Source organism: Hyperolius riggenbachi, chromosome 5 (assembly GCF_040937935.1).
Source record: "Hyperolius riggenbachi isolate aHypRig1 chromosome 5, aHypRig1.pri, whole genome shotgun sequence".
In the NCBI taxonomy this organism is placed as follows: Eukaryota; Metazoa; Chordata; class Amphibia; order Anura; family Hyperoliidae; genus Hyperolius; species Hyperolius riggenbachi.
In genome coordinates, this window is record NC_090650.1 from 373561511 (window position 1) to 373705689 (window position 144179).

A 144179-nucleotide genomic window follows, 5' to 3' on the forward strand; every position below is an offset into this window, starting at 1 on the left:
GGGGTACGCATACCACATGTTGAGAACCTAGGCATTACACTGTTTATGTTTTGATTTTAGTGATTTTGCTATAGTAAAAAGAGAAAATCCTTCTTAGCATTTCCCATTTTAAGTGTGGCTATTTTTAAGCCAATCCTGATGTAATTTCCTCCCTTCTTCTCCTCTGCCTGATTTGCCTGCCCACCACTATAGAAAGTGCATTGTCTCAACATGAGAAATATTGGCCAATCGGAGAGGAATAGAGGTGTTGGAGGGGAAAACAGGAGGGAAAGAGGTTTTAGCCAATCAGGCTGCATTAGTTAAGTCTGGGGGGAAATAGAGAAGCAAAAAAGGACAACCCAGCATATCCTGCAACTTCCTTTTTGCGTACCAAATCTTGTGTGTACCAAATAAGAGTCAGGTAAACAGGGGGAATGATCATTTATCAACAAGAAGAGTAATAGTGATTTTAAATTTAGGATTGCCTGGTTAGCATCCTTATTACTTGTTTACCAGATAAAAATAAAGAATGATTTTTGATTTTATGCCCGACAGTTACACTTTATAGCAGGGCTGTGGAGTCGGTACAAAAATCCACCGACTCCGACTCCTCAGTTTAGGATTCCACCGACTCCGACTCCATGACTCCGACTCCTCTAATCTGCATATTACAATCTTGTTTATTAAAAGTATGTAACATGAAATTCGTCTCTTAACTGCCAACGTTTAGGAATTTTAAAAGACAACTGAAGTGAGAAGGATATAGAGACTGCCATATTTATTCCCTTTAGTCATAGACTAAAACTAGTCCTTGGTAAGAGTACTTGTAAAAGGTACAGACCAGAACAAAGAACATCTATCAGGCCCTAGGCAATGTAACTGTGGGTACATGTAAGAGTGATGTGCAGGTACTCTGCAGGGGAATAAGGGGATTCTTCCTCTATTACACATTCTTCATGTACAATCTGAACCAGGTTTATGGGTGCACAACATTATCAGTGTATTCCCTGTAGCTCTGTGGAGAGTGCATATGTAGAGTATAGTACTACTGTGTAACAAAGTAAACCTGAGACAGATGAAATTAAAGTTTTATACATACCTGGGGCTTCCTTCAGCCCCCTTCAGGCTAATCAGTCCCTTGCTGTCCTCCTCCGCCACCTGGATCTTCTGCTATGAGTCCAGGTACATGAGCCAGTCTGGCGTAGTGCGCATGCACACACTCCGCCGCCGGGCGCGTACTACACCTGTGCAGCACTATTGCGCAGGTGCAGAACGCTCCTGGCTGTGGAAGCGGCATGCGGCCAGACTGCGCTGACTGGCTGAATTACCAGGACTCATAGCAGAAGATCCGGGTTGTGGAGTGGAGGAGGACAGCGAGGGACTGATTAGCCTGAAGGGGGCTGGAAAAAGCCCCAGGTATGTATAACACTTTTCTTTTCATCCTTCTCAAATACCATTTAATTCGTAGTCACCAAACTAAATTTTAACAATGTATCAAATTATTTGATTTCATGAGCAAAGTACATTTGCATAAATCAGAATCAACGCAGAATTATTTCCATCTCATTGACCATCTCTATTAGTGACACGGCTACATATCAGGCTTTATTCTTACAGCATAGACATTATTTAGTATATAGTAGGCTGTGTACACATATATATAAGAGATTCCTGTGTACACATCATATATACTGTACAGTCACAATCAGATGTGTATATCTGACTTTAAAAATACGGGGACTGCTTTATTGAAGCAGCACAAGTAACTAATTTTGATTGGTTTATTAATTTTTGTGGACTAAGCACAGCTATTACTGTATATATAAATTATTTATGACGACTATTATCTGAGAAATAGAACATTTTATCATATTTTCTATTTTAATTACAGTTTAAATTCATTAGGAGTCGGAGTCGGTGCATTTTTCCCGACTCCGACTCCAGGCACCCAAAATTGCCCCGACTCCGACTCCACAGCCCTGCTTTATAGCAGTATGAAACACTGATTTTAAAATAATTTCTACTTTGATTAAAATGTATATTAATTATTCCCCCACCAATTAATAATAATTGCACATTCAGGAACATGTACTTGTTTGAACCTTGCGTTCTTTATCTTTGTTCTTTTCTTCTAACTGGCAAGTAGCATGCTGTCCTGCAGTCCACGCTCCCCACAGTAATGATCAGAATTAGGGTGGGGCGGCAGAATGCCCTGAAATCAATGGGTAAGGTAAATGCCCATATATTCCAACAATTGAGATCCTGCCACACACCCAAAACAGAAACTCTGTCATCGGGATGTTACAGTGGGATGCAAAAGTTTGGGCAACCTTGTTAATTATCATGATTTTCCTGTATAAATCATTGGTTGTTACGATAAAAAATGTCAGTTAAATATATCATACAGGAGACACACACAGTGATATTTGAGAAGTGAAATGAAGTTTATTGGATTTACAGAAAGTGTGCAATAATTGTTTAAACAAACTTAGGCAGGTGCATACATTTGGACACTGTTATCATTTTATTAATTCCAAAACCATTAGAACTAATTATTGAAACTCAAATTGGCTTGGTAAGCTCAGTGACCCCTGGCCTATATACACAGGTGAATCCAATTATGATTTTATAGAAAATGGTATTAAAAAGCGCTTATCTGCGGGTGGGCCACCCGCTCTACCCCTCTGCGGCAGGCTGCACGCGCTGTGGCCAGAGCGCGTGCAGCCTGCCGCAGAGGGGTAGAGCGGGTGGCCCACCCGCAGATAAGCGCTTTTTAATACCATTTTCTGTAAGTATTCACTTGTTATGCGCAAATAAAGTCCTACCTGGTTAACGCACTTAGAGCGCTCCTCTCTCTCTTAGATCTTCTTGCACATACACCCTGATTTGGAGCAGCACATCGTGTGGTTACCTGGTCCTGGACCATTGACACATTTGGATCAGACTGGTTTGGAGGTCCAGAGTTTGAGCGCAAGGAACACACTTTTTTTGAATCCAATTATGAGAAAGAGTATTTAAGGGGGTCAATTATAAGTTTCCCTCCTCTTTTAATTTTCTCTGGAGAGTAGCAACATTGGGGTCTCAAAACAACCCCCAAATGAGCTGAAGACAAAAATTGTTCACCATCATGGTTTAGGGGAAGGATACAGAAAGCTGTCTCAGTGATTTCGGCTGTTTCCATGGTTAGGAACATATTGAGGAATTGGAAGACCACAGGCTCAGTTCAAGTTAAGTTTTGAAATGGCAGATAAACAAAAGTGACTCGTGGTAAGAACAGTCCGAGTCAACTCATAGACCAGCACCAAAGACCTACAACATCATCTTGCTGCAGATGGAGTTACTGTGCATCGTTCAACCATTCGGCACACTTTACAAAAAAAGATGCTGTATGCCAGAGTGATGCAGAGGAAGCCTTTTCTCCGCCCACAGCACAAACAGAGCCACTTGAGGTATGCTAAAGCACATTTGGACAAACAAGCTTCATTTTGGAATAAGGTACTGTGGACTGATGAAACTAAAATGTAGTTATTTGGGCATAACAGGGGGGTTATATATGGAGAAAAAACAACACAGCATTAAAAAACACCTGCGACCTATAATAAAATATGGTGGTGTTTCCATCATGCTGTGGGGCTGTGTGGCCAGTGCAGGGACTGGGAATCTTGTCAAAGTTGAGGAACGCATGGATTCCCCTCAGTATCAGCAGATTCTGGAGACCAATGTCCAGGAATCAGTGAAAAAGCTGAAGCTGCGCTGGGGCTGGATCTTTCAACAAGACAATGACCCTAAACACTGCTCAAAATCCACTAAGGCATTCATGCAGAGGAACAAGTACAACGTTCAGGAATGGCCATCTCAGCCCCCAGACCTGTATATAATTGAAAATCTGTGGTGTGAGTTAAAGAGGAACTCCAGTGAAAATAATGTAACAAAAAAGTGCTTCATTTTTACAATAATTATGTATAAACTAGCCAACCCGCGTCGTAGCATACGCCGCATCTATCTATCTAATATAGTACATGCCTCAACCTTGAAGCAAGAAGAAGTAGGCTTTCCATGAGAAAATGTATGCGTGCGTCCGACCGACCCCCCCCCCCCCCCTCTGGAGTGCTGTATGTGAGCCAGCCCTGAGCTCTAAAGCTCGGGGTGACCCATGCTTCTCTCCTTTCTCATGTGATGCCACCAAATTAATGCGCATGTAGCAGAACGCAATGGACGTTAAGGTAAGTACCTGTTTTTAATATTGGGAGGTGGGTGCAGACGGCTCTCCCCGGCGCTGGCCACACTTGGGGGGGGGGGGGTCGTCCACGCCACCCAGCCTCCCCCTCCGGGGTGCCGCTGTGGTTTCCAGGCAGTGAGAGAGCCTGGGACCCTGCAGTCCCCCCAGTTGTTTAAAAAGGGGGCATTGGGAATCCTCCCCGTGGCGCTCCTGGAGGCCTGGAGCACACCAAAAACTGCTAGCAGATCCGCAAAATGCTAGCAGATTTTGAAACGCTTTTTCTTATTTTTCTGTAGCATTTCACCTAGCATTTTGCGGTTTTGTAAAGCGTTTTTGGTGTAGTAGATTTCATATATTGTTACAGTAAAGCTGTTACTGAACAGCTTCTGTAACAAAAACGCCTGCAAAACCGCTCTGAACTGCCGTTGGTACTTATCCGTTAGGCGGGCGCATCCTCTAGGTGGCGACAAAACTCCACCAGAGTTACATCTTTCCCTACTATCCATGTCGGCCTGGAGGGGGAATAGTAATTAGCGCCACCTGCCGGATGCGCCCGGCTAACGGATAAGTACCCTGCCGTTTTTCAGAGCGGTTTGCGTTTTTCCTATACTTTACATTGGAGGCAGAAACGCCTCCGCAATCCAAAAAATGCCTCACCTCGGGAGTATGCGTTTCAGCAAAACGCCTCCCGCTCTGGTGTGCACCAGCCCATTGAAATACATTACCCAAGCGTATCCGCAGCCGCAAGTGGATCGCAAAACGCTGCCGAACCGCTCTGGTGTGCACTAAGCCGGATAGTGCTAATGTAGCATGTAGCAGGGTGACTGCTTTGTGGTATTGGTTTGTGCATGCATTTGCATGAGCATTGCCTCATGAATAGCCAATTAGGCCAGATTTGCAATGTCAGACTTGCTAGGGTAAGGCCTCTTTTCCATGGACTGTGAATAGGCAGTGAAATGGCTCTCAAACTCTCACAACTGCTCACTGCTGCCTGGAAACTGCTTGCTGCTGCCTGGTAACTGCTTGCTGCTGCCTGGTAACTGCTTGCTGCTGCCTGGTAACTGCTTGCTGCTGCCTGGTATCTGCTCACTGCTGCCTGGTAATTGCTTGTTGCTGCCTGGTAACTGCTTGTTGCTGCCTGGTATCTGCTCACTGCTGCCTGGTAACTGCTTGCTGCTGCCTGGTAACTGCTTGTTGCTGCCTGGTAACTGCTTGCTGCTGCCTGGTAACTGCTTGCTGCTGCCTGGTAACTGCTTGCTGCTGCCTGGTAACTGCTTGCTGCTGCCTGGTAACTGCTTGCTGCTGCCTGGTAACTGCTTGTTGCTGCCTGGTAACTGCTTGTTGCTGCCTGGTATCTGCTCACTGCTGCCTGGTAACTGCTTGCTGCTGCCTGGTAACTGCTTGCTGCTGCCTGGTAACTGCTTGTTGCTGCCTGGTATCTGCTCACTGCTGCCTGGTAACTGCTTGTTGCTGCCTGGTAACTGCTTGTTGCTGCCTGGTATCTGCTCACTGCTGCCTGATAACTGCTTGCTGCTGCCTGGTAACTGCTTGTTGCTGCCTGGTATCTGCTCACTGCTGCCTGGTAACTGCTTGCTGAGCACACAGCTCAACAGTCCGTGGAAAAGAGGCCTTAAACTTGGTGTTTGAGCACGCATACATTTTCTCATGCAAAGTACTTCTTCTTCTTGTTTGAAGGTTGAGGCACTTAGTCTATTATATATATAGATTATTTAGTCAGTGTTTGCCCATTGTAAAATATTTTAAATCCCTGATTTACATTCTGACATTTATCACATGGTGACATTTTTACTGTTGGCAGGTGATGTAGTTGCTGCATGCTTTTTTGGCAGTTGGAAACAGCTGTAAACAGTTATTTCCCACAATGCAACAAGGTTCACAGACAGAAAACTGCCAGGAGTACCACGGTCCTCAGAATTTCTTGTGGGAGAGGTTTCACCACAATAACAGTCATACAGCGCCCCCTGATGGTCTGTTTGTGAAAAGGCTTACCAAACACACAGGAGATACTCACTTCCCAAACAGTTCTCTGCTGCTTATATAAAGCCTGCAGGCTGCTTGTAAGCCAATCAAGAAGTGCACATACACATTACACCTAGTCTGCAGTGATTAATTCAAACAGAAGCTGAGCTACTCAGCTAGTCATTGGATAGGGTTTCAGTTGCATATAGACAATGGCTATATGGCCAGCAGGGGGCACCAGCGTGCAGGATATTCCCTCTCATCTGCTCCCCTCCTAACTAAACTGCATGTGAATCTACAATAAAATTAAAAACAATAATGGTGCACAAGCCAGCCTGTTTGTGAAAAAGGAATAGATTTCTCATGTAAAAAGGGATATCTCTTTAAAGAGGCACTGAAGCGAAAAAAAAAATATGATATAATGAATTGGTTGTGTACTATGAATAATTACTAGAAGATTAGCAGCAAAGAAAATATTCTCATACTTTTATTTTCAGGAATATAGTGTTTTTCTAACATTGCATTATTCTATAATATGTGCAGATTACACAACACTCAGCATTCAAAATGATTCTTTCAGAGCAGTCTGTGAAGTAATGACCTCTCCTCTAGCAGAGAAAAAGTAAACAGTTCACTTACAGTTGAGATAATAAAAGTCAGATAACAGCCCTCTCCACAACTAACTTAGTCGGAGAGCTTAATGGCTTGTTTGCATAGAGATAACAATTGGAGTTTCTCAACTCTTCCTGTACTGGAAACAATTAGACTGATGTATCTGATCTTAATGTTTTATTTCTTAGCTGTACTACACATACAAATCATAATATCATAATTTTTTTTTCGCTTCAGTGTCTCTTTAAAGAGAGCTGTCCATGCTCGAAAGCCATCAAACCTGAATGAACTAGAGGAATGGTCCAAAATATCTTCAACCAGAATCTAGACTCTCATTGGAACTTACAGAAGCTGTAATTTCTGCAAAAAGGACGATCTGCTAAATATTGATTTCATTTCTTTTTTTGCACCTGCCTAATTTTGTTTAAAGGGACACTGTAGGGGGGTCAGGGGAAAATGAGTTGAAGTTACCCGGGGCTTCTAATGATCCCCCACAGACATCCTGCGCCCGTGCAGCCACTCCCCAATGCTCCGGACCCGCCTCTGGTTCACTTCTGGAATTTCAGACTTTAAAGTCTGAAAACCACTGCGCCTGCGTTGCCGAGTCCTCACTCCCGCTGACACCAGGAGTGTACTGTGCAGGCCCAGTATGGTCTGTGCCTGCGCCGTGCGCTCCTGGTGACATCAGCGGGATCGAGGACACGGCAATGCAGGCGCAGTGGTTTCCAGACTTTAAAGTCTGAAATTCCAGAAGTGAACCGGAGGCGGGTCCGGAGTATTGGGGAGTGGCTGTGTGGGCGCAGGATGTCTGCGGGGGACCATTAGAAGCCCCGGGTAAGTTCAGCTCATTTTCCCCCGACCCCCCTACAGTATCCCTTTAAACAATTATTGCACACTTTCTGTAAATCCAATAAACTTAATTTCACTTTTCAAATATCACTGTGTGTGTCTCCTATCTATATATATAATACACTATGTGCCTCAACCTTGAAGCAAGAAGAAGTAGTGCCCTGCCCTCAGGGCCAGTTCTAGACTTTTCGTCACCCACACCCGAGCCGGGGGTGGGGGGCCACCGAGCTGGAGGGGGTGGCGGGCAGGAGGGGGGTAATTGGCATAGTGGCGGGGAGGGGGGTCGGACCCCCCTCCCTCACCTGGGTCCCCCATCTGCGCTCCCCCTCCAGCTTAACTTCAACAGCAGGCGCCGCTATTACTAACTGTTTTGTAAGTGGGCGGCATTGCAGGAAGTGACGATAGTGGAACGCATGCTGGAACGCGGAAGAGGTGAGTCATCCCCGCCCGCTGCCTCTTAGTAATAGTGGCACCTGCTGCTGAAGTTAAGCTGGAGGGGGAGTGCAGATGGGGGACCCAGGTGAGGGAGGGGTGGTCCGACCCCCCTCCCCGCCGATGGGGGGCCCAGGTGAGGGAGGGGTCTGACTCCCCTCTCCGCCAAACAGGTGAGTCATCCCCGCCCACTGCCTCTAAGCTGGAGGGGAGCGCACATGGGGGACCCAGGTGAGGGAGGGAAGTCCGACCCCCCTCCCTGCCGATGGGGGACCTAGGTGAGGGGGGGGTCCGACCCCCCTCTCCGCCGAACAGGTGAGTCATCCCCGCCCACTGCCTCTAAGCTGGAGGGGGAGCGCACATGGGGGAACCAGGTGAGGGAGGGAGGCCGATGGGGGACCCAGGTGAGGGGGGGTCTGACCCCCCCTCCCCCACCGCTGTGCCTAATACTCCCATCCTGCTCGCTAACCCCTTATGCGGTGTATGCTACACCGCGGGTCGGCTAGTATGATATATTTAACTGACATTTTTTTTTATCATAACAACCAATGATTTATACAGGAAAATCATGACAATTAACAAGGTTGCCCAAACTTTCGCATTCCACTATATAAATTTCCCATCAATGCTTCCCAATGCTTTATTTCTGTAAATCACTTGTAATTGTTGGTGCGGAATTCAAATGTAAACATTTGCTGAGCATTCTGGTTGATTAATATCAATAGACCAATAGAGATGCCCAGTGGGAAATTCAAATATGGTAAGTCCCACTGGTGTTGATTTAAAGAGAAACTCCAACCAAGAATTGAACTTTTTCCCAATCAGTAGCTGATACCCCATTTTACATGAGAAAGACAATGATTTTCACAAACAGACCATCAGGGGGCGCTGTGTGACTGATTTTGTGCTGAAACCCCTCCCACAAGAGGCTCTGAATACCGCGGTACTGCTGGCAAACTGCCACAATGTAACAATGTTCAGAGACAGGAAATAGATGTTATTAGCTGTCTAACAGACAGAGCAGCTAGAAACAGCTAAATAACCTGCCCACAGTAACAATGTCACCATGTAATACATGTCAGAATGTGAATCTGGGAGAGGAAAGATTTTACAATGAGCAAACACTGACTAAATCATTTATACATAATTATGGTAAAAAATGAAGCACTTTTTTTACTACATTATTTTCACTGGAGTTCCTCTTTAAAATTCCCTCCCCTTTAAACTTCCCTAAGGCCCGGTTCACACTTGCGGTGGCCCTCCGGAATCGCCGTGCCGGAGCCGCACCGCTTGCAGAACGGACGGAACGGACGCACGGCATAGCAATGAAAGCCTATGCGTCCGTTCACATGCGTCCGTTCTGCCGAACCGGAGCCGGACCGGATTCGGGCCGGATCCGGACTCCGGCCTCCGTTCCAACATGCGCTATTTTTTCATCCGGCTCCTCCGGCAGCCGTATCCGGGGCGGAGCCGGACTGCACCATCCGGCCAATACAAACCAATGGGAACCGGAGAGCGCACAACACACTGGCTGAGAAATCCGGATGTTCTACCCCACTTCCTATGGGGATTGTTGCGGCGATATTGGATGGGGACACATGGGCAAGCATTTTGGAGTGGAGCAGCACAGCTGGATCCGGATCCGGAGATGTTGGCAGCATGTCGGAGGTGGAGGTGAGTGCTAAACAGCAGAGGGCCTGATTCCACAGGTCCCCCTTCTGCTGACCTCCCAGACCCCAACATTTTTTTTGTTTTTAAAGTAACTTTTGCCAAACGGATCCGGATCGCATCCTGATGGACACCTGATGCAACCTGACCGGATCCGGATCGGATCCGGATCAGAACCGTACGGTTCCGATCCGGATCCGGTCCGGATCCGGTCAGGTCATCCGGTCCGTTTGGCAAACAACCGCTAATGTGAACCGGGCCTTATATGAAAGGGCGTTGTCAGGGCAGGGTAGGATGTGGCAATGGGCGGTGTGCTGCTAACTAGTTTGAAGAAAAAGAAAAGAACAGAGATGAAGACAGAAAACTAACATTAAAGGAACACTATCGATTAACATGTTTTTTTTTTTAACCTGGGATTGACATTTCCTGCAGTGCTGGTAAATAATGATGTATACAATTCACTTATTTATCTGTTTTGTTTACTGTATCAAATTACTTTCACTCTAAACTGATGGCAGTCTGCTATAATCTGATGGCAGAGTGAGCCATGAGGGAAGGGGGAACTCCCTCGCAGTGCATCTGTTAACCCTGCGTGAGAGAATGCTCTCAGTAGCTGCCTGTCTCTGAATGAGCTGTCTGCAGAGAGCAGAGGAAATGTAACTTGTTATAAACATTTGTAATTGTCTGTGACACCACAGTTTTTCCTACTTGTTTTTGCTTTCAGAGAAAAATACTCTGTAGTCTGATATGCTAAAGACAACACTGGCTGTACATTGAAGCAGACACCCCTTTTAGGAATGATTTGTTCCAATACAGCTAAATACCACACACAAATTACTGCTTTTGCCTCTGATATTTAACATTAAAAGTATGAAAATGTTTACACAGCTACTTAGACATTATTTGTACATTGTCATTTTAGAACACTTGGTTTGATAGTATTCCTTTAACAGAAGAACAAAATACACCAAGGCAGGAAAACTATAGATGAAAATACAGAAGACAAGTATGGAGATCAGAAGCCATAATTATACAGTGTGCAGATTAGTACAGAAAAAGAACATGCTATTAAAAAAACAACTAATTTTTATTAAACCATTAAAAAAAGTGTATTTAATTTTTTTTGTCTTTTCTTTTTTTTTTATTTTAAATTATTTTAATGTAGGTTACATAGGTAGTGGGTCAGCAATAGGGATGGTCAATGAGATGAAAAAAAAAATCTGACTAAGATCAAAATTGAATGCAGCTGGGAACTGGGCTAATAAAAATTGACAGGAAGTGGATCTGATGGCCCAATTCAAAGTTTTAACCCTTTTACCTATTCACCTGGGAGGGAGAGGATATGTGGGAGTCCCATTCTAGACACTAAACTGTTAAAGCAGGAGGGTCAGCCATACTATGCCAGGAAAAAAAGGGGGTTAAAGAGATAAAGTATATGGACTTTACACATAATGATCAGGATACTTTTTTGTGTGTCTTGTAATTTTATACTGCATTTGTATTTAGTAAGTATAAGCTTTGTAAATTATTAGAAATCTTCTTGGAAAATAAATAAAAAATGAAAAAAAAAATAAAATAAAATCTCACCTGTCACCTCTCACCTGTGTATAGCGCATGAGTGACAGCGACGAAGGCAGCGCCAAGACCACTTCCCAAAAGATTTCATGCTGAAATTGATCGAGAATTGGCTTGCGGTGTATAGGCAGCCAACAGATCTCTCTCTCTCGTCAGATTCGATCAGGCAGAGATCTGTTTGTTGGTCGATATGCCCATACATTGTCTGATGTATGGGCAGCTTAACCACTTCACCACTAAGGGATTTTCCCCTTGTGGACCGGAGCATCAATCACCTTTTAGCGTTCCTCCGTTTCATTAGCCAATAACTTTACCACTACTAATCAGAACAAAATTATCTATAGTTCTATACCTTGTTTTTTTCGCCACCAATTAGGCTTTCTTTGGGGGGGAGGGGGGGTATGTTTTGCTAAGAATTATTTTATGCTAAATGCATTTTAACGGGAATAATAAGCAAAGGATGGAAAAAAATAATTATTTCTCATTTTTCGGCCATTATAGTTTTAAAATAATACATGCTACTGCAATTAAAAATCACCTATTTTATTTGCCCATTTGTCCCAGTTATTATAACATTCAAACTATTTCCCTAGTACAATGTATAGCGACAATATTTTATTTGGAAATAAAGGTGTATTTTTTCCCAGTTTGCATCCGTCACTAATTTCAAGCCCTTATTTGCAATAACAGTAATATACCCTCATAACATACATATTAAAAAAGTTCAGTCCCTAAGGTAATTTTTTTTTTGTATCAATGCAAGTTTTATTTTGGTAACTATGGGAGAGTGAGAGAGGTAAGGGGTTATTTTAATGTTATATGTATGTATAGTTATTCAACAAATGTATGTAAGTGCATGTAGGTGTAATTTTACTACTTAGCCACAAGATGTCCCCCACGTTATCTTCCTGTGCATACTGTTAAAACACTAAGAGGAAGTAACGCGTGGATGTGTTTGTTTTATCAATGACTGCGGCATCTCATTGATGCCGGCGGCCATGGCTCATGGGCACTTAGATCAATGAATGGGAACTGTGTTCCCATTCACTGATCAGTGTACTAGTACAATGCCATGGGGGAGTTCCCGGGCGTGCGCACCACCCTTTTAAACAAGAAGACGAATATCTATGCACCTGGAGCAGTAAAACACCAACCGCGGGGCATAGATATACTGCTGCTGCTAGTGGTTAAAACAAACCTGAACATACTTACCTCCCGTGTAGTCTACTCATCAATATCTTTCTCCTCTCCTGCATCCTGTTTATCCACTGTGGTCAATGGAATTCTCTGTCCCCCATTTTGAAAATGGCCATTACCCCGTAACAGTTTTCTGGTCAGCACACTGTTAAACTGTAATATTGACCACTTGAGCCATAGAGAAGCATGGACATTACTTTGCTTATCTGTTGTCCTTTCAGTACATCAAGTGTTTATTTTAAATCATTTTACTCAGATCACGATACCCTTTAAAGGATACCAAAGCTCAAAAAGTTTGGAGAAAGGAGGGGAGCAGGCATATACTACCCCATCTGTCCTTATGACCACCGCCCCACCCGTTCTCCTCTCTGCCCCCCATAGCTCACGTGAAAGCCCCCTGGGATCCTCTTCCTTGACTTACTGCACAGACGCCGGCCGGGCTGCGTGCGCACCGTTGGCGGGAGCACACTTCGCTTGTGTATGAAGTCATGAGCATGATGCAGTTGTGTCATATGCATGCGCTCCTGGTCACAGGTGCATGCCGTAGTACGCACGCTGCCCGGCTGGCACCTGCGCAGTAAGTGCTGACCCTGCAGACCGAGAGAGGATCTTGTGGGGCTTGGGGGCAGAGAGGAGAACGGGCGGAGGTGTGGGCATAAGGACAGGTGGTAGTATATGCCTGTTCCCCGTTTCTCCAAAACTTTGAGCTCTGGTATCAAAATGAAGGACACTTAAAGAGAAACTCCAAAAAGAACTGAACTTTATCCCAATCAGTAGCTGATACCCCCTTTTACATAAGAAATCTATTCCTTTTCACAAACAGACCATCAGGAGGTGCTGTATGGCTAATATTGTGGTGAAACCCCTCCCACAAAGAAATTCTGAGTACCTACTCTTGGCAGTTTCCTGTCTATGAACCCTGTTGCATTGTGGGAAATAGCTATTTACAGCTGTTTCCAACTGCCAAAACAGCAAGCAGAAGCTACATCACTTGCCAGCAGTAAAAATGTCACCATGTGATAAATGTCAGAATATAAATCTGGGATTTAAAAGATTTTACAATGGGCAAACACTGACCAAATCATTTATACGTAATTATTGTAAAAATGAAGCACTTTTTTTATTACATTATTTGGTACTTATCCGTTAGCCGGGCGCATCCGGCAGGTGGCGCTAATTACTATTCCCCCTCCAGGCCGACATGGATAGTAGGGAAAGATGTAACTCTGGTGGAGTTTTGTCGCCACCTAGAGGATGCGCCCGGCTAACGGATAAGTACCCATTATTTTCATTGGAGTTCCTAGTTAAACTACACCCCTGCCACGCCTCTAACCATGCCCCCGACACACCCCTAGTCACAGATACTATAAAGATTTCAGTAAAAAAAATCCTATATAATAAAACCCGTGTGTCTGCATCCATGCTTCCAGACCTGACAGTTTGTTGTCTGGGAACCTCATTGCATTGTGGGAAATAACATCTTTTTCCAACCGCCAAGCAAGCAAGATCTTCCTCTGTGCATATACTTTGGACTACCGTCTGTGCACGGTGTGTGTGTGTGTGTTGGGGGGGGGGGGGGGGGAAGGGGGGTCGCAGCAGTGTTCTAGCACCCTTTTTTTAAGGGGTGGGCCCTTTTTACCAGTATTTTATAATTCACACCAGACTGTTCCTTTCTATCCTGGTTCATTTCTCTTCATAGTAACACTTGAAAATAAAAAATATATCGATTTAAAGGATAGGAAAGAAGTTTAGAGTCAATCAGTAGAAACAAAAAAGTATATATTTACATAAATCTGTACACCAGTCCTGAAAGAGGGACAAATGAGGGAGTAAGTGGGACAGTTGGGAGCTGTGCAGTGAATGTGTCCCTGTCTAACTACAGGAAAGATCACAGGGAGCAGGTTTTCCAAACCCATCTCAAAACAGGGATTATCTAGATAATTCATGGCAATGGTCACAGCACTGCACTTTAAGCTGTCACATCTGCTGCCTCGTCTCAAATACAAAAAAAACTTCTGTCCGGTGTCCGCGCGCACAACACTTCAAACTACGTCACGCGAGCCGACCAATCAGCGCTCTCCTGAAATCTCCGCCGCTATGCGATGAGAATATGAGCTGCGTTATTCTATTGGCTGATCAGTGATTGAGGCGGAGAGAAGGAGGGCGTGTGGTGGGTACAGTGGGAAGTGTATGGTTGCCATGGCACCCGATGCTTCCGGCGTCCTCGGTGCCGTTACACATCTGGAGCGGTCATTCCTTCTGTCTGTCCTGTCGGTAAGTTATTACGTCACAGTCCGGGCCTCCACCTGCTCTGCGGTTATCGGGTGTCATCATCTGCGGTGTGGGTAGATGACTTCCGCAGCAGCACTGGCAGCGCTTGTTATGCGACAAACAGGAATTCTTCATAAACTTTATTATGGTATTGTATTTATACTTAAAAAGGGAACCTGAATGAAAAAAACAAAAAACAAGTTTACCCTACCTGGAACTTCTACCAGCCCCCTGCAGCTACCCTGTGCCCGCGCCGTCACTGAGCGATCCTCCAGTCCCTCGCAGAGCCCCTCTTTTGGCTACTTGGTGTATGGATGCGCCACTGAACATGCGGACCGTTCTGCGCAGTAGAGTTTTCCCCGTAATGCGCATGCGCAGAGCGCAGCGCCATCAGGAGGCGCGGGGACTGGGGCCGCGCAATTAAATGAAAGGGCTGATGCGAGGGACTGGAGAATCACTGATTGACGGCGCAGGCACAGGGCGACTGCAGGGGGCTGGTAGAAGCCACAGGTATGTTAAATTTTTGTTTGTTTTTAATTTAGGTTCACTTTAACCACTTCCCTACCGCCGTATGTACAATTGGCGGCCGGGAAGTGCACCCCGCAAGGACCGCCGTATTGACAAATGGCGGCGGTCCTTGTAGGGGCATGGGCGGAGCGATCGCGTCATCAGTGACGCGATCCTCCGCCGGGAGTCGGAAGCCCGGCATTTTGCCTCTGCTCGCCGGCCACTTAGCAGAGCCGGCGAGCGGAGGAATCCAACAATGTAGCCAATCAGGTAGTATAAGGCACTTTGTTAAGTAAACAAAGTGCCTTATACGTGCTTCCTCCTCGCCTCGTGGTCTCATTGTTGCAGAGACCACTAGCGAGTAGGAAGCACTTTGTAAGTATCAGCACACAGCCGTTTTTTTTGCCTTACAGCCCCCTGATCACCCACTCCAGGCCTCATACCCCCCCTGATCACCCCAGCAGACCCCTGCCTAGCACCCTTGCACCCCTGCAAAACCCCCACCCCCCCCCCCCCCCCCCACCTGCCACTAACTAGCGACGCTGCCCCTTAGTTTAGGTCCCTAACTGCCTCCTAGTCACCCCTGATCCCCCCCCCCCTACCTTTAGATCACCCCCAGACCCCATCCCAGACTACCCCCCTGTATACTGTATACATCTGTATACAGCTACCTTACCCCCTGATCCCCCTCTGATCCCCCTCTGATCACCTGTCCATCACCCCTCAGCAACCCCACCCATCAGAGCAGACCCTAACTGCCCCGCGGGGGTAACCGATCACCTGCCCAGGCCCTCGATTGCCCTCATACCCCCCTTCTGATTACATCCCCTGCTCTTTGTTTACATCTGTCCTCCCCAGCGATCACTAACTGATCTTTGATCAGTAACCCCCTGTGTCTGCCTCTCATCAGATCAGGACTCAGTCTGCCCTGTGCGGGCTCCTGATCAACCCCCCACCCCCTCAAATCGCCCTCAGACCACCCCCCCCCCCCCCTAATCACCGTCCAAGTGCATTGTATTTGACTGTGCTGCGCTTGTATTCGATTGTGCTGCGCTTGTATTTAATTGTGCTGCGATTGTATTTGATTGTCCCGTGATCTGCTTCGATTGTCCCGTGATTGTTTGATTGCCTGAGACCCCACTTCCCACCACACCCAACCCCCCCCCCCCCACCACACCCAACCCCACCCTCCCCCCCCACCACCTCCAACCACAACCTTCCGAGTGCATCAGATTTGCTTGTGCTGTGATTGGAGTCGATTGTGCTGTAATTGTATTTGATTGTCCCGTGATCGACTTCGATTGCCCCGTGATTGTTTGATTGCCTGAGACCCCACTTCCCGCCACACCCAATCCCACCCTCCCCCCATCACCTTCCGAGTGCATCAGATTTGATTGGGCTGTGATTGGATTCGATTGTGCTGTAATTGTATTTGATTGTCCCGTGATCGGCTTCGATTGCCCCGTGATTGTTTGATTGCCTGAGACCCCACTTCCCGCCACACCCAATCCCACCCTCCCCCCATCACCTTCCGAGTGTATCAGATTTGATTGTGCTGTGATTGGAGTCGATTGTGCTGTAATTGTATTTGATTGTCCCGTGATCGGCTTCGATTGCCCCGTGATTGTTTGATTGCCTGAGACCCCACTTCCCGCCACAACCCAATCCCACCCTCCCCCCATCACCTTCCGAGTGCATCAGATTTGATTGGGCTGTGATTGGATTCGATTGTGCTGTAATTGTATTTGATTGTCCCGTGATCGGCTTCGATTGCCCCGTGATTGTTTGATTGCCTGAGACCCCACTTCCCGCCACACCCAATCCCACCCTCCCCCCATCACCTTCCGAGTGTATCAGATTTGATTGTGCTGTGATTGGAGTCGATTGTGCTGTAATTGTATTTGATTGTCCCGTGATCGGCTTCGATTGCCCCGTGATTGTTTGATTGCCTGAGACCCCACTTCCCGCCACACCCAATCCCACCCTCCCCCCATCACCTTCCGAGTGCATCAGATTTGATTGTGCTGTGATTGGAGTCGATTGTGCTGTAATTGTATTTGATTGTCCCGTGGTTGTTTGATTGCCTCTGAGACCCCACTTCCCACCAACCCCAATACCTCTCAAATACTCCCTTTTTGCTAGGTAGGTGCTCTTTTTTTCTGGGTAGTCTCGGAGGAAAACCCCATAAATTTAGCAATCCAAAATGGCAAGAAGGGGGCTTTCCGATGACGAGGTATACAGGTACATGGACCAGTCGGATGAGTTCTTTTGGGAAGAATCATCCGTCGAATCTTCCGGGTCCGAATTTGAACCTGTAGAAAGCAGTGGTTCCCTGACCGATAGTGATGACGAGGCTATGGTCCTGGCTAGAGCCAGGCGTACCAGACCCCAAGTCGTTAGACCACAGGTGGCGCAGGATCCGCCTCAAGGGCAGCAGGGTGGTGCTAGCGCTGTTGATAGTTTTCTTGGTGAGGCAGGCACCAGCAGCGCAGCATCTCCTGGACTTAGTGCCAGTGCTTCCGTAGACCCTGGCGAAGTGGTGAGCGTCAGCATGGAAGTTGAAACTGGTACGGTGGCAAGTGCAGTAGTACCCCCGTCGCAGCCACCAAGAAGAAGACGGGCCCGTAGTACCCATAGACTCCCAGAGGTGCTGGCACAACCAGATTGGCAATCCCCTGATTCCGCCGCACCCGTAGTGCCCCCTTTCACCGCCCAGTCTGGAGTCCAGGTGGCGACAGCTCATCTAGGAACGGCCCTAGAATTTTTGCAGCTGTTCATCACCCAGGTTCTCTTGGACTTAATTGTGGTTGAGACCAACCGTAAAGCCACACAATTCATCACCGAGCACCCGGAGAGCATGTATGCCCAGCCTTTCGGGTGGAAACCAGTCCAAGTTTCCGACATTAAAATCTTTTTGGCCCTTATCCTTCACTTGGGACTAATGAAACAGAATGTATTGCGGTCGTATTGGTCTATGAACCCAGTACATCATGTTCCCTTGTACCCTGCTGCCATGTCCAGGACACGATTTGAGTCCATCCTGCGCTTCCTGCACTTCAACGACGACGAAACCTGTCATGAAAGGGGAGACCCTGCTTATGACCGGCTCCACAAAATTCGGCCCCTCATAGACCACCTGTCCTCAACATTTGCAGATGCTTATATCCCTGAACAGAACATCTGCGTAGACGAGTCCCTCTTACGCTTTACCGGGCGCCTTGGCATCAAACAGTACATCCCAAGCAAGCGCGCCCGGTATGGGGTGAAACTGTATAAGCTCTGTGAAAGGGCCACAGGCTATACATGTCGTTTTAGGGTCTATGAGGGAAAAGACTCAAAATTGGAGCCGGTCGGATGCCCTGACTACCTGGGGAGCAGTGGAAAGGTTGTGTGGGACTTGGTGTCACCCTTGTTCCAGAAGGGGGTACCATCTTTTTGTGGACAATTATTACACAAGTGTGGCCCTCTTTCAGCACTTAAAGTTAGAAGGAATCCGATGCTGTGGCACTGCGCGGCCTAGTCGCCAGGGCTTCCCCCAACGGCTCATTACCACCAGACTTGAACGGGGGGCAGAGGGCCGCCTTGCGTACTGAAGACCTGCTCGCGGTGAAATGGAGGGACAAGAGGGGCCGTTTACTTTCTGTCCACCATTCACACAGACACGACAGTCCAAATTCAACGGGCAACTAAGGTCATTGAAAAGCCCCTTGTCGTCCACGAATATAATGTCAACATGGGAGGGGTGGACTTCAATGACCAGAGGTTAGCGCCCTATTTAATGACCCGGAAAACAAGACGCTGGTATAAGAAAGTGTCTTTTTATCTGATTCAATTGGCAGTTTACAACAGCTTTGTTCTCTACAGTAAGGCTGGGAGAACTGGATCTTTCCTCCAATTTCAGGAACAGATCATTCTGGACATCCTGTATCCAGGAGGTGCCAGGCCCCCCCCCCCCCCCCAGATGCAACTAGCCGACTGCATGGTAGGCATTACACCTATCAGATTCCGTGTGCCCCAGGTCAACGCATCCGAAGAAAAAGTTGTCGTGTCTGCAGCAGGACTGGAAGAAGGAATGACACCAGTTTTTATTGTCCCCGCTGTCCTGACCAGCCTGGTCTATGCGTAGGGCCGTGTTTTGAGAGGTACCACGAGCAGGTACACTATTAGAACCTAGGGAACTCCAGACACAGGAGTAGGCACACACTCAGTGGTCTTTCGCACATTGTCGCAGGGAGAGGAGAGGTAAGCTTGAAGACCAAACGGGTAAGCATAAAAGTGGGAAGAAGGATCGGTTTCCATGCTTGATATTGCTGATCTGTCCTGGGTTGGCGATATAAGACGGCATGTTTGAATTTCCCTTGAGTGTGGACACCCCCGGTTTATATGTGATTTGGGCCTATGATGATGCTTTAATGCCACACAGAGTCATCTCTATTGGCAGGCATATTGCTGTATCCTACAGGCATAATGCTGTATACTAAAGTTCTGAGGCCCAGTCACATAAGTTGGTGGCTCACCCTGAGTGCAGGGTGGCACGGGGTGTCTCTCTCCTGAGGTTATCACTGCCATTGATGTGGAGGAAGATCTGCCATTGATGTGGAGCAAGGTATGTTTGCCGTTCATTTTTCCTTTCAGCCCAGAGTGCATTACTTGTATACCCAATATAAGGAGTATAGCAGAAACTCCTAATACTGGCCATATATGTAATGATTGCAGAGACCCTAAAATGCCAGGACAGACTCCACAAATGACCCCATTTTGGAAAGAGGACACCCTAAAATATTATGTGAGGTGCACGGTGAGTTCATAAAAGATTTTAGTTTTTGTCACAAGTTAGCAGAATTTTTTTTTAAATTTTTTTTTAACAGTGTCATTTTCCATTTACTTGTGACAAAAAATAAAATTTTCAATGACCTCACCATTACCCTCATGGAATACCTTGTTGTGTATTCTTTCCAAAATGGGGTCATTTGTGGGGTTTGTTAACTGTCCTGGCAAGTGGGCGGGGTGCTAAATTGTGAGCACCCCTGTAAAGCCTAAAGGTACTCATTGGACTCTGGGCCCCTTAGCGCAGTTAGGGTGCAAAAAAGTGCCACACATGTGGTATCGCCGTACTCGGGAGAAGTAGTATTATGTGTTTTGGGGTGTATTTTTACACATACCCATGCTGGGTGGGAGAAATACCTCTGTAAATAACAATCTTTTGATTTTTTTACACACAATTGTCCATTTACAGAGTTATTTCTCCCACCCAGCATGGGTATGTGTACAAATACACCCCAAAACACATTGTACTACTTCTCCCGAGTACGGCGATACCACATGTGTGGCACTTTTTTGCACCCTAACTGCGCTAAAGGGCCCAAAGTCCAATGAGTACCTTTAGGATTTCACAGGTCATTTTGCGGAATTTGATTTCCAGACTACTCCTCACGGTTTAGGGCCCCTAAAATGCCAGGGCAGTATAGGAACCCCACAAATGACCCCATTTTAGAAAGAAGACACCCCAAGGTATGCCGTTAGGAGTATGGTGAGTTCATAGAAGATTTTATTTTTTGTCACAAGTTAGTGGAAAATGACACTTTGTGAAAAAAACAATAAAAATCAATTTTCCGCTAACTTTTGACAAAAAATAAAATCTTCTATGAACTCACCATACTCCTAACGGCATACCTTGGGGTGTCTTCTTTCTAAAATGGGGTCATTTGTGGGGTTCCTATACTGCCCTGGCATTTTAGGGGCCCTAAACCGTGAGGAGTAGTCTGGAAATCAAATTCCGCAAAATGACCTGTGAAATCCTAAAGGTACTCATTGGACTTTGGGCCCTTTAGCGCAGTTAGGGTGCAAAAAAGTGCCACACATGTGGTATCGCCGTACTCGGGAGAAGTAGTACAATGTGTTTTGGGGTGTATTTTTACACATACCCATGCTGGGTGGGAGAAATACCTCTGTAAATGACAATCTTTAGATTTTTTTACACACAATTGTCCATTTATAGAGATATTTCTCCCACCCAGCATGGGTATGTGTAAAAATACACCCCAAAACACATTGTACTACTTCTCCCGAGTACGGCGATACCACATGTGTGGCACTTTTTTGCACCCTAACTGCGCTAAAGGGCCCAAAGTCCAATGAGTACCTTTAGGATTTCACAGGTAATTTTGCGGAATTTGATTTCCAGACTACTCCTCACGGTTTAGGGCCCCTAAAATGCCAGGGCAGTATGGGAACCCCACAAATGACCCCATTTTAGAAAGAAGACACCCCAAGGTATTCTGTTAGGAGTATGGTGAGTTCATAGAAGATTTTATTTTTTGTCACAAGTTAGTGGAAAATGACACTTTGTGAAAAAAACAATAAAAATCAATTTTCCGCTAACTTTTGACAAAAAATAAAATCTTCTATGAACTCACCATACTCCTAACGGAATACCTTGGGGTGTCTTCTTTCTAAAATGGGGTCATTTGTGGGGTTCCCATACTGCCCTGGCATTTTAGGGGCCCTAAACCGTGAGGAGTAGCCTGGAAATCAAATTCCGCAAAATGACCTGTGAAATCCTAAAGGTACTCATTGGACTTTGGGCCCCTTAGCGTACTTGGGGTGTAAAAAAGTGCCACACATGTGGTACCGCCGTACTCGGGAGAAGTAGTATAATGTGTTTTGGGGTGTATTTTTACACATACCCATGCTGGGTGGGAGAAATAACTCTGTAAATGGACAATTGTGTGTAAAAAAAAATAAAAAATTGTCATTTACAGAGATATTTCTCCCACCCAGCATGGGTATGTGTAAAAATACACCCCAAAACACATTATACTACTTCTCCTGAGTACGGCAATACCACATGTGTGGCACTTTTTTGCAGCCTAACTGCGCTAAGGGGCCCAAAGTCCAATGAGCACCTTTAGGCTTTACAGGGGTGCTTACAATTTAGCACCCCCCAAAATGTCAGGACAGTAAACACACCCCACAAATGACCCCATTTTGGAAAGTAGACCCTTCAAGGTATTCAGAGAGGGGCATGGTGAGTCCGTGGCAGATTTCATTTTTTTTTTTGTCGCAAGTTAGAAGAAATGGAAACTTTTTTTTTTTTTTTTTTTTTTTGGGTCACAAAGTGTCATTTTCCGCTTATTTGTGACAAAAAATAATATCTTCTATGAACTCACTATGCCTCTCAGTGAATACTTTGGGATGTCTTCTTTCCAAAATGGGGTCATTTGGGGGGTATTTATACTATCCTGGAATTCTAGCCCCTCATGAAACATGACAGGGGGTCAGAAAAGTCAGAGATGCTTGAAAATGGGAAAATTCACTTTTTGCACCATAGTTTGTAAACGCTATAACTTTTACCCAAACCAATAAATATACGCTGAATGGGTTTTTTTTATCAAAAACATGTTTGTCCACATTTTTCGCGCTGCATGTATACAAAAATTTTACTTTATTTGAAAACTGTCAGCACAGAAAGTTAAAAAAATCATTTTTTTGCCAAAATTCATGTCTTTTTTGCTGAATATAATAAAAAGTAAAAATCGCAGGAGCAATCAAATGGCACCAAAAGAAAGCTTTATTAGTGACAAGAAAAGGAGCCAAAATTCATTTAGGTGGTAGGTTGTATGAGCGAGCAATAAACCGTGAAAGCTGCAGTGGTCTGAATGGAAAAAAAGTGGCCGGTCCTTAAGGGGTAGAAAGCCCTAGGTCCTTAAGTGGTTAAAGTAAACTTTAAATGCAAAAAAAAAAAACCTTCCCTCTTACCTGGAGCTTCTTCCAGCATATGTATTGTAAAGCCATGCATGAGTTGGGTGCCGGGAAAGCTGAATGGCGGCTCTCCCCACTGCCGCAAAACTATTCAGCAGTATTGGATACTATTCCCCCTCTGAGTTGTCGCAACTCAGATGGAGATGTCATTTGGGGTCTGTCAGCCGCTGGAACCCGCGAATTGCCGTTATGTGCCCCGTGCAGCATTACATTGCTGCTATGGGGTGCCTGGTTTCAGTGCCTGGTGGTGAGTTCCGTGCGTAATCACCCTAGTCACTTTCCATCATCCCCGCTGCTCGTTTGCCCCCTTGTCACCCTCCAAACTCTGGTTGCATGGCCTTGTGTGCATTTGCTCAGTAAGAAAAGATTTATACTGTGCATGCGCTGAATTCTCCCGGACCCTGGAGCGCAATAGAAGAGGGTGCGGATAATGTCACACATGCCACTGAACAACTGTTATGAATTTTGCTTGTTTTAGCAAATACTGTATATCCAGACGTAGCAACATATATATAAAAGAGGTAAATTATATAAGCAACCTGTAGTGTATTGTAAACCGTGCATGTAAGATTGTGCAGTGAAATGTGACGTGACAAACAACACGTCAATTTGATCAAATCAAGACGAATAACCATACATTTCAAACACAGTCAACAAAGGACAAATATATTTGAGCTATGCAGTTATGCATATATTTAAGCTATTCACAACCAGAATCAAAAACTGTCAAAACAAAGCTTGTTTAGAGCAGAAAACTGGAAGTTGTACAGCAGGGCTTTTCAACCTGTGGAACACATACCACTGGTGGTACTTTGCTGTTGGCCAAGTGGTACACACCAGGTTTCCCTGCCACTGTATTGCCTGCCAGCTACTTGTCCTGGGCCTGTCCTGCCTCTACAAAGTTTGGCATCCCTTCCCCAGCTCCTTGCTGTGCTGCTCTGTGGCATACTTCAGACCTTCAGATTAGTGGGGAAGAGACAGCCAGGCGAACGGTGCACAGTGATGGTGCAGATATAGAAAGTGACATTACTGCTCACTTCCTGTATTTGAAGTATACACGCCGTCACTGTACACCGTTTGCCTGGTTGTCTCTACACTGCAACTGGCTTACTGATGATCTGAGGTATGAACTATTCCTCAGGGCAGCACTGCAAGGAGTGAACGAGGGGGAGCCGAACTTTGTGGTGAGTCACTGCTCTGGTGGTGGTGCCAGGCTACCTATAATTAAGCGGGATTGGGGGGGGGGGGGGGGGTGGAGGAAAATTTGCAAGGCTGCCTATATTGGCAATCTGCCTACAGATTGCCAGTGCTTACAATCTGTAGTCTAGCAATCTAATTGTAGTTTTTTCCCCACCAATGCCTCCTGCTGTTCCCCTCCAATATGCCATTCTTTCTTAAAGTGTACCTGTAAGAAGGGGGGGTCTTTGGATCCTAAGGAGGCTTCCCCATTCCTGGTCAGTAGACGGGATCCAGTGCTGGGAGCCCCAAATTTCTACTTGTCGATGCGTGCGCAGTAGCTGCTCTCCGTTCAGGCTCCACCAGAAACAGCCTAGCCCGATCATGTCAAATGAATGCAGCCCAATGTAACCCCATGTGTGCCAGCTGCTGACATGCAGTGCAGTTACCCGTCAGTAAAAAACGCATTATGTCGAGCCTTGTAAAAGATGCCTAGCAGTCAAAGGCTATGTGAAGACAGTTATGAGTAGAGCTGGACCAGATAACTAAACCTATCTGTAAGAAGCAACAGTTGCTGACGAGAACCCTAGGCAAAAAAAACCCGATATACTTACTTTTGAGGCCTATTGCACACCTAATATTAGTGGTGCAAGCACCGCATCACATAGCAGAAATCAGCCTTTCATATGACTGTGCCACTATGCGACGGTCATATGCATAGTGCCACTCTCTGCTAGTGATGTACTCCCTTCTGGGCAGATAGTATTGCACTGGGATTCCCATCGTTCTGCGCATGCGTGCCGCACCACGCTCCCGTTGTGCACACTACCTGCGTCTCCCTATGACTTGCATTACTGCATAATCTGTATGGTAGGTACAGATTATGCGGTAACCCACTGCAGCCTTTTCATCAGCATTGCAGCGATTGGGATACTTGACTTGTGCAAGTTGCTTGAAGTGTGCAAGTCTTCATGGCCCTTGCGGGGGGAAGAATAACATGGTGCCATACAGTGTGCAGGTGTGCAAGGAACCTGAAGAGAGAAGCTTCTGTATCCCCTAAAAACTTCCTGTGTCCTCCTCGAGTTCACTACCACTGCCCTGGACTCTCTTGAAGTTCGCATCTGCATTCCCTGCTGAGCACAAGCTCAGCTGCGCAAGCAGGCTGTGCTTGCGCAGCTGCGCTTGTGCACAGCACATTAGTAAACTAGTAAAGGTGCCTTAGTCTCTATACATAGTCACCCCAACAATAAATTGTTGGGGTGACTATCTATGTATAGAGACTGAGGCCCCTTTACTAATGTTTGGCTGCACATGCAATGCTCTTGGAATTGTGCATCCTGAGTGGGTCAGGGATCTTCTCTGTATATTTTTTTCAATAGGACTGTGTGTATATCATATGTTTATTGATATTTGGATGACCACCTGTGACGACCGGCATCCTCATTAAAATATATACGACAACGCTAGAGTGCGCTATTTTGTGGCTAGGTGTGTTACAGTCCTTTTGAATATGTCCATTTGATAGCCATTCCCTCACTTGTTTTGGTGGTGGCGATGTGTACGGCCCGTTATATTGTTTTAAATTGACTAATAAAAGTTTTATATTTTAGGCACTATAGTACTATTTAGGAAGGGCGGGTTTTAGGGTCTGTTGACAGCCCCAGTGCTTGCTGCTGGACTATTTTTTTTTTTTTTATACAGAATCTCTATAAAAGAGCGATTGGATGCTGCCGGCCTTCTCTTTTCAATGTCTATGCCTTGAGTAGTGATCGAGTTGCCGAGGCACATCCTTCTACCTGCATCTCTGCACTTACTACGTTGAAAAAATCTGGAAACAATTAATAGGATATGGGCCATAGTGTAAATCACAGAAAATGGTTAATCTTGCAGATCATTTTATATTAAATTTGTGTAAATTAATCACATGTAAAATAGGAAGCCCATTGTATGTCGATCGGGTCATATCATTCATTGGCTATGCATCACCTGTAGGGTGAACAGGGCAATATAGACAGCCCTGAAGAATGCCCCCTGTTGGTCTAAAACTGGAACAACAGCTACATTATGTGGCTGATGTGTGCAAACAAGCAAGAGTAGAGCAGTTTACTACAACAACAAAAAACCACAATACCCAAACCTCGGACAGATTAAGTTTTCAGTGTAATCTGGCTGCCATGGGCAGTGTTGCCAGTTTTCCTAAATCAGTGTTAGTGTGTCATTATCCTTGTGCTTTTACTATAAGCTTGAAGCACTTATATCTCTCCAGTGTCTTACAAGCAGGCTGGGATTTGTAAAGGTTCCAATCTATTTTAAAGCCTGTGTAATGCATGTTTATCATTGACAGGTTATACGCCGAAAGCGCCTGTGGTTCGCCCGCTGCATGCTATATTGCTAGGACTTATTATTCTGCAGCTTCTGGAGCAACGGTTTGCCTTCCTTTATCTTATTACATGTTTGGTGCAAATTGAAGATCTCTGTCAGGCCCCCTTCCAGCTGTTCGGAAACTGCGATACGAGTTCATTATGGCCATCAGGATAAGATGGGACTTAGAGTCAGAGCGGCTGGGGGTGTCCTGATTGGACACACATCTATTGTCAGCACGTCATGATCTCTTGCACATAAAATACTGTAAAACACAGCATGCTCAGTGATAAATAACGGCCTGCAGAATGCTTCATAGCTAGGAAAATCTGCTGTTTCTGGGAATGTGTGCTGATTCTACTAACTCATGTTTAGGGGCTGCTCATCGTTTAAAAGAGAAATGGCAGAGGGGGATCCTGGAAGCCAGGAGCTGAGTCTAATGGATAAGCAAGTCACAAGGTAAGCTCACCTTCACATAGCGGTAACCTGGATATTTCTTCATCATATGCTCAGCCAGAATTCAGATGCAGTGCAACTGGTTTGCTATAAACAAGAGTATGTGAGTCCTGAATCTTAAAGCAGCAGGGACAGCCGTACTGTGGTGTACCTAGGGCATTTGACATTCGGTGCTGGGTATTAAAAGGCAACCCCCCCCCCTCCCCCCAAAAAAGGAAAGGAACGAGTGCGGCATACTAAGAGCGCCACGGCGGGTAATGCCAGCCAGAGGTGCCCCCAGTATATGTAATAAAGTTGCCCCAGTATAGGTAGTTAGTATAGTTGCCCCCAGTATAGGTAGTATAGTTGCCCCCAGTATAGGTAGTATATTCGCCCCAGTATAGCAAGTATAGTTATTACCTGCCTGATGCATATCTGGAGGGGGAGAGTGCGGAAGGAGGGACACAGGTGAGGTGGGAGTCTGGCCCCCCTCCCGGCCGCTGTCCCTGCTGCCCCTCCTTCTTTCGTTGCTTCCCCCTCCTGCTCATGGCCTCTGTGGGAGGCCTTTGTGACACCCCCCTCCCTGTCAGTCACCTGGTGCCCCGGGCCCAATGCAGCCATACTATCCCAGGGTGAAAAAAACACATATAAGTAAGATAAATACTTTGGATTACATAACATATGTATTGTACTTTCCATGCTTTCATTTCAGAGAATCTTATATAGTAAATAAAGAGAAAACGTTTTCAGGCATTTTCCATCTTTATTGCCTATGACTGAAGCCAATCCTGATGTCATTTCCCCCCTTTCTTTTTTTTATCTCCTAGAAACTGCACAGTCATATCTAGCTTGCTTTGTAAACATATGTGAGAACAGCATAGATCAGATTTCAATAGCTTCTGTAAAGTAGTAAGCTGTATTTCTTTTCTCAGTCTTATATCACATGGAACTGCTCTCAGCAAATCACTGAGAAGCAGGAATGTTGGAGGGGAGATAAAAAGTTTCCTTCTCCCCGGCAATGTACCAGAATGACTGAGATAAGAGCCAGGCTGACTGTGATAAGATTCATTACAGCAGAAACATTTACGATTATATTGGAATTCTTGCAATGCAGATGGCATGTAGACTGCATATTAAACACAGAGCAATGGGTAAATGGAATTTGATTTTGTGGCTGACAATGCCACTTTAATACTTTTTTTTTTTTTTCTCCCTCCAGTTTGTTGGACCTTACCTTGAATTCAATCCTTCGTTCAGTGAACTTGCACAGCAATCAGATCTGTAAGATCGAGGAACTTGCTCACCTGCACAATTTACAGCATTTGGATCTCTCGTCCAACCTCATCGCCAAAATCGAAGGGCTTGATTCCCTCATAAACCTGAAAAGCCTGAACCTGTCCTGCAATAAACTTGTGAGAATAGCAGGTTTGTGGTTTGATTGTTGTGGTGTCTATGAATGAAATGTTCTAATTTGTATCTTGGGCATAACCTTCATCCCCAGATTGTAGCAGCAGCAATGGAAGCCAGGAGAGGAGACTGTGGACAGCAGAGACTAAAGCAAAGCACAAAGTTGTAAACCTTTTTTAATGTAGATACCAGGTAGACAAGCACCCAATGAGGACAGACGTGTGCTTAAGTGGAAAGACTCAATAGCCCAAATGAGCAGGGCTGTGGAGTCGGTCCAAAAATCCACTGACTCCGACTCCTCAGTTTAGGATTCCACCGACTCCGACTCCTCGACTCCGACTCCTCTAATTTGCATATTACAATTTTGTTGATTAAAAGTATGTAACATGAAATACGTCTCTTAACTGCCAACGCTTAGGAATTTTACAAGACAACTGAAGTGAGAAGGGTATGTAGACTACTATATTTATTCCCTTTAGACTAAAACTAGTCCTTGGTAAGAGTACTTGTAAAAAGGTACAAACCGGAACAAAGAACATCTATCAGGCCCTAGGCAATGTAAGTGTGGGTACATGTAAGAATGATGTGCAGGTACTCTGCAGGGGAATGAGGAGATACTTCCTCTATTACACATTCTTCGTGCACAATCTGAACAAGGTTTATGGGTGACAGACAACACCTCTGTGTTCAATGTGCACAGCATTCTCAGTGGATTCCCTGCAGCTCTGTGGGGAGTGCATATGTAGAGTATAATACTACTGTGTAACAAAGTAAACCTGAGACAGATGAAATTAAATTTTTATACATACCTGGGGCTTCCTCCAGCCGCCTTCAGGATAATCAGTCCCTCGTTGTCCTCCTCCACCACCTGGATCTTCTGCTAGGAGTCCAGGTACTTGAGCCAGTCGGGCGTAGTGCGCATGCACACACTCCGCCGCCAGGAGCATACTACACCTGTGCAGCACTATTGCGCAGGTGCAGAATGTCCCTTGCTGTGGGAGCGGCATGCGGCCGGACAGCGCTGACTGGCTGAATTACCAGGACTCATAGCAGAAGATCCAGGTGGTGGAGGACAGCGAGGCACTGATTAGCCTGAAGGGGGCTGGAGGAAGCCCCAGGTATGTATAAAACTTTACTTTTCATCCGTATCAGGTACCCTTTAATTTGTAGTCACCAAACCAAATTTTAACAACATATCAAATTATTTGATTTCATCAGCAAAGGGAGTGCATACATTTGCATAAACCAGCATCAATGCAGAATTATTTCCATCTCAGTGACCATCTCTAGTGACACAGCTACACATCAGGCTTTATTCTTACAGCATAGATGTTATTTAGTATATATAAGAGATTCCTGTGTACACATCATATATACAGTCACAATCAGATCTGTATATCGGACCTTAAAAATATGGGACTGCTTTATTGAAGCAGCACAAGTAAGTAATTTTGATTGGTTTATTTCATTTTTGTGGACTAAGCACAGCTAAAACTGTATATATACATTATTTTTAATGACTATTATCTGAGAAATAGAACATTTTATCATATTTTCTATTTTAATTACAGTTACAAATTCATTAGGAGTCGGAGTCGGTGCATTTTTTCCCGACTCCGACTCCGACTCCAGGCACCCAAAATTGCCCGACTCCACGACTCCGACTCCACGACTCCGACTCCGACTCCACAGCCCTGCAAATGAGTCAAATGAAATCCAATGCAAAGAGTCCACAGCACCACATCAGTGATGTATAGCTCTTTTATTGTTTAAAATAATAAAGAGATGCTGTTTCTGACAAGGTCCTTCCTCAAGCTGTGTCATTCTAAAGCTGTCCACACACTAGGCCGATTCCCGCCAGATCGACAGCAGATTCGATCACTGGGATCGAATCTGCTGTCACATCGTTCCCGCTACACGCCGAATTTCGATCCATTTCGTCCGATCGCTCCATGCGGAAAATTACCATCGATCGCCCGCGGGTAGGGAGCGCGTCGCTAGCGGCGTTCGAGTGCCCGACAACGCAATAGAGCCCGCATACATTACCTGCTCCGCCGGCGCGACTGCCCCCGGTCACCGCTCTGGTCTGGTCTCCGGGTCCGGCATGCTTCACTTCCTTCTGCCCGGCAGGAAGTTTAAACAGTAGAGGGCGCTCTACTGTTTAAACTTCCTGCCAGGCAGGAAGAAGTAAAGCATGCCGGACCTGGAGACCAGAGTGGAGACGGAGCAGCGGTGACCGGGGGCAGTCGCGCCGGCGGAGCAGGTAATGTATGGGGGGGGGGGAGCGGCGGCGGCAGCACCACCACAACAGATTGTGAACGGTTTCAGGTTGAAATCGGTTCACAATCTGTTTGCAGTAAAGGTAGCCATACGATCCCTCTCTGATCAGATTCGATCAGAGAGGGATCTATCTGTTGGTCGAATCTGTTGGCAAATCGACCAGTGTATGGTTACCATTACTCTCTGAGAGTAAGCCTGACACAGCTTGAGGAAGGACCTTGTCCGAAACAGCGTCTGTCCCTGCTATGGCTATCTCTTTATTATTTTAAACAATAAAAGAGCTATACATTACTGATCTAGTGCTGTGGATTCTTCGCATTGTAAACATTTTTAATAACATACTGTATAAGATTTTAGATACAATAAGAACATAAAGGCCCGTATGCAATTGACTTTTTCTCCTGATTTTTTTCCTAGGTGGTATTTTCAAAATTTGCAATTAAATGCCTTTTAAACAATCAGCAAGCAAAACAATTCTCAAAATAACTTTGATAATTATTTCACCTACTTTTTAGTACTTTTTCCATTGCAAAATCCTGAAAACTTAATCTAAATTGAAGATGAAAAATTATCTCCTAGGAGAAAACTCAAGAGAAAAGTTAATTGCGTATGGCCCAAAATCTATTAGGCCAGTTGCACTCTTAACAATAGCAGTGCAATGTGGTACAAGCATCGCTCCGCAGAAATCCGCTTTCATATGATCCAGGGTCGGTTCTAAACTTTTCGCTGCCCGAAGCAAACTTGTGAAGATGCCTCCCCCCCCCCTTAGGTAGTATAATTGCCCCCAGTATAGGTAGCCTGTAGGGGGTAGCAGACAGGAAGGGGGGGCACAGCGGTGGGGAGGGGGGGTTGGACCCCCCCTCATTCTCACCTGGATATCCCCGGTCGGCGCTCCCCCTCCAGCTATTAGCGCAGTGTACAATTATCAGGCAGCGGGCGGGGAAGTGATGACTCGCCTCCTTCCGCTTTCCAGCTCTGCATTCCACCGCTCGTCACTTCCTGCAATGCCGTCCACTGTACTTGCGGAAATACAGTGGATGGCATTGCAGGAAGTGATGCGCGGTGGAACGCAGCGCTGGAACGTGAAGGTGAGTCATCGCTTCCCCGCCCGCTGCCTGATAATTGTACACTGCGCTAATAGCTGGAGGGGGAGCACCGACTGGGGATATCTAGGTGAAGGAGAGGGGTTCAAACCCCCCTCCCCAGTACTGTGCCCGCTGCCTCCCTTCCTGGCTGCTACCCCCTCCAGCTCGGCGCCCACCCACAGCCAGGTGGGCACCACCCCTCCCACTTCTGCCTCCTGAGGAACCCGCCTCATGGGCAGCCTAGGGCTGTCCTGGCCACTGTGCGGTGACAGGGTCATATACATAGACCACCCCCCGGCTAGTGACATGTGAACTGTGCTAGTCTCCATAAACTTACATGGCCCTTGCAGCAAGGAAGCGTAATGCAGAGGGTGCAGTGCAAGGGGCTACACGTACTGATGTGAGGTTTAAAAAAAAAAAATTGGATACTTACTTCTGGAGAAGAAAGCCTCTGAATCCTCCAGAGGCTTCCCCCGTTCTCTGCCAGGCCATTGCAGCGCTGAGACCCCCAAAGCTTGAGGGTGCTCTACTCCTGTGTAGTAGCATGGACCCGCTCGAGTTTTGCTTTTCCGCCGACTGTCAAGGTCTTGTTGACTGTTTTCTGGAGGAGAACAGGGAAAGCCCACAACATATAATGCACCACAGATTACTTTTCTCCTATGTTGCTGTTGACTACAGTAGGCAGTAAAAATCTGACTGAACTGACAAGTTTTCGACTAGTCCATCTCCTCATTGGGGGTTTTCAGTATTTCCTTTAATGCTCACTAAAGCACCCCCTGGAAAGGATGCTGGAAGGCTTTCCTACTCTCATGAACGCTATTTTGGCAGTTGAACTGAGCAACTGCCAGTCAGTAAGTGCTGTTGAAAATAGAGCTAATTTGTAGTGCATTTTACTCTACACATGCATTTTCATTTTTTTTTTTTTTGGGGGGGGATAGTGCTCCTTTAGGCCGGGTTTACACCTTGCCAGTTCGTTTTCAGTGCGCCCCCATTGCATTGCAACGCACAAAACATCATTCATATGACCCTGCATCAGAGTGCGCCGACACGGTCATTTGCATAGCCCCGCCCCCCAGCACTCCCATCACAGCCCTTGTCCAGTGATGTACTCTCTGCTGGACAGGAATTGCGCCACTGGGATTCCCGTGTTATCCCATCCTATTCCTATCGTTCCGTGCATGTGTGCCGTACTGCTTCCAAATACAGTATATTTAAAATTTCTGTGTCACCCATTAACTTTCACTACCTCCACCGCTACTGCGTCATCGCAGAAGTCCAATTGTAAAGCGCTGTTGACTTTGCGGCAGCTGATCGGACACTTCTGGAGCAACTTGTCACGGTAAGTGTGCTAGGCCTCATCGCCTTGCATTGTCATTGCGTTTCCCTGCGGTAAAACAGGCAGACGCAATGCACACTTGGAAGGCAAGTGAAAAAGGGGCCTTAATATAGCCTATTACACATGAAATGTTGCCATGGCCATGAACTTTATACTTTATTCCACCGTATTCTTGCTGTAATAGTACTGTATTATGTGTGTTTAGGCTGTTGCATCCTTTATTCATTTGTTTCAATATCCTTGGGACATACCTTGCGGCTATTTGTTACTTCTCATATTAGCTCTCATATTTTGGATGTGTGTTGATGCCATGACATCACACATCATTCCATTTATTTTATTTAACAGCGGTTTCGCAGGTAGAGAGGTATAAATCGTGCATATTCCTCAAGGTCATCACTATACACTTTATAGTAATGTGCATAATAAATATATACCAACAGCTTATATGCATTCCTGGGATTACACTTGTGTGATGTTCACATCAATAGTATGTGGCCTATACAGACATACATAATATGGCCAACATTTGTATACTATCCAGCCATATACACTCATGTTTAGATAAGAATTTCAATTTTAGCAGTAGCCAATAAAAATTATGTTTTAACCCTCTGGGGGATAATCCCGAGCTGAGCTCGGGGTAAGCCGCCACAGAGGTTTTCTCAGGCCCTGGTGGGCCGATTTGCATAATTTTTTTTTTGTTGCACGCAGCTAGCACTTTGCTAGCTGCGTGTATATACCGATCGCCGCCGCTCCGCGCTGATTCGCCGCTACTCGCCGTGCCGTGCCGCTCCCCCCCCCCCCCCCAAGACCCCCTGCGCAGCCTGGCCAATCAGTGCCAGGCAGCGCTGAGGGGTGGATCGAGACTCCCTCTGACGTCGTTGACGTCGATGACGTCATCCCGATCGTCGCCATGGCGACGGGGGAAGCCAAACAGGAAATCCCGTTCTGAACGGGATTTCCTGTTTGCTTTGTATGCCGGAGGCGATCGGAGGGGGTGGGGGGATGCCGATGCACAGCGGCTATCATGTATCGAGCCCTGGGCTCGCTACATGATTTAAAAAATAAAAAAATTTTAAAAATAGTGCTGCGCCACCTCCTGGGCGATATAATTGTATCCCCCAGGAGGTTAATTAGCTGTGGGCTGTTAACTTCCTGTGCAGTCACATTTATAGTTTATAGCTTCTACATCAATGTATAGAAATTAACATTTTACAGTAATGAGCTACATTTTTGGTAATGCCTCATTTGTGAATATAGACTGTTAAAATTGGGTTATACTCCAATATCATCTATGGCCTAAAGCATTAAACATTACATAAAATGAACAGCTAAAACCATCTGATTATTTTCAAAGACTGGAAGGGTTAAAGCTCATACTTTTTACATAATTTAGCTTCTAATTGATAAGCTTGTTTTTGCCCACCAGCATTATCAGATTTTTTTTAAGTGCATTAAATTGTATAAACAAGGTAGGAAAAGCTCCTAATGTATCCAGGGGGGAAGCAGATAACATTCTCTCCTTTTATTTGCTCCTCCACTGCTTCATTTGTTTAGTTGATTCCAACTTTTTGTTGCCATTTCAACTTTTGCACACCAGATGTGTCTGTCAATCACTGCTTCTTTCAGCTATTGCATAGGCATGCTCATAGCTTCACATATGCTGTCTATCTATCTTAGCCTCTGCTGCCCTCTTCTTTGCTTTCAGTTTTTCCAAGCATCAAGGATTTCTCCAAAGAATACAATCTTCTCATTGGGGGCAATGTGCAATAGTAGTACTATCAACCTAGTGAAAACTCTGGCCTTATTTCTTTAACCCTTTGGGGACCTGCCGCCTAACCCCCTTAAGGACCAGGCGAAATTGCATGCGGGGGGGGGGGTGCGTTTTGGGAGGTCAGGCAGCTGGATCCCTGCTGGGGCTTGCTGGGCATTGTGTCCTCGTTTGGTCAGGTGTCTCCCCCCCCCCCCCCCCTCTCCCCTGTATGCAGCAGCCTTTACTCCACCTCCCAGGCTCTAGTGATGAGCCGCAGTAGACCCCGCCGCTCCGGCCGGCCGGCATCCCCGTTCGTACTGACTCTCAGTTCCGGGTCGCGGCACTGATGTCAGAGCAAGCGGGGATGCCAGCCAGGGTGGAGGGGAGCGCCGATCGTCGTGGGAACGTCAGGGAGGTGAGTGGATCCTCTTCTTCCTCCCCCCCCCCTACTGCCGCAGCTGTCACAGTGATCACTATGATCTGCTGGCGATCATAGTAATCACATGATCAGAAGCCATACGGGATGGCTTCTGATCACTGAGGGAAGATGTCAGCTTGTCATATTACAGCTTAATCTCCCCTCTCGGGTGCGCACGATCGCCTCGGGAGCGGAAACAGCGGGCGTCGTAGATCCTACGCCGCATCAGGCTAGAACAGCCACAGATGTGGCGTAGGCTCTAATATAGGTGGTCCCCAAAAGGTTAAAGTGTACCCAAAGTGACATGTGACATGATGAGAGAAACATGTATGTTCAGTGCAAAACATAATAACCAGGCTGTTTTACTAGTATATTTTGCTGCCTGAAAGAGTTAATTTTCAGGCATGCAAGTTACAGCTTCTGTCTTGTCGGTACCTCGTCGGGTATATAGTAAACATCACTGATGAGCAAATTACAGCCATAAAAGTTTTCCTGGCAGAATGCAACTTCTGAGGGCAGAGGAGAGATGGAAAAAGGTCATTAGTTCATGTATTTTGACTCTGGGAAACTTAACCCATGAGCAGTTTCACATTAAATTTTTAGTTTGAAAGCTGCTGTGCAACCTAAACCTCCGTTGGCATATCTCGCTTCCCTGCCTAGTGCAGCCAAACAAGCAAGTGGCATGGAGCAGTTATAGTGACCTGTTCCAGAAGGCTTCTTCTCTTCCTCTACAGGCAGCTCTGAACTTCTGACAGGTCTTCTGGGTCCTGATCACATCCGATCACATGATATGACATGATCAGGAGACCATGGGCGAGGGGTGATGGAAGAGACCTCCTTCTGGAATTACCTTACTTACTGATGGAGCAGAATAGGTTGTGCACCCAGTGTAACAAGTTTGAACTCTTTACTGCTGAGAACATGCAGAGATAACTCATACACAAAACACAGCTTACTTAGAACAGAGAGGTACACAGAATGAATACAGGAATTCACAATTCTGTAGAGATTATTGCATCATTTTATACAGTGGCCTCAATTCACTAAGCTTTATCAAACACTTTATCAAACGTTTGATAATTTACCTCATGGATAAATCCTAACTTTAAATGTTTTATCGATATAACATTCAATAAATATCTAACACTAGAGTGAATTCAAAATTAGCTTTTACCCATGAGGTAAATTATCAAACATTTGATAAAAGTTTTTGATAAAGCTTAGTGAATTGAGGCCAATAGTGACATATTGTGGATGCTTTACTATTCTGCAGTTTAGGTAATAATGTTCTTAACCTCTCTAAAGGTGGCCATACACTGGTCGATTTGCCATCAGATTCGACCAACAGATAGATCCCTCTCTGATCGAATCTGATCAGAGAGGGATCGTATGGCCATCTTTACAGCAAACAGATTGTGAATCGATTTCGGCCTGAAACCAATCACAATCTGTGGAGCTGGAGCTGCCGCTCCCCCCCCTCCCCCCCCCCTGCATACATTACCTGCTCCGGCCGGCGCGAGTCCCCTGGTCTCTGCTGTCTTCTTCTCGCTCCGGGCTCCGGCTACTGAACTTCCTGTCCAGGGGAAGTTTAAACAGTAGAGGGCGCTCTACTGTTTAAACTTCCTGCCGGGACAGGAAGTTCTGTGTAGCAGGAACGGCCCGGAGCGGAGAAGAAGACAGCGGACCAGGGGACTGCGCCAGCCGGAGCAGGTAATGTATACCCGCTGTATTGCGCCGGTCGTCGGGCATTCAAACGCACTATCGACGCACTCCCGACCCGCGAAAAATCTTCCGCATGGATGGATCGACGGGAACGATGGATTTCGGATGGAAATCCATCGTTCTGTCAGCGGTGTGCGCGGCGATTTCACGGCCGTTTCGATCACTGTGATCAAAACTGCCGTATTTTGGCGGGAAAATCGTTAGGTGTACGGGCCCCTTAACACTTATTCTATTATCCATGAAATGTTGGCAGTATGGTCCCTTGTGCCTTTCCCTCTTCTAAAACCAGCGTGCATATCTGGCAGTTGTTTCTCCATACATTGCTGCAGTCTGGCTTGTAGAATTTTGAGCATTACCTTGCTAGAATGTGAGATAAGTGCTATTGTCAAATAATTTAGCACTCTTTGGCATTTCCATTGTTTGGGATTGGAATGTAAACTCACCTTTTCCAAACCAGCGGCCACTCTTGTGTTTTCTATATTTGCTGGCAAATTGCCAACAGTAGTTCCAACAGCATCCTCACCCAAGCTTTTCAGAAGTTCCACTGTAATTCCATCACCTCCTGGAGCCTGGTTGTTAGCAAGAACTTCCAATGCCCACTTGACTTCACTCATCAAAATGCTTGGTTCTTGTTCAGTGTACGTATTCCAAGTAAAAGCATTGGATAGCTGTTCTGTATATTTTTTTTTTTTTCTTTTTTTTTCACACTTAGGCTTTTATTGAGCTCAAAAAGCAATACAGAAAATAAGCAAACAGTATAACCAGAAAAAGGACAATGATATAGGCAGAAGAAATGCAGTTTACATTATCCAAAGGGTATAGAAGTGCACATTTACAGTTTAGTATTAACAGCAAATTGAAGATAACGTAGTCCTGAATTGGTTGAGGCTAATTTTCATAGAGAAATGTGTCATCACATATAGTTTCTTAGAAATAAGGGCAGAAACCTAGAGAGGTTTCAGGGCTGAAGAAAGACATTTTTATACTCCGGGGAGTCTTTAAAATCGTACCATAGGGCCCAGGTTTTAACATATTGGTCAGACCTGTCTTGAGCTGTGAGAGCAATCTCCTCCATCTCGGCAATATAGTTAACTTTGTCCCACCATTGCTTGATCGTTGGGAGAGTTGTGGTTTTCCAGAAGCAAGGAATGATTGCTTTAGCAGCGTTTATCAAGTGTATAAGAACACTTCGCTTGTAAGACTTAAAAGAGAGGGGAACGTCATGGAGAAGGTAGGTTTCAGGTGTGTGTGGTATCGAGATGGAGGAGATTTTCTCAGCCCAGAAATGTACCTCCTTCCAATATTGCTGAATCTTGGGGCGGTCACCCCCGGAGTCTCCACATCCCCAGCACTTATCGTTTTCTATAAGGCCAGCACGGTGAAGTTTACTAGGAGTGTTGTACCAAAAAGATAAAATTTTGTAGTTCAGTTCTTGAATACTTACGCTCAAAGAGCCTTTATGGGAGTTGGTCAATATGCGATCCCATTGTTCCTCCGACAAGCTCCTACCCAACAGGTTATCCCATTTATTCTGATAGAGTGGGGTCTCAGGTAGATTTAAATAAAGTAAGGCATTATACATCCAGGAGACTGTATGTCTATGAGAGGTCTGATTTAAGACCATAGTCTCGAAATCTGTGAGTTTTCTCTTAGGATTGCATGTTTTGGATGTGGAAACTATAAAACTTCTCAGCTGCAGGTAGGCCCAAAGAGGGGTCTTTCCTGTTTCCAATAGGGTATCTACCTCTACTTGAGTCAAGGGGCCATCTCTTTTATAAACATCTTTTAATCTAATGTCTCTAGACTTTAAGTGCTTAAGAAAGGATGGGTCTGTGCCTGGTGGAAACTCTGGATTTCCCAGAATCGGAGTTAGAGGCCCAGGGATAGTTGTGAACTTGTTTTTAGCAGTATAAAGGCGTAAGGTTCAAAGCGTTGCTACAATCAGAGGATTTGCTTGTAATACTTCGTTACATGCCAAAGGTCTAAGCCAGGGCAAATTGTAGATTGGGTATGTAGAAAACGCTTGTTCTACCTGGACCCACCTTTTTGTAGAGTCTAGTGTACACCATTCAAACAGTCTACTAAGTATAGCTGCCTGATGGTATTTGTATAGTAGTGGGTATCCCAGGCCCCCTTCCAATTTGTCAAGAGCCAACAACGAGTGCTTTATTCTATGTTCTGTATATTCTTGCCACTTTTTCTTGACATCTTCTGCTACTGTCAAATCTCTTCCATTTTTGTCTCTCGCTATTCCCATTTTTTTGCATGTAAGGTTCCCTTTGATGTTGCCAATCTTCTTTATAAGATCTCTGGTCTTTCCCAATTGGGTTGTCTGTTTATTTGCTCACTAATTACTTAATTAGGAGTCAATTTGATCATTTGTCCTACAGCTGACATTGATATCAATTAGCTTCAGTGAGGTGTAAATACAGGCCAAATTCGAAAAAATATCATGCAAAAGTCCATTTATTTCAGTAATTCAGTTTAAAGGAAACCTGTAAGTACTTTTTTTAAAAAAGAGTTTAAAGAGGAACTTTAAAAATAATGCAATAAAAAAGTGCTTAATCTTTACAATAACTTTGTATAAATGATTTAGTCAGTTTGCTCATTGTAAAATCTTTAATCTCCCTGATTTACATTCTGACCTTTATCACATGGTGACATTTTTGGCAGGTGATGTCACTGGAAGGAGATGCTGCTTGCTTTTTTTTTTTTTTTTTGGCAGTTGGAAACGGCTGTTATTTCCCACAATGCAACAAGGCTCATACAGTGTGATGTCAGGACCTCAGAGCTGTGAGGTGCTGACATCACACTGTGGAAGGGGTTTCACCACTATATCAGCCATACAGAGACCCCTGATGATCCGTTTGTGAAAAGGAATAGATTTCTCATGGGAGAGGGGGTATCAGCTACTGACTGGGATGAAGTTCAATCCTTGATCACGGTTACTCTTTAACTTACCTGGGGCTTCTACCGGCCCCCTGCAGACGTCCTGTGCTATAACAAAACAATCCTCTGGTCCCCCGCCACAGCTTAGTTTCGTTTATGGCGTCTGAGCCTGTCTCCGGCCACTGCGTCTGCATGGCCCTGGCTGCATGCGACCTCCTTCTCGCTCCTGGCACAAAGAGTGTCCTGCGCAGGCGCAGTATGAGGTTTACTCGTACTGCACCTGCGCAGGATGTGCCCGGCTACAGGAACGTGAATGCGTGCGGCCAGGGCCGTGCAGGCGCAGTGGCCATCGACTTGCAAGTCAGCGATACCGAAACTGAGCTGCGGCGGGGGAACGGAGGATTGATTTGTCCGGGCACCGGACGTCTGCAGGGGGCCGGTAGGAGCCCCAGGTAAGTTAACTTTTTTTTTTTTTTTTTTTTTTTTACTTACAGGTTTCCTTTAAAAGGTGACACTTACATATGAAATAGGAACCCTTTGCAGGTGTTTTGGATTAATTAGCCGATTAGAGTCTGACACTTTGAGCCTAGAATACTGAACCTTTTCACTATATTCTACTGGTCTGAGATTTGGGGGGTTTTATTAGCTGTAATCCATAATCATACAAATTCTAACAAATAAAGGCTTGAAATATCTCGCTTTGCATGTAATGGGTCTATTTCATGTATCAGTTTCACCTTTCTAGTTGAATTACTGAAATAAATGGACTTTGGCAACATATTCTAATTTTCGAGTTTCATCTGTATGCATTGAAATGACATCAGAGCAGTCTTATAATGTTTAATATTATTATTTTTTACTTTGTTTAAAGAGAGTCTGAAGCCTAGACATTTATGTGAAGCAGTATCAACCTAGTTAAAACGCCGCATTCCCGCTGCAGAAAGAGGTAATTAAACCCCCAAATACCGAGGAAAAATTCCATGACTGTAAGGCTTGGTGGTGTATTCTCCACAGTCAGCATGCAACGCATGAGCTGGCGTGGAGGAGGTACACACACTAGCACCAGGAAACAGGCTATCCCTAGTATAGTGGAGGGGAGGACTGACTCCAATAGGAGATTGTGGCGCACAGAGCTGGTGCAGATCTGACAGCCACAAACAATGCTTTCGATATAACGTCTCAGCGCAAAGTAGCGCTGAGCGCACAAATCAGAACTGAGGAGATCAGGACAGGTAGACAGAATGAACGCTTGCTAGCTAGCGGCTACTTAGCGACAGCAAGCGTCCAAAACCAGACAGACTGGAATGAGGCAGCCAATGCGTTGCGGCGATGGCGTGCCTCACAAAGACAGGACAGGACAGTCAGAAAATAGCAGGATTAAGATAGATGAACATAACACAGATAAATATACAATAAGTATGTTTTCCTAGCGTATTACAATTACAGCTATCAATGAAACTATTTGTAACGTCTGACTAACATATGTATATATCGGCAATGAACCGATATATGACATAAGCAGGAACGCTGACTAGGAATGGAGTAACACAGGGAACAGGACTCAGAAGGATTCGCTATCTCTTCGCAGAGATGAACGCAATCCACAAACGGTAACAGAACAGGATTCAGAAGGATTCGTTATCTCTTCGCAGAGATGAACGCAATCCACAAACAGTAACAGAACAGGATTCAGAAGGATTCGTTATCTCTTCGCAGAGATGAACGCAATCCACAAACAGAACCAGGAGCAGGGTAACTACCTCAGCACGGGTGGTCACGGTACGCGCAACCTACCAAAACGTGCTGGAAAGCTGACTAACTGCACACAGGATATAAACAGTTCGTGTACGTATAGATCAGCGACACTGATGTATTAACGTAACACAAATACAAGGAAAATAATAAACGTGCTGGTATGCATATATATTGGCAATGAACCAATATATGATGCAAAGACCAGCAAAGTATCTTTATAACAATAAACACGATCGGGGGCTAAAGCGACAGCAAGGCAGGCTTAAGCTGAGGCTATGAAAACCCAAGGAAACCCTGCAGGAAGCAGATCTTTATACTGAGGTCATCCAATGGGAGCAGACATGCAGATTCCCACACAGGTGAATGATAATCAGTCACAAGCTGACAGCAGGGAAAGACAGACAAAGCTATGCAACTTGCATGGAAATAAATCAGAACTGCCTGAGCTGCAGCACTACTTCCAGCAATAGCTGCTGCAGCAGCGATCATTACAGTACCCCCGCCTTTAAAAGTGGATTCCAGACGCTTTTCAAAACTGAAATTTCCAACAAAACAGTCTGACTGATAATTCATGATGACCGGGACAGCCCGGCAAGACCGAATTCCAGAATCAGTCCCCACAAGACTGGACCCATCAGAACCAGAACCTACAGAACCATGCCCATCAGTACTACAAGCCCCAGTGTGACACCCATCAGAACCATGATTTCCAGAAGAAAGCCCTCCGAAACTCCCTGAGCGATACCCACCGCCTTCCAGGAACCGTTCAGAAACGCCAAAGCCTTTGCAATGCCCACCGGTACTGTCTTTACCAACACAAAACCCACTGTTGAACCAGTCCAAGGTACCAGGACAGGTTTTCTCAGAGACCTCCCAGAACACCTTGAAGCTCCAAAGAGATCCCCATAGGTCAGAACGCCCCTTAGGCTCACATGGAGAACTATCAAGAACCCCTATGGAACCTAGGGCAATTCCCGAGTCAGGGCCACAAGGACAAACCTCAATATCAGGGCTTTCAGGGACCAGAACCATCTCTGGGCATGCAGGCAGACTGGCAACATCAGAACGTGTTCCCACTAAGGAAGCATCAGAGCACGCTAACACCTTAGACACACTTGGGCATTCTGGCACACAAAGAACATCTGGGCACACCGGCACAAGAGAAACCTCTGGGCATGTCAAGGAACTGTGAGCCTCAGGGTCAGCCAAGACAGGACCAAAACCAGGACTGGCCAAAAAAAAATCATCATGACTAAACTTCGCAACCACTGGACTTTTACATGAGAATGCTGGATCAGACTTAGATGTCGCTGATTCCAGCAAAGTCAGTAACAAATCAGATTCAGGGGCACCAACAAAACAGGACAAATCTTCTGATGTATGCACTGAACCAGATAGGGACTCCACAACTACCTCTGGACTGGACAGAGACTCATTTAATACACTGGATTGGAGCTCATGAGGCGCTGCAGAACAAGTCAGTATTGCAGCAGCCCCCACTGGACTAGGCAAAACTGAGGAATTCCCTGGACAGGAAGGGGACTCTGGAACCTCTGCCACAGCGGCCAGAGAACCAGAATCTTTCAGGATACAGGGTTGGGTTTCAGGAACACTCATCAGACCGGACTGAAATTCTGAGATTTCTATTATTTTGACCAGAGAATCAGAATTATCCATGTTACAGGGCAAGACTTCTGAAACATTCAGAGGACAGGGCTGGAGTTCCTCGGCTGTTACAACACTGGAGAGGGACTCAACATTGGTTAAATCAGACTGTGTACAGGGCAAGGTATCTGACACACTTGCTGACGAGGACAATATTTCAATGGCTTCTGCTTTGCTGGGCAGAAATTCATCAAGTTTTATTAGAGCAGACTGTAATTCCAAAACAGCTGCTAGACAAGTGAATATTACTGCAACACCAACTGAGGTAAGCAGTGCTTCAGCCTCCTCTGCTAGAGGGTTTAAAGTATCCAAAGTACTGGGTGAAGCATAAGACTCTGCGACCACAGCTTCACTGGACAGGATCACTGAACAGTCCATATTGCAGGGCAAAACCATGGAAGCACCTGCTGGACAGCATAATGATTCTGTGACCTGAGTTTCATTGGAGAGATCTACTGCACAATTCATGGTACAGGGCAAATTTATTGGAAAATTTTCTGAACAAGGTAATAATTCTGCGATTTCAGGTTCACATAGCAGATGCTCTGAGCTATTCACGAAACTAGAGCGAGGTGTAGAAACAGGAAGATCAAGACACAATGTTTGCGCATCTGAATCACCATTCATTTGTAAAATTGGAAAATTCAGATGCTGGGGTTCTGAGTTTACTAGACAGGATTGCTGGGACTCGGAAACTGATGTAGTGCATCTATTGGCATCTGCTGGATCAGACAGGAGTTGAACTTTATTAACACAGGTAATTTCTGCAGAAGTGTTTGCAGAGACAGGCAAGATTTTTCTGGTGTCTGTTTCACTAAACAAAGAGTCATGAGTACTGGCTAGGCTGGACTCGGAAGTCAGCAGGACCTCTGGATTCTCTGCTGAGAAATTTGCGCAGGGCAAGGTTAAGAATGTATCAGTGGCTTCTGTTTTACTGGGAAGTAACACTGAGTTATCCATGGTACAGGGTGGAATTGCAGGAACTTCAATTTCACACAAAAAGAGCTCCGAATCACCTGCTGAATCAGCCAAAGGTGCTGAAGCAGGCGGGTCAGAACGCCAAATTTGCGAATTCGGAGTCACATAAAAATCATCCAAAATCAGTTCCCACACATCAATCAAAGGAGCCACACAGTCATACCTACACACACCAGCCTCTATTAGGTTATAGGCTGACTTAATGCATGCGTTCAATACCATTTCACTTTTTGCACTGTAAAATTGACAAAATGAACTTGAATCATTCTTCCATTCACAGACCAGGGCTTCCATCTCTCCCCTCTCGAATGGAGGATCCCATGCATACTTAAAAGCGAAACATTTAGGCTGATCACAGTCTGCAGATATGATTGTGGCAGGCACATGTATAGGGTTAATTAGCAGGTGGTTGGCAGATTCCCTATTCCTAAGAATCTCCAATACCTGTAGCAAGTGTTCAACTGTAGTGTATGCAAACTTCCCTTGGTTCACAAATAAGTTGATTTGTTCAATACTCTGTAATATCTCATCATAATCATACTCAGATAATTCTTTTAAACAAAAATCTTTATTTTCCCTAGCCAGGGAGGAAAGTTCATTAGTAGTTTCATAAGTCCATTTAACTCCCCTGAAAGACAATTGCATTTCATTATCTGTTAATGGCAGAATCTCATTATAGGTCTCAGTCGCTAAGGATAACGATTCTGCAGATTGGACACGTTTCTTAGAACGTTTGCGTTTTGCCTTTGACCTTGCTGGTGATTTATTCAAAGCTGCAGGAAAATTATCAGTAACACTTTCTGCTTGCTGCTCATTCTTGCAAGCAATTGAAGGAGCAGCTGATTGGCCTGCTGCCAGGAGTTCATTAAGAGGAAAAGGCAATGGATCTATGCGCAACCAGTTATGGATCACAAACGCTAGAAATTCCAGCGGTCTATCTTTCAAATCGGAATGATTGAGAACATCAAATGCCCACTGGAATAATTCCCCTTTAAACAAAATATAACTTAGTTGGAGTGCCCAGGTTGAAACAGGAGTCGCTTGGAGATCAGGATTGGTCAGGAACCTGGCACATTCAGAGAAAAACTCATTTTCTGTTTCAGAGCTAAGTTCTTCAAATTTTTTAAAGGAACAGGAACCATAATTAACAGTGTCATACTTTCTGGGAATCCCCCCCACAATGGGGATTGGTAATGGGGTTTTCATAATGTAAGGCTTGGTGGTGTATTCTCCACAGTCAGCATGCAACGCATGAGCTGGCGTGGAGGAGGTACACACACTAGCACCAGGAAACAGGCTATCCCTAGTATAGTGGAGGGGAGGACTGACTCCAATAGGAGATTGTGGCGCACAGAGCTGGTGCAGATCTGACAGCCACAAACAATGCTTTCGATATAACGTCTCAGCGCAAAGTAGCGCTGAGCGCACAAATCAGAACTGAGGAGATCAGGACAGGTAGACAGAATGAACGCTTGCTAGCTAGCGGCTACTTAGCGACAGCAAGCGTCCAAAACCAGACAGACTGGAATGAGGCAGCCAATGCGTTGCGGCGATGGCGTGCCTCACAAAGACAGGACAGGACAGTCAGAAAATAGCAGGATTAAGATAGATGAACATAACACAGATAAATATACAATAAGTATGTTTTCCTAGCGTATTACAATTACAGCTATCAATGAAACTATTTGTAACGTCTGACTAACATATGTATATATCGGCAATGAACCGATATATGACATAAGCAGGAACGCTGACTAGGAATGGAGTAACACAGGGAACAGGACTCAGAAGGATTCGCTATCTCTTCGCAGAGATGAACGCAATCCACAAACGGTAACAGAACAGGATTCAGAAGGATTCGTTATCTCTTCGCAGAGATGAACGCAATCCACAAACAGTAACAGAACAGGATTCAGAAGGATTCGTTATCTCTTCGCAGAGATGAACGCAATCCACAAACAGAACCAGGAGCAGGGTAACTACCTCAGCACGGGTGGTCACGGTACGCGCAACCTACCAAAACGTGCTGGAAAGCTGACTAACTGCACACAGGATATAAACAGTTCGTGTACGTATAGATCAGCGACACTGATGTATTAACGTAACACAAATACAAGGAAAATAATAAACGTGCTGGTATGCATATATATTGGCAATGAACCAATATATGATGCAAAGACCAGCAAAGTATCTTTATAACAATAAACACGATCGGGGGCTAAAGCGACAGCAAGGCAGGCTTAAGCTGAGGCTATGAAAACCCAAGGAAACCCTGCAGGAAGCAGATCTTTATACTGAGGTCATCCAATGGGAGCAGACATGCAGATTCCCACACAGGTGAATGATAATCAGTCACAAGCTGACAGCAGGGAAAGACAGACAAAGCTATGCAACTTGCATGGAAATAAATCAGAACTGCCTGAGCTGCAGCACTACTTCCAGCAATAGCTGCTGCAGCAGCGATCATTACAATGACTTTCCAGGTCGTGGATTTTGGTGCCCGGGGAGGCAGATCTTAGCGCTGTAGCTCTGCCTCCTGTCACGTCAGTCTCTGTGCGGATCTCCGCCTCTCAGCGCCCATGTCAGTGAAAGGAGACTGAGAGGGGCGGGGAGAGGCAACAATCAGCGGGGATTGACGCGAGTAGAGCCCGAGCTACAGCACAAAGCTCTGCCTCTACACGGAAGCGCTCCCCGAATTTTGCCCCAGGGATTTAATTACCTCGTTCTGCCACGGGAATGCGGCGTTTTAGCTAGGCTGATACTGCTTTGCATAAATGTCTAATAAAAAGATTTTTTAAATTCTACTGACTCTTTTTAATGCATTAGAGCAACATTTTAATTTTGAGTGCAATCCCACTTTAAACCAATAGAATGATGCCGACCCTTGTATGAGTAAAACAATAGTTGTTAAAAAGCATTGGATCCCTGTGCCTTTTCAGTTCCTACATTCAGCTTGTGCATGAGATTGCTGTCACCATAATTTTGCCGCGTCCCTTGTCATTAAGCATTTCCCTTCTGATGTGTTTACCGCAGGGCTGCAGAAGTTATTAAATCTCAAGAAGCTGAATTTATCTTATAATCGCATACATGACCTCAGTGGTAAGTGGATGTGTGACCTCTGTTTCCTCATTTGCTTTGTTACATTGTGAATTGCCAGTGAAGTGGTTTTATGAATGAGCAGACATTTAGAAGCGGACATCTTAATGCAATAGAGCGCTTCATCTTCTGTGTTTGTGTAATGAATTGTGGCAGCAACATCTTCATGATCATATCACATCCCACACGTTGCAGAAGCCATTTGTATAGTCAGTTCTTTGTAAAGGTAATTTCATCCAAAGTTTTTATTTCACTTTTTGGTAGATGTTGAAGATTGGGGTTGGAGTGGGTGTTTCTAAACTATGCAGACATCAAAGTTGTATTAAAGGAATTCTTAAGGCCTGGAAAAAAAATCATTTTTATTCACCTGGGGCTTCTACCAGCCCCCTGCAGCCGTCCCGTGCCCTCGCAGTCACTCTTGGATCATCCTGTCCCCCGCTGCCAGCTACTTTACATTTCGGCCAACGGGCTCACTGCGCCTGCTCAGCTTCTTTGAGTTCACATCTACACTAACGCTATTGTGGACGGGAACGCGAAGAAGACTATGCGTCGCCAGGCCTGTCGGTGAAGTGAAAGTAGCTGGCGGCAAGGGACAGGGGGATCCAAGAGTGACTGCGAGGGCACGGGACGGCTGCAGGGGGCTGGTAGAAGCCCCAGGTGAGTAAAACTTTTTTTTTTTTTTTTGCAGGCTTAAGTGTCCCTTTTTAAGGAACTAGTTAAAAGGCCTGTAAAAAAACGGACAGTAGCCCTCAGCCGCGAACCCCCTCCCCCCCACAACACGTGCATGGCTGCACACCCGCAGGAACGCGGGCACATCTGTCCCCCTGCGCCATTCCTCCTCTGCTCTTTGAAGTCCGTCCGCGTGCTGCACATGCTCACGAAGCACAAGGCAGGGACACAGGAGGACACAGCGAGACAGACTTTATTATATAGGATGCACTAGCCTACCTTTAAAGCAAACCAGAAGCATCTTTAAATAAAAAAATAGATAGTTACCTAAGGAGGGGGTCAAGGTCCTATTGAGCCTTCCCATTCCTCTCCTGGTCCTCTTGCTCCTGCGCTGTCTCCCGCGTGCAAATCTCCCGCCACAGGAGTGTTTGGGAGGCGAAGGTGAGTGCGAGTGAGTGTGAGAGCACACTACAGAGCCTCCCACAGACTTCCGATGCCTCCTGCCACAGAAGAGAGCAGTCTCCAACCCATCGGTCAGAGACTAACGGGGCGACAGTGCTGGAATTGGGGGACCAGGAGAGGAATGGGAAGGCTCGGTAGGACCCAGAGCCTTCCCCCTCCTTATGTGTTTTTTTTTTTTTTGTTTAATTATTCGCTTCAGATTTACTTGAGGCAAAACACTAACAAAGTACAATTGCTTCACCTGGCCATACGCATATAGATTTCCACTCAATGTTCCAAAATGATTACCGTATTTTTCAGACTATAAGACGCTCCTGGCCATAACAAGCACCTAGGTTTAGAGGACAAAAACCTGGGGAAAAATCTATACTAAACCTGGTGCATTCATTATGAAGGGGCATCTTGTGGATTATGCACCACATGTGTCCGCCTCTGTCCTCCTTGTGTCCTCTATGCCCCTTTGTGTCCCCCTGTGTCCTCCTCTGCATGGGCACAGTACAGGGAGTCCCCGACATTGCGGCGGGTTGGAGGCTCGTATTGGCAGGCGTTCAAAAGTCAGGAACGCCCTGCATTTGGACTATAAGACGCAGTGACTTTCCCCCCCCCCACTTTTGGGGGAGAAAAAGTGAGTCTTATAGTACAAAAAATACAGTAATTCCTTTGCTGAAAAGAATTGATTCAGAAGGAATGGACTCCTACCATACACTGCACATCAATTTCCAATAGATTTAAGCAGGGAATATATTAAAAATCAAATCGCATCATTGCACTGTTTGATGCAGTGCAAAGCTATGGGCCATGGATCTACAAATGGTATTATCCCGCCCTCATTTAACCTAAATTTTCCCTCCTGTCCAATCAACATTCAATCAATTTGACATTTTGTGGAATCAATTCCCAGCCGATGGATCAAATCTACAGGGAATGTATGGGAAAATCAATGAGTGCATGGGCACCTTTAAGCAGCCCCTAACTTTTAAATGGTCTGCTGGGAAAACCAGCAAGGCACAGTAAGTGCACCTGCAGTACCGGATTCACAAAGGGCTGAACCAATTTCAGAAAGATAAATTAATTACACATAACAATGCAATTACGTGATCAGCAAGGGCACCATGTGACGGTTGTCTCATATTGCCGCCTTCTTATCACTGCTATATGACACAGCAGCTACATTACCTGTGGGGTGCTCTAAGCAGCATACACGGAGGTGAGCAGTAGAGGCGGGGTCCCAAGCGTTACCACTGCCTGGGACCACCACCCGCAGGCCACATCCCGGGGGGATGCGAGAGGTTCCCCAGGTGCCCTCACTACCAGAGAAGCCACCCGCAACAACTACTCAAGAAATACAATACACAAACAAATGGCAATTGCTTACACTGCAGAGTTTGAATCATGGCTAGGGTCAGTGCCTATTCAGTAAGGAGTTCAAGGCAAGACTCCCGAACACTGCAGGGTGGCCTCTTGAGCGCGTCCCAGTGGCTGCAGCTTTTGTGCGCTTTGAGTTTGACAGGAGAAAAGCGCTATACAAATGTTCGGATAATTATTATTATTAAGGTCTTCAGGGAAAGCCCATCAGGGAATGAAAAGGCATAGAGTGCGCCTGCAGTACCAGATCTATCAAGGGTGGAACCAATTTCAGAAAGAGACATTAGTTACACATACCGCGTTTCCCAGAACATAAGACATCCCCTGAAAATAAGCCCTAGATGAAATTTCGAGCATGTATGGACTTTTTAGCAGTAATATAGAGAAAAGGTGCACAGGACCACCAAAGCAAGATACCCTGGAGTGCTCCAAGCCCAACAATAGTTCCACCATGCCAGTTACTTGAAGAGATTAGAGCAGCAGGGCACATCCAGTAAAAAACACGCCTTTATTGGATCAGTATTGACACCTTCACTTGTTTGTCCCTCTTTCTCCTGGTGCACTGATGCCGTTATTTTGATACTGATTTTAACCTCCCTGGCGGTAAGCCCGTGCTGAGCACGGGCTATGCCGCCGGGAGGCACCGCTCAGGCCCCGCTGGGCCGATTTGCATAATTTTTTTTTTGCTGCACGCAGCTAGCACTTTGCTAGCTGCGTGCAGTGCCCGATCGCCGCCGATCCGCCGCTATACGCGTCGCCGCAGCCGCCCCCCCCTCCCCCCCCAGACCCCGTGCGCTGCCTGGCCAATCAGTGCCAGGCAGCGCCGTGGGGTGGATCGGAGTCCCCTTTGACGTCACGACGTCGGTGACGTCATCCCGCCCCGTCGCCATGGCGACGGGGGAAGCCCTCCAGGAGATCCTGTTCTTTGAACGGGATCTCCTGATCTCCGATCGCCAGCGGCTATCATGTAGCGAGACCTCGTCTCGCTACATGAAAAAAATAAATAAATTAAAAAAACGTATTTGCTGCCCCCTGGCGGATTTTGCCAAACCACCAGGAGGGTTAATACTGATCCAATAAATGCGTGTTTTTTACTGGATGTGCCCAGCTGCTCTCATCTCTTCATGTATGGAATTTTTAGCCCTACCCTGAGGCTGGTTTCAGAGTGTATTTTGGCGTCAGCAATGCGGTGCGTCATGCCCGTCGCATCACACCGTCAAAAACAGGCTTTCAGGGAACACTGCGTCAGTACACGGTGTTCCTTGTATGGCAATCGTCCAAGCAGGAACTGACGTGCGCTTCATGCTTCAGGTATGTAGGAGTGCACAGAAGCGTATTGTAAAAATACGCTTCAGTGCGGTGCGACATGAACTTTTAAAAAACACCGAGTCTCCGTTAGACTAACATGACTTCCGGGCCGACGCAGATCACTGCAGGTTCGCTGCAGTTCTGTGCTAGCGTTAGATAGGGCACTACCTGTGCAGCGTACCGCAACGTGGGAAATATGAACATCCCCATAGGGTTTCATTAGGCTGCAGTAGCAGTGTGGCAATTTGCTGCATCGCGCCAGTGTGAAAGGGCCCTTAAAGTACGGTAAGCTCTAACAGCAGTTATTTAACCATGTCCTCCACTGTGCCTTCCTCTGTCCCCCATGTGTCCACCTACCGTTACATCATCCTCTTTTGTGTGCTGTCCCCATGTCATCCGATGTCCCCCAGCTCTATACCGTGTTGTTTCCCTAGCGCAGCTTTAGCCTAAGGGGGAGAAGTGAGGTAGCTAATGTTTCTATTGGAGCCTATGGTCTCGCGGGTGGGACCATGACTCCATTATTGGGCCAATCACTGCACCTGCTGCACTAGGCATTTGGCTTTATTCTTTCACAAGAAACTGCAGAAGCTGATTTCAAATACGTTTTGCATGCAACTAATGGCAACCATTCTCTGCACTTTGTAATGCTTATTAAACAGTGGTAACAACTGTGTGAGTAAAATATATTACCACACTATCTGAAATGTTGTGATCCGTGTAGTTGTATCTGATGTTTAAGATGAAACTTCTGTTTGAGGTCTTGGCAGATCTCATGTCTGTGTGTTGTTCTGTCCCTACTTTCCAGGATTATTTCCATTACATGGACTAAATTGCAAGCTGAGCCACCTTTATCTCCATAGCAACTGCATTATTAGTATGGACCATGTATTACACAGCATGACAGGATTACACTCTTTAGCTCATCTTACATTGCAACAAGATGGCAAAGGAAACCCGGTTTGCTTTACAGCAGGTAAGTGGCAACATCATTTTCCATGTAGAAATGTATTTTACTACATCAAAAGGTGAACCCTGCATTTTGTTGCCCACAGCAACGAGTTTTGTCGTTTCGGGATTGTGGAACATAATAGAGAGTGAAAGTAAAAACAGATCGCTGTGGTTAACCTAGATCTTCAGACACCTGCTCTGTGCGTAACGGGGCACAGAGTGACAGGTGATTAGATATCTGCCAGTCCCCCAGGCAATACAGGTGTCAGCTGAGATCCATTATGGAATGCTGGTGATGTTAAAGGGAATGTTCAGGGTGGGAGGTAAAAAAATAAAAATCAATATCCACTTACCTGGGGCTTCCTCCAGCCCGTGGCAGGTAGGAGGTGCCCTCGCCGCCGCTCCGCAGGCTTCCGGTGGCCGACCCGACCTGGCCAGGCCGGCTGCCAGGTCGGGCTCTTCTGCGCTCCAAGGCCTGGCACTTCTGCGTCCCACGCAGCCGCGCTGACGTCATCGGACGTCCGCTGGGCTGTACTGCGCAGGCGCAGTAGTTCTGCGCCTGCGCAGTACAGCCCGGCGGACGTCCGATGACGTCAGCGCGGCTGCGTGGGACGCAGAAGTGCCAGGCCTTGGAGCGCAGAAGAGCCCGACCTGGCAGCCGGCCTGGTCGGGTCGGCCACCGTAGACCACCGGGAGCCTGCGGAGAGGCGGCGAGGGCACCTCCTGCCTGCCACGGGTTGGAGGAAGCCCCAGGTAAGTGGATATTGATTTTTATTTTTTTACCTCACTCCCTGAACCTTCCCTTTAAAGTGAACCAGAGGTGAAAATAAATGATGATGAGATTAACAATTATATTTATCCTCCTACTCCTAAAAATTACTTTTTTTTTAAACTAGCTCAGGGTTTTCATTTATATTTAAACATTTACAAAGTAGGTTGAATGTTTTTTACTGTCTGTAATCAGTGGCAGCCTATTAAGTGTCCCAGACTTAAAATACATGAGCTATTGACCTTTTCATACCTCTCCCCTGGGCTCAGAAGTTGTATTCTGCCAGGAAAACTTTTATGGTTTTAATTTCCTTATCAATGACGTTTACTATATTACCGACAAGGTACTAACAAGACAGAAGCTGTCACTTCCATTCCCTAAAATTAACTCTTTCAGGCAGAAAATAAAACAAGTAAAACATTCTGGTTATTAATATGTTTTGTACTGTACATACACATGTTTATCTCATCATGTCACATATCGCCTTGGGTTCACGTTAACCACTTCAGCCTGCAGGCCATTTTACCTTAAAGAGACTCTGTAACGAAAAAAGTTCCCCTGGGGGTACTCACCTCGGTAGGGGGAAGCCTCCGGATCCTATCGAGGCTTCCCCCGTCCTCCTGTGTCCCACGGTGGCCTCGCTGCAGCCCACAGAACACACAGCCAACAATTTGTCAGGCTGTGCAATATTTAACTTCCCGGCTCCAGTGCTGGTGCAGTACTTTCCGCTCAGAAATAGGCGGAAATAGCCAGTCTCTGTCGGGTCCGCTCTACTAAGCAGGCGCAGGAGACTTGCACCTGTGCAGTAGAGCGGACTGACAGTAATCGGCTATTTCCACCTATCTACGAGCGGGGAGCCAATACTGCACCAGCGCTTGAGCCGGGAAGGTGAATATTTACATCCACGCCGTTCGGGGAGCTTTACCGCTGCGCCGTGGGAGACAGGAGGACGGGGGATGCCTCGATAGGATCCGGAGGCTTCCCCCACCCGAGGCGAGTACCCCCAAAGGGGAACTTTTTTTATTTACAGATTTTCTTTAATACCAAAAACCATTTTTACCTGTCAGTGCTCCTTCCATTCATTTGGCCATGACTTTACCACTGCTTCTCATACTTGCATGATCTATATCTTGTTTTTTTTTTTTTGCAACTTTAGGCTTTTTGTGGGTGATACTTGTTTTCAGTAATTTCTTTATTTTCTATGCATTTTATAGGCAAATACAAAAAAATACACTATTTCTCCAATTCCATTCCCGATAGTTTTAAAATAAGTAATGCTACTATAAATAAAAGCCAGTCGTTTATTTGCTCATTGGTCCCGGCTTTCACATTTTAAATTATGTCCTTAGTACGATGTACTGCAGCAATATTTTATTTGGAAATAAAGGTGTATTTTTTTTTTGTGTCCCTTCAATTGCAAACCCCCATGTACTAAAATAACAGTAATATACCCTCATGACATGCATGTTTAAAAAAAAAAAAAAAGCTTAATGCCTAAGGCAACTATTTATGAATATATTTTACTGTTTTTTTTTTTTTAAATGAGTTTGCTTGGTAACTGGGTAGGGGGGGCTTTGGAAGGGATTCATTTTATTATTTATTTTATTAACATTGTGTGGTGCCTGTAATTTAATTTTTCGTCACTAGTAAACGCTAGAAACACAGTCCTGAATTACCAGGAGGTGTTTGATATATTTTTTTTTACTTTTGTTATGTTCTTATGAAGACATGGCCCCTGATCGGGTCATGTCCATTCATTACAGGCACTGAGATTGGTTCTGGGAAGTCTTGCTTCCTTTTCCCATCCACTGACACGGAAATTCCGCTGCGTAAGAGCGGGGGTTGCACGCCCCTCCCCGCTCAAACACTGGACGTGTATACGCGTCAAGATACACTTAAGCAGCGCCTATCTGGCTGAAGTGGTTAAAGTAAACCTAAGACAAATACAGCACAAGGATTTACACTTACCTGGGGCTTCCTCCAGACCCCTGCACTCCGTCTGCTCCCTCTGGGTCCATCCGGTCTCTTCCATTCTCCCGCTGTCAGCCCCGGTAGTCACTGACTTCTGCGCATGCTCAACCCCAGCCATGCCCACAAAGATACTCCATGCTTCTTACAACATTTTTTTTTTCTTTAACAAAAAAAAAAAAAAAAAAAAAAAAGGCCCAATTGTACAAATCCCTTGTTGTTTTATTTTTAGGATACAGAGATATGATGCTTCAAAACTTGCCACAGCTACAAGCTCTGGATGGAGTCAGCAGGTTAGACGATCCTGTTTTCGGGTTTGATATGGATTCTATAGATCTCCCCAGTCTGGATTTCCTGGAATATCTCATCACTTGTGACAATGACACTGCCAGCAAAGAATTGAAGGTAACACTTTCTCCACTACCTGCTTCAGCTTTTGGACAACTGACGGTATTATCTGAGAACTCCAAGATATGTTCATTGAAATTGGAGAGGAGAGTCACTGCTTGCCTATAGCAGAGCAACCTGTCTTGTTTTATGGACAGGAGACACTGCTTGCCTATAGCTTAAAAACCTGCTCTATGGAGAGGGGACACTGCTTGCCTATAGCTGAGAAACCTGTCTTGTTTTATGGACAGGAGACACTGCTTGCCTATAGCTGAGAAACCTGTCTTGTTTTATGGACAGGAGACACTGCTTGCCTATAGCTGAGAAACCTGTCTTGTTTTATGGACAGGAGACACTGCTTGCCTATAGCTTAGAAACCTGCTCTATGGAGAGGAGACACTGCTTGCCTATAGCTGAGAAACCTGCTCTATGGAGAGGAGACACTGCTTTCCTGTAGCTGAGAAACCTGCTCTATGGAGAGGAGACACTGCTTGCATATAGCTGAGAAACCTGTCCTGCTTTATTGAGAGGAGACACTGCTTCCCTATAGCTGAGCAACCTGTCCTGCTCTATGGAGAGGAGAGACACTGCTTGCATATAGCTGAGCAACCTGCCCTGTTCTATGGATAGGAGAGACACTGCTTGCATATAGCTGAGCAACCTGCCCTGTTCTATGAAGAGGAGAGACGCTGCTTGCATATAGCTGAGCAACCAGCCCTGTTCTATGGAGAGGAGAGACATTGCTTGCATATAGCTGAGCAACCTGCCCTGTTCTATGGAGAGGAGAGACATTGCTTGCATATAGCCCTGTTCTGTGGAGAGTAGAGACACTGCTTGCATATAGCTGAGCAACCTGCCCTGTTCTATGGAGAGGAGAGACATTGCTTGCATATAGCTGAGCAACCTGCCCTGTTCTATGGAGAGGAGAGACATTGCTTGCATATAGCTGAGCAACCTGCCCTGTTCTATGGAGAGGAGAGACATTGCTTGCATATAGCTGAGCAACCTGCCCTGTTCTATGGAGAGGAGAGACATTGCTTGCATATAGCTGAGCAACCTTTCCTGCTCTATGAAGAGGAGACACTTCTTGGCTACAGTTGAGCAACCTTTCCTGCTCTATGGAGAGGAGACACTGCTTCCCTACAGCTGAACAACCTGTCCTGTTCTATGGAGAGGAGAGACACTGCTTCCCTATAGCGGAGCAACCTTTCCTGCTCTATGGAGAGGAGAGTCACTGCTTGCTTGGCTACAGCTGAGCATCCTGTCCTCTTCTTTTTTTTTTTTTTTAAATATATTTTATTGGAATCCTGTCCTCTTCTAAGGAGAGGAAATGCACTGCTTGGCTATAGCTAAGAAGAATGACCTGATCTATGGAGAGGAGAGACACTGCTTGGCTACAGTTGAGCAACCTGTCCTGTTCTATGGAGAGGAGAGACACTGCATGCATATAGCTGAGCAACCTGTCCTCTATGGAGAGGAGACACTTCTTGGCTACAGTTGATGGATGGAGTCAGCAGGTTAGGCGATCCTGTTTTCGGGTTTGATATGGATTCTGTAGATCTCCCCAGTCTGGATTTCCTGGAATATCTCATCACTTGTGACAATGACACTGCCAGCAAAGAATTGAAGGTAACACTTTCTCCACTACCTGCTTCAGCTTTTGGACAACTGACGGTATTATCTGAGAACTCCAAGATATGTTCATTGAAATTGGAGAGGAGAGTCACTGCTTGCCTATAGCAGAGCAACCTGTCTTGTTTTATGGACAGGAGACACTGCTTGCCTATAGCTTAAAAACCTGCTCTATGGAGAGGGGACACTGCTTGCCTATAGCTGAGAAACCTGTCTTGTTTTATGGACAGGAGACACTGCTTGCCTATAGCTGAGAAACCTGTCTTGTTTTATGGACAGGAGACACTGCTTGCCTATAGCTGAGAAACCTGTCTTGTTTTATGGACAGGAGACACTGCTTGCCTATAGCTTAGAAACCTGCTCTATGGAGAGGAGACACTGCTTGCCTATAGCTGAGAAACCTGCTCTATGGAGAGGAGACACTGCTTTCCTGTAGCTGAGAAACCTGCTCTATGGAGAGGAGACACTGCTTGCATATAGCTGAGAAACCTGTCCTGCTTTATTGAGAGGAGACACTGCTTCCCTATAGCTGAGCAACCTGTCCTGCTCTATGGAGAGGAGAGACACTGCTTGCATATAGCTGAGCAACCTGCCCTGTTCTATGGATAGGAGAGACACTGCTTGCATATAGCTGAGCAACCTGCCCTGTTCTATGAAGAGGAGAGACACTGCTTGCATATAGCTGAGCAACCTGCCCTGTTCTGTGGAGAGTAGAGACACTGCTTGCATATAGCTGAGCAACCTGCCCTGTTCTATGGAGAGGAGAGACATTGCTTGCATATAGCTGAGCAACCTTTCCTGCTCTATGAAGAGGAGACACTTCTTGGCTACAGTTGAGCAACCTTTCCTGCTCTATGGAGAGGAGACACTGCTTCCCTACAGCTGAACAACCTGTCCTGTTCTATGGAGAGGAGAGACACTGCTTCCCTATAGCGGAGCAACCTTTCCTGCTCTATGGAGAGGAGAGTCACTGCTTGCTTGGCTACAGCTGAGCATCCTGTCCTCTTCTAAGGAGAGGAAATGCACTGCTTGGCTATAGCTAAGAAGAATGACCTGATCTATGGAGAGGAGAGACACTGCTTGGCTACAGTTGAGCAACCTGTCCTGTTCTATGGAGAGGAGAGACACTGCATGCATATAGCTGAGCAACCTGTCCTCTATGGAGAGGAGACACTTCTTGGCTACAGTTGAACAACCTTTCCTGCTCTATGGAGAGGAGACACTGCTTCCCTATAGCGGAGCAACCTGCCCTGTTTTATGGAGAGGAGAGTCACTGCTTGTTTGGCTACAGCTGAGCATCCTGTCCTCTTCTAAGGAGAGGAAAAACACACTTTGTGGCTATAGCTAAGAAACATGTCCTGTTCTGTGGAGAGGAGAGTCACTGCTTCCCTGTAGCGGAGCAACCTGTCCTGTTCTATGGAGAGGAGAAGATGTGGATGAGTTGGGGGCAACAAATAATATTGGTCATTTGTGTTGGTCGTTTAATGATCCAGCACAGTTTATTGCTAAACAATGACATCTGTATGTATAGATGCTACATTTCCACCAGAGGCTATCCCTAAGAAACGCCTGGCACAATGAAAACCTAGTGCCTCAATGTACTATAGGAAAATATGTGCGTGCGGACATTAAAAAGAATTGCAGTATTTGATGTAACTTAGGAGATTCTGTAGTGTTTCTTCATAGCAACTCTGTTCTGGCTTCAAAATTCATAGAATGATTGTACTTCTTGTCTGGAGTTAATCGTTAAGCATTTATATCCATTAGTTCTATTACATGAATAAATGAATGTTTCTATTCCACTGTTGAATGTCTGAATGAGTTACTATATATTTGTTACCTGTGTGAGCAGGGTTAAATGATTGTCATAGGTTCTGACTCTCAAAATGTATTGCTTTATTTTATTAGGAATCTACAAGTGGCCCTGTCACAACACCCCGAATTGATCAGGTTTTATCGCAGTATCGGAAGAGGCCTGGTGCCCCGGGGAAAGTGTATCTGAGCACTGATGTAGAGGCTACTTCTTCATCAGGACAAGAGTTCACCCAGCATCAGGGTGCCAACGGCATGCTGCGCGATATGAGGATTAAAAAGCTAGAAGAACAGATCACAGAACTCCTGAGGGTTTGTCATTGGCGTTGCTCTTCTTGCAGGAGTCTACGCTGTAGTCGAAAGGAAATCCCGTTGCATCATTGGCTTGGTTTCAAAGTCCGATCTTTTATTGCGTCATCAGTAGACACACAGGATAAAAGCTCGCGCGTTTAGGAGCAGACATGTATTTTTTATTTTTTTTTTAACCAAGCTATGACTGCTCCGATACGGATGAGATTTTATCCCGTGTGTCTACTGACGTCACAATAAAGATTGGACTTTGAAACCAAGCCAATGGTGCAGCGGGATTTCCTTTCAATATCCATGGTTTGAAGCACTTTACTTTCCTGATCCCAATTGAATGGGTATGCATAGGGTGGTTGTAGCAGCCTTTTTCTTGCATTTGTTTATGTTGTAGTGTAGAGGCAGTGACAGTCAAAGAGGAACTGTAAGGTGTAAATGATTTTCACCACAACCGTGAAGCTGATGCCAACTTTGTCAAAGAAAACCCAGTTTTAAGAGGGAAAACGTCCTGCAGCCAGGCCCGGATTTACATCACAGAAGCCTATAGGCACAGATGTCCTGGCACCCTAGACTTTACCCTCCATGAACCTACAAACCCCCACCAAACCACACAGCAAATATGCTGACTGGTCCAGCTGTAACTTCTCCCTTACTTCCCTTGCCTGTCAAAGGTAGCTACAGGTGATCCTTAGCATTAGGTAGCCAGAGCAATCCTCGGTATTGGGTAGCTAGAAGTGCCCCCGACTGAAGAGAGATCTAATCAGTGGAATGCTGAGAGCAGGGTGAGTAACTTCTCATTTATTAGGGGAAGAGAGTGAGCTGCCTTTCCATCATCTGGCGCCTGTAGTCACGTGCCTTATGGAAAATCTGTCCCTTACTGCAGCTAATGGAAACCCAGCTGAAACTGTGAAACCCCTCCCACTAAGTGACGTCAGTCTTAGGCCTTGGATGCACAGCCTTGTGGGTAATGTAGTTAGTTCCTGATTTGCATAATGCTGATATTTAAGTGCCAGTATCTCAGCACTCATACCTCCTAGACACTCCAAATTTTGAGGAAAGGGAGGGTGACCCCCGAGCTAGCCATGTGCCAAACGCAGCACTGGTATAGCATCCTAGGTAGAGAGCAGAGAAATAGCAGAAAATACACAGTGAAAACCATTCTGTTTCCTACTGAAGATCATGGCAAAATATTGCTGCTATTGCGTTTGCAATTTTCGTTCAGGGAATGAGAATCGCTCCCTGAACGAGGATTGCAAACAGAATTTTAGCAAAATAGTGGTGATTTTCATTGTGAAACAAGGCCCTAAGCAATCTGGATAAACATGGGTATCTATAGAAGAAAAAAGGGGCATGTCTTCAACTAAGGGAGTAAAATAACTCTTTAGCTCTCCACCCCAGTAGTTCCTCCCATGCTGCATAAGACACTTTTCCTACACCACACTGACAGGGTGAGAGTTTTTTTGTTTCTCTCTTTTGCTTATCTATTCTTCTTCTCCTCATAACACACTTTTTTTTTCCTTTGTTTTGTTAAAAAAAAAAAAAGTTCTTACAGTTTCTCTTTAATGTTTTTTACCTTTCTAGGACTCACATCCCAAGCCAGAGAGAGTTATGAAACCAAAGAGAGATACAGACCTTACCACTGAGAGTGACTATGAAAGTGGAAAAGAAAATGTAAAGACAGCTGTTTCTAAGCAAAGAAGCAAACTCCCTGCTAGGAGCAAGACAAGCCAGATGCAGAAGCAACACCCAAGTCACCAGCAAGGAAAGGCCCGATCACTAACCAGGTATTGCAGTAAATAAAATCTGCAGCACATACATCAGACAATTCTTCTGTCAAAGCCATTCCTCTGTTAAAGTTTTAGGCCCTGAGTTGCTAAGATGTGGGATTGCACATTGTAGCCTCTACTTTAAAGAGAACCCGAGGTGGGTTTGAAGAATATTATCTGCATACAGAGGCTGGATCTGCCTATACAGCCCAAACCTGTTGCTATCCCAAACCCCCCTAAGGTCCCCCTACACTCTGCAATCCCTCATAAATCACAGCCATGCTGCTGACAAACAGCTTGTCAGAGCTGGCTGTGTTTATCTCTATAGTGTCAGTCTGCTGCTCTCCCCGCCTCCTGCAGAACTCCAGTCCTCGCCTGCATCCCTTCCCTCCCTGTTGATTGGAGGGAAGGGAGGGGGACAGGGACCGGAGCTATGCAGGAGGCGGGGGAGCAGCTGAGACTGACACTACAGATGTAAACACAGCCTCACAGCGAGGCTGTGATTTATGAGGGATTGCAGAGTGCAGGGGGACCTTAGGGGGGTTTGGGATAGCAACAGAGGCTGGGCTGTATAGGCAGATCCAGCCTCTGTATGCAGATAACACTCTTTAAACACACCTCGGGTTCTCTTTAATGCTGCCACGATAGCTTAAACACTAGGCCAGCAGAAGGTCAAAAGTGGGAGTTAGGCTTTGTTCACATCTAAAATCGAAATTGCAGACGGCCGCGTTTTGCGATTTTTGTTAGTGATTTTTGTTTTCCCCTCCTGGCGTTTACCTGAGCGCTACGATTTTGTGTACAACGCTTTTCAAAACACTTGTGCAGAGCGATTCTATTTTTTCACTTCCTGACGCAAGCATTTTGTGCTTTTCCAATACCTTCCATTGTAGCAAAATCGCCCTAAAAATGATACAGGCAGCGCTATGCTGAGCGGAAAGCTGAAAAAACGCTCAAATATGAACTATCCCTTAGGGATTCCTTGCACAAGCGCTTTTAGGGCGATTTTGAAAATCACCGACGCTTAAAAAAATGCAAAACGCCTAGGTGTGAACAAGCTCTTAGTGGAGCTTTCTGGAGCTTTGGCCATACATTATTGACCATTGCACAGGCACAAACAGGGTGACGCGTTAATTGTTCAGGTCCTGGAGCACGTGGCTCACGTTGCTTCATGGAGGAGTCGGCTCGAGTGTGCAGTAGCCAGGCAGTGTGATGGCTGGGAAAGTAACTTCTGATCGCACTGCATGTGTGCCTTTTTTGTTTTGTTTTTAAATGCATATATTTTGAGAGTGTGCACCTGAATCCCTCTCAACCTTATTTACCCCATGTAGCCTGAATTTAAACCTACAGTAATTTAAAGCCCACCGTTTTCGGACTCTGCCCACCCCTATATCAGTGCCACTTCACACAGTCTATAACCATTAGGGGCCCTTTGTAAATGGAGGATATCAGAGCCTACCCACATTTGTAATGGAACTTTATGGGCAAGGAGCGCAATAATAAGGGGATTCACTGTCGCAGGTAAATGAATAAAATGGGACGTTTTTGCCCCTCTGTTACTTAAAGGAACCTGAGCAAATTTAACAAATATATAAATCTAACCTCCCCCTAAGTGAGGGGTGTAAATGGTATGGGCTTTTGGGGGGGGGGGGGGAGGGGGGAAACTTGCATTTATTTACCTTTTGTGGGCTGCTGCCTAGCACCTTGCTATATGCGGCCCTCCATTTTGAGTATCTCTGTGCCACAGTACTGCAGCTTCGTTTAGCCACAGTAATGTTATGTTTCACTGGCCACTGCAGTGCATGGCGGGAGGTGTAATCACGTTAATTAACTACATCCCCCAACATGCACTGTGGCGGCTAGGGATGGGTAACATCACTGCGGCTACTTTGAGCTGCAGGTACTTTGGCACAGGGACAGAGAAGGGGCAGGCCCTCATATAGATGGGGGGCTATGAAGTAGCCGCTTGTAAGTTATTTGAAATGAAAACACAAATATTTTATTTCAACGAAACAACTGTATAGCGTAGTATGGAGACAGAGGATAAAAGTAACTAAAACGTTTAAAACGTGAGGAGACAGTGGTAGACTCACCTCCTCCAAGCAGACACAAAAATTGTACGCAAAGTTTATTTACATACTTCGGGGGACAATGCAACGCGTTTCGCAGGTTCGATCCCGCTTCCTCAGGCAATAACAATGGAGCAATAGCATATGTGGTCAGTAGAAGAGCCAGGCAGAGGTGACCACATATGCTATTGCTCCGTTGTTATTGCCTGATGAAGCGGGATCAAACCTGCAAAACGCGTTGTTTTGTGTCTGCTTGGAGGAGGCAAGTCTACCACTGCTTCCTCATGTTTTAAACTTTTAGATACTTTTATCCTTTTGGCGCCTCTGTATCCATACTACTCTATATCAAGTCCACCCCTGGTGGAAGGGTGTTACCCCCTTTTTTCCTCACCGACGGAGAATGATTTCTTAATCCTGAGTGGGGTCAGGTCTAATCTCCCCACCTGCCTATACAGTGGTTGCCTTTGAGGTAACCCTGCTTTGTGAGTATAGCTTATTACTCTATGATACTTCATTTCAACTACCAGTACATACTACACTATATTTGGCTCTTGGTGTCCCTAGTCTGTGTTCTGTTTTGCAAGAATCTGTATAATGCCTCCTTTTGTATACTGCTTTCCTCTGGTGTTATCTTATTTTTCCAACTTTGAGTTGATGCAAATTGTGTTGCAAATTGCATACAGCTTTCAGTTGAGCCAACTACCAGTACATACTACACTATATTTGGCTCTTGGTGTCCCTAGTCTGTGTTCTGTTTTGCAAGAATCTGTATAATGCCTCCTTTTGTATACTGCTTTCCTCTGGTGTTATCTTATTTTTCCAACTTTGAGTTGATGCAAATTGTGTTGCAAATTGCATACAGCTTTCAGTTGAGCCAGTCAGACATAGTTGCTGCCAATTGGGATTGGCCCAGTTTCAAGTTCCCTGCAATGTGTGACAACATTTGCCCCAACTCTGAAAAACTGCATGCCACTGGTAACGATAGCAGTTACATTTAGTGCACCAAGATATATGTGTGTTACAACATCCTGTACACACATTGGAGAACAAGGCAGGTCACTCATACAGTGACTCTTCTGCACTTTATTAACCTCTTACTGTATTCTTATATTTTACAGTGTGTCAAAGCAGACTGCAGCTAGAAGGCAGAAGAGTGCCAGCCCTCACAGAAGAGCGCTGAGTCCCAGTCCTCACAGAAAAGCGCCGAGTCCCAGCACTATGTCTTCAGAAAGAGTAGATACAGACAGTGCAGAACAGCTTTCTGCCAGGCTCACCGGGACTCTGAGAACTCAACAAAGAAGAACAGAGCCATCAAACGCAGTGGAAGAATCCACTTACAGGGTAGTGTACTAGAGGATCTGTGCTAAACATCAGTGTAAAGAAAAAAAATGTAGACAATATAAAGAGGCACCCCAATGACATAAAAAATGCCGTTTTGCGCTGGTGCAATAGTACTGCGCAGACACAAAGTGCTGCAGGAGCAGGGGCACGGGGCGCATGGCCCTACCGCACATGCGCAGTACGCCCCGACTTGCCAAGCTATAAAGGCTTCTACCAGGAGAACGAGAAGGCGGAGGAAGATGGCATGGGAACGTTCGGTGTGAAGGGGGCTGGAGGTAGCCGCAGGGATATATATAAATCTTTTTTTATCTATAGGTCTCAGGATCACTTTAAAAATGTTATGTAATAAAAAAGAACAAGAAAACCTCCCATCCAAAATCAAGGATTCAGAAACGCATATGGTACAGTATAATTTCAAAATACAGACTTATTTGACTGCTACGATTAAATGGGCACTATGGCCAAAATTATGTTGTTCCATTATCCCCAAATCATTTATTTAATATGGACAGCATAACTTTCACCATAGAGTTTGTGTTAAAAAAAAATTGAAACACATCTCTACCTCTCTACACATCTGAGCTACGTCATTAGTGATAAGAATCCAACGGACTGGCTCTCTGCTTAAAGTGAACCTCCAGACTAAAAATCTACTCACCAGCACTGAAAAGGCTTGGTGTTTCTTTGACACTTTCACAGCATCAGAACTTTGTTTTTCTTACCCAAGCCTGATTTTTAGCTGCACAGAAGCTAAGCTCCGCCCCATCAAAGAAAACTGCCCAGGCATTTTTCCCCTGATGCTGTGCAAAGCATAATGGGATTTCTGATGATGTTGTTCTCATTGCTTAGCAACTAGGAGGGGTGATCAGGACACAGGGGACTGTGTCTCATGCTCCTTGTCACCTTGAAAGATGGCTGCCCTCATGAAATCACAAACATTAGCCTGTTCTTTTAAAACAGGGTGCGTAAGAGATTATATTACCTATCTATTTTCATTAACATAACTAATGTGGGCAGCACGGTGGCATATTGGTTAGCGCTTTCGCCTTGCAACGCTGGTTCGAATCCCAGCCAGGTCAACATCTGCAAGGAGTTGGTATGTTCTCCGCGTGTCTGTGTGGGTTTCCTCTGGGCAATTCGGGTTCCTCTCACATCCCAAAAACATACAGATACGTTAATTGGCATCCCCCTAAATTGGCCCTAGACTACCATACATACACTACACGATATAGACATAAGACTATAGCAGGGATTAGATTGTGAACCCCTCTGAGGGACAGTTGAGTGTCAAGACAATATATACTCTGTACAGTGCCGCGTAAGATGTCGGCGCTATATAAATACTAAATAATAATGTAACTTAATGACAGTATGTTTGTTTAGGCTGAAGTTCCTCTTTAACTGCTGCTGACACTAGTTGATTTACAACACGGGCAGCTCAGATGCTACAGACAGAGCCTTGCTATGTAACTAGCTAAGTAAATAAATAAATAGGCTGCTAAGTAAAGTAACTAATTAGCAGCCTGTTTATTTACTTAGCTAGTTACATAGCATGGCTCTGTCTGTAGCATCTGAGCTGCCCATGCTGTAAATCAGCTAGAGTGTCAGCAGCAGTTAAGCAGAGAGCCAGTCCGTCTCTAATGACGCAGCTCAGATGTGTAGGGGGTAGAGATGTGTTTAAACCGTTTTATTTTTTGACACAGTAATGCTGTCCATATTAAATAAATGATGTAGGGATAATGGAACAGCATAATTTTCGCCATAGTGCCCCTTTAATAGAAACACTTAAAGGGAACCAGAGATGAACGTTTCACACAAAATAAACATATCAGTTGATAGCTTGTAAAGAATAAATGCTCTACCTGATAATTTTGCCGCTCTGGTGTGCCTTTTTTAGTGTTTTTTTATCCATTATTGCTCCAGGAAAAATCAAATATGGCCGCCGGCTCATATCCCTTCTCCTTCCGGGTTATGAGTTGTTCTGGATGTGCTGTCTAGGCTATATGAGACTATGCTGCTATCTAGGCTAAATGCAGCCTTTCATCTATGTGCTTTCATTTTGGTATGATGTACAGCTGCCTGTAGGAAGTGTCTCTCATAGGAATGAAACTGCAGTTATTATCAGTATCTAGTGCACACAGAGCACACAGGGATCATATTGCAGCCACAGAGCTTCTCTCTCAGCAGGAGCAGCCCCTCCCATGTCATCACAGCTCTCAGTATGCAAAGCAGGAAATCTAAGCCAGGAGGGGGAAGGCTTAGGCTTGAAAAGACTCCACAGAAGAGTGACTCAGCTATAATGATTCCAGGTCAAACCTAGTCGGTGGATTCTTATCACAGTTGCTAATAGACTAATTAAGCAGATAACAATGAAACTAAAAGCATGGTAGGTGTTTACTGTCATGTTCCTACTGATAAATGTAATAAAATACATGAGGGTGCTTCGTCTCTGGTTCTCTTTAAAGGCCGCTATGCCACCCTCTATGCTGCTATAGCGTATAACATATACGCTATAGCAGCATAGAGGGTGGTATAGCGGCTCGCGTTCCCAGCCTGTCGGCGGCTGTCGCCGAACCCAGAAGTAGCGCCGGCGGGGACAGGACCATCCAGCTTCAGGGGGCTGAGGGATGCCACGGGTGAGTAAATATCATTTTTTTTTTTATTAGACTTAAGTATTCCTTTAAAACCAAGGTGTGGCCATCATATCTCCATATCTCAAATAAGATATTCATATAGGGCAGGGAACCTATGGCTCGAGAGCCAGATGTGGTGTCTACATCTGGCTCACATACAAATCAGTAGGGGTTGATTCACTAAGCTACACTGCTCATGCAGCGCAGCTTAGTGTGGCAGAGCAAGTAAAATTTTCAAAGTTGCTGTAGTGCGCGCTACTAACTTACTCACGCTCCCCCCCAAATTAACTGATACTCCAATTGTCCCATTCTGGACCCTGTCAGGTCCAGTGACTTTGTAACTGCTTACTTTTTTCGCTGGAGTGGTCCTTTAAGAAGGATAGCATTCCCAACTCAGGCATACATGTGTTCTCTCTTATTGGGGAATTTATATTGCTTTTCATACCACAATAATTTAAAGCTTGTAGGATTTGAATATGATTGATTTGTGTGACTTTGCAGGCACTTGTGCAGGAATTAGATCAGGAGCGAGAGCGAAGGTGGAAAGCTGAACAGCTCGCTGTGCGTCTGACAGAAAATATAACAGCGTTACAAAGCCAAGCAAAAGAGGAGAAGGACATCAACAGCATGGCTGTGTACGCCACTGATCGGTCAGTAAACTGCACTTTGAGGACACAGGATACTTAAGTCATTGATTACGGAGTCCTTTATTTTTCTCTGTTACACATATAGTTTTTAAAGAACACAGGGTGAATTGGTTTAGACTTTATGTAGTTTTTGGTGTACTCTGTTCACCATAGGCAGATCATTGGTGAGAGTATGCTAAGTGGCCAGAAACCAGTCAGAAATTAACAGCTCTCGGGAACAAGATCGTTTATAGGTTACCACCAGACCTTATTGCTTTGTGTTATTACAGCAGATCTCTGGTTTTCATTAAAGACTATTAATGTCTCCTGATTTAAAAAAGAACGAATCTTAAAAATGTAATTGTACTGTAGTACTAGAAACAATTATGATTAAAAAAAGGTCAGGGAGATTGAAGTACAAAAAAATTGCTGTACATTCCATTAAATGTTTCTGGTGGCTTCAGCCCCCCTACCTTATACAATAAAGAACATTACCCGAAAGTTTATAGTGTCTTCTGCTAAGAAACAGAACTGCAAAACTGGCTTCTATGAGGAGGCAAACCCTCACCTGAGTTAGGCCCCGTTCATATCACGGAACGCAGGCGCGTTCCGTTCAGAACACAACGCACAGGAACGCACTTCATGTGCGTCTCTGTGCGTTGCGTGGCTGATCCCATTCACTGAAAGTGAATGCGTCTCTGTGCGTTGCGTGGCTGATCCCATTCACTGAAAGTGAATGCAGTTCTGAAAGTGAATGGGACAGCCACGCGTTTTTACAAAAAATGCGTGCAGCATGCGTTCCCGGACCGCACAGGTCCGGAACGCATGCAGTGTGAACATCAGACATTGCACTCTATGCAATGTCTGATGTCGTGCGTGTCGGCCACCTGCACGCGTTTCCAAAACGCGACTGGAAACGCGTGCAGTGTGAACGGGGCCTACCGTATATAAGTCCCACCAAGGGTTGCTAATTTAGTAACCCTTGATATGACTCAGGTGAGGCTAACAAACCCATGGCACCTCATAGAAGCCAGTTTTGCAGTTTTTTTGTCAAGCAGCCATGTACTGATGAGGACCAAACGTCCGAAACAGGCTGTCTACATGTGGGGTTGATGTGGCTGTGTAATATTTAAAGCTATAGGCTTGCTATATACCAGCGGTTCTGGATGATTGCCTGGCTTACAGGGGAAAAAATAGATAATTTGCATATTCAGTAGTGGTGCATTGTGGGTAACCACAGATGTTCACTTATAGGTGAATGATTGCACATTTTCTTCTGTTTTAAGAAGGCAAATTTCACCAAGCTTTGCTTATTAGTAGGAGGGTTTTTCGGTCTCTTTTATCCCCCTATACATTCCTGGTGGTTTGGGTCACCTCGAGCTGCTTGGTTACTCTGTTGTCAAGCAGAAGACTCTAAAAACTTTACAAGAAACAGTCTAGCAAAACTTTATTTTTTCTTATGGGGAAACAAATATTCTGGAGGATTGGATGTAAAGTGATTACTCAAAGGCCATATATACAGTGGGATGCGAAAGTTTGGGCAACATTGTTAATCGTCATGATTTTCCTGTATAAATAATTGGTTGATACGATAAAAAATGTCACGTAAATATATCATATAGGAGACACACACACAGTGACATTTGAGAAGTGAAATTAAGGTTATTGGATTTACAGAAAGCGTGCAACAATTGTTTAAAAAAAATTAGGCAGGTGCATACATTTGGGTACCACAAAAAATAAATGAAATCAATATTTAGTAGATTGTCATTTTGCAGAAATGTCAGCCTCTAAACGCTTCCTGTAGGTTCAAATGAGAGTCTGGATTCTGTTTGAAGGTATTTTGGACCATTCTTCTTTACAAAACATCTCTAGCTCATTCAGGTTTGATGGCTTCCGAGCATGGACAGTCAAGACTTAAAGGGGAACTGAAGTAAGAGGTATACGGAGGCTGCCATATTTATTTCCTTTTAATCAATACCAGTTGCCTGGCAGCCCTGGTCTATTTCTCTGCAGTAGTATCTGAATAACACCAGAAACAAGCATGCAGCTAGTCTTGTCAGATCTGACTTTAAAGTCTGAAACACCTGATCTGCTGCATGCTTGTTCAGGGGCTATGGCTAATAGTATTAGATGCAGAGGATCAGCAGGGCTGACAGGCAACTGGTATTGCTTAAAAGGAAATAAATATGGCAGCCTCCGTATACCTCTTACTTCAGTTCCCCTTTAACCCCCTTGCCGTTCCAATTATGTCGGCAAGGGGGCGGCGCAGCACTTTAAAACATTTTTTTTTTAAATCATGTAGCTAGCCTAGCGCTAGCTACATGATAGCCGCTGACAAGCGGCATCCCCCTACCTACTCCGATCGCCGACGGCGATCTTTGCAAGCAGGAAATCCCGTTCAGAACGGGATTTCCTGCTCGGCTTCCCCCGTCGCCATGCGACGGGGCGGGATGGCGTCATGGACGTTGGGACATCAGAGCGAATCCCGATCCACCCCTCAGCGCTGCCTGGCACTGATTGGCCAGGCTGTGCAAGGGGTCTGGAGGAGGGCCGCGCGGCGGGTAGCGGCGAATCGGAGGCGAGCGCCGGCGATCGAGATATGCACACAGCTAGCAAAGTGCTAGCTGCGTGCAATAAAAAAAACTGTGAAAATCGGCTCAGCGGGGCCTGAGAAATCCTCCTGCGCAGGTTACCCCGAGCTGAGCTCGGGATAACCGGCAAGGAGGTTAACTCACACCACAGATTTTCGATTATATTCAGTGCTGGGGACTGAGATGGCCATTCCAGAACGTTTTACTTGTTCCTCTGCATGAATGCCTTAGTAGATTTTGAGCAGTGTTTAGGGTCGTTGTCTTGTTGAAAGATCCAGCCCTGGCGCAGCTACAGCTTTGTCACTGATTAATGGACATTGGTCTCCAGAATCTGCTGATACAGAGTGAAATCCATGTGTCCCTCAACTTTGACAAGATTCCCAGTCCCTGCACTGGCCACACAGCCCCACAGCATGATGGAACCATCACCATATTTTACTGTAGGTAGCAGGTGTTTTTCTTGGAATGCTGTGTTCTTTTTCCTCCATGCATAATGCCCCTTGTTTTGCCGAAATAACTCAATTTAAGTTTCATCAGTCCACAGCACCTTATTCGAAAATGAAGCTGGCTTGTCCAAATGTGCTTTAGCATACCTCAAGCGGCTCTGTTTGTGCTGTGGGCGGAGAAAAGGCTTCCTCTGCATCACTCTCGCATACAGCATCTCCTTGTGTAAAGTGTGCCAAATGGTTGAACGATGCACAGTGACTCCATCTGCAGCAAGAGAAGTTGTAGGTCTTTGGTGCTGGTCTGTGGGTTGACTCTGACTGTTCTCACCATTCGTCGCTTCTGTTTATCTGAGATTTTTCTTAGTCTGCCACTTCAAGCCTTAACTTGAACTGAGCCTGTGATCTTCCATTTCCTAAATATGTTCCTAACTGTGGAAACAGACAGCTGAAATCTTTGAGACAGCTTTTTGTATCCTTCCCCAAAACCATAATGGTGAACAATCTTTGTCTTCAGGTCATTTGAGAGTTGTTTTGAGACCCCCATGTTGCTACTCTTCAAAGAAAATTAAAAGAGTAGGGAAACTTACACTTAAACCCCTTAAATACTCTTTCTCATAATTGGATTCACCTTTGTATGTAGGTCAGGGGTCACTGAGCTTACCAAAGCAATTTGAGTTCCAATAATTAGTTCTAAAGGTTTTGGAATCAATAAAATGCCCACATTTATGCACCTGCCTAATTTTATTTAAACAATTAGTGTGCACGTTCTGTAAAATCCAATTAATTTAATTTCACTTCTCAAATATCACTGTGTGTGTCTCCTATATGATATATTTAACTGACATTTTTTTATCGTAACAACCAACGATTTATACAGGAAAATCATGACGATTAACAAGGTTGCCCAAACTTTTGCATCCCCCTGTAGCTCAAGCCACATTTTTTTTGTACAAACAACTAACAGTATTTAAATTACAATTACAAAACTTGGTCCGACAGTGGAATGTTTTCTCCAGCTTCTGAAGTCAGACTATGTCAAAGGAGCATTATGGCTGCCACTGGCTGTGCCACTGCCTGACTAAGTCCTACACTTTGATGCCCTCCGGCACCATGCTGGGCCACGTTATGTACCGTAAATATTAAGTGGGCGTATTTTCGCACCCCATGCCTACACCGTAGTTGGATTTATGCAGACATTGGCACTACTAATAACAATAATAATAATTACGCATTATGCACATGTGCGTGCATTGTAGGGCGGGAACAGCACATATCACCCACGTTAGATCCTCCCGCATAGCGGATGTAGAAATGAGAGCTGGGGAGTGTGTGGGTGATCTGTTTAAGAGAAAGGGTTTACCGTTTATTCCATGTAGCTCAACTATGAGAAGACCGTACAAGAGACTCAGTATTGCATTCCATGCCAGCCCATAATATTCCAGTTTCTGACTGTTTAACAGCCTACTGATTGCTTGCTGTGTATTGGTATGGAAACTGGTTTCTAAGTTCAGTATTTTACACTGATCATTCTTTTTTCCTTTTCCTAGGATTAAGGAATTACTGGTAAAAGAAAAAAGTGCAAAGAGTACTTTACAGGTGCTTTTACACCAGTTAAAGGAAGAGAATGACAGGCTTGCCAGTGAACTTAAGAAATCTGTTGATAAACAAGAAGAATATCAGCAAGTTCTTAGGAAAATGGAAGATGAAGTGTCTAAACTAGAGACACAGAAGATCCAGCAGGAAGCATTGGAGGTATAGGATATTTATACAATCTAAAAGCAAGATGATTTTGTTTTTATAAGTGGCAGGCCTCTTGCACACTACATGCGATTCTGATTTTTTTATATGTCCGATTTTGGATTCCAATTAAAAATCTTTGCAGCATGCAGTACGTTTTTTAATCTGAATCCAAAATCGGATCAGATAAAAAAATCGGAATTGCATGTAGTGTGCAAAAGGCAACACTGATAAAAAAACGAACATTTTAAATTCATATCTATACATACATACATACATACATACATACATACAAGATGTACATTTCTCCCAAAATTAAATGAACTATAAGTGACTTTTTCCTATGTAGCGGTCAACTACTGTCAGTATTCTCAATCTGATAGCTCTAGGGCCTATTGCTCACTAAAAATCGCTAAGCGTCATCGCAATTTTCATGTTATGTCAAGCCATTTCTGGGGTGTTTGCCTTTAGCGATTTTGATTTTCAACTCAACAGGAAGTACACTTTGACCTGGAAGTGGTCAGCTTTTGTCACAAATGCTAGGAAAATCGATATGTGCAGTTCTTTTCAAAGCCATTTAACAGTTTTCCCATACTTAAAGAGCATCTGTACTGTGAAAATCTTACATAAATAAACATACCAGACTGTTTGTTGGCTTCTCCTAGCCCTCTCTGTGACATTTTCGGCGCTCCCTGCTGCTTACTTGGTGATAAAATCACTGTTTTAATCATTGTTTTTGTAAACAATGAAGATGGCTGCCAAACAGAAAATACATCATCAGAGCAGATGCCCATTTGCAGTGGCTCCTCTCAAGCCTGACTTGACTGCTGGAACGTTACTGACACTTGTTGCCTTCGCTGCTTGCCTGGGCTTTGCACTGATCTTTCTGTACTCACAGCTGTTCGCAAGGTCACAGCTCCATGAGCTGCAGACACGCTGGCTGTGAGCAGAGACCTTGCCTGTGACTCATACACACAGCACACACACAGAGCCTGCAGGGGGCATGCATAACTTCTCCCTACCACAGCAGAGGCAGTGCATTCCTCCCTGAGTTGACAAAGCTTGACAAAGGAAAGAAGATTAGATGTATTACAGAGACTGTGCAACTAGAAAAGGCTGCAGTAATCCAGACCACATTAGAACATGTATAGGAACTTATAGGATAGAAGAAATAAGGCAGAAAATGTTGTTAGAGTCTCTAACATTGAGGCATAATCACCACCAAAATGCTGAAAGACCCACATTTGTGATTGCCAAAAAACCACATTGCTCTGGTGTGCACTATTCCATAGAAATACATTAGCCAATTGCTTTTCAAAATGCTCAGAAGCACTTTTGGTGTGTATTAGCCTTAACCTCCTATTAATAGGTTTTGGAATAGTCCATTTTCTCATGGGGGTATTCTGAAGGTTTATTTATTTTCAAAAGCACTTTTTGAAAGGCAGTGGCACAGTTCAACTGGCAGTACAGAGTGCAAGTGGGCAGGCAGGCTGGAGGGCTTCTTTGTTAAGGGCCTTGTAAGGAAGTGCTTTTAAAGGATGAACAAAACCTGTTTTATCAGAATTCTTTATTTTGCTAAGTACAATGGGGGTTTGTACCTGGAATTTTTTTTGGCTCATAGAGGTTCTGGAAGGAGGGGGGGGGGGGGGGGGTAATGTCTGAAAGCCAAGAGCCAAGGCTGTCATACTACATTGATTCAGAGTTCACAGCTGTCCGATTAATAATGCTCCATATCGAAAGAGGAGTCCACACACAGTCTTGCTGGAACAAAGTGCAAACAAAGTTTAATGTCCCATCACACACACATGCAATTGAATCTGACCCAAAAGGACAACAATCGTTTTGGGGCCACTAGGAGTGCCCTTTATCAAGACATAGGGCAGAAAAACATTAATAATGTTGACACTGTAAGCTGGAAATTTAACAGCTACATAATAATCATTCATTCGTAATGCACTTTAGTCTGGGACAAATGTACAGCTTATATATGTATGTGTACATACTGTATGTATTGGAAATTTTGCTGTTTTCATCATAGTGTTCCTTTAAATATACAATAAAAAGTAAAATTACAGTTTAAAAAAAATATTTTTTGTGCTCTAAAACATTAAACACTGAAAAAAGAAAAAAGAAATAAATAAAACAACCTAATAGGACACAGTATAAGACTGGTCTGATGTCATTTGAATATTTACAGTTCACATGACATTGCTTGTTGCAGGACACATTATCAGATTGACTTGTAATTAAGTTATTACTGTACATGCAAAGTAGAGAAAGTTCTCTGTTTTCCCCTTGGACACAGCAGGAACTTTTCTGCATTGTTTACACATCTTAGTACACTTTCACACAATTTGATAATTTTGGATGGAAATGGCAATCTAATCAACAAGCAGCTCAGTGAAGTGAAAAGTTTGATTAACCCTTTCAGTAACTTGAAAACCAGTCATATGTTTTTAGCTATTAGTTTTATGCCATGGTTAAAGGGAACCTTAACCGTGGTTCAAAAACCGTGGTAAGTTTCACTTACCTGGGGCTTTCCCAAGCCTCCTGCAGCCGTCCTGTGCCCACGCAGCTCCTCCAGTGTCCTCCGATCCCCCGGCGCAGCTTAGTTTTGTTTTCGTCCTCCGGCAACGCGTCCTATTCTTCAGCATTCCCCGACGTAAAGTGCCGTAAATCGCGTCCATGGAACACATTCCCCGACGTAAAGTGCGTCATTCGGATGCGCTTTGCGGCGGGTAATGCGTACCATGGACGCTCTTTACGGCACTTTACGTCTGGGAATGCGGAAAAATAGGACGCGTTGCCAGAGGACGACTGGCAGTCGGCCAAAAACAAAACTAAGCCGCGGCGGGGGACCGGAGGACACTGGAGGAGCTGCGCAGGCACAGGACGGCTGCAGGAGGCTTGGGAAAGCCCCATGTAAGTGAAACTTTTTTTTGAACCACAGTTAAGGTTCCCTTTAATGCTTTAGACCACAGATGAAATTTGAATTTAATCCCACTGTATGGAGAGATTTGCTTTATTAGCTCCTCAATTTAAAATACCTACTCTTTTAGGCAATTGCACAAATTACATCTGTCATGAAACTAAAAATGCTCCCTCATCCCCTTATGTTTCTTTACCTGCTGTGTCAGTCGAATGTGTGCATTTTATCATTTCTATTTTTCTCTTTTTTCTCCTAACATGTATGGTGCATATTCTTTTGAACACAGATGAAACACATGCAGGAAGCTGAACGCAAAGTAACTGCCTCTCACAGAGAAATTGAGCTGCTGCGAGCATCTGTGCGCCAACACAAAGACAAAGTCCAGCAGCTCCACGAACTGCTTACTTCAAGGGAGCAGGCACACAGGTACTCGCGAGTGTTGCTAGCATGAGGCGCGGCTGGAGACTATAAACACTGATCTGTAATATGCAGCCCACTCTCCTCACCATTATCTCTTGCTGGGAGAACCCTGTGTTGGAGATGGATGTGATCAGCCATTACCTTTGTGTGGCCTGACAGCCTAGCTGGATACTGCCCCAAAATGTTCATTTGTTTCCTACAGAAATATAAGCAACCATTCTACAACATACAAAAAAAGCCATCTACTGTTTTTCACCTCAGAAATATTACCGGTCCGTAGTAAATGGCACCGCCGAGGCAAACACTGCAGGGTTTCATAATAATGGTGATAAAGGCCTCGATTCATAAAGCATTCCCGCATTCGGAAATGCAAAAAAACGCTCACTTTACCGACCACACACCAAAATATGCATTCATAAAGGCTTTTTCCGCATGAAAAGCCGACATTTGCGAGCAGAGTGATCAATCACCGCCTTGCGCGGTGATTATCACAGCAACAGTAACAAATGTCAATTCATAAAGATTAGAGGTAGCGGTATGCGGACGGGTATTACCGCTACCTCTGATGTGGCGAGAAGCGTGCGGAATCCGTTGCAATGAATGGGACAGACCTCCCAAGCAGCTGCAGAGAGAACACCGCACGGAGGGATTCCGCCTGCTTCCCCTGTTTCCGCACGTCTCCCGACAGCCTAACGCCTGCCTACAGCGGAGTATCTCCGCACGTATATCACAAGTAGCTAAATTTTTATGAATTACCACCCTGAAGGCGGAAATACCGACAGCGGTGTTTCCCCGCTCGACTTTCCCCGCTCGCAGGCAGTTTTATGAATCGAGGCCATAGTCTTGCAGCAGGAAGTGTTCTGACATCTGCGTCTTTTGTGTAGGTTGCGTGGAGCAATACTTTTCTTTTCCGTTTTATTTTACATAGAGATTAAGGGGCCCGATTTTTCCCCAAAGCTTTTGCAAACCAGATTTTTTTTTTCCTTTATACAAGGAAAATAATAAAAAGATGCCCTCTGTGTATATGTTCTCATATTAGAAGCATAGCTGTACTACAGGTGTTTAGTTTTTGCAAAAAAATGAACACCGGCATGTCTGATGTGGGGGAAATACATAGTTAAAGTAGTTTTAGTAAATGTGTTGTGTATTATATTATTTTAATTAATTGTGCATGTTTTTTTTTTCTTTAGGGCCCTTTCACACCAGAGGGATTTTTTGGCGTTTTAACGCCACGGCCGAAGTTGGCGTTTTGCTAGGTAAAAGAAAGTCCATAGACTTTCATTTTACCTTTCACATCTAACTCGGCGTTTTGGAGCGTTGCGTTTCAACGCTCCCAGGAGCTTTTTCAGGGCTGTTAACAGCCGAAGTTGGCTGTTGGCGTTTCAATGATAGTCAATGGAAAACGCCAACTTCAGCCTTTTCAAAGCCTTTTCAAAGCGTTTTACAGCTATCTTGTTCACTTATTTTTATAGAAGAAAAAAAAAAGGACGTTTTCATATGGGCTGTAAAACTCTTTCAAAAGGCTTTGAAAACGCTTTGAAAACGCTATGTATTGGCGTTAAGCAAAAGGCTGACTTTCAGCCTTTTCTACCGCAGCCTCTAGTGTGAAAGAGCCCTTAGGGTAGGAACACACTAGGCAGAAACGCTAGCATTGCATAAAACGCTAGCATTTAACACACATAATGTAAGTCAGTGAGCCGCATGAAAATCAAATATGATGTTTGTGTTCTGCAGTGTGCGTTTTTGAAAAAGCTGAACTTGCTGCATATTTTTCAAAAACGCCCCTAATGTATGTCAACGGTGACGCATAGTACAGTGTTTTGTATGCGTTTTTTATGCTTTAAAAAAACAAAACAAGTTTGATGATGTGTTTCCACTTCCTGTTGACTGCCTAGTGATTTGCATACTAAATGCACCAATATACATGCGATTTATATGTGCGAAATGCAAACACATTAAAATGCAAGAAAAACGCATGTGCAAATGCACTTAAAACGCACAAACTCATATGAAGCAAAACGCAACCTTTCACGCAACGCCTAGTGTGTTCCCACCCAGAATTATAGTTTTCACAAGGGAGAATGGAGAATACCAGGTGCAGCAGTTTATATCTTCCCCCGAGACCTACAGCTGCCTGCTCACCACCACCAGTCAGTCTGATCCCCTTCCAGTTTATTCATACAAGTGTAGCCTGGCCAAGGCTACAAAGATAGGGAGAGTGTATTAAATGTACTCGGCCGGTAGCTGCAGCCTGTTTGATGCTGCTGGCACGGAGAATGTGGGCAGTCAGTAGCCAAGATGGCTGCCGGATATAGCTGGTGAGATAGATAGGAGGAAAGAGCCATGCATAGTTTCAGTTAGGCTGGCTTAAAATTTCAATTAGAAAAAACGTTCTGAGGCGGCTAGTGTGGTCTGAGGCAGCCGAGAGAGATATACTGTTAGTTTTGTATTCCTCTCTTTGTCCACCACTGGGAAAATATTAAACTGGTGTCATGTTACAATGTTTGTCGGCTGCTTTCTTCATTGACTTGAGTTCTCTTTTAGGCCCATTTCACACATGTCGTGTTGCTTCGTTTCGCGGTACTCGCCCCTACAGCTCCACTAGTGCATTGGCCATTAGTCACTATGAGACTGGCCACACTACTCGTGGTGCGACAGAAGTACCTCAGACGATGCAGAGGCGACGCTGCAGAGCATTGCTGAGCGGTACTGCTTGACATGCAATTGCATTGAATTCAATAGCACCACAACAATCTATTTAGATTGTTATGGTAGCGGTGTGGCATGCATGCGCCGATCATTCAAAATTCAGTGACATACTTCCTGTCCAGCAGGGAGTACATCGCTGAGCGGGAGGCGGAGCTACACAAATCACCCTGTCGGCATACTCTGCCGCAGGGTGTGTGAAATAGGTAATGGTGCGGTGCAATTGTCCTGCAGCTGACTCTCCCACAATCGAGTGGCTGGATGGTGTAATGGTTAAGGGCTTTGCCTCTGACGCAGGTGATCTGTGTTCGAATCTTGGCTCTGCCTGTTCAGTAAGCCAGCACCTATTCAGTAGGAGACCTTAGGCAAGTCTCCCTAACACTGCTACTGCCTATAGAGCGCCTCCTTGTGGCTGCAGCTCTGGCGCTTTGAGTCCGCCAGGAGAAAAGCGCGATATAAATGTTATTTGTCTTGTCTTGTCCTGCACTTGTGTGAAATTAGCCTGGAAGGACAACTGAACTGAGAAAGATATGGAGGCTGCCATATTTATTTCCTTTTAAGCAATACAAGTTGCCTGGCTATTCTGCTGATCCTCTGCCGCTAATGCTTTTAGCTATATACCCTGAACAAGCATGCAGCAGATCAGGTGTTTCTGACATTATTGTCAGATCTGACGAGATTAGCTGCATGCTTGTTTCTGGTGTGGGATTCAGACACTATTGCAGTCAAATAGATCAGCAGGGCTGTCAGGCAACTGGTATAGTTTGAAATGAAATAAATATGGCAACCTCCATATTTTCCTCACTACAGTTGTCCTTGAAAGTTTTTACTTCATATTTTCTGTCACCAAATCCATTTTTGGCCAGTATACATTCAGTTTAGCAGGTTTTAATTACTTTTATTGATTTTAGTTTATATAAAGTTACTTGCATTGCTAACATGGCAGTTCTTTCACATTATGAAATAAGAAAAGGTCAAAAAACAAGCTACCCAGTGGCATTAGTTATAATGCAGTCAGGTATCGCAGACATCTGATAGAGGAGTGACCTGTGGCTGTTTTCTGTTTACAATGTACTGCATATACATACCAATGCCTGTCTGTCATTGTCAGGAAGGAGCTGGAGGCACGAGTGCCATTACATGGACCTGAATTCCAACAAGCTCTAGCGAAAGAACTTTCCAAAGAAGAACAGCGTCATAACCAGCAGAGGAAAGACTTTCAAGAGAAGATCAACACGCTGACGCAGCAGTATGCCGATTTAGAAGATGAGTTTCGGACGGCTCTGGTTATTGAAGCAGGAAGGTTTAAAGAGGTACTGGCCTTGTAAAATAGAAAATGAAGTAGTTTGACTGAAAACAAGATAAAACCAAACTGTGTGCTTTAAAATCTTCAATGCAGGCAAGTAAGAAAGACCTCTTCATGTACGTTGACAGGTTCTTTAACCCTTTAGCAGCCAAACAAAGTAAAACTTTATTTGGCTTCAGGATGATTTTTCCTGCAGCCTAATTTTTCCCCAGCCTGGCAGGCTCATCAGGGTATGCAAAGTGGGCAGCAGGGAGCTTTAATAGTTACTTGTCTGGACGGCTGGATCAGCTTCCTCGTCCTCCACTGCGGCGGCAATGTAATGCCAACATGTCTTCTCGTTTCCGATCACATGATATGATGTGATAGGAATTCAAGAGACCATGTTGGCATTACAGCGCCACCCGGTGATGGAAGAGTCTCTCTTCCATCACCCCTCTTCTACGACCGTGCGGCGCTGTAACGTTGACATGGTCTCCTGGAACCCTGTACCTGCAGAAGCAAAACAGCCCCAAAGCATGATTGACACCCCGCCGCCATGCTTCACAGTAGGCAAGGTGTTCTTTTCTTCATAGGCCTTGTTCTTCCTCCTCCAAACATAGCGTTGATCCACGGGCCCAAAAAGTTTTAATTTTGTTTTATTAGTCCACAGAACACTATCCCAAAACTTTTGTGGTAGTGTTCTGTGGACTGATGAAACAAAATTAGAACAGTTTGGGCCCATGGATCAACGCTATGTTTGGAGGAGGAAGAACAAGGCCTATGAAGAAAAGAACACCTTGCCTACTGTGAAGCATGGCGGGGGGGTCAATCATACTTTGGGGCTGTTTTGCTTCTGCAGGTACAGGGAAGCATCAGCGTGTGCAAGGTACCATGAATTCTCTTCAGTACCAGGAGATATTGGAAGAAAATGTGATGCAGTCCGTCACAAACCTGAGGCTTGGGAGAAGTTGGACCTTTTAACAGGACAATGATCCCAAGCATACCTCCAAGTCCACTAGAGCAAGGTTGCAGATTAAAGGCTGGAACATTTTGGAGTGGACATCGCAGTCACCAGACTTAAAGAGAACCAGAGACGTTGGGAAAAAGATTTTATACATACCTGGGGCTTCCTCCAGCCCCATAAGCATGGATTGCTCCCACTCCACCGTCCTCCGCTGCCTCTATGCGTCGGTACCGGGTCCCGTACTTTCGGCCAGTCGACGCAAGCGCAGTGCGTCACTGCCGGCGGACGCGGCCAATCTTCCGCATGCACAGGGGCTCCCTCCATATCCTTACGCATGTGCCTCCATACTACGCAGGCGCATGCGTAAGGATATGGAGGGAGCCCCTGTGCATGCAGAAAATTGGCCACGTCCGCCGGAAGTGACAGGACCCGGTAGCGGCGATAGAGGCAGCAGAGGATGGCGGCGTGGGATCGATCCAGGCTTATGGGGCTGGAGGAAGCCCCAGGTATGTATAAAAGCTTTTTCATTTTTTTCATTAGCTTCATCTCTGGTTCCCTTTAAATCACATTGAGAACCTCTGGTGGGACTTAAAGAAAGCAGTTGCAGCGCTCAAGCCTAAGAATGTGACTGAACTGGAGACTTTGGCCCATGAAGAATGGGCTAAGATACCCGTAGATCTCTGCAAGAGTCAAGCTATGCTTCACGTTTAAAAGCTGTTATAACTGGAAAAGATGTTGTACTAAGTACTAAGAATGAATGTCACTTGGGGGTTGAATAAAACTGATAAAACTGATAATGATGTGAGCACAGAAAAGACATTTGTGGTTATTTCATTATAAATATTATGTTATATTTGTCTGACTTACATGTGTGTCTTTGATTTAATTGTAAACAAGATGACTGAAATGATCAAAATCAATGTCAAACTGGCCAAAACACTCAATTTCAGTGGGGGTTGAATAATTTTGAACACAACTGTATGTGCTGTTTACTGAAGCACCGATACATCAAGTGACATATAGCTTCAAATAAGGGTTTACTTCAGGGGAGTTCAAAGGATCATTAGCTCTGCTCTGTTTCATAGTTTAAAGTACAGTGTGCTTGATTCACAAAGACAAATAGCATGCCTTATCGGAGTTAGCATGCCTTATCAGAGTAGCATAGTGAGCGCTATGAACTTTTGCCTGCTAATTGGCAATGACGAGAACTCCACTCGTCCTGCCCTGCGAATATGACAGAATGATGCAGTGTTATAAAAAAAAGATATAACTGAAAATAAAAAGATGAGAATCTTTTCTTTGCTGCTAATGTTCTATTAATTATCCGTACTGCACATAAAATTCATTATATCATAAGGTGTTTTTTCACTTCAGTGTCACTTTAATTGGAGGTAACCATAAAATAATGTTATTGGATGATATGAAATGATTCTCAGTGGAGCAAGCAGTGGGTTAGTAATAGATAGCAGTAGTCAGTGATGGCGGAGGCAGTTTTTCACAGGAGTAGATCGAGCAGAACGTGGAAGCCACACTGATGTATTCAGAGATGGGAGAGGCTGGATGCAGAGCGATTTGTGAATGATGTCACATTGCATGTATAATTCAAGCAAACACCTGTTTTCAGTAATAACCAATCTGCCTTTTCATTAACTTGGACATTATGTCAGCGGCTCCCCAACATTCCTCACGCAGATGTGTGTATAGATCATAACATGCAGCTAAGTATCAGCAATGGAAATGACTTCCTGTGGATGGAAAGTCTCCGGGGCATGATGGAGGCTGAGAGATTTAGGATGGAAAGGCAATATTAACTGAGCTCTTTAGTGGTAATTGGAAAACTCTGAGGATAAATAAAGGCAAGATGAATTGTGAAAAAAAGCACATTTGGGGCCATTTGGCTATTCCTACTGATCATAACATAAAAAAACAAGAGTGGCGTCCATTTGATTGTTTAGTGCCCCCAGGGGGTCATTTCTGCAGGAGAGGGACACAGGATGAATATATAATGACAGTAAGTATGTAGATGGTTCTCTGCTTAGCAGCACGGTCACAAGTGAAGAATCGACCCACATACTTTCCTGCTACTGTCAGCATTTTCACAACTGGGATGGGGAGGAGGTGGAGGCCGGATGCCTGCAAAAACAGCATAGGTAATGGCCAAGGCAAGCTGCTACCCAAAGGACATGGAAGAGTGGACTGCTGCATAAGGCCAGGCTGAAGGTATTTGTGATTATTCAGGTTGGAGTGAGCATATGAGGTCCCCCACAATGCATCACTGCTGAATATGTCAATTATCCATTTGTTGTCCCTGAAAGCCAAAACACACCTTTAGATCCGCTGGAATGCAATGATGGGTCTGCTTGTTAATTATACAGATCCACAATAATCCCACATGGATACAGACTGTTTTAGATTAGTTGGTCCACATCAGTGCATGGCATGGATTAATGTGGCTTCATTGCATTCCAGCTAGTCTGGAGGCATGTTTTGGCTTTTAGGGACAACAAAGGGATGATTTGCATGGTTGCATGGCACAGGAAATTGGTGAATGGTAAGGTGTAATGCAAGTTATTTCACCTTCCTAGCTTTTTTTGTTTACTTGGGGGTGGGGTGCAAGGAGTCGATTGGGTTTGCCACAACACATGCTTTTGAGGTTGGAAAATTACATAGACAACAAGTACCTGCAGGGCTTGTGTTAGTGAGGACAGATATTTCCAGCGCCCGCAGTAGCCACTAATTATGCTGTAGCCGCTACTTATAATTGCTATAGCTGCTACTTATCCCATAATGGATTTTCGCTATAGTATAGTGGAACTCCTGTGCCCACCATAGCCGCTACATACAGTGGGTTGCAAAAGTATTCGGCCCCCTTGAAGTTTTCCACATTTTGTCACAACACACATCACAAACATGAATCAATTTTATTGGAATTCCACATGAAAGACCAACACAAAGTGGTGTACACATGAGAAGTGGAACGAAAATCATACATGATTCCAAACATTTTTTTTACAAATAAATAACTGCAAAGTGGTGTGTGCATAATTATTCGGCCCCCTTTGATCTGAGTGCAGTCAGTTGCCTATAGACATTGCCTGATGAGTGCTAATGACTAAATAGAGTGCACCTGTGTGTAATCTAATGTCAGTACAAATACAGCTCCTCTGTGAGGGCCTCAGGTTGTCTAAGAGAATATTGGGAGCAACAACACCGTGAAGTCCAAAGAACACACAAGACAGGTCAGGGATCAAGTTATTGAGAAATTTAAAGCCGGCTTAGGCTACAAAAAGATTTTCAAAGCCTTGAACATCCCACGGAGCACTGTTCAAGCGATCATTCAGAAATGAAAGGAGTATGGCACAACTGTAAACCTACCAAGACAAGGCCATCCACTTAAACTCACAGGCCGAACAAGGAGAGCGCTGATCAGAAATGCAGTCAAGAGGCCCATGGTGACTCTGGACGAGCTGCAGAGATCTACCGCTCAGGTGGGAGACTCTGTTCATAGGACAACTATTAGTCGTGCACTGCACAAAGTTGGCCTTTATGGAAGAGTGGCAAGAAGAAAGGCATTGTTAACAGAAAGCATAAGAAGTCCTGTTTGCAGTTTGCCACAAGCCATGTGGGGGACACCGCATCCATGTGGAAGAAGGTGCTCTGGTCAGATGAGACCAAAATGGAACTTTTTGGCCAAAATGCAAAACGCTATGTGTGGCGGAAAACTAACACTGCACATCACTCTAAACACACCATCCCAACTGTCAAATATGGTGGTGGCAGCATCATGCTCGGGGGGTGCATCTCTTCAGCAGGGACAGGGAAGCTGGTCAGAGTTGATGGGAAGATGAATGGAGCCAAATACAGGGCAAACTTGGAAGAAAACCTCTTGGAGACTGCAAAAGACTTGAGACTGGGGCGGAGGTTCACCTTCCAGCAGGACAATGACCCTAAACCTAAAGCCAGGGCAACAATGGAATGGTTTAAAACAAAACATATCTGTGTTAGAATGGCCCAGTCAAAGTCCAGATCTAAATCCAATCGAGAATCTGTGGCAAAATCTGAAAACTGCTGTTCACAAACGCTGTCCATCTGATCTGACTGAGCTGGAGCTGTTTTGCAAAGAAGAATGGGCAAGGATTTCAGTCTCTAGATGTGCAAAGCTGGTAGAGACATGCCCTAAAAGACTCGCAGCTGTAATTGCAGCAAAAGGTGGTTTTACAAAGTATTGACTCAGGGGGCCGAATAATTACGCACACCCCACTTTGCAGTTATTTATTTGTAAAAAATGTTTGGAATGATGTATGATTTTCGATCCACTTCTCACATGTACACCACTTTGTGTTGTTCTTTCACATGGAATTCCAATAAAATTGATGCATGTTTGTGGCAGTAATGTGACAAAATGTGGAAAACTTCAAGGGGGCCGAATACTTTTGCAAGCCACTGTATCCTGCTGCCAAGTTACCACTGTGGCATGGCCATAGCCGCAATTTGTACTGCAGCCTACGGCTGCAACCAAATTCTCTGGCGCGGACCACACCCAAATGAACTGATTTGCAAGCAGAACCAAATGATCACTCTCTGTATATGACACTACGCTACATAGTGCTTCCTTGTGGTTTTCCCCTATTTGAGTTTTAAGGCTCCACTGAGATCAATCATGGATGACCGGAATTGTGTTCATACTTTTATTGCAGTAATTCTTCTTCTCTCACTCCCTGTTTCTTTCTCTAATTGTATCCTTTCAGATATAATTGGTACTGTTCCTCACTTTCCTGACAATGGCAATTATTTCTTTGTTTTAAGACATTTTTAATGGATTTCTGTAACTGAAATATTCAGTTATGCCCATTGAACTTATACTGATGTTTATAATATCATCATCTTTAACCTGTCACTTGCTTTATTACTATGACTTTGATGTTTATCATGATTAACATGACTATTGTCTTCAATAAAATGTTTTGAAACTAAAATATACTTTTATTGCAATAGGTAAAAGATGGCTTTGACAGTGTGACATCGGAGTTAGCAGAACATAAAGATGCTCTCACTCGCAGCCGGCAGAAGGAGAAGCAGTCAGCGAGTTTAATCCAAGAGCTGACCACCATGGTCAAGGAGCAGAAGACGAGAATTGCAGACATCACCAAGGCAAAGCAAGAAATCACAAGTGAGCTAAAGGTAGGTTGTGTTTTACCGCTAACTGATGTTCCACATAGCAGAACATGCTTAGTGAAAGCATGTGGTCTGTCAGTTATATCATTTCCTATCTGATACTGAACAACTCTTATGGGGAGCTGGGGTAGTGGTCATAAAGAGTGCAGCATTACCAGTCTTCACATTCCATCACTTCCTCACAAAGCCAGCAGAGGGCAGGGTGGCCACACACCCGATCGAGCCCTTGCAACCAAGATTTTCCAGCGATTGATCCAAATTGGAAGGTTGATTGGGCCTAAAGTATCGAGTAATGTATGGGCACCTTAGCTAATGCCTGTGAATGGATCGAAGAGCTAGTTGGAGAAATAGCTTGACTGGCAGATCTAAAGATTATTGACTCTGCCTGGGAGAACTAGTTTATCTTTATTATTACAGTGAGAGGTACCAAAACACCTGCTGACAGGTGGTCCTACAGGAGAAAAGTGCTATACAAATGTGTTGTTGATTTAAACTGAGGGTAAAGAGCATGAAAGTGAGTGATCTTTCAAAGCAGATTAAAAGCAAAAGGTGTTTGAAAATGAATTGATATGATTTATGTGATTCTATTATTTAATGCTTCATGGAATTCCACTTTAAAGTACCCCTGACCTGGTTCCCCAATACTTTGTAATATGTTTTGTTACTGGTGCTGTGCGACTAGCACACAGCACCATCCCCCCACCTCCAGCGCCCCCTGCTGCCCCGTTCTGACATTAAAATATGGGCGGAGGAAAGTGGCAGTTCTTGTTTCATAAAATATAAATCAAAAAGGAAAAAGCTCCAGGAGCAGCTCACCATAGTCATAAAACGCTTAACTTTTAATTAGATCCATTAAAAACGTTGACATGCAATCAATGCAGTAATAAATAAATATTCGACGTTCTACTCAGTTGAAGATGACGACTGAGCAGAATGGAGGCTACCAGGAGCGCTGAAGGGGAGAATGGTGCTGTGTGTTAGTCACAGCACAAGTAGCAAAACAATGTTAAAAGTATCGGGGTACTTTAAATTTTCTTTTAGAAGAGGTCTGTCTGAGGGGGCAGACATTTGTTACTCTTCTAAGCTAAACACTATTCCTGTCTTGAAATGACTGATCCAGGACTTTATGTAGTTCTTGAACAATCCACTCATGGCGCTAGTTCGGAAATAACTGTTTGTTTTTATCCTGTTTGTAGAATAAAATACGCAAGCTGGAAATAGTGGCAGAAGAAGAAAAACAAAAAACTGTTCAAATTCAGCTGCTAAAGCAGGAAAAATCCAAGCTCATTTCACAGCTCAGCGCTCAAGAGTCCCTGATCGATGGGCTAAAAGCTGAACGGAAGATCTGGGGACAGGAGCTCACCCAACAAGGTGTGATCATTACATTACTCTGATGGGCTGGGCAGAGCTTGCTATTCTGCTGGGGTATATTCTCTGGCCTCTCTGGTGATTGTGTGCCTCTGTACTAGGATTATAGGCTGGAAGTAGCTGCGCTTGAATTGGTTACAAATAAGGTACAGCAACGCTGTTCTATTCCTTGTGATCATAGTGTGAGTGAACTAGTCCTTTTACTGTATATAGTTAAGCTATAAAACGATACAGCAAAGTCCCCGTTATCCAGCACCGACAGTGATTGGTTGATGCCGGATAAGTGTGCTTTCTGGTTGCTTGAGACTCAATGTTAAAAATAGTCCTAGAAAATATTGTACTATACCCCAACCCCACTCCATATACATACCAGGAACTATATATTATTTCCAGAGTTTAGGGTCTAAAAGCGGTGAAATTTTTTAGCTTTTTTTGGAGGTCACCACTGCAAGGGTTTTTTCTTCTTAGTATTTTAACCTAAGGCTTCTTCTAGCCCCCTGTAGTGCTCGTGGTCCCTTGCCATCATTCCGCGCTGCTCCCTTCACTTGCTGTACCCCTTTGAAAGCTGCTCAGCCAATCGCAGGCCACTGCACGTTTGGCCACGGCCACCCGCCTCCTCAAACACGCCGGTATAGTTGCTGTCACAGTCGAGGAGGTACACAGCGCATGCAGCTTTCTGAGTGGTACAGCGGTTGAATTGATCAGCATGGAGCGAGGGACCAGGAGCACTACAGGGGGCTACAAGAAATCCTAGGTAAGTTATACTTGGAACTTTTCTTTTTTTTTTCAACTTAAGATTTCCTTTAAGATCACCATATTTATAAAGTGATCTGCATTTTTTAACGGTGATCAGTGCTGTACCATCATATACATAGCATAAAAAAATGAAAAGGCTAAAATAGGGCTTCAAGCATATTTGTGGCTGCTTAATGGAATACTATCAAACTAATCAATTATGTGCAAGCACCATGAATGAATGTGGCAACAATTTTAATATATGACTCTGATAATGATATCTGTGTAAAGTGTGTGGTTTTCAAACTGTACCTGAAAGTCAGCATTCCAAAAAGTTACTGACGGCGACGGCTTTAGGAACAGTCCATTATGACAGGGGACGCCGCGCTGGGAAGAACAGTGTAGACTAAGCTATTTCCAGCCTCCACCACAGCATAGCGTGTTTTGAATCACGTGACCGCCACAGTAGGATAGCATGGGAAACAAGTACTCTCATTCCTATTCAGGCACGCAAATAGATTGTCAAAGGAGAGGAGGTCTCCCTCTGATGTGAGCTTATGTGCATTCGCCTGAACTGGGCAGCGTTATAGCGAGCACAGCTTGGAAAACTACCGCTGTAAGTGAAATATATTTATGTTCAAATTCACCCTTCGTGACACTGTGCTGTGTGGCGTATGTGCGGCAGATTACATCTGGAGCGAGGGGAGGGAGATACTCTCGCTCCTGTAACTATTTGCCTGCCAGAGTAGGAGTGAGAGCATTGGTCTCTCACTCCTCATACTATCCCAGCATACTAAACCGCGGTGGTCCCGTGCTTCAGAACAAGCTGTGGTGTGGGGTAGGCTCCAGATAAATTACTCTGCACTGTTCTTCCCAGAGCTGTCTCCCCCATGAACTTGAGCTATTCTTCTTAAAGGGATGCCGACACTCTGATATAATAGAACAATTAAAGTAAGAAATAAGCCTTAGCTGCCATTTCCGTGTATTACAAGGGCTAGGTGATTATTTTTTAAAGGTTTTGAAAAATTGTTTACTTTAATAATGTTCCTTTAAGCCAGATACGTTGTAGTTTTAACGCCAACCCAAGCATGTGAAGCAATAGCGCACCCCCGCCAGCTAGATAGCTCAGTAACTCAAGCAGAAGCCATTTTCATTGGCTCCTGACCTCCTGATCACTGTAAGCACCTCCTGATCACTGTAAGCCTATCACAGTGATCAGGAAGTGTAAAAAAATAAACCTAAATAGGTTAATGTACAGTTTATCTGACATATTCTTCTGTGCTATGTTTTGTAGGTGTGTCTCTTGCTCAGGACAGAGGAAGACTTGAAGCCAAAATTGAAGTACTGGCTACAGAGATCGAGGCACTAAAAAAGCAAAACGAGCGTGACAATGACATGCTAAGGATAAAAACTAAGATGGTTGATGACCAGACTGAAACAATTAGAAAATTAAAGGAAGTGAGTAATGTCTTCAGTGTATGTGAAAAAAATCAGCTTAAGAGGAACCTGAGATGAGAGGGATAGGAAGGCTGGTGGCATGTTTATTTGCTTTGAAACATTGCAAGCTGTATGGCAGTCCTGCTGATCTTTCATGCATCTGTAGCATCTGAATCACACACCTAAAACAAGCATGTGGCTAATCTAGTCACACTTCAGTCAGAGCACCTGATCTGCATGCTTGTTCAGGGTCTGTGGCTAAATGTATTAGAGTAGGTTCACACTTGTTCAAAAAACGTATCCGTGGCTCTAGTTTTTGGCCTGGATCAAAACCAGAGCCGCGGATACCGATGTTAAAAATAGTCAGTCTTCACTCAAAACAAAAAAAAAAAAAACTGAACGCAGGGTCCGGATTTGCAGGATTTTCACGGACCGCACTTGGATCTGGATACATGGAGGGGTAGTGAAAATGAATAGTAAAACAGATCCCCCACTACACAGGCAGCTTTGGACACAGAAACTGATCAGTTCTCTGTGCCCCAGCCTGTGGGTGAGGAGGGGGCCACCATGCTGGAGAGGGGTGGCAGTGGTCGGCCCCTCACCTAGGTCCCCCGCTCCCCTCCAGTTATTTGAGCAAAAGTTTTTTTAAATTGTATAGGCAGTGAACGGGGAATCTTACCTTAACTTCCTCCGCTCTCCGCGTCACTTTCTGCAATGCTGCCCTCCGAAGTATAAAGGACGACATTGCAGGAAGTCAAGCGGCAAGTGGTGGAACGCTTCCACGCTCGCTGCCTATACAATATAACAACTTTTCTTTAAATAGCTGGAGGGGGATGGGGGACCGAGGGGGGGGGGTGACCACCCCTCTCCGCCGACCACTGCCACACCCGTCCTGGCTGCTTTTCCCTCCAGTTTGGCGCAATATTATTTTTTTTATTATTTATATAGTGCCAATATATTCCGGGGCGCTGTACAAAAAGGAGAAAACAAACAAGGGGTACATAATGATACAGACAATGATATGCATCAAATATGGACACTGGTAAAAAAAAATACGAAACTGGTGATTACAATGACAGATGTAACATGATGAATAAAATGTATAACAGTGCAAGCTATTAAATAAATAAAACTCCAAGAAACAAAAGGGTGAGAGAGCCCTGCCCTTGCGAGCTCACAATCTAAAGGAATGGGGGAAGCAAGTGGTGGAGACTAATACAGTATATGTACAGGCAGTGCGTGATTAGGTTAATTAGTAAGGAGTAAAACTAGATGATGATAGGGATTAAACTGGTGATAGGGATTAAACTGTGAGCTCCACTAAGGGGCAGTATCACACAAACATTGTTGCCCTTGGAGATTGGAACTCAGTCACTAGGGAAACTGTTCTGGGTATGAGCATTATACAGTAAAACTCCCATTATCCATAACTCAGGCATCCGGCAGTCTCAACCAACCAGCATGCCTGCGGGGGAGAAGGGGGTGAAACTGAAGTGGCTTGCATAGCTGTGCACAGTAGAAGCAACTTACTAAACCTCTGCCTGCTGTCTTCTTCGCTTCCTGCAGCTCCCAGATTCAAGAACCCATGTATTCTGTGGCTTTTCCAACACAACACGGAGCCCCACAGAAGCTTTCTATTGGCTCATTGTTCAGGGCCAACAGGAATTCTGGCACCAGGCAAATCATCAGTGGGACTTGCCAAAATTGGTAAACGGATACATGCACAATACTTAAACAAAACACACACACATTGCCAAGCACCGTAGTTAAGGCTCACTGCACATTTATTTAATGATTGGCCTGTCCACAAACGCCTGCAATGTCTGGGAATGAAAACAGGAAATGTGAAAGTGCATGCTCTGTTTCCCTATTCATTCCAATGGAGCTGGGAGAGTGCCAGACACCTGCTAATAATGTGCAGGTAACTATGGTAGCTCACAGGTTCTACACATCATCCATCCCAGCAATCACCGCTGTACAAACCTGAATGATCACTAATTACTGCATTGTAACCAAGGCGCAACATGTTTTTGAATAAGGTTTTGGTATCCAAGGCAATACTTTTAATTGACAATAATGAAACTTATTCCATTGGGAATTAGCTGTGTTCAGTTTAGGGCTTAAAGTGAACCTAAACTGAGAGGGATATTGATTTTTTCTTTTAAATAATACTAGTTGCCTGACTCTCCTGCTGATCCCGTGTCTCATACTTTTGGCCACAGCCCCTGAACTAGCATGCAGATCAGTTGCTCTGACTGAAGCATGCTCAGACTGGATTAGCTGCATGCGTGTTTCAGGTGTGTCATTCAGCCACTACTGCAGCCAAAGAGATCAGCAGGACTGCCAAGCAACTGGTATTGATTAAAAGGAATCATCCATATCCCTCTCAGTTTAAGGTGCACCTCAACTTTCCAGTATTGCAGAACTTTCAGCTGAAGTGATGTTGCCGGTTCTCCCCTCTGTGTTGTCAGGGGTTGCAGGAGAGAGATGAACGCATCAGAAAGCTGCATGCACAGAACCTAGAGATGGAAAAAGCACTAAAAGAGCAAAGCGATGAAAGAGCAATACAATTACATGAGCTGAAAGAGAAGCTGGAAAGGCAAACCGAGAGAAAGGAGGAAATCAAACTCCTGCTAGAGGAGAAGGAGGCCGACCTGGAAGATGTGAAGAAAGCTTATAGGTGATTTAGCAGCCTCCGGAGCAGAGGTTTTAGTAAATGTGGCGTGTGCTGTTTGATGTCAAATCTGTGCTCATATGAAGCATTTGCTCTTTCTATTCATAGTGCAATGAATAAGAAGTGGCAGGATAAAGCAGAATTACTAAGCCAGCTTGAAACACAAGTCAGGCAGATGAAAGAGAATTATGACGCCAAGGAGAAGCGGCTGATTGAAGAGAGAGACAAAAGCCTTCAACACCAGAAGTGAGTAGAAAGCGGTGCTGAGTTTAAACTTTGTGAAATTCTGGCCTGTATTATTGGTGTTATGTGCCTATCGTGTGCTCCTATCTCTGCTTCCCATCACAGTTGCTGCATCAAAGTATTATCGCCTGATGCGTCTGTGCTGTGTATCAATCAGCAGAAAGCCGCGCGCATACTAACCTATATGTGTCAAGGCTGAAGAGTATGGATAGTGGTGAACTGTAGGCTGCACAGGCAGAGGCGTAGCTAGGCTTTTCAGCACCCGGGGACAAAGACAGTTTTTGCGCCCCCTTCTGGGCAAATTGGGCATGGCCATGCATCAGAATGTGGATGTGGTCATAGGTGGAGCCAAATGTGCAACTGCTGTTTAGATAGCCAAATGTGCCCGCCTTTAGATAGCCAGGTGTGCCTCCCTTCCCCATATTTAGATAGCCAGATGTGTCTCCCTTCCCCACATATAGATAGCCAGATGCACCCACTATAGTTAGCCAGATTTGCCCCCCTTGTCCTACTGCTGTTAACACTTCTGCACTCCTCTGCAGAGGGAGGGAGAGAAACAGGGGCACTTCAGGCAACCAGCGAGCTGCCTCCCACTCACTTGGGGGTGCGATGGCCATGCTCTGCGCCCCCTTACAGTGCTGCACCCAGGGACATGTGTTCCCCTTTGCCCACCCATAGCTACGCCTCTGTGCACAGGCACATGATCTTGTTAGCATCACACAGCCTCATTATGTACAGTATTCAGATTCTAGTGTAGCAGTTATAAAATCCACATAAAGATCCCACACTCACTACTGTAATCAGAATGACCAATTCCTGAATCTAAAAGCACCTCCTCTTCCTATCTTATCCACCCACATTGTGTGACCATCCAGTTGTATTTAGCCTACATAACTACGCCCCAAAACCCCCCTCCCCAACATGTACCTCCACAAATCTGTCTTACCACTTCCCTTGGTGCTTGCACTATCCATTCCCTCCCTTAATATGTCCAACCTCAGTGCCGTCCAACTGGAGGCCCAGACTCTTGCTGCAGCCCCTCTGTTTACTGTGTCAATCCCCCTCCTCTCACTACTTATGCCAGGCCCACTTCTTTCTCTCTGCTCAGCTCTTCCCCCTAGGGCATTGACATTTTCAATACACCATCTCTGCTGCATAGCTCCTGGCTAGGTTTCATTGCCTCTGTGTTTTTTGCCAAGCCCACTATTCTCTTCCCAGTTATGCTCCACCCCCTCCAGACCAAGACTCCCAGGAACCTGGCCTCCATGTCAATGAAGCGGGACAGCACTCTCCTATCTATTTTATAGACTGGGCCCGACTCACTAAGGCATCTTCACAGGTACCCAAGTGCCTCCATTGGAGATACCATAAGTGGTCCAATAAGCCTAGACTAAACATTCAAGAAATGTCTATTAGTAGGTGGCAGAAGATTGCAGCTTTCACGGGGGTCATGTTCACCAGGGCTGTGGAGTCGGAGTCGGAGTCGTGGAGTCGGGCAATTTTGGGTGCCTGGAGTCGGAGTCGGGAAAAAATGCACCGACTCCGACTCCTAATGAATTTGTAACTGTAATTAAAATAGAAAATATGATAAAATGTTCTATTTCTCAGATAATAGTCATGAAAAATAATGTATATATACAGTAATAGCTGTGCTTAGTCCACAAAAATGAAATAAACCAATCAAAATTAGTTACTTGTGCTGCTTCAATAAAGCAGTCCCCGTATTTTTAAGGTCAGATATACATATCTGATTGTGACTGTTTATATGATGTGTACACAGGAATCTCTTATATATACTAAATAACATCTATGCTGTAAGAATAAAGCCTGATGTGTAGCTGTGTCACTAATAGAGATGGTCAACGAGATGGAAATAATTCTGCATTGATGCTGATTTATGCAAATGTATGCACTCCCTTTGCTGATGAAATCAAATAATTTGATATGTTGTTAAAATTTGGTTTGGTGACTACAAATTAAAGGGTAACTGAGACGGATGAAAAGTAAAGTTTTATACATACCTGGGGCTTCCTCCAGCCCCCTTCAGGCTAATCAGTCCCTCGCTGTCCTCCACCACCCGGATCTTCTGCTATGAGTCCTGGTAATTCAGCCAGTCAGCGCTGTCCGGCCGCATGCCGCTCCCACAGCCAGGAACATTCTGCACCTGCGCAATAGTGCTGCACAGGTGTAGTATGCTCCTGGCGGCGGAGTGTGTGCATGCGCACTACGCCTGACTGGCTCAAGTACCTGGACTCATAGCAGAAGATCCAGGTGGCGGAGGAGGACAACGAGGGACTGATTATCCTGAAGGCGGCTGGAGGAAGCCCCAGGTATGTATAAAACTTTAATTTCATCTGTCTCAGGTTTACTTTGTTACACAGTAGTACTATACTCTACATATGCACTCCCCACAGAGCTGCAGGGAATCCACTGAGAATGCTGTGCACATTGAACACAGAGGTGTTGTCTGTTTACAATCTCCTCATTCCCCTGCAGAGTACCTGCACATCATTCTTACATGTACCCACACTTACATTGCCTAGGGCCTGATAGATGTTCTTTGTTCCGGTTTGTACCTTTTACAAGTACTCTTACCAAGGACTAGTTTTAGTCTAAAGGGAATAAATATAGTAGTCTACATATCCTTCTCACTTCAGTTGTCTTGTAAAATTCCTAAGCGTTGGCAGTTAAGAGACGAATTTCATGTTACATACTTTTAATCAACAAAATTGTAATATGCAAATTAGAGGAGTCGGAGTCGTGGAGTCGGAGTCGGTGGAATCCTAAACTGAGGAGTCGGAGTCGGTGGATTTTTAGACCGACTCCACAGCCCTGATGTTCACAAATCTCTCAGAAGCCCTGACTGTGATCTGATGTGACACAGGCGAAGGGGGCAATTTCTGACCAGGTAGATGGCATTTTTAAAATGATTCCAGTTCTCCCAGTAAGACCCTATACATTTACCCTTACAAGTGCCACAACTCATACTGTTTACTTCTGACTGCGTGCTCCTCCAGGGGGGTAGACTTGAAAATACAGACCTTCTTATAGCAGCCAAACTGGATAACCTTGAGAAAGGAAACTACGTTTAGAATCAGCCTAGAAAATCAATCAACCCAAACTTTTTATCTTAGTGTTTTGTTTTATTTACTAATAAAGCCAGAAGGTTATCACATCCACGTGTTCTGGATGGGGGCAGAAAGTTGTACGGCTCAGTGTAGTCTCCTGAAGCAGTGCATTATGGGTCTTACTTTTTAGGTCATGCGGGAGTGATAAACTACCAACAACTTTGGTTATAAGGAGGCAGACCTATACTAGTGAAGGCTTTCACCTTAGAAGGTTTTGGTTATTTTGTGCTTTTGGTTCTCTGTATTGTTATTGGGTACTCTTCATACATTTGAAGAACTTCTTATTGAAAGCTTTGTCCTAGGGCTCATTCACATTATGTGCTGCCCTGTCAGTTCTGACGCAATGCACATGGGGCTTGATTCACTAAAGCTTGATAACGCTTATCACGGCTGTGATAAGGGCTTTTGCGTGCAATTTCAGGCGCGTAAAGGTTTGCACGCGATAACTAATGACTTCGCGCACAAAGGCGGGATATCACGTGATAAACATCAGTATCACGTGATATCACTGCAGATCACGTGAACGGAATGCAGATCACGCTTCATAACTGCACACAGCACATCATACGATCCATATGTTGTGAGACAGAGAGAAAATCGGGGCACCACTCCTCCATACAAACCCTTTATTATCCAGTTGGGTGACAGCTTGTACAGAGAAAAAAAGCAGTGGGGGTCTAGGGTGCCCCAGACCCCCACTGCTTTTTTCTCTGTACCTGCTGTCACCCAACTGGATAATAAAGGGTTTGTATGGAGGAGTGGTGCCCCGCTTTTCTCTCTGTCTCACAACATATGGACATTGCTGTGGATGAGCACGCTCCCCATCCGGAATCCGGTTGATCCACCCTGCTACATCTGGTGCTAGGTACCATTTCTCTTGTACACACATCACACGATCCGCTTGAAATTTTGTGCGTGATCAGCATAGAACTTTGCGCGCGCTAAATGCAACGATGCATGTGTTTATAATGATTGCTCCTTAACATTCATCAGCTGTTTTTTTGCCTTTAAAGGACTTACAAGCCCAAATAGCGAAAAAAGATAAGTACCTTAGTCGCTTTTAAATGCACGGAGGACGCCATCCGCGCCCTCCGTGCAGTTCCGCCGGGTCCCCGCAGTGTGATCGCCCCCCCGTCCTGCAGCTGTCCTGTGGCCATGCAGTGTAGTTTGTATCCTCCTGTCCCCCGCTCTATCTGCTTACCGTGCGAAGGTCCGTACTTCCGTACCTATCACGTGAAAAGCGCGCTTATCATGTGAAGTGTAACGCGATGAAAATTATCATGCGCTCGCTAAACTTTTCACGCGCAACACGCGCGCACAATATTTACACGCGTGCTTGTAAAGCTTTAACACGTGATAACTGTGTTATCACGCTTTAGTAAATCGAGCCCCTAGTGTTCAATCCACATGGCAATATGCAAGTCCATAGGCTTTCTTGTTACCATTCAAATTATAGTTGTGCGTTACGATGTAACGCATCTGGGAAAATTTTATTGCATAATGCGCATGTTTCCCGATGGATTTTACTGTGTATGCTGCCGACGGCTGTGCTTTAATGCACCATGACATGCATTCCATGCGTTAGCAACGCATGCACGAGATCCCGTTAGTGTATGTGTTCTGTAGTGGGAATGAGCCTTTAGTCTTTGAAAAGGAAGCATGCATGCCTGTGACAACCTCCCCTCCAGTGTGGCCTCCTGATGCCTCTGATTGCTTACCATTCATATTTCATTGCTATAGTAAATATCTCTCTGCCTAGGATCACAATGGAGAAGCTACACTCAGTAGACGATGCATTTCGGAGACAACTGGAGTCTATTCTGGCTGCTCACCAAGCTGAACTTGTCAAAGTGGCCCGTGACAAGCAGAAGGAAATAGAAGCAGCTAATGAGAGAGTAAGTTTGTCCATAGCCACGTTCAGTCAGTAACGGCTGAGAAACTCCTGCTCTGCCAATCCTGTTTTCTGTGGACCAGATTCAGCCCAGGGGCTTCACGGGGGGTTGAGGGATGCACATACAGACCACACATCATTTCACTCCTATAAATAAGTCTACATGTAATGTAACTCCATATACACACACACAGACACTTGGGCTCAACCAAATGGGATGTATTTCTGTATTTCCTTTTTTATTGCGAATCTCGTAGCAGAATAAACACTAGTGACTGGCACAATGTATTGGATTACTGTTGTGTGTCAGAGAGGGCCTCATGGCACATGCGTTGAAAAAGGGCGCCAGGGGAAGGCACAAGTAGAATATCAGTAAAATTACTGATCTTCTACTATTGGGGTCTGGCTAATTCCAAAAGTAGAATATCATTTGTACCAATATTTTACTGTCACTTAACCTAACCCTATTCTCACACTAACCATCCCTCTACCGCAGGGCCGTACAACTCCATTTCTTCCAGGGCCTTATCCCTGCCAGTGTTTTAGGATGGACTAAGAAAGGGAGGAATGAGTTCTACTTGATGAACCACACCTCTCCTGATTCAGTCCCATCATTTAGAGTTGTGCCTGGAATGTGTGAGGACCTCGGCACTCGAGGACTGGAGATGGACAGCACTGCTCTACCTACTCCTAACACCAACCTACCCCCGACACAATCTCCACCACTTAACATTCCGTCTACCGATATCTGTGCCACCTGCAACCACAATTTATTGCGTGCCCAAATTATACATTGGGTGCCCTTATAGCTGCAATTAACATTGTGGGCTACCAGGCACCCATTTTGCCACCGGTGCCCGATTCACCTGTTTTGCTCATGGTATGCTGGTAGCGCTGGGTATCTTATAATTGTGTCTGTATAGCACCTTGAGAACTTATGCACTTTCTTATATGTACCCCTGATGAAGCCACTATTTATATGGGGTGAAACATGTTGGGGTGTTTGATGTGGTAATGTGTATCTAGATACAGGAACATTATTTAGTCTGGTCTAGAGGGTATACCTTATGTGTGAGGGCAAGCCAAGCCTTATACATAGTGACCTCTGATTTTACTCTCCCCCAGAGAAAGATAAGGAAACATATGGTCTAAATGCAGGTTTAATGTTTTTAACAGAATAATAAAAGCTAAATTTTAGGAACTCTTTTGTAAAAGTATAATGCTGTTGTTTAAAGTCAATGGGAATTGATGATATTAAAAAAAATAAACCAGATACTTACCTAAGGAAAGGGAAGGCTCTGGGTCCTATAGAGCTCTCCTCTCCCAGTCCCCTTGTTGCAGCGGCAGCTCCTCCGTTTGAATCCCCCACCGTGGGAGACTTCGGAAGTCTTCAGGAGCCGAGTCCTCCTGAAGACAGGCGGCTCCATACTGCGCACGTGCAAATGCTTGAGAGGTGGAGCTTGCGCAGTATGGAGCCGCCCGTTTTCAGGAACACTCAGGCCCCCGAAGACTTTCTAAGCCTCCCTGCGGCGGAGAGAGCAGTAATTGAACAAATTGGTCGAATACTGCTACCAGGAAACCAGCACTGGAAGGGGGACCGAGAGGGGAGCGGGAAGGCTCTATGGGACCCAGAGCATTCCCTCTCCATAGGTGGGTATCTGTTTATATACAGGATCTTCTCAAAAAATTAGCATACTGTGATAAAGTTCATTATTTTCTGTAAAGTACTGATAAACATTAGACTTTCATATATTTTAGATTCAAAAACACACAACTGAAGTAGTTCAAGCCTTTTATTGTATTAATATTGATGATTTTGGCATACAGCTCATGAAAACCCAAAATTCCTATCTCAAAAAATTAGCATATTTCATCCGACCAATAAAAGAAAAGTGTTTTTAAAACAAAAAAAGTCCACCTTCAAATAATTATGTTCAGTTATGCACTCAATACTTGGTCAGGAATCCTTTTGCAGAAATGACTGCTTCAATGCGGCGTGGCATGGAGGCAATCAGCCTGTGGCACTGCTCAGGTATTATGGAGGTCCAGGATGCTTCGATAGCAGCCTTAAGCTCATCCAGAGTGTTGGGTCTTGCGTCTTTCAACTTTCTCTTCACAATATCCCACAGATTCTCTATGGGGTTCAGGTCAGGAGAGTTGGCAGGCCAATTGAGCACAGTAATACCATGGTCAGTAAACCATTTACCAGTGGTTTTGGCACTGTGAGCAGGTGCCAGGTCATGCTGAAAAATGAAATCTTCATCTCCATAAAGCTTTTTCAGCAGATGGAAGCATGAACCCACTTTTGAACCAGAAACAGCGGCAGAAGCGCCTGACCTGGGCTACAGAGAAGCAGCACTGGACTGTTGCTCAGTGGTCCAAAGTACCTTTTTCAGATGAAAGCAACTTTTACATGTCATTCGGAAATCAAGGTGCCAGCTAGCTATCAGGAGACTTTAGAGCACTTCATGCTTCCATCTGCTGAAAAAGCTTTATGGAGATGAAGATTTCATTTTTCAGCACGACCTGGCACCTGCTCACAGTGCCAAAACCACTGGTAAATGGTTTACTGACCATGGTATTACTGTGCTCAATTGGCCTGCCAACTCTCCTGACCTGAACCCCATAGAGAATCTGTGGGATATTGTGAAGAGAAAGTTGAGAGACGCAAGACCCAACACTCTGGATGAGCTTAAGGCCGCTATCGAAGCATCCTGGGCCTCCATAACACCTGAGCAGTGCCACAGGCTGATTGCCTCCATGCCACGCCGCATTGATGCAGTCATTTCTGCAAAAGGATTCCCGACCAAGTATTGAGTGCATAACTGAACATAATTATTTGAAGGTTGACTTTTTTTGTTTTAAAAACACTTTTCTTTTATTGGTTGGATGAAATATGCTAATTTTTTGAGATAGGAAATTTGGGTTTTCATGAGCTGTATGCCAAAATCATCAATATTAAAACAATAAAAGGCTTGGAACTACTTCAGTTGTGTGTATTTGAATCTAAAATATATCAAAGTCTAATGTTTATCAGTACATTACAGAAAATAATGAACTTTATCACAGTATGCTTATTTTTGAGAAGATCATATATATATATATATATATATATATATATATATATATATATATATATATATATATATATATATATATATATATATATATATATACAGTTCCCATTTACTTTAAATTAAATCAGGAGTGTTGTATTTAGCCGTGGGCATCTGATTAGGAAACCAATCATGTTTTGCATACTAAATACTGAATGTTACCATGCAACCTTGTATGGATTATTATAATATATTATTATTACTTATTTCCGCGTTGTTTAGGTAAAAAAAAAATGCCACAAATAATCAAGTAATTCTATAAAGCATAAGTTGGTGAGTTTGCAAAAAACAAACAAATAAATTTGCCGAAAAAAATGCAGTTTCCCGTCATGTTACAGGTTTACCAAGTGGAAGAGGAAATGCGGCAACTGCTGCAGGAAACGGCCAGTAGTAAGAGAGCCATGGAGGAAAAGATAAGGCGTCTCACCAGTGCACTAAGTGACATTCAGCAAGACTTGTAGCACTCTCACACAGGTCATGTGACTAGACCACGGCATCAAGATGTGCCAGAACTTCACCAGAGCTAAAGCGCTGCTCAAACTAAAGGTGGCCCTTTACCTACAGATGGGCACCAGATGTGGACAAAACATCGATCCCTCTTAGGTCAAATCTGGTCAGAGAGGGAAAAAATCCTTCCACACACTAGGCATAGGTTGTTAATAGATTTCAGCATTAAATCTATTAAAAAATCTATCAAACCACAGCATTGCACTGTACGATGCAGTCCATCACCAAAAATGGTTGTTTATAGTAGATAAGTATGCATTATCATGTACACATTGCCTACATTTAATCATTAGTCTTCTACTATAAAGTTATAACAACCTGCTGGCTCTTTTGCTTCTAAATCTCTCCCTGAGCCCTGTGTCTACCGACCTTATGGCGCATAGCCCCACCCTCTTGCAGAAAAGGGCCTATCTCGAGTAGAGAAAGCACTGAGGTGTTTTTCTGCAAGGGGGCGGAGCTACATGCCAGAATTCAGCAGACAAAGGGCTCGGGGGAGAGATTTGGAAGGAACAGAACTGGCAGGTTGTTATAACTTTATAAGTACATGTAATGATTAAATGTGTCATTAAGGCTAAATTCAGTATGTAACATCTCATAGGCTCTCTCTAGTCACTAGAGTCTAGTGCATGGCAAACGATGCATTTTCAGTTCCAACGATATACATTTTGACTGAGCTTTATTGTCTCCCAGTTTTGAGATCAGACGTTTCTGCCTCTTGGCCCATCTCTGCAGCTACAATAATGTAATAGTTACATCTGTTTATAGATGTGTATGTGTACAGCTCATTGATGAGTTTTAATTTCACTATCTATATTGTATGTGTTCTAAATTATGAGGCTGATTTATAGTATTGTATAGTATTGTATATTTATAGTTTAAAATTAAAAAAAAAATATTTGCACAAAAAGTAACTAAGCTTTTGATGTCTGTATTTAGGAGAAACCGAGGTAAACATTCCTAAAGAATAGATGAAGTTGTTAGTGTATCAAGCTCGCTAAACATTGCAGCTATGCATAATACTGCATACGGCTTTTGTTTTTGTTTTTTTCAAACAAAAAAACAAGCTTTATTAAAGTGGACCCAAAGCAAACATTTTTTTTAAATCAAAATATTTAGTTGCACCACTGACACATGCAAAGATAAATAAACACTCCTTCAAGCCTATGAGCATTTCAGTGCATGCTTTTCACCCTTCTCATTCCATAACTAGGGTTATACAGGTGGCAGCCGTTAGCAATTCCTCCTTTGCCGGACACCATCTACTCCACCAGTTTGCCGGATTCTGTCCCAGCAATAGGAAAGGAAGGGAGGGGTTCCTCCAACAAATATATAAAATATTTTACATGTCATCATGCAGCTGAAAAAAAAGCTGCTATTTATTATTATAATTTAGAAAATAGATTTTATTTCTAACATCCTGTATTTTTAATTTGGGTCCACTTTAAGGCAGGGAACACACTTATCTTTCAGTTTTCTGCACGCTTTTATCTGCCTACGTTTTCTGCACACCATGCGTGTTTGTATGCAGGAAACCGCGTGCGTTGTTTCACTGCAGCTAATGTAATTGATACAAAAAAATGACAAAATGTGCAGATTCATGATTCAGAATGTCAGGTTTTTTTTTTCTGCGTGTGAAAACCAAATTATGTGTGAACTAGCCCATTGGTTAACATGAGTTCTCAGTTTTTCTGTGCAGAAAACGCGTACGAAAATAGTAAGGTGTGTTCCCTGCCTAAAAGATATACACCATGTACAACCAAGTGTGAATAATACAAAGTAACAAAATAGAACGCACATTTAGTACTGTATATTCCGGTGTAGAAGACGACTGGGCGTATAAGATGACCCTCCAACTTCTCCAGTTAAAATATAGAATTTGGGATATACTTGCCATATAAGACTACCCCTCTTCCAACGCACCAAATAAAAATTAACAAAATATAATATGCTGGTGCTATGTATGAACAGATCCTGGTGCTGTACTGTATGTGGTACCCAGTATATAGTTGATTGACTGGTTGGATTGGTCAGCTCTCCCTGACTCCCTGTTTATCAGAGCGGTGTGGAAGAATAGCTCCCGCTCTGCCCATAAAACATATCTCTTTCACCCTTTTGGCCTGCCCTTGTATCCTATTTACCTCTTTATCTGCCTCTCAGATCTCGCACATGTGCGCCTGCGCCGCTTCACTACAATCCTCAGCAGCAAGACCTGAGTGTCGGTAACAGGATAGGGCGTATCACCTGGCATCAATGACACCCAGCGTATAAGACGACCTCTGACTTTTCAGAAGATTTTCAAGGGTTAAAAGTTGAAAAGTGTGTATTGTAAAGTAAGTATTAGCGCTGTTGCGGACCGCAACGCGTACCAAAATATGCGATGCCGCATATCTACGCGTGCGGAATGCGACAACGCGTATTTTTGTACGCAACAGCGCCAATTGCAGTAGGGAATGCGCCCAATAATACGCATGGCGGCCGGCCGACTGGTGAGTCGTCAAAAACGAAACTAAGTGACAGCGGGGGACTAGAGGATTCCAGAGCGGCTCCGAGGGCACAGGACTGCTGCAGGGCGCTGGTAATGGCCCCAAGTAAGTGAAACTCTTTAACCCCCCCCCCGTTCAGTTAAGGTTCCCTTTAAAGAGAATCTGTATTGTTAAAATCGCACAAAAGTAAACATACCAGTGCGTTAGGAGACATCTCCTATTACCCTCTGTCACAATTTCGCCGCTCCTCGCCGCATTAAAAGTGGTTAAAAACAGTTTTAAAAAGTTTGTTTATAAACAAACAAAATGGCCACCAAAACAGGAAGTAGGTTGATGTACAGCATGTCCACACATAGAAAATACATCCATACACAAGCAGGCTGTATACAGGCTTTTCTTTTGAATCTCAAGAGATCATTTGTGTGTTTCTTTCCCCCCTGAGGGGGGAGTGCATAGCAGAACCACAACACTGAAGAACTTGGCAGCCTTCCAGACACAGGCTGACAAGTCTGACAAGGGAAAGATACATTGATTTATTACAGAGACTGTGATAGTACAAAGTGCTGCAGTAAGCCAGAACACATTAGAATAGCTTTTGGAACTTGTAGGATGATAAAAAACAGGATGCAATTTTTGTTACGGAGTCTCTTTAAAGGGGAACTTAAACCAAGGATTGAACTTCATTCCAGTCAGTAGTTGATACCCCCTTTTCCACAAGAAATCTTTACCAATTCTCGAATCGATTATCAGGGGAATCCATGTAGCTGATATTGTGGTGAGACCCCTCCCACAGTGTGATGTCATGACCATGGTCCTGACAGTTTGCTGTCTGTGAACCTCGTTGCATTGTGGGAAATAGCAGTCTTTTTTCAACTGCCAAGCAAGCAATATCTCCCTCTGTGCATAGAACTCTCAGTAACAAACATTCCGTACAGATCACCTGACAGAACTAAAGGAGTCACCAGTGATAAATGTCACAATGTAAATCAGAGAGAAGAAAGATTTTACAATGGGAAAACACTGACTAAACAATCCATAGATAAATACTGTAATTAATAAGCAATTTTATTCATTATGTTATTTTCACTACAGTTCCTCTTTAACAACCATGCATACATGCCTCTGTTGTTCGTTAATTGCAGGACTAATGTAGAGGTTTATGATCGTTCAGAGCAGGATCACCCACAAGGAAACCTAGGCAGGTGCCTGGGGCCTAATGGGTGTTGGGGGCCACAAATACCACTTTCCCTGACCTCTCTCGCATCTCAAATTACCAAAAGGACCTACCTTGCCTAGGGCCCCATTTCACCTTAAAGGACCACTATCGTGAAAACAGAAAGCAGTAAAAATCTGACAGATTTTGTACTAGTCCATCTCCTCATGGGGGATTCTCAGGGTTTCCTGAACGGCAGTATAACTGCCAAAATAGTCAGAAACGAACCATCCTCTCTACTCCCTTGCACACTATTTTGTCAGTTAGATTTAGCAACTGCTATTCTGGAAATGCTTATGAAAACACTGAGAATCCCCCATGAGGAGATGGACTAGTCCAAAACCTGTCGGTTCTGTCAGATTTTAACTGCTTAATTTTTTTGCTGGAGTAGTCCTTTAATCCATCTCTGCGTTAATTTGCCACATGTCCATTGCACGTCGGCAGTCTGCTGTGTTATAACGCAATGCACTAATCTCAGTGTGAAGGGGCCCTAAGCCTGAACGGAAAAGCATACTGAATTACCATAAAGTCAAACTTGGTTCTCAGTCCTGCCGTGTAGCCATAGACTGCACTGAAGCTCTGCAGCCTACCCTCCATTTATGCGGCACAATAGATTAAGCCAGCAGTGGAGACCGTGCTGCTGATATACAGAGCTGTGCAATTTCCCTATTTCCTATTCTACATGAGGCAGGAACCTGTTATTACCTGCAGAGATTTCATTTCAAAGCCTCCCACAGCCTGCTGGGCTACTAATGAAGGAGAAGTTTTGTTTCAAACACAATGTCCACTTGTATTAGTAAGGAGCTGCCTTGCCACGTAAATCTGTTACGTTCTCTTGAAATCGCTAAATGGAAATCATAATGTTTGCCTAACCTTTTGGGGATCAACGTGACAGCATATTACACCACAGCTTACAATAGCAGGCTTTTTCTGCTCTAACATGACTTACATTGCATGCTAGATTATACCTTTTATGGTTTGCTTCCAGAATTACCATAGCACAAGGTGCTCTGGACTCCACAGTACACTTCTTAGAAGGGATATAATCACAAAATAGCAGTGAAAGCTCTGTTTAGCACATGTACACTCTTACATATACTGGGGCTAATTTAGTGCAAATAAAACTTGAGCAATGTCTTTGGCTATGCAAAGCAACCAATGAACACCTGATTGCTTTGACACTATAACACCTCCCCCAATTTGAAATACATATTTATTCACACTTACAGTATAATCTTGTTATAGTAGACTCCAAGGGACTGGGAAATGTTTACTATATCAGAAATTGTCCTATAATTGGCCCAGCATGCCCTGGTACATTATCTGCTGCAAATTGAAGGTGCAGTATAAGCACTTACACATTTGGTGGACTACAAGGTTTAGTATACCTTAGGGCTGCATAGCCAGGCTGGACAGTATTTCTGGTACAGTATCCAGGGCTCCTTAAGGGCTTGTTCACACTGCAGGGGTTTTCGGCCTTTTTTTCGCCCGCGTGCGTTTTTTAATAACACCCCCCAACCGCGAGCACAATGAATGTCTATGAGAAGGGCTGTGCGGCTAGCAAATCGGTGCGCGTACCATTTTCAGAGCGATTACGCCTCAATGGAAGGTATAGGAAAATCGAAAAATGCGCAATAAGGCGATTGCGCTCGTGTTTTTTAAAAATAAATACATTGTATTTATTCTCATCTGGGTAAAAGAGTTCACTTCCTGACTTGTGTCAGGGAGTGAATTACAAATCCGCTCGGGGAAATAAAAACTCTTAGAAAGCCGCTAAGCAAAAAACGACTTGACCACACAAGTGCCGGGAATCGGAAAAAAAATACGTGTCAAAAACCGCCCAACGCGGACGGAAACGCAATGTGAACAAGGCCTCAAGGAAACCAGAGCTGAATAAAAAGTAAGGGTTTTAAACATACCTGGGGGCTTCCTCCAGCCCCATCCGCACGGATCACTCCCACGCCGCCGTCTTCAGTCTTCTCCGTCTTCTGTACCAGGTTCCATAACTTCCTCCAGTCGCGGCCAGTCTGACGCAAGTGAAGTGCGCTATTTACGTATCTCTCCAGCAGCCACTGGAGGGTGCACTTCTCTTGTGCAGACTGGCTGAAGTTACGGGACCCGGTACAGAAGACTGAGGACAGCGACGTGGGAGCGATCCGTGCGGATGGGGCTTGAGGAAGTCCCAGGTACGTATAAAACTCTTACTTTTATTCAGCTCTGGTACACTTTAAAAATTGCAGCTGTCACTGAATGAAGGCAACGACTCGCTTCCTGTGAGTGGCTCCGATACTTCCGCGGGTGGGACTTGCAACAAATGCCTTGCAGCACCAGCCTGAAGAGAGCAGCAGACCATGGATTCACACTGACATATGATGACACATGCACCACCCACTTTTCTACTATATCCAGAGTCAGGATGCCAAAAACCATGTTGACAGATTGTCCGGGACCTGGAGAGGAAGTTTACTATACCTGAACCTACGTGAAATAGGACATAATATATATATTGTTTTTTTTTTCCGTAATGAATTGGGCTTGAACACTGAAATACTATTTTTGGAGATATAACAACATTTTTTAGTGAAATATGTAAAAAAAAAGAGTGAAATCAAAAATAAAATATTTTTCTGTTGTGTTTTTGTTCAAAGAAGAATTCCATTTACTGACAAAAAATTTTATTGTTTGTAAAAGCCCTGATTCTGCTGAATCCAATGACACTAGATACAGTGGAATGCGAAAGTTTGGGCAACGTTGTTAATCGTCATGATTTTTCTGTACAAATCGTTGGTTGTTACGAAAAAAAATATAAGTTAAATATATCATATAGGAGACACACACAATGATATTTGAGAAGTTAAATTGAGTAAATTGGATTTACAGAAAGTGTGCAATAGTTGTTTAAACAAAATTAGGCAGGTGCATAAATTTGAGCACCACAAAAAATAAATGAAATCAATATTTAGTAGATCCTCCTTTTGCAGAAATTACAGCCTCCTAACGCTTCCTGTAGGTTCCAATGAGAGTCTGGATTCTGGTTGAAGGTATTTTGGACCATTCCTCTGAACAAAACATCTCTAGTTCATTCATTTTTGATGGCTTCCGAGTATGGACAGCTCTCTTTAACTCACACCATAGATTTTCAATTACATTCAGGTCTGTGGACAGAGATGGCAATTCCAGAACATTGTACTTGTCCTGTGTGCTGATCACCCCTCCCATTTGCTAGGCAACGTGAACAACAACATAGGAAATCCCATCATGCTTTGCACAGCATCAGGGGAAAAAAGCCCGGGCAGTTTTCTTTGATGGGTGGAGCTTAGCTAAAAAATGATGCTTTGGTAAGAAAAACAAAGTTGTGAAACTGTTAAACACCAAGCCTTTTCAGTTCTGCTGAGTAGATTTTTAGTCCGGAGGTTCACTTTAACCACTTCACCACTGAGGGGTTTTACCCCTTGAGCACTAGAGCAATTTTCACCTTTCAGCACTCCTTCCATTCATTCGTCTATATCTTTATCATTACTTATCACAATGAAATGAACTATATCTTGTTTTTTTCGCCACCAATTAGGCTTTCTTTAGGTGGGACATTATGCCAAGAATTATTTTATTCTAAATGTGTTTTAATGGGAAAATAGGAAAAATGTGGGAAAAAATTCATTATTTTTCAGTTTTCGGCCATTATAGTTTTTAAATAATGCATGCTACTGTAATTAAAACTCATGAAATGTATTTGCCCATTTGTCCCGGTTATAAAACCGTTTAAATTATGTCCCTATCACAATGTTTGGCGCCAATATGTTATTTGGAAATAAAGGTGCATGGTTTTCAGTTTTGCGTCCATCCCTAATTACAAGCCTGTAGTTTATAAAGTAACAGTGTTATACCCTCTTGACATAAATATTTTAAAAGTTCAGTCCCTAAAGTAACTATTTATGTATTTTTTTTTATTGTAAATTTCTTTTTCTTTTTTTATTACAAAAAAAAAAAAAATTGGGGAGTGTGGGAGGTAATGAGTTAATTTTTATTGTAAAACTATTGTATTTGTATATGAAAAATTCTTTAGGGTGTAGATTTACTATTTGGCCACAAGATGGTCACAGTAACTTTTTGTTTATGCCTTATATCCCTGAGAATACCCTATAAAGAGATGGACTAGTCCAAAACCTGTCACTTCTGTCAGATTTCTACTACCTACTGTAAGTGACAGCAACATAGGAGAAAAGTAATTTATGGCTCATCTTACTCTGGAAAAATGTACTTTTTATTTGTATATGTTTGCACATATTTTAAAGTTGACAGTTTTTCGCTGTAGTGCCCCTTTAAGTAGTTAAGTAAAATTTAACAGTTTTTTAAGCACAGTTCAGGTATAAAGACTCCAGTTTTAACTATGGTTTTGACCATTTTTCCAGAAGAAACAAAAATGTCTTGTTTTGCTTTTCTCCAATTTTGACTCCAAGTAATGCTGGAAAATGGAGGCTGTGCCACTGGCTCCCTCATTCTTGTGTGAAGAGTGATTTCACTGGTAAGGCTGCTTTACAAAGCTTTCAGTATACACTATGGTAAAGAATGCATTCTTTTCTGAAGTGACTGAATTCTGTGCTCTGATGAGTGACATTGTTTTTCCGAGCTGTTCTCTGCTCGCCCGGGCTTTGTTTTCATCTAATGGCTGTGCTTATCTGTAAATGCCACTCATTTGTAGAGATGGATTATACAATTAATCATCTGGAACAAAGTGCGTTAAGCAGCGAGTTTGTCACTGAAAGAGGATAGTGCGCTAATTGACAATAATATCAGCAGGAGCGACTTTTATTCTGAAAAACTGCCAGGGGATTTGTGCTCAGCTTTCTCTGAAGCTCAACAAAAGCATTGTTCATTATTACAGGCAAAATTAAATAACGATCAGCATTTTTACTTGTCTTTGCTTACACTTGTTGAAAAAGAAAGAAAATGCTCTAAATTAGTTTCTTACAAGTTCTCTCCAACAAAGATTTAGAGGATTCAGGCGCATGTTCTTGCTTGGATTGGTTCAGATCCGCCTTTGTTTATAAAGGTGGCTGGTGAATGTGAATGAAGGTATGGGTATTCAAAAGCGGATGGCAAACCTTTGCAGAATGAAGCATTAGTAGTGTGGGCTGCCATAAGAAATCCCCAGGTTTCCAATTTCAGAGTGGTACATGCAGGGCCGATTTTAGATACAGGCAAACTCGGCTGAGCAAACTAGGTTGATGCCTGCTTTAGCTGAAGCGGCTTGACATTGAATGTGATTATTTAACTTGATGTCAACTAGTAATCCTAAATCCCTCTCCACGTTTGACATCAACCTCTGTATCCTGTTTATTTTGTATGGTGCTAGACCACTGGTATGACCAAAATGCAAGACTTTACATTGTGCAACATTGAATTACATCTCCCATTTATGTGCCCATATAGCCATCCTATCCAGATCCTTCTGCAATAAGTTACTGTATCGTCCTGTGTGTTGATAATTCTGCACAACAAGGCATTGTCCTTAATCACATCGGGGCCGCGCAGCTCCTCTACCTATAGCGTGGCCACGCAATAGCCGACCGAGCCCACATGCGCAGTAAACCAGAGCCGTGGGCTCTGTGCTACTGCACGTGCGCGAGCAGGCTCGTGGGGCTACTGCGCGGCCACGCAATAGGAAGAGGAATTGCATGGCTCCGATGTTAAGGGGAGCCATGTTCAGCAACGGGGGACCATGGAGTAGCGAGGGAAGCTGCAATAGGATCCTGAGGCTTCCCTCTCTTAGAGGATACCTGAAGTGAAATGTGACATGATGAGATAGACATGTGTATGTACAGTGCCCAGCACTGTACATGGTCACACTGTATTCACTTCCTGTCTGAGTCAGGACTGAGTAAGCCACTTACATACCTGATATTTAACTCTTTCAGACAGAGAAAGAAAAAAGGAACACAGTCTAGTTATTTGTGTGCTAGGCACTGTACATACACATGTCTATTTCATCATGTCACATGTCACTTAGGGTATCCTTTAAGGTAAGTATCTGATTTTGATCTTCGGCTTGGGTACACTTTAAGGCTTGGATACACCGTTGTGTAGCGGAGTGTATTTTAGTGTCAGACATCAGTGTGTGATATGCAGATACTATATGCTATCTGATAAGCACACTGTCTGACAACACACTGCTGCATGCATTTCTGTATGTAATGCAGTACTGCCCTGTTCGGTATACTGTATTTGAATCAGCGGTGCAGAGCAGGTTCCATGCATTTCTCTGAAACACATAGCCACCTGCGGCTACATACACAGTTTTGATTTTTTTCAGCCTAAACACCTTTTCCTGATAATTTCAGATAAAAATCTAAAGTCTGTATAGGTGTCCTTCAAATCTCTGGCCACCTATGTAGCAATCTGTCCAGACCACTGTCCCCTGATGTTTTTAGGTGTAGTTTCTCCATCGGCACCAGTCCATACCACAGTACCTGCTGCTCAATCAGGAGTTGAACAGCATGTGTGTCATTGCCAAACCGGTGCTTGAAATGATCTCTAAAGATTGTTCTGGATAAAAAGCCACCTGTTTAGTCTGGCATTTATGATCACATGACTTTCCCCTGTAATGCAAATCACAACTATATACTGATCTGAAACAAGTCTAGGCGCTTCGAGTCCTACCGAGAAAAGCACTTTACCAATGTTTTGTTGGTTTTTTTGGGCAACAATTATTGAAAATGTGTACACTACAATACTTATTTCTGTTATGACAGGATTTAACCTTTTCCTATCCTATTTTGGACATAGTCAGACATTGGCCTTTTCGTTAGGCCCAATGTTGGACATACCGGTAGACCAACTTTGTAAAATGTTTCTGCCACTAGATGGCACCATTGCCGATAAAATCCGACACTGCGTCATCTTCTGTTCAGAGTGTTGGACATGATCATTGCTAGCCCCATCCGCAGGGCCGGCCCTAGACTTTTTGCCGCCTGAGGCAAATTTTTTTAAAAAAATTGCCACCGCCGCCCCTCCCCCCCCCCCTCGGGGGGGGCCGCTCTGGGGGGGCGCCGAGCTGGAGGGGTAGCTGGCAGGACGGGGGTATTGGGCCAGCGGCGGGGAGGGGGGTCGGACCCCCCCCTCCCTCGCCTGGGTCCCCCGTCCTCCGCTCCCCTCCAGCCTAAATAGACGCAGCCGTATATGTAAGAGGAACGGGCGGGGAGGACACTCACCTCTTCCCAGCATGCGCTCCACTGACATCACTTCCTGCAGCGTTGCAGGAAGTGATGTCAGTGGAGCGCACGCTGGAGCGAGGAGGAGGTGAGTGTCTCCCCGCCCGTGCCTCTTACATATACGGCTGCGTCTATTTAGGCTGGAGTGGAGCGGAGGACGGGGGACCCAGGCGAGGGAGGGGGGGGTCCGACCCCCCTCCCCGCCGCTGGCCCAATACCCCCGTCCTGCCAGCTACCCCTCCAGCTCGGCGGGCCGGCTCCCCGCACCCACGGACGGGCGGGTGCCGCCCCTGGAAATGTGCCGCCTGAGGCAAAAGTTTCACCCCGCCTCATGAGCGGGCCGGCCCTGCCCATCCGCTTTTGCTTCGCCTGCCCTCTCCCATGCCGATCTACCGCTTCTTTGTGAGGGAGCTGCTGCCTTATTGGGTCTGGCACAGCGTCCCTCTATGTGGGTAAAAGTGACGGACGTAATAACGATATTAATCAGAATCAGATTTATTTCGCCAAATACAGCAAGAGCTATAGTCAGAATTATTTGTGGTACACATGGCATAGGCATAGTATAGGAAGACGCACAGCACAGACAATTTAGAACTGCAGCAATGGTATATATGACAGATTAGTGTTCCTTTCTGCCGGGCGGTAGCAGTCCCATAATACTAATAATAATGATGATAATAATAATACTAATAGTACTGCTGATGATGGTGGCCCCCGTACGGACCTTAGGCACTGTGAACGAGGGCAGGCAGCGGCGAGAACTGAGAGACCCCGCTAGGGCATGCCAGTAGGCGGGCCTGACGGGGGGAGGTTGGAGTTCAGCAGCTGGACCCCTTGGGGGAAGAAGGTGTTCTTACGTCTGGTAGTTTTGCATGGTATAGACCTGTAGCGGCGGCACAATGGGAGCAGCTTGAAGTAGCGACTGCCTGGGTGGGAGGGGTCACGGGAGATCACAGTGGCCCTCTTCAACATCCTAGCGGAGTGGAGAAGATCAAGTGGTGGGAGAGGATCCCCGATGATTCTCTCAGTGTCAGTTATGACTCTCTGCAGTTTATGTTTTTCGCTGGCAGTTGCGCCCGCATACCAGACAATGACTGAGGAGCAGAGGATGGATTCTATAGTGGCAGTATAGAAGCTGGTCAGCAGTTCCCTGGGCATGCTGAATCTCTTCAGTTGGCGCAGGAAGAACAACCTCTGCTGCCATTTCTTTTGAATTTTGGTGGTGTTTTGCCCCCACTTCAGGTTGTTAGTGAGAGTCGAGCCGAGGAACCGCACAGATGTAACCCTAGAGACTTCGGTACCCCCAATGAAGACAGGTGGGAGGGGGTGAGGGTTCCTCCTGAAGTCCACGACTAGTTCAACAGTCTTTGCAGCGTTGAGTACAAGGTTATTGTCTCTGCACCAGCTACAGATACGCTCGACTTTGCTGCGGTACGCATGCTCTCCGTTGCTGCCGATTAGGCCGATGATAGAATAGAATAGAATAGAAAATCTTTATTGTCATTGTAACAACCGAAATTGTACAATGAAATTCTTTAGTGCAATTTTCCAGCAAAAGCAAAGACAGCATAACATTCCATTCTTACATACATTGCATTGCACACCCTCTTATCAACATGGCCACTTAGCAGCATTTAACATAGAAATGGCTGAAGGATAAAAACTGTTTTTTAGTCTATTTGTCTTAGTTTTTATAAGTCTAAAACGTTTTCCAGAAGGCAGATGTTCAAATAACACATGTCCTGGATGTGAGGCGTCACTTAAAATTTTCTTAATATTCCTGAAACAATAAGAAGTATATAATTCTTCTAATGGAAGGAGAGGACAGCCAACTATCCTCTGGGCAACCTTAATTACCCTATGAAGCTGCTTTTTCTGTGCTACTGTGCAGCTTGAAAACCACGCACAGAGACAGTAGACTAGGACACTCTCCACTGTACTGCGGTAAAAAGACACCAACAATTTCTCAGGAATATTATTCTTCCTAAGCACCCTTAAAAAATATAGCCTCTTCTGTGCCTTTTTCACTACTTCAGCAATATGTGACCCCCAAGTCAGGTCCTCTTTAATAGTAACTCCTAAAAACCGAAAGTCTGTGACCCTTTCTACAATATTTCCATTTATAATAAGTGGCTTAATGTCATCTGCCTTCTTCCTAAAATCCACTATAAGCTCCTTGGTTTTAGCTACATTTAGGAGCAGATTGTTGTCTCTACACCACATTTCCAGCCTTTCTACCTCATCCCTATAGGCAGACTCATCCCCCCCTGATATAAGCCCCACCACTGTAGTGTCATCAGCAAACTTAACGATGGTATTACTATGGTGGGCAGGAACACAATCATGAGTGTAGAGGGTATAGAGCAGGGGGCTCAGCACACAGCCCTGAGGAGAGCCAGAGCTGAGACTGATAGATGAGGAAAAATTTGTACCCACTCTAACCCTCTAAAGGGCGATCGCTCAAAAAGTTCTTAATCCAGAGGCAAGTTGAATATGGAAGCCCTATGTCTGACAATTTGGTCACCAGTCTATGGGGTATAATAGTATTAAAAGCAGAACTAAAATCAATAAAAAGCAATCGTGCATAACTCCCTCGCTGCTCTAGATGGGACAGTACAACATGGAGGACAGTAGCCACCGCATCCTCTGTAGACCTATTTGATCTATAGGCAAACTGATGTTGATCAAACATGGGAGGAATAAAAGACAATATATAGTTCCTGATGAGCTTCTCAAAACACTTCATAATCACAGGTGTCAATGCGACTGGCCTGTAATCATTAAGGCTAGTGATGGTCTGTTTTTTGGCCAGAGGAACTATAACAGAGGATTTTAAACAAGTTGGTACAATTGATTGAGACAGGGACTGATTAAAAATCCTAGTGAAGACCCCAGCTAGTTGGTCTGCACATTCTTTTAAAACACGTCCTGAGACACCATCTGGTCCAGCTGCCTTTCGTGGGTTGATGGCTCGCAACGTGCGTCTCACATCATGCTCCCCCAATACATAAGGGGCACTGTTATTGATATCTGAATGGGGTCTAGCTGTCTCATATGAATCCACTTCAAACCGTGCAAAGTAATAATTCAGTTCCTCAGCTAATGATGAATCACCGCCCACATCTCCAGAATTATTTCGATAATTGGTCATATGCTGGATACCCATCCACACTTGCCTGCCATTGTTACTGTCCAAATGTTCCTCAATCTTTTTTTTATAATCTAGCTTGACCTTGATAGTGGTGTCATCTGCAAATTTGATGACTTTCACAGAGTCCACGGATGATATGCAATTGTTGGTATAGAGGGAGAACAGTAGTGGTGACAGTACACAGCTTTGAGGAGCCCCAGTATTGGTGGTTCTGACGCTGGAGTAGCAGTTGCCGAGCTTCACCTGTTGCATTCTGTTTGTCAGGAAGTCCTTGATCCATGCTCGAAGGGTGGGGTCTACTCCGAGCTGCTCCAGGTTGGTGAGCAAGATGTCTGGGCAGATCGTGTTGAACGCTGAGCTAAAATCCAGAAAACAGGATCCTAGCGTAGGAGGCAGGGTTGTCTAGGTGCTCCGTGATGTATGCCAGGCAGGCATTGATGGCGTCCTCAACGGATCTGTTTTTCCTATAAGCAAATTGGAGCTGGTCGAGGTGAGCGTCCGTGTGCCTCTTTAGGTGGGCAAGGACCAGCCGCTCAAGGAGCTTCATAATGTTGGAAGTTAGGGCCACTGGTCGGAAGTTGTTGTGCTCAGTGCTGCCGGGTTTTTTGGGGACTGGTACAATTGCGGACCGCTTGAAACAGGAAGGGACTGTGCTGTCTGATAGTGAGCGCTCGAATAAGGACGTGAGCAAAGGGGCTAACTGATCAGCACAGGTTCTCAGGCAGATCGACGACACTCCATCTGGGCCAGAAGACTTCCTGGGATCTAGCTTACGGAGCTGCCGGTGTACCTCTAGTTCATGGACAGCAACAGGAGCAAGGGCGCCGAGTTCCCCTGGGGGGGGGGCATCGTAGCCGTGGCTGTTTGGTACACGTGCGGGTTTGGGTGTTGCTCGAACCTGCAGTAGAACTCGTTGAGCTCCTCCGCCAGCCGAAGACTCGGGGTCGCAGGCTGAGGTGCGGGTTTGAAGTTCGTGGCTGCTCTCAAGCCCTTCCATACCTCCTGTGTATTGTTTGATTGAAGGCAGAGCCCCAGCATATCGGAATAGGCCCTCTTTGCTAAACGCAGCTCTCTTTTCAGGGCGACCACCAACAGTGCATGTTATGTATAAAACCACAGAGGTAATTAATCAGCTCTGCTGAGACACTAATTACCCCAACTGTGCATGTTTGTGGCTTTCTGCAAAACGTACTGTAGGTGGGCCCTGAGGACAGGGTTAGGGAGCTCTGCTTAAAGGGCAACTGAGTGAAAAAATATGGAGGCTGACATATTTATTTCCTCTTAAACAATACCAGTTACCTGGCAGCCCTGTTGATCTATTTGGCTGCAGCAGTGTCTGAATAAGACCAGAAACAAGCATGCAGCTAATCTTGTCCGATCTGACAATAATGTCAGAAACACCTGATCTGCTGCATGCTTGTTCAGGGGCTATGGCTAAAAGTATTATGCTGGGAATACCCAGCTCGATTCTGAGCCATTTAGATGGCTCAATAGATAATTTCCGACACGTCCGATCTCCCGCCCGATCGTTTCGCCACTCAATTCCGCATTGAAGACAATGCAAAAAGATAGGAAAAATTAGCAGAAGATAAGAGAATCGCCTGCGGAATCAAGCAGGGAATCGATCGAACGGCAAAATCGAGCCGTGTATGCCCAGCATTAGAGGCAGAGGATCAGCAGGAGAGGCAGGCAACTGGTATTGCTTAAAAGGAAATAAATATGGCAGCCCCCATATCCCTCTCACTTCAGTTGTCCTTTAAAGCAAAACCTGAGATTATCCAGAGCCTCTGGATTATGCATAGGCTTCCCACTACGAGGGAATTATCTGACTACTTATGTATTAGGTTGTCTACCAACAACTGTTCTGTATCTGGCAGGTCTGTGGAGTCGGTACAAAAATCCACTGACGCCGACTTCTCAGTTTAGGATTCCACCGACTCCGACTCCTCTAATTTGCATATCACAATCTTGTTGATTGAAAGTATGTAACATGAAATTTGTCTCTTAACTGCCAATGCTTAGGTATTTTAAAAGAAAACTGAAGTGAGAGGGATATGGAGGCCGCCATATTTATTCCCTTTTAAACAATACCAGTTACCTGGATATCCGGCGGATCTTCTGCTTCTAATACTTTCAGTCATAGACTAAAACTAGTCCTTGGTAAGAGTACTTGTAGAAGGTACAGACAGGAACAAAGAACATCTATCAGGCCGTAGGCAATGTAACTGTGGGTACATGTAAGAGTGATGTGCAGGTACTCTGCAGGGGAATGAGGCGATTCTTCCTCTATTACACATTCTTCATGCACAATCTGAACCAGGTTTATGGGTGATGGACAACACCTCTATGTTCAATGTACACAACATTCTCAGTGGATTCCCTGCAGCTCTGTGGGGAGTGCATATGTATAGTACTACTGTGTAAGGCTAGAAACCTACTAGGAGAGCTTTTCTGAGCGCTTTGTGATCTAAAAAGCTCTAACTAATGTAATGCTATGGGTGTGATCCCACTTGAGTGATGTGATTTTATAAAAATCCCCCATAGCATTGCAATACCAAGAGCTTTTTCAAATCACTCACGCTTACAAAGCGCTCCCAGTGGGTTTCTGGCCTAACAAAGTAAACCTGTGACAGATGAAATTTAAAGTTTTATACATACCTGGGGCTTCCTCCAGCCCCCTTCAGGCAAATCAGTCCCTCGCTGTCCTCCTCCGCCACCTGGATCTACTGCTATGGGTCCAGGTACTTGAGCTAGTCGGGCGCAGTGCGCATGCACACACTCCGCTGCCGGGAGTGTACTACACCTGCGCAGCACTATTGCGCAGGTGCAGAATGCTCCTGGCTGTAGGAGCGGCCGGACTGCGCTGACTGGCTGAATTACCTGGACTGATAGCAGAAGATCCAGGTGGCGGAGGAGGACAGCGAGGGACTGATTGGCCTGAAGGGGGCTGGAGGAAGCCCCAGGTATGTATAAAACTTTTCTTTTCATCTGTCTCAGTTACCCTTTAATTTGTAGTCGCCAAACCAAATTTTAACAAGATATCAAATTATTTGATTTAATGAGCAAAGGGAGTGTATAAATTTGCATAAACCAGCATCAGCGCAGAATTATTTCCATCTCATTGACCATCTCTATTAGTGACAAGGCTTTATTCTTACAGCATAGATGTTATTTAGTATATATAAGAGATACCTGTGTACACATCATATATACAGTCACAATCAGATATGTACCATTATATCTGACTTTAAAAATATGGCGACTGCTTTATTGAAGCAGCACAAGTAACTAATTTTTGATTGGTTTATTTCATTTTTGTGGACTAACTGTATATATAAATTATTTATGATGACTATTATCTGAGAAATAGAACATTTTATCATATTTTCTATTTTAATTACAGTTTAAATTCATTAGGAGCCGGAGTCTGTGCATTTTCTCCCGACTCTGACTCCAGGTACCCAAAAATTGCTCTGACTCCACAGCCCTGGTATTTGACTGGATAGTGTAATCGTTAAGGGTTCTGCCTTTGACATGGGAGACCAAGGTTCAAATCTTGGCTCATCCTCTTTAGTAAGCCAGCACCTATTCAGTAGAGTTCTTGGGCGAGACTTCCCAACACTGCTACTGCCTACCAAGTGTGCTCTAGTGGCTGCCTTGCAATTGGATTGAGTCCAACAGGAGAAAAGTGCTATAAAAATACTGGGAGTATTATTATTATTATGTCCCCTGCCGAAAAGTCTACTGACAGGATAGCAGCTGATTTGTAACAAAACGAATAGCAGATCTCTTCCACAGATGGCATCTCAATGCTGCCCAAAGGTGTAGAGAGCCAGTGTGAAACACTATTCATGCCACTGACTAAATAGGTCTAGTAAAATTGTGCCCGATGGCCGGAACTTGGTATGCACTGAGCTGCCATCCATGGAATATAGGATGTTTGACTCTCTCTTTTATTCCTCACATTCACTCCCTAACCAGATCCCATACCTACCAACTTTTTGAGATACGAAAGAGGGACACTTCGGCCACCCACCTATGCCACACCCCTAACCATGCCCCAGACACACCCCTAGTCACGTATACCAAAAAGATTTCATAAGAAAATAATGTTGTTTTATAACTCAAAGCACACTGATCCTTTCTATCCTTGTTCATTTTCCTTCATATTAACACTTGAAAATAAGAATCTAAAGAATGGGAATAAAGTTCAGTCAATTAAACACATTTTTCAGGAGAAAAATACAAATACTTACATAGATCTGTACATGAGTGCTGAAACAGGGACAAATGAGGTAGAAAGAGGGACATAGGGATTGGGTTCCCTCCAAAAGAGGGATAGTTGGGAGCTATGAGATCCTGTCACCTCCAATTCAAAAAACATATCTTGCATACGACGTTTTCTCACTCAAGACACAGCTAAAATGTTAATACATTCTCCTATATTATCTCGTCTGCACTATTGTAACGCACTACTTTGTGAACTACCAACTAACAGACTGGCACCGCTCCAATCTGTACTGAACTCAGCTGCTCCTCTCATTTATTTATTATATTTATAAAGCGCCAACATATTACGCAGTGCTGGGCATTAGTTAAGGTTACAGACAATATTTAGGGGTGACATACAGCAATATGACAATACAGAAATACAAGAAAAACCAGATCACGCAGCACAGTATGAGTACAAGGTAATGCTTAGTCAGACACTGAATGGGATCATGGAGATTAGGCATGTCAAGTTCACTCAGATCCATAGGATGGGTGTACGGTGATGGAGGTGCGTGAACAGGTAGGAGACATAAGGAGGAGGACCCTACCCAAAGGCTTACAATCTAGAGGGAGAGGTAGGGACACAAAAGGTAGGGGACCAGAGTTCAGCTGCTGGTTTAGAGCACTAGCGAGGGGTGGTAGGCCAGAGTGAAAAGGTGAGTTTTGAGGGCCTTCTTTAAGATGTTGAAGGAGGGGGCTGCCCTAATGGGTGGAGGTAGGAAGTTCCATAGTGTTGGAGCAGCTTTTTAGAAGTACTGGAGGCGTGCATGTGACTGGGTGATGCGTGGGCGGTCAGGCGACGTTCATTGAAGGAGCGGAGTGAGCGGCTAGGTGTGTACCTCTGAGTGAGGAAATGTAGGTTGGACAGGTTTTGTGGACTGATTTGTAGGCCAGACACAGTATCTTGAATCTGATTCTGGAGTGGATAGGAAGCCAGTGGAGGGATTCACAGAGGGGAGCCATCATGGTGGAGCAATGGGAGGAGTGGATAATTCTGGCTGCCGCATTCATGATGGACTGTAGCGGGGCAATTCGGGTCATAGGGAGACCAGCCTGAAGGGCATTACAGTAGTCAAGCCGGAAAATTATGAGGGCATGGATGAGGAGCTTGGTGGTGGCAGAGGTCAGGAAAGGGCGGATCTTGCAGATGTTACGGAGGTGGAAGTTGCAGAACTTTGTGAGGTTTTGGATGTGGGGAGTGAAGGAGAGTGTGGAGTGACACCCAGACAGCGGGCTTGATAGGTAGGGCGAATGGTAGTGTGGTTAACAGTGAAATGCACATCTGGGAGGTTCAGGGATGGCCGGGGTGGGAAGATCTTAAATTCCGTTTTGTCTAGATTTAGTTTCAGGAACCTAGCGGACATCCAGGAGGAGATGGCTGATAGGCAGGAGGAGACCTTGTCCATGGTAGTGGTGGATATGTCAGGGGTGTGGAGGTAGATCTGGGTGTCAATCTTCATACAGATGATAGTTAAAACCCATGGAGGAGATAACCTTGCCAAAGGAGGATGTGTATAGGGAGAACAGTAGGGGGGCCAAAGATCGAGCTTTGGGGGACTCCCACCGAGAGGTGGTTGGAGGTGGATGAGGACTCGTTGAAGGAGGTCATGAAGGAGTGGTTGGAGAGGTAGGATGAGAGCCAGGGTGAGGTCGTGAATGCCCATGGACTGGAGCGACTGGAGGAGTAGGGCATGGTCCACTGTGCCCAAAGCTGCTGAAAGGTCAAAGAGGAGGAGAATGGAGTATTTGCCTTCAGCTTCAGCTAAGGTGAGGTCATTGACCACTTTGGTGAGAGCTGTTTCGGTTGAGTGGGCAGGCCGAAATCCAGATTGTAGCGGATCTAGTAGGGAGTTAACATTGAGGTACTGGGTCAGGCGTTTGTGAACCAGACAGTCAAGTTTTGAGGCAAAGGGTAGTGTTGGGTGAACACCTAGATGTTCGGGTTCGCGAACGTTCGCTGAACATCGCCGCGATGTTCGGGTGTTCGCGCCGAACTCCGAACATAATGGAAGTCAATGGGGACCCGAACTTTCGTGCTTTGTAAAGCTTCCTTACATGCTACATACCCCAAATTTGCAGGGTATGTGCACCTTGGGAGTGGGTACAAGAGGGAAAAAAATATTTGAAAAAGAGCTTATAGTTTTTGAGAAAATTGATTGTAAAGTTTCAAAGGAAAAACTGTCTTTAAAATGTGGAAAATGTCATGTTTCTTTGCACAGGTAACATGCTTTTTGTCGCCATGCAGTCATAAATGTAATACAGAGAAGAGGTTCCAGGAAAAGGGACCGGTAATGCTAACCCAGCACCAGCAGCAGCACACGTGATGGAACAGGAGGAGGAGGCGCAGGAGGAGAAGGCCACGCTTTTTGAGACACAACAACCCAGGCCTTGCATGAGGACAAGAAGCGTGCGGATAGCATGCTTTTTACTGCCATGCAGTCATAAATGTAATAAAGATGAGAGGTTCCATAAACAGGGACCGGCAACGCTAACCCAGCAGCAGCAGCAGCACACGTGATGGAACAGGAGGAGGCGCAGGAGGAGAAGGCCACGCTTTGAGACACAACAACCCAGGCCTTGCAGGAGGACAAGAAGCGTGCGGATAGCATGCTTTTTACCGCTATGCAGTCATAAATGTAATAAAGATGAGAGGTTCCATAAACAGGGACCGGCAACGCTAACCCAGCAGCAGCAGCAGCACACGTGATGGAACAGGAGGAGAAGGCCACGCTTTCAGGCGCAACTCAGGCCTTCCATGAGGACAAGAAGCGTGCGGATAGCATGCTTTGTACCGCCATGCAGTCATAAATGTAATAAAGATAAGAGGTTCAATAAACAGGGACCGGGCGGCAACGCTAACCCAGCAGCAGCAGACGTGATGGAACAGGAGGAGGCGCAGGGGGAGAAGGCCACGCTTTCATGCGCAACTCAGGCCTTGCATGAGGACAAAAAAATGCGTGCGCAAAGCAATGCAATGAGTAGTTTTCAGGACACAATGGGCTATTCGGAGGAGCTATTCCCACCCCCACAATCTTCTACCTGTGAAAGGTCAATGGAACAGCCACAAATGTTGTGCCCGGATTCATAACCTTTTTCTGTGGAAAATGCACCTCGCACTGAAATGCAAGGCGAGGCCGAGGATGAACATGACGTCAACAACTCAACATGACGCAAAATGGGGGCGGAACAGAAAGCTGCTTTCAATGTTTTGAAGGCCTTAATTGCCTCCGGTGGCCAGTTAGATGCATCATTCATCACACCCAAATCCCAGAGCAATGTGTGCAGGAATTTGAATCGCAGGAGGTGTACCGAGATCATCTGGACAAGTGACAAAGTGAAAAGTGACAAAGTGACCAGTGACAAAGTGACAAAGTGACTGACAAAGTGACAAAATGACAAAGTGACAAAATGACAGTGACAAGTGACAAAGTGACAAAATGACAAAGTGACAAGTGAGAGGTTGTTCTGGGGAGCTCTACTCCACTGCACACAGTCAGATATGAGGAGAGGTCTCGTCGGGACTGCTGATCCTCCTCAGCTTGCTCAAAGCCTTGAGGGTTCCTGAAGATCCTCTGCTTGGAGTTCGCCGGGGTTCAGCTTGGTGTCGGGGTCGGCGGCGTCCTCCTCACTCCAACGTGGCAGATCTTCTGTTGAAGGGAAAAAAAAAACATTTTTTAAAGTCCAGTACCGCTTCTGAAGGACTCACCAAGAGATGCAGGAGCGCTTCAATGTAGCGCACCATCGCTCGCTGCGTGATGTCCCTCCCTACGCGCTGGAATTCTACGCTGCACATGCTAGCACGCTTTTGCGCAGTGCCGAGGCGCATTCCAGCAGCTAGCTACCAAGCTTCTGTGGATCTGATTGGGCCATCATGTTGGATCTCTGCCAAGTCCTCCAAAATTTTGAGCAATCCACGTTGCTTGTGACTGAGCAGTGACAACTCTACAGTCAGCATTACAATACCACTGCTGTGTTTACTGAAGAAATCAATGTTGAAGATGGAAACCGCTGGCATGATGCAAGTGGGGGAATCTGAAGATGAAAACGATCAGCGTGATGATACCAACATCAGGCAACCTGCCTCAGGAAACGCTGGTCCCAGCTATGACAAAGAACAGGACGAGGAACAGCTGGAGTTGGAGCAGGAATTGGATGCCCCCACTGCCGAGGGACAGAGCGGTGCACGTTGGACTTCCACAATTTAGCGGGAATGGACAGCAGAAGAGGAAGAAAGTGATGCTGGTGACGAATATGGTGCATCACAACAATCACAACGCTCACAAGAACATGAAGACAGAGGAGTCTGGCAGGATTCTCTGGCGCACATGGCTCAATTCATGCTAGGCTGCATTGAACGCGGCCCGCGCATTATTCACTATTCATTATTATTCATTATTCTGGACAACACCAATTACTGGGTTTATACCCAGTTTATACAAACACAATGTTAAAAAACTGATTGAAGAAAGTGTCAGACAGGTCAAAAATGGAACAATTCCAGCAGGCCCTTGAGGATGGAGACTTTAGAGAGGAGATTGACATCCTCCTCCTTCTCTAGCCAGTTGTACGCCGACAGACTGACTTCAGCAAACCCAGGAGGACCAGGAGGGCAGCAAAGAACACAAGCTGCTGCTAGTGCCCAAAAGGGAATGGTATTGGCAGTGTCCTTGGAGTGGGAACATTTTCTGACACCCATGCAGCAGCCCACAGAACAGCAATCGGGCAGTTCCACGTCCTCCAACACCAATCGCCTGGAGAAGATGGTCAAGGACTACATGTCAGATGGCGTAGCTGTGTTGAACAATCCATCTGCAGACAGACGGTGAGTGTGACAGCACAGAAGGACCATGGCAACTCACTCATAGTACCACAGTTTGATAGTGCTGCCCAAAAAATTATATGGATCCGTGGACCCGGGCAGTACTGGGAAGTGGGAACGCAGATTTTAGTACCTAAACACACGATACAACATGTTTTCCGGGGTCGGACTCTGAGGCACATACAGATGGTCCCGATCATCATCCTCATCATACAACTCTTCTCCTGAGTCTGACCCACCACCTCTGCCACCCCAACATCCCCAGACACAGACCCCTCATCGTCCTCAACATTAACTTGGGATGCTGGCCTGAGCCCGACCTCCTCCTCCACATCAGGCCCCATCATCTCCTCAATGGCAGCCCTCAATAATCGCTCTGGCGCCGGACCGATGGACACAACGTTCTCCTCCGGGGAGGGCTGCTGCTGACCACTGGCTGCTGGGGTGGATGTTATAGCTTGCGTGGGGCGTTGGCTGTTGCTGTTGTTGGGAGTGCTGCTCACAGCGGAGGTCTCTGAGGAACTCATGGTGAGCTCATATAGTGGTTGAAGTTGAGTGGAGTATTACTGATCCCAGAAATATACACACTGACTGGCAGAGTACGCAATGCTATATAGTGGTTGACGGTGAGGGAAGTACTACAGATCCCAGCAATATGCACAGTGACTGGCAGTACAATGGTATGGGTGGGTGAGCAGAGTACTACAGATCCCAGCAATGCTATATAGTAATGGGGTGACTGAGTGAGCAGCAGTGTACTACTGTTCCCAGCAGACACAGAGTGGCAGTAAACACAATGCTATATAGTGTGGCTGAGCGAGGTACACAGAGTGGCAGTAAACACAATGCTATATAGTGTGGCTGAGCGAAGTACACAGAGTGGCAGTAAACACAATGCTATATAGTGTGGCTGAGCGAGCGGTGTAGTACTGTTCCCAGCAGACACAGAGTGGCAGTAAACACAATGCTATATAGTGTGGCTGAGCGAGGTACACAGAGTGGCAGTAAACAGAATGCTATATAGTGTGGCTGAGCGAGCTGTGTACTACTATTCCCAGCAGACACAGAGTGGCAGTAAACAGAATGCTATATAGTGTGGCTGAGCGAGGTACACAGAGTGGCAGTAAACAGAATGCTATATAGTGTGGCTGAGCGAGCGGTGTACTACTATTCCCAGCAGACACAGAGTGGCAGTAAACACAATGCTATATAGTGTGGCTGAGCGAGGTACACAGAGTGGCAGTAAACAGAATGCTATATAGTGTGGCTGAGCGAGCGGTGTACTACTATTCCCAGCAGACACAGAGTGCCAGTAAACACAATGCTATATAGTGTGGCTGAGCGAGGTACACAGAGTGGCAGTAAACACAATGCTATATAGTGTGGCTGAGCGAGCGGTGTACTACTATTCCCAGCAGACACAGAGTGGCAGTAAACACAATGCTATATAGTGTGGCTGAGCGAGGTACACAGAGTGGCAGTAAACACAATGCTATATAGTGTGGCTGAGCGAGCAGTGTACCACTATTCCCAGCAGACACAGAGTGGCAGTAAACAGAATGCTATATAGTGTGGCTGAGCGAGGTACACAGAGTGGCAGTAAACACAATGCTATATAGTGTGGCTGAGCGAGCGGTGTACTACTATTCCCAGCAGCGACACAATGACTGGGGGGACCCTGGCTAGCGTGGCTGGAGCGCAAACTACCCTGCCTGCCTACCCAAAGCTAAACCCACAGACAAATGGCGGAGATATGACGTGGTTCGGGTATTTATTTACCCGAACCACGTGACAGTTCGGCCAATCAGAGCGAGTTCGGGTCCGAACCACGTGACCCGTTCGGCCAATCACAGCGCTAGCCGAACGTTCGGGGAACGTCCGGCCATGCGCTCTTAGTTCGGCCATGTGGCCGAACGGTTTGGCCGAACACCATCAGGGGTAGTACAGTGGCCTGCTTGAAGTCTGAGGGGAAGGAGCGTGTGGATAGGGAGAGGTTACCCAAGGTAGTGAGGACTGGGGCCAAATCCATGAAGTGAGGATTGAGTAAATCAGAAGGGACAGGATCAAGGGGGGAGGTAGTGGTATGGGAAGTCTGCAGTAGGTGGTTGACTTCCTCAATGGTAGTAGGAGTGAAGGAGGTGAGGGCAGGATAGGGTGGAGGAGGAGCTGGGTGGTAGGTGAGGATTGACGATTGGATATTTCCTGACGGATGGAGACAATTTTGTTGGTGAAGTGGGTGGCTAAATCTGTGGCAGAGAGGGAGGAAATGTGGGGGGGGGGTTGGTTTTAAGCAGGGAGTTGAAAGTGGCAAAGAGATTAGGTTGGAAGCTTGTACTCAAATGAGCTTGGTGAAGTATTCCTGCTTTGCATCAGCAAAGGCAGTGTGGAAGTGCAGCAGGTTAGCCTTGTACTGTAGGAAATCCTGGTTGAGTTTTCCTACATTTCCGTTCAGTGGCGCGTTACCCTCTGGAGGTTGCGAGTATGGGTAGTACGTCAGGGCTGGGGGTTAGGGGGCGGTTGCGGCAGAATTTTCGGGGAGCTGCTTCCTCTAGGGCTGATGAGAGGGTTTGACGATACAGAGCTGCAGCAAGATTAGGATAGGTTAGGGTGGGGAGAGTGGAGGAGAGGGCATGGAGGGGGTCAGCAAGGACACTAGGGTTGAGCTGCCGTAGTTCTTGCTGCCATAAACCAGGTGGGTGGGCAGGTAGTTTGGAGATGCCTTCCATGAGGAGGTTGAAGGTGAGAGGGTGATGGTCTGAGGGTGGGAAGGGTGCAATGTCAAGGTCTGTAATGGTGGTGGATTTAGTGAATATAAGGTCGAGAGTGTGACCTGCAGAGTGGGTGGGGGTGTTGTTGTGTTGAACTAGGCCAAGGGAGTTGGCTATGGTGAGTAGCCGGGTCACGACAGAGTTGTTGAGTTCTTTGATGGGAATATTGAAATCCCAGAGGATGATGGAGGGGAGGTCAGAGGAGAGGAGGTGTGGGAGTCAGAAGGCAAGGTTGTCGAGAAATTGTGGTGTGGAGCATTCATTCATTCTCTTCTCATTCTTCCTCTGCTGCCCCTCTCTGTCAAGCTCTTCATTGTTCACTCCCATTCACTTTCATTAAAATTGTGGAAAAATCGCCGCAATTTTGCGATCATGTATGTGAAAATGGTGGCGATTTTTCCACAATTTTTACAGCGATTTTAATGAAAGTGAATGGGAGTGATTTTAAAAATGCTAATAAAAACGCTCAGAAAAGCGCTTCTAGTGTGAATGGGCCCTCAATCCTAACCTACAAAGCTCTCCACAATCTCTCTACCCTGTACATCTCCTCACTATTTTCCAGATACCAGCCCAATCGTAATCAATCTCAGATCTGCACATGACCTGCTGTTGTCCTCCGTTAGAATTCCCTCCTCGCATTCATGTATACAAGATTTTGCATGTGCTTCACACCTCCTCTGGAATGCCCTCCCACAACACATCCGTCACTCTCCAACCTTTCTTACCTTTAAACGCCCTCTCAAAACTCACTTGTTCCGACAAGCATATGCTCTTACCTTAAAGTGAACCTCCAGACTAAAAATCTACTCAGCAGAACTGAAAAGGCTTGGTGTTTCTTTAAAGAGGAGCTGTTAGGTATAAGGTCTCAGAGAAAATAAACACATATATCAGTAGCTAAACATTGGCTGTACTTACATTACATATGCATTTCACTGTCCACGTTTGGATTTCACAGAATCTTTATATAGTATTTGCAGAGAATGATGCTCCTGACAGCTCATGGCAGGTTCCATGTTTGTCTGTCTCCTATGAAGCCAAATGTGTCGTCATGTCCTGCCTGCTTCCTGATGAGTAGACTCACACAAAAGATCGGTAATGAATAACACTACTGAGCAATGAATATTAATTAGCCATGTGGCTAGGAACAATAGCGGACTCCTGCAGTGTACTCTGCCGGGAGTTTTTTCAGTGCTGTGGGCTGCTGCTTTTGTAACATGAGCCCTGTAACTTCTCACTAGCAGCCGAGGGGAGGGCCCCAGAATGCTTTGCAGTATGGTATGCGGCTCTCGGCTTCTTAAGAGCTTGGGTCTAACAGCTTTGCTGATAAGCACACATCAAAAGTAAGAGAGATTTTTAACCTCAGTATTGCCTTTTTGGCTTCCTTCTAAACTGTTTAACACAGGAGAATAGAGGTTTAAATTAGCTTTTGCAGCCTGACAGTTACTCTTTAACAGTTTCACAGCATGAGAACTTTGTTTTTCTTACCAAAGCATCATTTTTAGCTGCATTTTTAGCTAAGCTCCACCCATCAAAAAAAAGCCCGGGCTTTTTTCCCCTGATGCTGTGCAGAGCATGATGGGATTTCCTATGTTGTTATTCACGTTGCCTAGCAACTGGGAGAGGTGCTCAGGACACAGGACAGTTGGAACTGTGTGTTATGCTCCCTGTCACCTCCTTTCAACCAAAAAGATGGCTGCCATCATGAAATCAAACATTTGCCTGTTCTTTTAAAACAGTGTGGGTAAGAGATTATATTACCTATCTATTTTAATTAACATAACTAATGTAACTTAATGACAGTGGGCTCTATTTACTAAGAGGCAAAAACACCGCAAAATTTTACCGCTAAATTTCCGCCAGCGGTAAACGCCGCATTTTTTCCACATTCACTAATATTTTCCGCATGTTTTCCGCATGCGGGAAAAAAGATGCGAAAACAGCCATTAAACGTGCGGAAAACATGCAGTAAAAAGGTCGCATGAAGAAGTGTTTAAAAAAAAAATGTCAAAGTCCAGCAAGCACGATGCGGAATACATCACCTACTACTTGTAGGTGATAAAAAATTGGTAAATAATGATGAAAAGATGCGCCTGAACAGTTTTGAGAATTGATTTTTTTATTGCGGAAAATATCGACTTTTGCGGAAATTTTCCCGCATGAATCCCGCACTTTTACCGCACTTTTTCCACATGCGCAAAAACCGATTTTTTTTTTACCGCACTTTTTCTGTTTTTTTCCGCATGCGGAAAAAACGTGCGGAACATTTTGAGGATGTGAACTTGACGGTGTTTTGGTCGCAAACTTCCCGCATGTACTTTACCGCATGCGGGAAGTCTTTAAGCATAGAGCCCATTATGTTTGTTTAGGCTGGAGTTCCTCTTTAAGCCAATTCCACTTTGTCCTGAAGCCAAGTCGTACTCCTACTAGATATCCTAATGCCTGGTACACACCATGCAATTTCTCATCAGATAGATAGGTCGATAATTTCTGACAGATCCGATCGGATTTCCGATCATTTTTTCCCTGATCACTTATATCATGCCCCCCAACCGTCCCGTTTTCGTCGGGACTGTCACAGGTTGGGGGGCCCCTCCCGCTCTCCCGCTGCCACCCCCCGAAGTCCCGGTCTAGTCAGCCTCAGAGGTGACTGAAAAAAAAAACGATGCTCCAGCCGCGCAATGCGGGGAGTGGGGCTGCATCATTCCTCCCTCCCTCCTGCTCACTGAAGCTGCCTGCTGTGTGCCCCCCCGGGATGCACAGTTTCCGCAGCAGTGGTCACATACCTGTCCATACGCTTGTACGGGAGCCGGCTTCATTCTACTTCCTGTTTCCTATGACGTCATAGGAAATAGGAACTAGAAGAGAAGAGCCGGTGCTCCGGCTCCCGTACAAGCGTATGGACAGGTATGTGACCACCGCTGAGGAAACTGTGCATCCCGGGGGGGGGGGGGGGGGGGCACACAGCAGGCAGCTTCAGTGAGCAGGAGGGAGGAATGATGCAGCCCCACTCCCCGCATTGCGTGGCTGGAGCATCGGTTTTTTTGTTGTTTGCCTCCTCTCTGCCCAGGCACCCTCCTCCCCACCATACCCACGTGCTCCCCCACACCCACAGGCACCCACATACTCCCCCACACCCACAGGCACCCACATGCTCCCCCACACCCACAGGCACCCACATGCTCACCCACACCCACATGCTCCCCCACACCCACGGACACCCACATGCTCCCCCACAGGCACCCACATGCTCCCCCACACCCACATGCTCCCCCACACCCACAGGCACCCACATGCTCCCCCACACCCACATGCTCCCCCACACCCACGGGCACCCACATGCTCCCCCACGGGCACTCACATGCTCCCCCACACCCATGGGCACCCACATGCTCCCCCACACCCACGGGCACCCACATGCTCCCCCACACCCCTTTCAGGAGTCATAATAATAATATGAATTAAAAAAAAAAATGGCGGGCGTGTCTAGGGGGTATTGGGGGCGTGGTTAGGGGGGGTGGCCTAAATGTCCCGTTTTCTGTGCTTACAATGTTGGGAGGTATGCTTATATACAAAACAATCAGAAAAACGATCGGAAATCAGATTGGGCCTGTCGGAAATTATCTATTTGACTCATCTATCTGACGGGAAATTGCGTGGTGTGTACCAGGCTTTAAACACACTGCCTCTATGTATGTTTATTGTATACTAACTCACCTTTTGTTTCCCCTCTATTCCTTTAGATTGTAAACTTGCAAGGTCAGGGCTCACTCCCCCTTTGCGTCTTGGAATTCATTATACATTTTATTCATCATGTTTCCTTTGTCACTGTAATTACCAATTCTGTATTGTTTCACTAATTGTGTATTTTGTATATTGATGTATTCCATTTGTCTGTATTATTATTTAACTCATGTTAGTTTCTTACTTTTTACAGCATCATGGAATATGTTAAATAATCCTGTCAACTCCCCCTTCCTCAAAAAATGTCCATGAGCTGCTAACTCACTGCACCCCCACCCCATTCCATGTCGCCCTGCTTTGTAATAATGTTTGCTTTGTGACATGTGAGCTGCTATCCTATATGACAGCAGAGTTGTTTGCAGGGGACATACATAGCAGTCATTAGTAAATGGCCTAATAGTATCTAACTTAGGTGCTTCCTTAACGTGGGCGTGTGCAGGCGACAGTCACCTGGGAGAAGGAGGGGGGCTCCCTCTCCCAGGTGACTGTCTCCCGCACACGCCCCCATTACTACTCCCAGCCACGTGCAGCTTGTTGTTCTCCAAGTCACCAATACTTCCCAGCTTCCTCATTTACTCCCTCCTGCCCGTTGGTGTAGAGGCTATGACATCATTGCAGCCAGCGCACGCAGCCTATTGTAAGGGAAGCCATGTTTGAAAAGGGCAAATAATTAGCATTAAAAACCTGAGAAGTTGGGACACTGTTATTATCAACGCTGAGTGACTGGCGTGTGTATACGACTAGTATGACAATAACGAATATGGAGGGAAGTCTGTATTCTCCTCCTTACACCCCGCTGCCAGTAACCATCATGGCCGCCGCAGCTTCTCGTCCATTGCATATGTCGTCTACCAGCGGCGCCCCTGCCTTTAGGTTTCTGTCTCCTAGGAAACGGTGCGATAAGACGTCACTTCCGGTGTGGTTGACTCTCTCGTGGTGCTCCGCGTGCTCTTGCTGGTTTCCCGGTCTCGGTCGCTGCAGAGGGGGGCGGGCTGGCTGAAAAGCCCGCCCCGGGATTACGGGCATGGCGGAACCAGCGGGCGCCTCTAGCAGGCATGAGAAGAGCCTGGGGCTGCTCACCAGCAAATTCGTGTCCCTCCTGCAGGAGGCAAAGGATGGGGTGCTGGACCTGAAAGTGGTGAGTAGCACGTGACACCGCTGTCACCCGAGTGCACTGCCCCCTGGTGGCGTCCGGTTACTGCGGGTCAGGTGACACCCTGCTGGGCCATGTCCGTGCGCCGCTGCAGCCCGGTCCGCGTCTCTGTCTGGACACGCTGCCTGCTCTACGGATAGACATGTACAGTCTGGCGAATTGTCACTATTTCCCTTCTGTTCCAGTTATTATTCAGGAGAGGAAGAATCCAATATTACATGATACAATGATGACTAGGGGCTAACTACTTAGCTAAAAGTTGGGCTGTTCTTAGTTTGAGAATAAGTGAAGAAATTGTGATTTTTTTAGCTAAAACTATACACGTGCTAATTTTTTTTTTTATTTTTTTTTTTTGCTTGATAGAGTTGTTAGTGATTGTCTTAAAGGACAGGTCCGAGCTAATTAAAAAAATAAATAATAATCTACTTAGATGGGCTTCCTTCAGCCCCTGGCACTGGCAGCCTTCCTTCCCTTGCCACAGCTCCAATTTCAGCCGGTGGCCTGAAGTGCACTTCGGTGCTGATGCTGACCTCGCCAGGTCGGGATCCACTGTCACTCGCTGTCGCAGTGACGTGATCTTGAGTGTTCGGTGCAAAACACTGAAGACCACGTCACTGCGACCATGAGCAGCTCTCACAAAGGCGCAGTGGATCCCGACCTGGGCCACTGGCTGGAAGTGGAGCTGTGGTGAAGGCACAGAACCACTGCCAGGGGCTGGAGGAAGCCTGGGTAAGTAGATACTTTTTTAATTAGCTCGGACCTCTCCTTTAAAATTTACTAGAGATCATGACATGCAAAGAATCGATACTTACCCGAGGTTTCTTCCAGCCCCATAAACATGTGCGAGTCCCTTGCCGTCCTCCCGCGGTCTTCTGTCCAGCAGCAATCAGCCCCAGTAACTGGCTCAGTTGGGTCCACTCTGGGAGTTCTGCGCATGCGCGGACCTCCCATGCATGCGCAGAAGACCGCGACTGAAGCGATTACCGGGGCTGATCGTGGCAGACTGTGGGAGGATGGCAAGCGACTCGCAAATGTTTATGTGGCTGGAGGAAGCCCCGGGTAAGTATCGATTCTTTGAATGCCATGATCTCTGGTTTACTTCTAAAGCGGGATTGTCATCATAAAAATCAAATTTCAACAGCAACTGGTATGATTGTATTAGGTGATAAAGATGCTAATACTGCATTCAAAACTTTTTTCTGTTATGGTTTGAATTTATCACGTATATTACGAGCACTGGCCCTTTAATTGCCATTGTCAAACAGTTGCATGCTGGGGGGGGGGGTGTCTTGTTCTCTGTAATATATTGCTCATCTTTCCTTTATTCCCCCCTCCTTCTAATTACATAAGACATTGCACTTCCTAGTATAGACCTCAGTGAGAGTTTCTGAAGACTCTGGGAGGAGGACATGTAATGAATACACAATTAGCAAGAGGAGAAAGAATGAGGGAGGAAATGTCAAAGTCAAAGGTAACCAAGATGGAAGCGGTCTAGAATAGGATTCTCTGCTTTTCCTTCATAAAATTCACAGGCACCATAACATGGACAGTGCAATACATCTGGTATGTAAGTACAACTAGTATTTATGTGATAAATCAATCCAAACCATAACAGCAGAAACAAGTTTTGAATGCAGTATTAGCATCTTTATCACTTAAAGAGAATCTGAAGCGAGTATAAAACTCGCTTCTTCTCTTATATTCAGCAGGGGCATGTGCGCCCCTGCTAAACCGGCGCCGCACATGGGGGTCCCTTACCCCCCAAATCCCCTTCGTCCTCGCCGGGGATCTCTTCCGCATTGAGGCAGTGCTAACCGCTGCAGCCCTGCCTCACGCGCGTCTGTCAGCACGTATCTCCGCCTCTCCCCCGCCCCTCTCAGTCTACCTTCACTGAGAGGGGTGGGGGAGAGGCGGCGATGCGCCGCTGATAGACGCGCTGGGAGGCAGGGCTGCAGCCGTTAGCCCTGCCTCTAGGAGCAGCAAAATCTACGACCAAGTTGGTCGTACATTTTGCAAGTGGGGAATTGGGGGGTAAGGGACCCCCGTTGTGCGGCGGGATAGCGGCGTTTTAGCAGGAGCACACATGCCCCTGCTGAATAGAAGAGTGGCATATGTGCCGTGGGATCGAGGCGTTTTAACAGGGGCAAACATGCCTCACATACATAAAAGGTAAAAAGCCATTTTTAAACTTGCTTCAGTGTTTCTTTAATACACTTAGACCAGTTGCTGTTGAAATTTAAATTTTATGGTGACAGTCCCGCTTTAAGAGGCTTCCCCCGTCCGCCTCAGCAGAGGCGATGCATCGCTTGGACTCCCAAAATCCACCTGTGCAGTAGAGCAGACCTGATTTTGCTTGGTTATTTCCGCTGGAGCCATTACTAGTGTGCCTGCGTACAGCGCAAATTATGTTATTGTTTTGGGTTTTTGGCTGCCATCACTGGATCGGGCTGTCGGAGGGAGATCGGGAAGCTGCATTAGGATCCAGAGACTTCCCACTCCAGAGGTAAGTATCTGATTTCTTTATTTGTAGAAGTTACACATTTACTTTGTTACATACTTACAGTTAGTAATTGCCACCGTATGGCCTGAGCCCTAGGGCCTCAGTTCTGTGTATGAGCTCATACAGATGTGTCCCTTGGCTACAGCCAAGCAACATGTACTGTTGCTATGGGGAAGGTTAGAGGGGTGACTGTGTGGCGCCTGATGGAAAGCCTTCTGGCTAATGGGGCAAGGAAAGAAGCAATGCGCTTGGATGGTGCTGTTGTTTAAAGATCTGGTGTGCAGGGGGACCCCTGTACACATGCTGAATTCTTGGCCTACATATCCTCAAACAGATGTCTGTCTAGTGTATTTACCAGGCTTTAGTAGAATGCTGAGTTGGTAAAGAAGCATTGGTATTTTTTTTTTTTTTACTATAATATCAGTTTGGAGTCAGGCAGGGAACACACTTGACTGTTTTCGTGCATGTTTTCTGCACAGAAAAACTGAGAACTCATGTTAATCAGTGGGCTAGTTTACACTTAGGGCCCGTTCAGACTGCACGCGTTTCCAGCCGCATTTTGGAAACGTGTGCAGGAGGCCGACACGCACGACATCAGACAGTGCATAGAGTGCACTGTCTGATGTACACACTGCATGCGTTCTGGACCTGTGCGGTCCGGGAACGCATGCTGCACGCAGATTTTGCAAAAACGCGCGGCTGTCCCATTCACTTTTCAGTGATGGGATCAGCCACGCAACGCATACAAACGCGGATGGCGTGCGTTCGCATGCGTTGCGTTCCGCATGCGTGGCCGTCCGCGTTTGTAATGGGAACGGCCCCTAACTGTGTTGTTCGCACGCAGAAAAAAACGGACATTCTGCATGATGACTCTGCACATTTTGTCAGTTTTCTCTATCAATTACATCAGCTACTGTAAAAAAACACGCACGTTTTCCTGCATGGAAACACACTTGGTGTGCAGAAAAAGTATGCAAAAAAACGCGCGGAAAACTTAAAGTCAATTGTGTTCCCTGCCTCAGAGTATTGGCGCAGCAGGAAAGTAGTCATTCTTAAAGCGGACCCAAACCAAACATTTTTTTTAATTAAAAATATTTAGTTGCACCGCTCTGACACATGCAAAGATAAATAAACACTCCTTCAAGCCTATGAGCATTTCAGTGCATGCTTTTCAGCCTTCTCTTTTAATAACTAGGGTTATACTGGGGGCAGCCATTAGCAATTCCTCCATTGCCGGACACCACCTACTTCACCAGTTTGCCGGATTTTGTCCGGCAATTTGAAAGGAAGAGAGGGGTTTCTCCAATAAATGTAAAATATTTTATATTTGTCATCATGCAACTGAAAAAAGGCTGCTATTTATTATTATAATTTAGAAAATAGATTTTATTTCTGAAATCTTGTATTTTTAATTTGGGTCCACTTTAAAGGACATCCGAGGTGAAAATAAACTGATTAGAAAAACAATTGTATTCCATAAAAATGACTTATTTAGATATTGCAGTTTTATTTTATTCTTAAATCTAGTTTTTAAGTTCTTAGTTTCATGGTCTCTGCTCAATGACCCCTTCATTGAAGTATGCCAGAGTTCAAATCTATTAATTATTGACCCTTTTTATCTCTTTCCTGCTCCAGGAAGCCATTTACTGACAGGAAAGTATTTTATGGCTGTAATTACTTATCAGTGAGGGTTATGCTATAGTCCAGTGATGGCTAACCTTGGCACTCCAGCTGTAAAACTACAAATCCCATCATGCCTCTGCCTCCCCGAGCTATGCTTAGAGCTGTCAGAGTATTGCAATGCCTCATGGGACTTGTAGTTCCACCACAGCTGGAGTGCCAAGGTTAGCCATCACTGCTATAGTCTGACCCGGATGGAAACTGTCACTAGCATACCCAATGATTAACTCTTTTAGGCAGAGAAAGAAAAAAAGGAACACAGCCTAGTTATTTTTGTGCTTGGCACTGTGCATACACGTGTCTATCTCATCATGTCACATGTCACCTCTGATGTCCTTTAAAGCGGGATTGTCACCATAAAAATCAATTTTCAACAGCAACTGGTCTGAGTCGATTAACTAATGTTCATGTTAATCTTGCATAAAAACACTTTCAAAAAGTAGTTTGTTTTTGTGGAGTGCAGTAATTACATAAATGAGGTCACTGGCCTTTTATCGCCATCGGCTAGTTGCATGCTGGGTTGCCATTCGGAACTTACTCTTCCTTTAGTTCCCCCTCCTTCAAAAAAACTCCTCCTCCCTCGCTCTCCCGTTCCTCCCCACCGACATATTTATTTATATGTGTTGTTGTTTTTGGAGATAGTATAGTTGGCAGTTCCTCTTTAAAGTAGACCTGAACTCTTGCACAGGACTGAAGGAAACATAGAGAAATGCACCTTGCATGTGTTTAGAGTGTTTAGCCTGTCTTAATTCCTCCTCATCTGTGACTAATCACAAGTTGTAATTTGATCCATCAGCTGACTGCCACGACAGAGAGGCTAATTTGAAAGGCACAGTATGTTAACAATATTTCTGCTTCCTTGAAAGCAGGAAGTAGAAACTGCTGATTTATTGCAGGATTTGTTTCAGCCGTAACAAATGTTTTTCTTTAAAGGTTATTAAGCTATTGCTTATCTTTCAGAGCAAAGAGGAAGCTCTGAGTTCAGGTCTGCTTTACAAAAAAAAAAAAATCTACAATAGCTCCTTCCACATCCCTTTTTCAGGTTTGTTGATGAAAGCAGGTGTCCTGTCTGGCACACCAGGAAGACCAAAGTTTACAATGTGTTTGTGGCAGATTACTAGTGGTGCAATCAGGCTGCCTGTGTGTGTTTGTTTGCTTAGGTGGAAGGCCGTTAGTGAGTATTGCGTTCTCAGTCTCTCCCAGTAGTGGTGTTGACATTCTGCATTTTGCCATGCTAGCAGTTTGATTAATCTGGACTTTGATGTATACCTATAAGCCAAGTCTTGCATGACATAATTTTCCTACATTTTTCAAAAGACTGTAAATTTTTTGTTTGCGGCAGCAAGGTGGAGTCCTGCTTTGTTCAGGTGTTCAGCCTGACTATAGAATAAAAAAGTAGTGCTTATGAAGTGAGATCTGACCACTACTAGACAAGTATTCAAAGGGTTCAAAAAATCTTCACTTTATTGCTAAATATGAATAAGATAAAATGTATATAAATGGATGTCAGGCAAAAATACACAGAATACATGAACCTCCCACCCACCTAAAATAAAACCCAAAACCTAGGGGCGAGGACCCTTTAACTGGATTGGGATACTAGCGTGTATGGGAGTGCCTGCTACGCAGGATACCATGAGCAGTCCAACTCCTCAACAGCGGATGTGCACACCACAAGTCAAATCACATAAATCTTCTTTGCAAACAGTTCCATGTATGGTCCAAGCATGGAGTGAGTCCCACTCGCAGACTCATAACAGTAGTAAGCGTGTCAGGTTAAGGCAAAGAAGAAAGCCAGCAGTTTTGTTCAGCCTGACTATATTGGCCACAAAACAATTAAGTGTCCATACACTTATCAATTTCTACCAGGATGGATTTGATTTAAATCAAACTCACAATTCACAATTTAAATCACTAGTCGGTAAAGAGGCCATAACCTACAAAGGGTTACGAGGCAAGGCTGCCATTTACCCCCATTCCTCTTGCCTTAGCCATTGAGCCGTTGGCGGTCATGATACGGGCTACAGAGGCTATTCGCGGGCTACAAATTGGGAACCTCACAGAAAAAATTGCCTTTTACGTGGATGATCTTCTCTTCTTGGGAAATGCTAAAGCCCAATCTACACAATATGATTCTTCATACGATTCGATTACGATTCTATTTACGATCCGATTAAATCCGACATGTCCGATCAGGATTTGATTCAATTCCGTTTGCCATTGCAAAACAATGGCAAATTGCATCGAATCCTGATCGGACATGTCGGATTTAATTGGATCGTAAATAGAATCGTAATCGAATCGTATAAAGAATCGTATCATGTAGATTGGGCTTAAAGATTCACTGACAACTTTGCTTTCTGTTAAGGTAGCCATACACTGGTCGATTTGCCATCAGATTCGACCAACAGATAGATCCCTCTCTGATCGAATGGCTACCTTTATGCAAACAGATTGTGAACCGATTTCAGCCTGAAACCGTTAATAATCTGTGATGGTGGTGCTGCCGCCAATCTTCCCCCCCCCCCCCCCCCCTCCCGAAACCCCCTCCCCTCCCGAAACCCCCTCCCCCCGGCATACATTACCTGCTCCGCCGGCGCGACTGCCCCCGGTCACTGCTGCTCCGTCTCCGCTCTGGTCTGGTTTCCGGTATGCTTCACTTCCTCCTGTCCGGTAGGAAGTTTAAACAGTAGAGCGCCCTCTACTGTTTAAACTTCCTACTGGGCAGGAGGAAGTGAAGCATGCCGTACCCAGAAAGCGGAGACGGAGCAGCGGTGACCGGGGGCAGTCGCGCCGGCGGAGCAGGTAATGTATGCGGGCTCTATTGCGTTGGTCGTCGGGCACTCAAACGCCGCTAGCGACGCGCTCCCTACCCGCGGGCGATCGATGGTAATTTTCCTCACGGAGCGATCGACTGGATCGGACGGGATAGATCGAAATTTAGCATGTAGCGGGAACGATGTGACAGCAGATTCGATCCCAGTGATCGAATCTGCTAAATCTGCTGTCGATCGGCGGGGAATCGGCCTAGTGTATGGCCAGCTTTATAGATAAGAGTTGCATTGGATCTAATGGTGCAATAATGCATTTAGATCGATTTTCAACAGATTTCCAATAGATTTAATTCTGAAATTTATTGGAAATCTGTTCCTAGTGTGTGGCACACATCAGATTCCTGTCAGATGCGACTTAACATGCATCTGACAGAAATCTATCTGATGGTCGAATCTATAAGTGTATGGCCACCTTAAGGCTTGATTTAAGGCCCCATTCACACTTACAAAAGGCAAAACGCTAGCGATTTTGCTAGCGTTTTGCTCTGGCGATTAATTCCTAAAATCGCCATTCACACTTGGGGCGATTTTTCACGGTTAGCGTTTCTGTAGCACTAAACGCGATTGCTGGAAAATCGTCTAAAATGGTGCAGGATACACATTTTTTTTGAGCGATTTGCGTTAATCGCTATTAATCACTATTAATCTGTCAACTTGAGAAAGGCCACTTCAGTCCGAAATAGCGGGCTGTCGCTGCCCTGTCAATTTTGAATGCAATAAAGATCTAAAGAGCTTATAAATACAACCTTTTTGCGTTAATAACAGGAGATAAACGCAAATCGCCCAAGTGAGAACAGTCCCATAGGTTTCTATTGCACTAGCGCTTGAGCGGTTTCCTGAAATTGCTGGCAAAACGCTCAGGTGTGAATGGGGCCTAAATCATAGTTTAGACTCATTCTTGCTGCTATAACTTTAATATGCAAGTAGATGAAGGTTTTTAGAAAAACAACTTTTCATATCCCCAGTACTGCTTGTCTGCTTGCTCCTCCCTCCTCACACTAGTTTCACTTTCTTCTTGAGCAGATCTATTCCATTCCAAACAATCAGAAAAATGTTGTCTATTCTATTCTCTGAACTTCTTGAAACTTGCCACTGAAGGGGTTGATTCTGTATTCATAGGTTTGTAGAACAATAGGATTAAGGTCTTTTCTCAACTCTGTTGTTCATGTTCTAACATTTTGCTGTGAAGAAGAGGCATGTGATCTGTGCTGAGTCAAATTCAGTTTTGAGAACTGCAAAAGTAAACCAAGCATCTGTGATATCTTGTAGGCAGATACACTGCCCAATTATCTTACAAAAACCTCTGGAAGGGCTGTTGCACACCAAGAACTGTTCTAAGTTTTTGAAAACGCTTGCGATTCGAATACAACTTGGCTAATGTATTTCAGTGGGAAGGTGCACACCAGAGCTTCCCCCCCCCCAAACGCAACATCGTGTCCTGCAGCATTTTTGCGAATTTTCGAGGCGATTCTGCCTCAATGTTAAGTATAGGAAAGTGGAAAACCGCTCTGAAAAGCGCTAGATCAGTTATTTTCCAAGTGTTTTTGTTACAGAAGCTGTTCAGTTACAGCTCTACGGTAACAAAAAATAACAAACACTACACCAAAACGCGGTGTGATTAGAAAATCGCCTTGCACATGCCTAGAAGCACTCTGAATTATTTTTTTTTTTAATCATTGATTTTTATCCACCCTGATTTCTACCAATGAGATCTAGCAGATTAGATAACCCATCATAAGTTTTAAAAAATTAAATTGATGACTGGACTGTGAAAGGTAAAAGGAGCTGAGGTGACCATACATCTAGCTACATCTGACATTATGCTTTTTGCTGCTGCATAACCGCTCAGCATACGGTGTAAGTAAGTGCTGACTTGCATGGAGGTACAGATGTTAGCATTACCCGTGACGGGACAAGAAATTGCATTGTGTGTTACCTGCATAAAACATTGGGGCTTGAAAGTGAGTGCCCATGGCACTTTAGAAAGTGCCAATTAGAAACCTCCCCATTAGAAAGGTTTGTAATGCAGTATGCCGTGGGGGAGTGCCATTGCTTACAGGAGCAGGGGCTATTCGTATGGGATTTGCCATCACTGTCTGCAGTTTAAAGATTTGGTCTTTGGAGGATTTTTCAAGCCATTTGATACTTGCCTTTAGATACTATTTACTAACCTGAGGAAGTAGGTTGACTCCTGTGAAACGTCTTTTCTGTTATTACAAATAAACTACCCTTTTTATTTACCCTAAACTGTGTCATCCTCCATTAAGTTCTTACCTTTTTAAACTGTTTTTAAGTGCTTCATACTTTTTTGGGGGCGCATCCCTCCCAAAATGCTGTGAGATGCATGCTGGGAGCTGTTGTATGTAAATGTGGGCAGATGTACAGACTACAGCTCCTGGGATGCAATTTGGCTGGGAGCATGCTCCACAGGCAGAATCCTTGAACTGCAGATGGTGATGGCGAATCCCATAAGAGCGGGGCCTACAGGAGCAGCTCACCATTGGTAACCAATGGTGCTCCACAACAGCATACTGTGATATGTATATGTATATGTGTGTGTGTGTGTGTGTGGTGGTTACTCAGCCAAACCAATGGCTGCTCACACATCCTTAGAGAAAAACAATTGCAGGGCAAAGATTTCTGTGCTCCTGTTTCCCCAGTCAGACTGAAAACCTGAAAATAGACATTAGATTTTTTTTCTTTTTTTATAAATGTAGATTGACACACTAAGTTCTAAAGTAAAGTTTCCACACTGAAGTTATGACTGAGGCGTATGCTGTAGGTACAGTATTAGTAATGTATGTGGTGAGCAGGCTTTGTCATGCTTAGCACAGTCAGCCCACACAGCAGTTACAGTCATTCTAATAGCGAGGCATTGCAATACTTTGCAAATTTATTGTGGCCTCTATTTTTGTCTCGTGATGCCTGTGAAGGAGGCTTTTTTCCTGAACGAAGGTACAAAAAATGGCAATGTGTTGTCACACTGGAAATAAGGGAGCAGCTGTTCTGTATGATAAAGTATTGCTTTTAAAGCAGAACTCTGGGCAGAAAAGTAAAAGCTGTAGAGAGCAGTCTTTACGTTTGCATAACTAACTGCAGTGCGTGTTGTCATCAGTGTTTCTGATGACATATTAACCCCCTCTGTCTCTGCATGCTGCTATGTATTCGGAGGGATGTAGTCAGTTTCTATTATGGGATATGAATGGCTGAGGATGGCACTGCAGCTATTTAGGAGGGCATTAAGGTAGCCATACACTGGTCGATTTGCCATCAGATTCGACCAACAGATAGATCCCTCTCTGATCGAATCTGATCAGAGAGGGATCGTATGGCTGCCTTTACTGCAAACAGATTGTGAATCGATTTCAGCCTGAAACCGTTCACAATCTGTGGTGGTGGTGGTGGTGGTGGTGATGCCGCCGCTCCCCCGCATACATTACCTGCTCCGCTGGCGCGACTCCCCTGGTCTCTGCTGTCTTCTTCTCTGCTCTGGTCTGGTCTCCGGGTCCGGCATGCTTCACTTCTTCATGTCTGGGGGAAGTTTAAACAGTAGAGCGCCCTCTACTGTTTAAACTTCCTGCCGGGACAGGAAGAAGTGAAGCATGCCGGAGACCAGAGTGGAGAAGAAGACAGCGGAGACCTGGGGAGTTGCGCCGGCGGAGCAGGTAATGTACTGCGTCGGTCGTTGGGCACTCGAACGCCGCTAGCGACGCGCTCCCTACCCGCGGGCGATCGACGGTAATTTCCTGCACAGAGCGATCTATGGGATCGATCTATTTCGGGACGAAATAGATCGAAATTTTGCGTGAACGATATGACAGCGGATTCGATACCAGTGATCGAATCTGCTGTCGATCGGCGGGGAATTGGCCTAGTGTATGGCCAGCTTAAACCTTTTTAGTTAGTTATTATTCAGGATTAAGTGGGCAAAATCTCAAATTGGCATGTTGTACGTAATATATACATATGCTAATCCTGGCAGTCCAGCTACAAGTGTTAGGGCTCTTTTCCAATATTCGCGATTGCATTTCAGACTGATTTCCACAAATGCAATTGAGCTACTATACTCCGTATAGGAGCTCAATCTCCTCCTCCAAAACGCAGCAGGATGACTGTGCTCGGGACAAAATCACAACGCAATTGGATCGCACTAATGGAAATGGCCGCTGCACAGAGGCAGCCTCCAGGGTGAGTTAACAGCCCCTGCCGTGGTGCGCATGTGCGGAGTTTCAGGTTCTGAACGAGGCTTCGAATATAGGCCGAATGTCCCTCCACTAATAGGGACTTTTTACCTCAGGAAGCAGAAGCTGGTTAATGGTTTTTAGGATGATACTTGGCATGACTCCTTTAAAATGTCTGAGCACTGCTTGCATTAAAGATGTTGTCACTATACTGTAGTGCAGATCTTGGCTTATGTGGATGCCGGCAATGGCATGTTGTAACAGAATGTACAATGGCCTATCAATCTAGTTTATCTAGTTAATTTTACTGAGAGATGAATAATACATTAATATGGCTAAGGGCCCTTTCCACTACTGCGGAATACGCAGCTTTCCCCACATCCGTGTCAGAGGGAAGCGCTGCCTATTCCGTCAATTGCATGCTGGTGTGATTCCGGGCGGCATGCTGCAGTTTTCCACAGCACACATCCGAATTCCCACAGCGTGCATTCAGCTGCAGCTTCACAGCAGCACGTGTGCCACGCCCAAATCGGAAACTGATGCAGCACCCAGTGGCAAAAGGCCCTTACTGTATTTTTATTATTGCACAGGACAGAAAGAAAAACGAGAAATGCACCCTATATGTATTTGGAGAGTTTAGGCTGTCTGGTTCCTCCTCATCTGTGACTAATCGTAAAATGTAATTTGATGTCTCCCTGTGTCAGCTGACTGCCACGGCAGAGCAGCTAATTTGTAAACACAGGATGTTAACAATATGTCTGCTTCCATGAAAGCAAAAAATACACACTGCAGATTTATTGCAGGATTTGTCTAACCAAGAAATGTTTTTCTTTAACCACTTGCCGACCGCCCACTACCTATGGGCGTCGGCAAAGTGGCACCCCCAGGATCTCGTAACGCCGATCGGCGGCGGTACCTGGGGGAGTGAGTAGTCGGGGATCGCGCACATAGATGCGCGCACATCCGCCAGCATTAGGCTCCGCCTACCCGTGACATCAACCCGACGGCCAATTAGCAGCCCCGGCGGGTTGTTAACCCCCGATCTGCCCCATACAAAGTGTATAATACTTTGTTAAGCTAACAAAGTTTATTATACAGGCTGCCTCCTGCCCTGGTGGTCCCAGTGATCGAAGGGACCACCAGGGCAGATCACTGGGACCACCAGGGCAGGAGACAACCCTTCTAGTAAACACAGAAGCACACTGATACTGCCCCCTGATCGCCCACAGCACCCCTCAGACCCCCCCCCCCCAATCACTCCCTCAAACCACTGTTCTCATCCAATCACCCCCCCTTATCACTCATCAGTCACTATCTGTCAACGCTATATTTTATATTAGGTCCTAAACTGCCCCCT

The 144179-nt window shown here is 45.0% G+C and overlaps 2 protein-coding genes across 3 annotated transcripts in view; both read left to right on the top strand.

Moving 5' to 3' along the window:
* Window positions 1–14493: 14493 nt before the first annotated feature.
* Window positions 14494–101715, top strand: LRRCC1 (leucine rich repeat and coiled-coil centrosomal protein 1). Of its 2 annotated transcripts, XM_068237576.1 has the most exons (20): window positions 14494–14785; window positions 26963–27046; window positions 28242–28447; window positions 47347–47412; window positions 52019–52186; window positions 55131–55303; window positions 58826–59041; window positions 60614–60816; window positions 63983–64205; window positions 67340–67488; window positions 72052–72256; window positions 75457–75596; window positions 79408–79609; window positions 85541–85726; window positions 86917–87091; window positions 89118–89281; window positions 91732–91940; window positions 92043–92180; window positions 97065–97200; window positions 100651–101715. In XM_068237576.1, exons 1-20 carry the CDS (start codon window positions 14721–14723, stop codon window positions 100771–100773), a joined length of 3231 nt encoding a protein of 1076 aa, XP_068093677.1. In that variant the 5' UTR covers window positions 14494–14720; the 3' UTR covers window positions 100774–101715. The 2 variants fall into 2 exon arrangements, with proteins under 2 accessions (XP_068093677.1, XP_068093676.1); XM_068237575.1 differs by lacking the exons at window positions 14494–14785; window positions 26963–27046; window positions 28242–28447; ... (1 more) ...; window positions 52019–52186; window positions 55131–55303 and adding an exon at window positions 56625–56914.
* Window positions 101716–131365: 29650 nt separating this feature from the next.
* Window positions 131366–144179, top strand: part of E2F5 (E2F transcription factor 5) — a 47306-nt gene continuing 34492 nt past the window's right edge. Inside the window, exon 1 of the mRNA XM_068237579.1 lies at window positions 131366–131612. Coding sequence (XP_068093680.1) covers window positions 131499–131612 — 114 coding nt within the window. The 5' untranslated portion in view covers window positions 131366–131498. The remainder of the gene's footprint in view (window positions 131613–144179) is intronic.

Coding starts and splice junctions, on each gene's coding strand:
- LRRCC1 (XM_068237576.1), top strand. CDS start 14,721: ATGCTTCCGGCGTCCTCGGTGCCGTTACACATCTGGAGCGGTCATTCC. Junction 64,206..67,339: donor TGGAAGAATCCACTTACAGG/GTAGTGTACTAG, acceptor GTGACTTTGCAG/GCACTTGTGCAGGAATTAGA. Junction 87,092..89,117: donor ACAGGAGCTCACCCAACAAG/GTGTGATCATTA, acceptor TATGTTTTGTAG/GTGTGTCTCTTGCTCAGGAC.